The following is a 143,040-nucleotide window of genomic DNA, read 5'->3' as shown; positions in this document are numbered from 1 at the left end:
TTTTGAGCTTTTCCTGACATCTTCCTGGGTTTTGCCTAAACTTTTGTTTTAATTAAAACCAAGGGATTCTGTGTTTCTCTGAGTCATGGCTGGCAAAAGGGATGATACACACCATCACTTCTGCAAAAGGGTGCTGTGTTCAGGTGAAATGTATGGAAAATGGAATGGGGACAGATGTTCCATGCTTGGGAACACAAAACAAAAAAATAAAGGTTCTTGGCAGAAATATTTAACTATGGGTTTTGGTGTGGACTGAACTGAGAGTCTTATTCTGATTTTTGTGAGGGGTTGTCATCTTTTTAGAATCTTCTGGAGATCAATCTTCTTTTTCCATGTTGTTTTGGTTCTTTGTCCATCTAGAAATGGGGCTGTGCCAAACTTTAGAGCTATGAAAGTTTCAACATTCTTTGTGCTTTAACAATTCAAAATTTATTTTTAAGAAAAATCCCCCCCCCCCCCCTTTTTTTTTTTTTTAATCCATTGTGCTCAGCCAGAAGTCAAGCTTGGTTTTCTGCTCTGGATTTGGTACACAAGGGCTCACAAAACATGCTGGTCCTTCCTCACTCTCTTTCATGGACAGTAACTCTGCTTTTGGTACTGTACACTAAGTAATATTTGTGCCTTGGTGTTAGCTCTGTACCCTGGTCTTCTGTTGAGAACACATCTATACCCTGGCAAAGACTTGGCAGATATCCTTCCCAACAGCTTGTTCCACTTAAGTGCTTTTGAAATATTGCAGAACAGAGAAATATCTCCCATTTTTGTTCTTTTTAAACTGGATAAAGTTTTCCCCCACCTTATTTATTATCCATGATTTGTTCCATCTCCTTTCTTCTCATATCTGTTTCTTGGAAAGAAGACTTTCTAACCACCCATTGCTTGGAATATGATTATTGTGTTATGCTTTGTCCAACATTAGGATCCTTACGTTGGTCCCTTTTTCTTGCACTGACAGCATGTGAGTTCTGGGGATGCTTATGTATATCTTATGATACAGTTGCCTCCTGTAGCATGTTGGAATATATCAGATTTTGGCTGTTAAGTGGCTGATTTGGGAGGTGGCATGGCAGAAGAGGGAAGCTTGTCCCTCAGGCAGGGAGATATCCTTTCCTCTTCCTAGCTGGTGAAGGAGCATCTGACTTCAAAAATGCAGAAGCCTGGTGAGCCCTCAGGATGAGGATGCAAAGTGAAGTAACTGGGCCTTTTCCATCTCCCCTTCTTGCTCAACCAGTTCCAGCTCCTAAATTGCTTCACTGCCCTCAAGAAAATCTCTTGTCATAATACTGGAATAGAAGCTGGGTGGCTTGGGAAGCAGTTTTGTTTGGGGTTTTTTTTTGATTCCTAATCAGACGGATGTGGGGAAATAGTAGTAGTGAATATTTAGTTTAAAAGCAGAGATCTTAGGTATGATTTCTTTTCTTGCTATTATCTTAAGTGAGGGTGAATAGCACAAAGCCATTAAAAATGCAGCATATAACCAAGGCATGTCCTGCAATTGTGCTCTCAATTGACTATAATGTTTGAAAACTTGGTAGTTCATGGTTTTTTTTATGAATATAGCAATAAAATATTCTCCATTGGAATATCTTGGAACAAGTTGAGTAGATTAAGTAATCTTGAGTAAGATTGCTTGGTGAAGGCAAATGCTGCCCCTGGGGCCAGCTGTCCCTCAGGGCTGTGGAGGCTGGAGCACAAGATCCGGGAGATGCTGGGCAGACCTCCCTGCAGCTGGATCTGCTCCAGTCCCCTCCTCCCCTTCAAGGGAAAGGGGAATTTCAGACGTGGGCCATGGAGGGGTCAGGATCATCTTGCAATGTCCAGATCCTCTGCACCTGCTGCCCTGGGGAGCCCTGGTTACGTAGAAGTGATGCACAATCAGCTTTGCTTCCTCTGCCCAGGTTTTGCACGGTGTGGCTCATCCTGACCTTCACCTCTGCCCCCATCTTCACTTCACTACCTTGTTTTGTTCTCTTTGGCAACTTCCTGAGAACATTCTAATTGATTCTGCTCTTCTCTAGACTGCTGGCTACTGTTCATCTCTTCTTCATGTATGAACATAAATAAAACAGCTGAAGAGTGATGCAGTTCCAGGTCAGCACTCAGCTACTGCCTTCATTTCAAATCCTTCATCTATCTGAACAAGGAACTGCTCATCATAGAATCATAGAATTGGCTGGGTTGGAAGGGACCTCAGAGATCATCGAGTCCAACCCTTGAACCACCATTGCGGTTGCTAGACCATGGCACTGAGTGCCACATCCAGTCTCTTTTTAAATATCTCCAGGGACGGAGAATCCACCACTTCAGTGGGCAGCCCATTCCAATGCTTGATCACCCTCTCCGTAAAGAAATTCTTTCTAATATCTAACCTAAACCTCCCCTGGCACAACTTAAGACCATGCCCTCTTGTCTTGTTGAAAGTCATTTGGCAAAAGAGACCAACCCCCCCCCTGGCTCCAACCTCCTTTCAGGGAGTTGTAGAGAGTGATGAGGTCTCCCCTGAGCTGTCTCTTCTTTAGGCTGAACACCCCCAGCTCTCTCAGCCTCTCCTCATAGGGTCTGTGCTCAAGTCCCTTCACCAGCCTGGTTGCCCTCCTTTGAACATGCTCCAGGATCTCGATATGCTTCCTGAACTGAGGGGCCCAGAACTGGACACAGTACTCGAGTTGTGGCCTCACCAGGGCTGAGTACAGGGGCAGAATCCCTTCCCTGGACCTGCTGGCCACGCTGTTCCTGATCCAGACCAGGATGCCATTGGCCTTCTTGGCCACCTGGGCACACTGCTGGCTCATGTTCAGCTTCCTGTCAATCCAGACTCCCAGGTCCCTTTCTGCCTGGCTGCTCTCAGCCACTCTGTCCCTAGCCTGGAGCTCCCCATGGGGTTGTTGAGGCCAAAGTGCAGGACCCGGCACTTGGCCGTGTTAAACCTCATCCCATTGGAATCAGCCCAACTCTCCAGTCTGTCCAAGTCCCTCTGTAGAGCCCTCCTGCCTTCCAGCTGATCATATGCACCTTGGGATGCTTTTGGCATTGAGGCAGGTATTTTTGTCTACTGGAGAGGACCCTAGGGTTTCCCCTGGGATTCAAAGGCAAGATTGTTACCTCTAGAGCCCCTTGGAAATGATTTAGTATGAATCATTTTCTCTCTGTGCAAGATCTTTGGTGCTTGAATGAAATAATCACCTTCTTCTGGTTAAGCTATGGTTTTGCTTTTTTCTCCTCTCTTCCAGAAAGAGTGTAGACATGATGCCTGAGCATTGAATGCACATTTGGTGAGAGGGCATTCTCTGGGCTGTTTAAAGGAGGTAATTGGCCATTGTAGCTTATAAATCACTGGGGATGTATAGGATTGTCCCCTCCTGATGAGGTTTTTTTGCAAATGAGTGCCAATTATTGTCTTACTGATGGTGTAATTGTATCTGGTCTGAATTTGCCATAGGGTTTGCATACCACTGTGATTGTGTATTTGCCTCTTGAGGTTTCCAGATGCATCCAGGGAGACATGTGTGAGCTGACCTCTAGCAGGGACTCTAAAATTGTGGTTTCTTTCCCCTTAATCCTGTTTCCAAGCAGTAGTATCACAAGGACAGTGTTTATCACTTAAACTATCTCAGCTGGACAGAGAAATTTTATCCTGGGGAAGCATATTTTGGGCACTTTGTTTGGGTAGCATCAGTGGGATCAGCACTCTGGAGGGATGTGTTAGGCTGGAGCCAAAATGCGACTACTTAAGTGTTGCATTAATAGACTTATAAATACCAGTGTCACCTTAAGGTTTAGACAAAATATGGCTTAATAAAAATCTGGGAGCAAGCTGGCAGAGATTGGTTCTGGTTTTGAAATATCTGCAATTGTCAGAGGGACATAAAAGGGGCTGACTGTGCAGCACTAAGTAGTGGCTGCTTACACAAACAAGTAAGGCCAAGGGAAGAACTGAACTGTTTTGTTCATGATATTTCTTCACTTTACAAATGGAGGAAGTGGTGGCTTTGAGATTAGCAATGCTTAATACAGCACAAGAACAATACTGTATGTATACATATATTTTAGCTGGTCAAATAATCTGATTTCTGTGTGGATTTTTGTGCAGCATAGCAGAGAAGGCAACCTTGAGCTGGGTCCCACTAAACCCATCAGCTTCAGGACTCGGGGTGTGGGTGTGAGGTTCCCTCCTTTACCCACATCAGCCTCATATTCCTGCCACTTGTTCCCAACCCATTTGGCTTTGAAGTGCAGAGGAGAGGTGTCTTTGGCTCCAGTTGCTCTGATTTGTCACTGAATAACTCAAAAAGGAATGAAGTTAAGTCTGGAATGTACTGGTTAGGGCACTCACCTGGAAGTGGAGATACTGGTTATGTGATATCATTTAAATACAAAATAAATTCCTGGGTTGGGGGGGGTCAGATCCTGCTGTGCTGGTGACTACTCTGGTAGTTAGCTTAGATATTTATCTAACTTTGGTATGGTCCTAATGAGTTTTTTCTGAAGTATTGAGGATGCCAGGAACACCAGGTGTACATTGGGCAAGTTTTTGTAGTTTGTCTTCTTAAGCCATCTATGAAAGCAGACTTCAGACTGCTGGGCACCTTGCACCCTTGTAAGTCACTTGAATGTCACTCATCCTGGAACAGGGCAGGAACTCAAAAGAAAGTTTCTAAATTTAGGGTGAATATTCTAACTGGGAGACTTATCTCTGCAGAGATGTTTTTCATGCCCAATGGAGAAAGGGAAAGACAAAAACATTTGACAAGGGGAAGGGGCAAGAAATGAAACCCTGTGTCTAATTTGGTAAGAGTTATTTTTCTTGTTTGGTTTTTTTCCCATTTAAATATTCTAGATACAGACAATCCATAGGAGTCATTAGTAAAATTCACATAAAAATAGTAATTTAGCCCATACTGAAAGATGTTTTATCACATCATTTGTAAACTGAGAAACTTTCTGGTATTGTTACAAAATTTCCATGACTATTAATTAAAAATCCAAACAATGCTGTTTCTTCATATTTGAAATGAAGTCTTGTTAGCTCTGTTTTGAATTTTAGTTAGCTGTGAACTTTGAAAATAATTTGCCTTTATGCAATTTCAGTGTCTTTCTGCTATGAACTTTCATGGCTTAGCTTTCTCTGATGGGCATTATGTTTTGAGAAGATGCTGTATTTACATGATTAATTTTGAAGAGATCTGATAGCTGGTCTGTTCTAAAGGAGACCTGATGTGATATACCCAACTTCAGGGACTTCCAGCTGTAGCTTCCCATTCCACTGGTGACCATAACTGTAATTCTTGCAATTTTTACAATTTTTCACTGGATTGGCAAACACTTTCCCACATGCTTGGTGACCCTGTGCATTGCCTGTGTGCCTCCTCCAAGCTGGTGACCCCATTGTCCCTGCCTGATGCTGGGTACCCAAGCACCCATCCCAGCATGGGGGATGCTGGAGACCTCAGGAGCATCATTCTCAGTGCAAGGAGACATGGCTGAGTGAGGAGGGTGGCAGCCTTTGGTGGTGCCAGGATTGTGAAATCAGGTCTTGCAAACAGAGTACTCTAATTGTGCCTCATTGTGAAATCGAGCACAATGTGCCCGGAGTTGTGCTTTGTGTTGTGATGGAAAAGGCACCCACCAATATGTTTGAAATTGCCTGGTTCCGTGGGCAGTTTCCAGAAGTCCTTTCCTACCCTTCACACATCTGTATTTTTCTTCTCTGGGGTTCTGTGGAAATCCAGGCAGTAAGCATATCCACGGGGAAAGATAATATGATCAGTGTGTCCTATAATTAAAAAGAAAAATTAAGAAATGCTCCAGAGCAGAAAAAGGTTGCATGTTTCTAGATGCTGAGAAGAGGATGGGGGTTGTGCACCCTAAAGCAGAGCCTGCATTTGTTGGGTGCACATTACAGTGTGAATATAATGTTCAAACAATTCGGGTTGCTTTATTGTGCATTCAATTATCCCAGCTCCAGAGAAATTTTTGCAAATTTAAGTGAGCCTTAATTGTCCTCCAAGTAACCATCAGTGCTCCAAGTAGCACTGAAGTGTAGGTTTTAATGGCTCCTCTGCACTGTCTGCAGCCCAGCATGACAGCTGGAGTCTGGCTTTGCTGCTGGTATTGTCTATCTCAGTGTGTTTGAAGCAAGAGACAGATAAATCTTTGCTTAAAATATGTAGGTAACATGAGAGAAACAGAGCCAGCAAAGTACTTTGTAAACTGGTATTCTTAATTTTTCATATTCACCAGGCTGGGGCTGGGTGGGAAGGTCTTCAGGGTACATTAAGATCCTGATTGCATTGTAGTCCACCAGTTAGTTCTGATGTATTAAGTGATGCTGCTCTTCATTAAAAAAAAAAAAATCTCACTTTTCTGCTCCAGTATGTGTCCAGTGTTAGTGCTTCACCAAGGTGGGGATGGGCCCAGGTCTTCTACCACTGCCTTGTGGTTTGGGGTAAAGACTTCTGTTTTAAGTTGTGTTTCCTACATCCCCTTTCCTGCTCCTCTACTTTGGGGTGATTTGCTTTTGGCTAGATTTGAAAACCCACTGAAAAATTCTGGTGTGCCTGCTGATGCCTGAAGCTTTCAGGGTGCTGTGCATCATTCAAAATTGGTTTATTTGCATGTATATCTAGAAAGGTTCCTCTTGAAAAAGCAAAGCAAAAAAAAAAATCCCACTCAAACTCCTAGGAAATATTTAGCTTCTTGACTTTTAAACTTTTTATTTTTTTTCTATTTATATAAATTCTGAATTTTTCCAAAACTTATTTACCAGTAAAACTTCTCTCTGGTCTTGCAATTGCAGAAGGTGATGTGGTGAGCATTGCAGAGCCATATAGCACATACTTGAAAGTAATTTGAGAATCTAATAAAAGTAGCTGACAAGATAATTGCCAAATTATATGAATGCAGTACCACCACTCACACACACACAAATGCTCTTTAATTATTTTTTGGCATCCAAGGAAAGGAAGAGAAATGCTGAGTTAATAGACAACATGTAATCCATCTGTGTTTGTTTTGGTGCATCCTGGATTTCTGGAAGATCCCGACAAGAGAGGTTGCCTGGGGTACAATGACCTCTGTGCACAGGAAAAAAATTGCCACTCTCTAGACTAATAGTGTAAAACAAGAGAGTTGCTTGTCTTTGGATTATGACCCGGTCACCTAAAGCATGTGGGAAAAATGCGTTCAGATAAAGGCTACAAAATTGTTAACACTTTTAATTATGTTTAGATTACAGAGCATTATACAACTAGCAGTGTCCATGTTATTGAAAACCTTATCAGCTGCCATTCAGTGAATGGCCCCACTAATAAAGTGCTCGTGGAATTTCTCCATATATTTGTGCCTGTTGTTTGTCCAACCACATCACGGGGGTTCCCTTCTGAGGCATCCATCTGATCTTAATCCCAGCCAACAATACCCATTTTAGTCTATTAGAACCTCTATCACCCAGTAATTAAAGAAATTATTTCCTTGCTATCGTTATCCTTGCCTGTGTATGCATCACACACAGGAAAAAAATATTTTTTCTTGTTTAGACAGTTGTTTGAGATATTGTTCTGATTTCATGTTCCATTTAGAAAATGACTTTAAATTACAATTACATGAAACTCTTTAGTAGCATCATAGTCTGATTTAATTTTTTTTTTATAAGTGAAGTCAGTTGTCTGTTCTGATGAGTGAAGGTGAAATGTTCTTTGTAAAACACACTTTAAAGTTTATTGCTTCAGATGGTATAAAGAAAGAGCTTAATGAAAACTGATTTAGAATAGGAAATACTGGTCACAAGACAGATAAATAATTCTTCTTGTGAAGGAAAGATGTCTGACAGGACAGAACAGAAAGGCTATGAAACCATGTACCCCTCCCTGCTTACTGCATTCAGCACCCCCAAGAACTCCATGGAATCAAATTAATTTGGCAATGAGTAAACTTTGGTTGATGCCATCAGCTGGGATCAGTGTTGGTGTTCAGCATTGCCACTGGGGTGGGAAGGGAATGCAGGAGAAGAGGAGAACATGGAGAGGAGCTCAGAGGAAGGATGCAATGCCATGACCTCACACTGAGCATTCTTATCTGCATAAAAAGAGAGTGCATGCAAGGGCTGGAGGTACTTGGCACAAACTTATCTGATATCTACTGATACCTGGCACAACCAGGTTCTTTGGGAGAATAAAAGGAGCTGTCCTGTCCAGTTATAGTGATGACAGATAGCAGGTATCTGCTCACTGAGAGCTGTTTGGGAATCCTTTACTCCTAGAATCCAAAGGCTTGGGCTGTTTTATGGCCCAAATCTATTAGTCTAGGTTTCTGGGTGAAAGCTTCCAAGAAAAACAAAGTCTTGCCCTTAGGTGTTACTTGAAAGTCCTGACTTTGACTCGTGGGGATGGGAATATACTTGGAAAAAAGCTTTGGGTGGTGATTATTGTTCAGCAGCAGTCAGGAGGCTAAAAGTATTTTTCCCCCCCTTTTTTTATTTTTCCCCTTTCAGACTGCTTAGCTGTTTTTCCAGCAGTGCAGCTCTGCTTTCCCGTAAAGCCTTGTCCCAGCTGGGGTTACCACAACCATCAGATTCCACACAAGGAAGCTCCCAATGATAATGTGATTGTTTTGGCTAACAATATTTAATTTTTTTTTTTTGAAGGTTGTGGGGCTTTGAGGCAGGTCTTGTTCTCAGAATCAGGCCTATGGGATGGGCATGTGATTACAGCTGTGCACAGCACATCTGTTTTCATTAGTTACTCCTGTCTGAGCAACTCTCTGAGCAGGTCTGCAAGATTTACCCTTAGCTCAAGCACGTGGTACAATTGCAAGTTAATGGGCTGCCAAGGGGCTTTTCCTGGATAGGAATTTTGAGACCAGCTTCCTACTTAATTTTGCCATTTCCTACTAAAATCTGATTTCTCCTGCCAACATTGGCATCAAGGGTAAATCTGCCTCTGTGACTGGGGATGGCAAAGGGATGGTTTTGAACACATCATATTAGCATCACCTCCAGCACAGGATGGTTCCTCCTTATGGCTTTTGTGTTCACAAATGCATGGCTGAGGAGTACAAGTTTTCCAGCAGTGTTGCTACTCTAGGGTACTTAAACATGAATAGATGGGGGCCATTATAGACTGATTAACATTATTGCAAAGGTTTCATCAGAGCACAGGTACTGAAGTGAACAATCCATAAGTATTTGGCTCAAGAATTGTTGCTCAGGCTCGTTGTCTTCTGCAACCATTTTGGTGTGCAGGATCATCAAGCAGAGCTGTTCTGAGACTGCTGGGAGAGAGTGAGGAAAGGTTATCACCCTTAAACAGAACTCATTCCCATTATTTTTATTTATTTCTCTGTGTTTTTAGTCAATCAAAAAGTGTAGCTTGTAGGGCTGAGACAAACCTGTCCTCAGCACGTGAATATCTGTGGAGCAGAGGGAAATAACTACAGAAAATCTTCAGAGTTACTTTAAAAATGTCTCTGCTTTCTATCCAACTCTAGAAATCTCCTCACTGTATGTTTTTCACTCATTCTTTGAGTAATCCATAGATGTCACTAGATTTTGGTAGAATTTTGCCTTTTTTATTTTTATGAGACATGGGATAGGACCAACAGGCCATGGTTTTACTCAGGGGTTTTGTGTATCATTAGTTTTAAACAGCTTTCCAGTTATGAGTGAATCATTTCTTGTTAGGTTTCTTATCTTGTGGTGTCTCTGAAACACATTTCACCCCTGTGCAGTTAAGAATTTAAACACAGTTTACTAGAAGCCTAAATATGTGCTTAAACAAAGGGTGCAAGTGTTTTCCTCAGATATAAAACCCTCTAAGTTCGTGCTGTTATTATTTTCTGATGGGTGTCATGTGAGTAACTTTATTCAAGGGCTCCAGCAGTCCTGAGGTCTGAAATCTCTAGGGCTCAAAATGTTATCTTGGATAAGTGATTGTGGCATCTGGACTTGGGCTTAAAGAACTTATTTATTAGTGGGCTCCAATATTTGCTTAAAACATGTTGTTTGCTCCTACCAGAAAGATTTGCTAATGAATTATGGTCACAGAGGAGCAAAATTAAACCAAAACCACTTGAGGAGTAGAATAAATGCACACAAGGTGCTATAGGCTGCAGCCATACAATTTTCACTGACAATGTTTTTATTTCAACACATTTGTAATTAAAAAGATACAGAGCAGGGCAAAGGCAAGGCCAGGGTCTCCCCTTGGCTCTAGGGAGAGAGGGAATATGTATTCTCCCTTGCTCTCAACAATAATTTTCTATTTAACATTCATGGTCCTCCAAGTAGTTTCACTGTTAGCAGGTAGAGTCACAACTGATTGAAGCTGTTTCTGAACTATTTCACTTTAGCTGTAACTAATAGGCATAAATATTTACTCTGTAGTTATCAGTAAAATATATTTTTCTTCAAGTACCAATGACAAAGCAATCCCCTAATTAGGATATAAAACATCTGGTGGCATTTGCAGCAACATTTTCCTGTAACAGAGAACTCAAAGAGCAGAGAACAGCTACTCTCATTTGGTCCCTTTCAAAGAAACAGGAAAATAAGAAGGGAATTTAAAATCTGTGTTCTACATGCACATTAACTCCCACATTGCTTTCTGCCCAAGATTATAAGCCATGTTTATTTGAGAGGCTTTAGAGTTGTTCAAATTTCAAATACTGTAGGGACCAATGAAGGATCCAGAACATTAATCTCATGATGGAACATCAGAGGCACCTCCAGCTTGTGGCCCCCAAGCTAAACCCTGAGCAAACACTGGAGGTGTTTAACCTTTCTGCTACACTCGGGTTGTTTAGTAAAAATTTCATCAAATACTTGGCTCTTTTTGATGTCTGCCCATGTGGTGCCTGTCAAGAGTTGGAAAGACAGATCAGTGTCAAATAACTACTGTTTGGATCCAAAAGGCTTTTAATGGCTGTGTTAGGATCCCTAGAAACTGCTCAGGGATTCTTTAACTGTAGTTAATGAATGTGTCTTAGTGAGGAGAACAAAATTAAGGCAGGCTGAATTCTTCCAAATGGATTGCAAATTCTAAGCATGAGATCAATTCTGTTAACTTCATTCAGCAGTTTATAAATTGATACATGACTGAGGGCCATAGGGAGATAGGGCTTATGGTCAGCTGTTGTCTCATGCTTTTGAGAGCAAGCAGACTCAAATTCAAAGCATCTGTTGGAAAACTAAATGAATTCTGGTAGAAATCTATTTCTAAAAAAATTGTCCATTGGCACATTCCTGTAGAAAGTTGAGTATTTGTTTCTGCTGTGAGACAAAATTGCATCTGTTGTGTGGTTCTGATTTCTGAACATCTGAGGGCCAAACCTCAGTTGCTCTAATATGGGTATGGATGTTCTCCCTTCTTTTGTTAAAGAAAAAATTTCACTTGAGATATTGAGCCAAGAGAAATATTTCTTGAAAGAAGAAGAGTTTGGATGGTTTTTTTTGGGGGGGTTTTTTGGGTTTTTTGGGGTTTTTTTTGTGTGTGTTTTTTTGTTTGTTTGTTTGTTTTTTGTTTAGTGGGTTTGGCTTTTTTTTTTTCTTTGTGGAAATAGAGTCAAGCTACAAGTACAATAGAGACAGAAGCAAAATTCTCTCCTAGCTGGTAAAAAGTCTAATTTAAATAATAAACTTAATAAAAGAAATAGACTGTCCTAGTGAAAGTTATTCTTTTGGCTTTCTTTCTGTTTCCTATAGGCACAGTAATATTTCATTAGCAATCTAAACACTTGTATTTAAAATGGTGCCACTGCTTGTTGGGAGTATGAGGGCTTCATGTTCTGATCCTTCACTGGGGTCAGGCTCCCTGGCTGAACCAACATCAGTGGCATGGGGGAAGGTGAACTTTTCCTCTGCATGGTTTCAAATGACAGAGATTTGGATTTTGGAAGGTTTTTGCAGATGTTTGAATTTTGTAGGTTTATTTTAGGAAGAAAATATTTTATTTTTAATCTAGCTTTGATGTACTTTTGGTCAATGTCTGCAGGAAGATGTTTTGCTCAGAAATCATTTTACCCTTGAGGGAGGGGTTATATATGGGGCTACTCCCATGATCTCCCAAAATATCTCCACAGAGATTCTCCAGCATCATTTATTGGATAATGGAGGGTTTGGATTTTTTTTTACAGGAACAGCAACATAAAGAACAGAGTAGGTATGCATCCCATTCCATACTTCACTGCTGATGCCTCATTCTCTGAGGATCAGAGTGCAGGAGGGGTGAGGTGCCTTTCTAATGTTATTTTTTTAATACAGAGGTGTTTGGGTTTTTCAGGATTTTTTTCAGCCTAACTTTGCTTCTTAGTTCTTTGTCTAGCTACTTGGTGCATGAAATAATTATTGTGGTTTGGATATATATTCAGGAGAAGGCTTTAAGTTCAACTTTTAAACTGTTTAGTTTGCGTATGAGAATTTTTTTCCCACTGGCTTTCCTCTGGGCTATTAGCCATAGCTGTAACCTGGCCAAGATTTTTCACAAAGCATCAAGAATTTACTGAGTACATATGTTCATTTTTTTTCCCTGTGGGACTACCTTTCTCCTGCAATCCAGACTGGAAAAGAAACTTACCACTAAAACAACCTTGACACTTTGCACGACGTTTCCTATACTTGGACACTTGGGTTTCTCAGGAAACCAGCACCAGTGGGACAGGGTAAAATACTGCAAGTAAACTGCAACTTTACAGTTGTACCTCTCTTACATTTATTTGCTTAAATTGTGATGATTTTTTTTTTTAATGTGTTGGACATGTGCCAGAAGACTGGTTAGCAACCTGGCTGGTATGCAGAAATCTCTACTGTTTTGCTAGTGTTAATAACAAGTGTTGGTCTGAGCTGTAGAAACCTGGAAACAAATTTTTATTCACAGAAAGTCAAAAGTGGGAAAACTCAAGTGAGACACCTCCACCAGCTGCTTGCTTACCCCAGGCCCTGGTAGATGTGACCAAGCTGCAGGGCTGGAGGTCTCACACATTCCAGAATGGATTTATCACCAGATTCTCTTGTGGGTCATTGTTATTATTTCTTGGGAATAGATGGGACACACTTAGGTCTGCTCTACCTGATGGAAAGCTTGCATCTTTCATTACCAGAGTTCAGCAAAAACTGGAAAGAGTGTGAGAGACTGAGAACTGGTTGAATTCACAGGTGGTTAGAGGATGCATCTTGGGGAGTTACATATATAATTTTCCTTGGTAAATCCATGTTCAGAGGTGTTTTCAGTGTAAAGATTATCCCTAAAGTCTGGTGTGTATTGGAGAACTTGGTTTCTACTGGAGGAGGCTGTACAGCAAGTGTCTTGTGGAGCTGCTTACCTTGCCTCTCAGACTCTGCTCCTTCAAATATTTCCTTTTCAGTTTTTAATGAACACTTAGTACTGACACGGGATGCTGCATTGATTGTTTAGCTCCAGAGACACAACAGCAATTGCTGATGCATCTGACTTGCTGTAATGATTTATCAGCATGAGGTGTTTGTCCTGCTTGAGACCGGTGAAAGTGCCAGCAGAGAAAAGAAGAAGAAATCTGTTCCATTTTTAATGAGGTGTTTCTTGGCCAGTGATGTCCATATGTAGGGTGCTCAAACCTGTTGCTCTGAGTCTTGAAGACCCTCTTCAGGAAGAGCACAGCAGTCCTCAGCCCACTGATTTTTCTGACTTCATCCTCCAAAATCCTGTCCTTTGCCCTTACAGTTTCCCAGGAAACTTGGCCTTGCACCACACCAGCTTCTTTCTCAGTGAGAGCTGGTGAGTTTTATGACTGCCTATTTAAGACTGCCCAGCTTGAAGCAGGCTTTCCAGCAAGGGTGGAGGGCTCCAGCTGCTTAGGTCTTGTAAGAAACCTTAAATCTGATGACCAAAAATCATGCAAAAAACTTATCCCACCTGAAACTGAGCTGTTGATCATTCCTTTAAGGTATCTCCATCTTCTTGTTTCTGTTCATGGATGCAGTAGAGGTGCTGAAATTCTGCCTGTGCTCCTGTGTAGCCACCTTCAGCCTGGGTCTGCAAACTGCCCCGTGTCTCTACAGCTCTCACCTGGTTGTTATCTGCTTTCTCTCTTTCCTAAGAAGAAATTGATCAAGTTTCTCTGTTTGTTTTAGTAGGATTCAATGTTAATATTAGCAAAGAGGAGGTTGCTGGAAAGTACTCATGAATGTGAAGTAAAATTGTTTTATCTTAGTTGGATAAGTGTTTCGTACTGCAAACTTGAAAAAAAATTAACTTTACCTTAAAGAACAGCTTTGCTTTTTCACAGCTGTCTACTGTATGCTCTTTCCCTGGATCTCCAGGGGCTCTTGGTTTCCAGTCACTGAGTGTGGTGGGCCAGGGACTGAGATCTACAAGTCAGAATCACTATAAAGGTTTCACCTTCTCCTCCAACTTGACTGACTGCCAGGCATGGGGCAGGGTGTAGATGTTTTCAGGTAGCCCCACTTGCTGATATCAGGACACCACTTTGTCCTGTGGCATAATTCTTCTCATGTGCTCCCAGTCAGTGGTCTAATTTTTCAGGAATCTTTCAGTTCAGTATCACTAGAGTTTGAAAGAGGTAAATGGATAACCTCCCTTGGTTTTTCCTCAGGGGGAACCCTATCTTCTATATACTAAAAAAAACCAAACAAAAATATTTGCCTAAAACTTCTTTGATTGCAAATGCTACATAAACATTTTGCACAACTTGATAGATGGAGCAGAATAAGTGACTGCCATTTGGGAAGTTCATATTTGGTAGTCAGCTTGTGGCAAGAATAAGAAAGTTAATGGGTTTGTCCACTATTTTGTTGAGGACTGCCACTAACAATGATAAAAATGACAAGATGACAAGACCACGTGTGCACTTAAGGGAGGTAAAAAAACAAAACAGCACAGGATAATTCAATCTGTAGATTTAATTTTCATGCTCTTGCAATCTCTAAGGACTTGTATGACTGACAACTCTAATAGCAAAAATCTGGATCCGGGGGTCTTCCTCCACTGACCCATTAAACTTTTGCCAAGTCATGATGGTTGCCTGATGCACAGCATGAGTGCCATCTGAAGAAAGAGAAACACCTGGGATTCAAGAGCTGAAAAAGACATTTAAAGAGGAAATACAAGCTGAAGTGGAAGGTCACAGGCAAAGAAAAAGACTGAGGCAGCCTAAACTTATAGAATGGAGGAGCAGATCTCATTGTAGATGAAGCTCTCCTGCCTTGCAGGTCAGATGGGTTTCCAGCCTGGATTTTGTCACTACCAATACCATGCAATTGTGATATTATTAGTTCAAACCTGAGTCTTTTCTAAAGATCCACTCTGGGTAATAGAAAGTCCTCTACCTCTAGAAAAAGTACCATCTACATCTGGGTGCAAGCACCAAGCAAAAGGATGTGAGGAGAAAGACCCTGCTGCCAAGTGGGAATGCCACAGAGTCCATCTGCAGATTTGAACTCCCATTTAATGGGATTTCCAGCAAAACTTCACTTGAGTTGAGGATTATGGCTGGCTAGTATTCTTGCATTGCTTTTATCTGGATCTCCCTTGTCTCACCCCATAAAAAGTGGGTTTTATGAAGATGTGGAATCGCCTACTGCCCAAGTGACACATCACCTCCTGAAATCTAATAGAGCTGTCATCCTCATGTCACTGTTGTATCTGTTAAAGCCATCAGTTGAACATCTGTCCCTCTGTATTTTATACATTACAAACCACTCTGCCAGCTCCCTTCACCCAGCCAGGTTCCCGGAAATGCTGCTTTTTAAATGCTTTTAGAGTGGGAGGAATGAGGGAGTGTTTTTTCATTTTTCAGTCAGCTGCATCTGATAAAACATCAATTTGTAGTGCTGGGTAACCCCAAACATGTAAAAAATGGTTTTTAAGCCATGCTGTAGCATTATAAAAAGGACTGGAGCTCTTCAAAACCCATTCGACTGGAATCACATTAGGCCCAAATTTGGCAAGAAAACCTCCCCAGTGTCAGTGCTGAAATCTGCAGCAAACTGGAAGTTTCTCCATTAGCATAAAGTTCATATAAATCAAGGCTTCTGCTCCCAAAACTGAATTGCCCACACCAGCACAAGCTTTTGTTGCTTTTAAGAGCAGACATCCAAAGCCAAGTGTGGCCAGTTCCAGGTGTTCAATGCTGTAATGGAGGCCAGGTTCTTTTGAGACATTTGGGTACATTAAATAGCATGTTGAACTCTTCTGAAAACTCTGTTCCTCTTTTGGCTGCTCTGGAAGAGATTTTTACTCTCACAAAAAAAAAAAAAATAATAAGAATTTTTACTTTTTTTTTTCCCTGTTTCTGGATATTTTTGGAATGTCTGTTTGCTGACAGGATCCTTGCATGGTTTTGATGCTGCCCACAGGAAAGAAATGCAAAAAGCTCCTGAGCCTGGACTAGCAGCACAAGGCTGGAGAAAACAGAGATGAAATGGAGGGAGCAGGAAAGGGAGCAGAGTGTAGGGCATGGCCAGGGGAGCTTCATCACATGCACCTCAAATGCAATTTCACCTTCTTTTAGTGAAAGAGCTGCTGAGCAGATTGCTATTAAAATCAAACAGGTGTCATAGCATTAGCTTGCAAACACAAACAGCCAACTCCTCTTTTTTTTTTGCCCTTGTTTTGATGCTTTTCACCTAGATGGCAGCAGGTGTTCTGGGCTGCCCTGCCAGCACTTTGGCATGGGTCAGAAACCAATCAGCTCCCAAATAGTGATGCAAATGAATTAATTACTACTGCTGTACCTCTCAACTCTCTATGCACTTATTACATTTGTTTTCATTTATGGGCTGTACCTGCCTGGGGTGTAAAGTTTCCAGGTTAGTGCCTCTGCCTTTCTGTTTTCACCTTGGTTCGAGTGAAAAAAAGAAACATTTTCCTACCCATGATTTTATATTTCACTATTGCCTTGTGATGTTTCATTTTTGTTTGTTTTTTTTTTTCCTAATGCACCTTTGCTTAGATATGGCCAGGAGGGTGAAGCCACATGTAAAGATGCTGTACATTTGCACATTGCTCTTGGGATCACCATGGGATGTGGAGTATTGGGAAACTCATCTTGGAAGTTGACAGTGGAGGTAGTTTATCACCTGTGGTGGTTCTGTTTGTATTTTGAGAACCTCTCCCTGTTACCCCTGCCAAGAAAGACTGTCTCCTGGAAAAGCTGAGGCAGTTTATCTCAATTAATACTTGGATAGAACAGAAAGGACACTTGCTGGTTGTTTACCTGCAATCAGAATGGGTTAACCCTAAACACTGTGTGTCTGCAGCCTGATTAGGTACCACTGATAAACTCATAATCAAAGAAGTAAAACTCTTTTGAAGATCAAAGGAGCTGTTACTCACGTGGATGTGTACAATGTGGGTTACAGGCAATGATCTGGCAGGGTCTTGGAGCAGCAAATGCAGCCAGGGAAGCAAAGGGGGATGGTTGGGATGGACAGATGGGGCTTCAGCACTCTTTTCTCTGACCTTGGGCACTCTCACCCATCATCAGGAATATAATACACATTGCTGGGGCCAGCATGCCTCCAGTTTCTTTTCCAAACTGGATTTTCAGTCAGCTGGAAAGATCTAGGAAGGATAGTGAAACCATTGGAAATATTTTGTTGTGGAAAGCCAGCCTGACTTCTGTGGAGAGGAAAGGAAAACTGTACTTTCTCCTGCTGCTTCTCATTTTCCATTGCAGACATGGCTGCAAACCAGGAAAAAAACCCACATCTTACTCTTTTAAGATGTTTCTTATCCTTAAATTTGCATGTTGCATGGGTTAGGCTTTGTCTTTGTACTAATGTACTTTTCAGTGCAGTTCTAGTACCAGTGCAGGGCTCTCAGTCCTATTCCTCCTCAGAGGATGTGCTCTCACATTCCTCACCAGGACCAGAACCTTGGCTGTTCCCCCAGGTTTGGGGGACAAGGGAATTTTTTGTAGGCTCAGGACAGAGTTCAAGGAGTCCCTTAGACAAAAGTAGCTGTGTGCCAAGAGCAGTGTTGATGGGGTGTGGAGGAGGTTGATTAATAAGCTGAAATTTAAGCTGTGTCTGCCAGAGGCTGGTACAAAAATATATATATAAAAAAAACAACCCAAGCAATTGCAACAAGAGACATGTTTGAGAAACTCTGTAGATGGTCTCATGTTAACTGGAACACAGTGAAGAGCAGCTTACTTTCTTGTACACCTGGGATGTTGCTGGTAGGTATTGAAAAGCATGAAAAAACCCAGGATAAATCGAATGTCTGACAACAGGGATTTCCCCTGGAGCCACCCTGACAGCAACCACAGAAGAGGTTTTTCAGTCCGAGGCAGATCAGATGCACCAACCTGGTCTGTAACTAAATCCTTCCCTCCCCCATCCTCCATTCCAGGGAAAATCATCTTTGCCTGTCAACACTCTTAGCAGTGGTGGTGTAAAGGGTCTGTACAATGATCCCGGTCTCATCCAGGGTATAAAGTCCTCTTACTCTCTTTCTCTCCCCACATTCCCTCTTCTCCCATATATTCCAGCAATGGATTTGCCAGAGCATTTCTATCTTATTAATAAAGGAAGCTGCCATTCCCCTTCCTGTTTTCCTGCCAGAGAAACTGGGTAACACCTGAAAAGCTGAAGAGGGAGAAAAGAATTTTTTCTTGATAAATTTCTAAAATCAGAAATTTAGATCAAGTGAGTTAAAAGTGTATCTTGAGGAGGAGGGAGGCTCATGCCCAGAGACAGTCAGGTATTTAATATTGTGAATTTCTGCTGCTTTCAGGCTTTTCTGTTGTTTATGAGTAATGTTTCATGAAGAAAAAAAGCTGATTATAAGAATGTCCCAGTCTTGTTTTTTCCTGGGCGTGTTGAATTGTTCCTTGATCTTGCTGGGGTCAAATGGTGTCATTCTGATAAAGCAGAGTGGGAAATGGAGCTAGAAGGCCACTTCTTTCCTATTAGTTTTCACATGCTCCATGTAACCAAAGGCTGAAGCATCATTTGTTGGCCCAAGGTTGACTGAAGCAGGGCCTACAGACAAAAACATTTTCAAATGCTTGACATTTCAGTTTCAACCACCATTTACATCTGCAGTAATTTGGAGGTTTATTTTGATTAGAATCTGAATAGTCACTTTTAATTAGCAGACTGCATAGATCAGAAATGATACTACAAAGCTGAAGCCATGCAGATTGCCAAAGGTAACACAATTATCACAACTATCTTTGCTTACTCAGGCTTTTGGGGCTGAACTTAACTTGAAGTTGAGCTGAACCATGGAGTATTTGTTAGTTTTGCAATTGTTGTGTACCCATCTGCTTTAGGTTTTGCTTGATTTCCAGAAGGATTGGATTGTTTTGGCTTTTTGTTTTGCATTTAAGACACTGGGTGCATTAATCCCCTAAAAAATCAAAACTTCCTCAAGATTAATTACAGATATGGGCCAGCTATTTGTTGCATTTTACTCATATGAAACACATGTTGGCAAGGGAAGGACTTGGTAGGTGAGATTGTGATGATTTTTTTTTTCTTGTTTCTTTGAGTTTATGGTGAAACCAAGCTTTTCATATTGTCCAGGAGTCAATTACTTTAAATGTCATGTTCTGCAATGATTCTCAGTGAAATGGTTTCATAGAATCATGGAACAATAAGGCTGGAAATAGGAGTTGCAATTCATCCAGACCAGTCCCTGCACAAAACAGGACTATCTGCCCTTGGCTTCATCATAGCCACCCATGGGGTAGCTGGAGAAAAGGATGAATGCATCTGCTCTCAGCTCTTCCTTTTCTAGGCTGAACAAATGCAATATACTCTTCCCTGTCCTCCAGCCACTGTCAGACTTGGCAGCAGCATATTCATGTCTTCCTTGACTGTAGAACTTCAGATGTAGCCTTCCTATGGGGACACAGGGTGACAACTCTGTCCCCTGACCTGCTGACAAAGTCAATGCAGTAGGTGCTTGACCTTCTTTGATGTCCTGCTGGCTCACACTCAATATCTGAATCCGCACCTCCTATGCAAAGCTGATTTCTATTTAGATAACCCACAGCATTCGTGGGGATTATTGCTTCAGGTGCAGGATCTTGCATTGGATTTTGTGGAATTTCATGTGATTTCTGTCAGTTTTTACCTGTCAGAATGTAGCTGAACAGAGCCCTGCTATTCCCACCTGTTTAGTCTCTGATGTGAACATGCTGAAGGTGCATTCCATCCTGTTGGCCAGGTTAATGGGGCTAAACCCAGGGAGCCCCAGTATCAAACTGTGAGGAGCTCCACAGCTGATCAGACACCAGCTGAACATGCAGCCCATCTGTCCATCCCACACATCTCCATATGTCCCTGAAAGGTTGACTTGGGTTAGAGGATAGTTCAGGCAAGGTCTGCAGAGACAAAATGGGCAGTGAATTTACATCCAGGGGATGGGCACCATTTCCCAATGGCTTTCAACAGGAAGTGGTGGGCTCGCAGTGTTTCCTCTTGGGGAAATCTCCTCCAGTAGCGTATTTTAGATTCCCTGGCACTTGGAACCCAAGCTTGTTTTCTTAAGATCTGTTTGTCAAATGAATAACACTTCCAGTAGCCAACAGTGCCTCAAATTTGCTGCAGCAAGAAGCCCTCATGGTAGATAGAAGGAATTGAGACTCCAGGGATTAAATCCAAGTGCTGGGATCCCAGCTGAGCTCTGCAGAAGGTCGCTCTTCAGAAGAGTTTGTTTGCCAGATCCCAACAGATGACTGTCCTTTCCTCAACAACTAAACTCTTGTTTAGCTTTATTTCAAATGTTTACTTTTCTGCTGAGGTTTCAATAAAAGACCCTTGTCTTGTGGCAGCAGCAGCAAGTCATCCAGCAGAAGAATGGGGGTCTGTAAAACTCTCCTTGTTTTGTGCTTGTAAAGCTCTTTGAGAGAGAGTGAGCTGCCCATCCTGTGTTTTGCTTTGGGAAGGAAGTTCAACATACATTATTTAAGTTATTTGTGTTATTGTTAGATTATTGGGACAAAGGGGCTGACTGGTAGCAAGCATAAAATAGTTGAAATATACGCCCCTATGATTCTTTTTTTTTAAAAAAAAAAAAAGTGAAACAACCAACAACAAATTCCCCAAAACAGGAAAAGAAAAAAAAAAAAAGAGTGAACATTGGTCATTAGCTTTTTGGGCTGCTTTGGTTTCTGGGTTGTTTTATTCTTCTGACCTTCTGTTAGCCTTTTGCCTTTCAAGCTATCTTTGGTTCCCAGAAAAAGGACCACTTATTTGGTTCCTCTAACAGAACAGTGGAAAATTTAATTCTGGAGATCCCTGGTAAATCAGATCTGCTGAGGAGAAGAGCACCCAGAACAGTTGTCCCCAACTGCTTCTTTCTTGCTGGCTTTTCCTTCTGTAGCTGCACAGCAATCATCTCCCCATCACTGAACTTGTGCTACAGCATCTTGGGAAAGGAACAAAAATCTGTATTTTAACTATTACTGGTGGTTTTTTTCTATTTCAAGATTAAAATGGTGCTGAGTAGTGAGAAATAGCAAGCTTCAAAGCTGGAGCAGGAGCAGCTCTGAAGTCCATGAGCTTTGCAGGTGCATCCCCCAGTATGTTGGGTGCATTTCGTGCTCCTGGTTTCTGTGACTTCCCAACAGATTAATTCATCTCCTCTCTCTGACTTCTGAAGAAAGGGGGAGCCATGGAGGCAAAGCCTGCGGGTCCTTCCTCCCCCACTGGTGTTGACTAAATCATGTGAGAGGGATTAAGGAGAGCAATGAAGCATTTTAACCCTGCCCTCCCCATAAGGCCAGTGAGGACCTGGTGTGTTCACTTAATAACCAAGCATGTGCATCAAAGGGGCTGGGACATGAGAGAGGGAGGGAGGTGGAATTAACAAACAGCCCTTAATCCAGTTAGCTCTTGATGCTGATGAGATGGGAACAACCAGAAACTAAAGAGTTTGTGTTCCAGGTTTTCCTTAAGGGGACTGTAAAAGAGAAGTGTTCCCTCGGGATGAGGAGCATTATAAGGATCCTTTGCTGCTTTTAGGAAGGCAGCAGAGTTGTGTGGTATTCCCATTCCTCCCTGGAGCTTTCTGAAACCCCTCTGCCTTTTGATAGTGGCCCAGCTCCCCAGTTCAGTGCCTCGTCTTTGTGCTGGCACCACAGAGTCCATGCTGGAAGGGAGATAATACTTCCTGAAGTGCTCATTTATCCCAGCAGGAGAGGGGCTGCCAGCAGCATCCATGGGGTTATTAGGCTGCACTGGAAAGAAAGGGCAAACTGCAGAGTTCTGTTAGTTTATGTAGTATCAGCATTTCTAAGAGCCCCGTTGCCTTAGTAACGATGAACAATATCTATATAGCTTTGATGGGGTAAAATCACCCTCTGGTCAGGGAAATAAAAAATTCATGGCTGTTCCTCTGGAGCCACTCCTCCTGTGATCAGGGAGGGAGCTTAGGAGACAGAAGAAATTGAGCTGGTTGTTAGGATCATACAATCCTGGCTTCTGTTCATTCACTGCTCCTGGGAACCCCGTGGAGCTGCTAACAAGCTGTGTGTATATTGAGAGCAGGTAGGAATATGCTGGAGGGGGGACGGACAGAGGGGTGTGCAAGCTCTTGTAACCTAAAGTGTGTGCAGTGACTTTCAGTGCAGTGGGCTTAGGATCATCCTGAGGTGTCCTTTAGGTGTCCCTGCGGCCCTCATTTCCAATGGGGAACACCTTGGTGGGGCTTCTTCTGGACCCTCCACCCTGGGAACTGGACTCCTTCCAGATGAAAGGGATGATGATTATTGTGTGGCAATTCCATGTGTCGCAGTGTCAGTTCTCTAGGCTTGGTGTTTTATTGTTAAATGGGAATTTCAGCATTAACCTACCTGAAAAAGGTGCTGTAGGTCTCTCAGTAGCAATTACTCTTCTGATGTGAGTTGAATGCCTTGGAGCCACTGATGTTTTTGTCATTGGAAGGTCTGAGGACCATGGTGCTGCCACTGGGCTTTAGCAGGGTTAGCCCCATCTCTGGTGCAGGGACCATGCCCCCAAGTCCTGGTCCTCTGGACTTTCAGATGCTTGACACCTGATATTTCCCTTATGGAAGACTAGTCTGCTCTGTGTAAATAGTGTAACAAGATAAACATGGCACTCAGCATGACAACCAAGAAAAATACTGCAAGGTCAACTAAAAGACTGAGGTGGGTTCAGAAGACAATGCTAACTTTGTGTCAAAATCAGGGGAGACCTAGCACACAGGTCCCAGCAGTCACAGCAAGATAAAGCAGCACTTTCTATCACCCATGGGTCAGCTAGCATGAGCTTGTGCCTTTTATTTATTCTATATGCTGGCTAATGACAATGCAGCTATTGTTCTTACACCTGTTTGCAAAAGGAAATGAACTGATGACTGAATTTTAGTGCCTCTCTGTAAGGCAAATGGGTCAGGTTTCCTTTTTTTATTTCTTTGGTTTTTTGTTGGTTTGTTGTTTGGGTTTTTTTTTCATTTAGAGCAGTACATCTGCTCTCTCAAATCTGAGCTGCAGCCCAATACATGTATGGGCATTTCAGACTTTTGTTTTATCTTCTAAAGGACAATAAAGTCAGTCATTAAAATCTCCACCAGTGTGAAATAAGAGGTGAGATTCTGATAGCTGGAAGCCAGGCAGCCAGCTAAGGTGAATCCAAGTATTTCTGGCAGTGCAGGGTTTTGCTGCAGGAACACATCGCACACTGTAGCCAACAGCACAAAACTCACTTTGGCTGAGGATTTGCTTTCACAGTTTCTATACAAACAATAAAAACACATCATTTATTACTGTTCCACCCTTCTATCACCTTCTTTTCATTGTATCAGAAGAGATTTATCTTCACCCTCCATCAGCCACCATGGTGGTTGCTGCCACTATTACTTTGCCTATAATTTTAATTGCCTGTAGATGCTGCACTGATCTATCTGACACTGAAGGATTTAACACTGGAGTTAAGTTCCAGAATCAATGCTAACGCCTCTTTATTTTGAACTATTTTATTTAATAGACTCTCATATCCACTAGGGGAGATTTATGAAACTGACCTTCGTTTTCTGTCTGGAAAACCAGAAAATCAGCAAATACATTTCTTCAGAAAGTAAAGAATCCTTCCTTATTGGGAATCATCCTGACCTCTGAGATATGGCCAAGGCTTTACCTGCCCCAGAGAATCTCTGATCTAACTTATAGCCAGATGATTTATTGCCCTGTGAAGGGTAAAACAAAACCAAACTTTTTGAACGACACACTTAAGATGCAGCAGCAGCGATGGAAGCAGCCAATTACTTGAAGTGCAGAGCCTCTTCCCATGTCTATCCGAGCTGACAGTGCAGTTTTAAATGTCCCAAGTAATAGTAGTCTGGACCAAATGCTGTAAAAGATATGGTATGGAACAGCTAGGCTTTGATGGAGACATGGCTGAGTAACCTAACAGGCATTCCTTGCCTTTAACAACCCCGCTGCAGTGTGCAATGATTTGCGTGGCTTTGAGCTCAATATGAAGGTTTCTACTCTACAAAGTAAAGGAAACACATTGCAGTGGCACTCTGTTCCAGCAGACAACGTGCCATAGGGACCCTGCTTGACAGTGAAAATGCCACAGAGACAACCTGTCTGCTCCTACCCATCACATTTCTTTCCATGCCAGTGGCTGGCAGGGCGCTTCCATCCGTATGCAAAAATCCAGGCTGGTGACTGAGGTGGTATTTGCAAAGGTGAAACCACACAGCTGTTCCAGAAGCTTGCTTGCTCCCGATTAGAGAAGTCGATGAGCATTTTATGGATGACAGGTTTGGGCACTTCTTCTGAAGTGACTTCTTTTGGCTTCCTTTTGCCCTCTGATCTGACTGTGGTGGATGCCATATGTACCTCGTAGTAAATGATATAATAAAGGGTTATTAAGTGATACCAGTGTGTTAAGAAGTGCTATCCACCAGTCCGTATAAAACATTCCAGGTTATTAGGAGGCCCCTATTACAAGGAAATTGAAGGATTTTTCATTAGTTGATTAACCAGTTATGAAACTGTGCCTCTATACGATGGATGAAATGTACAGTTGTAAATGAAAGGTGACGAGGCCATTTATTGCAAAACAAAAGGATAAAAAGGGAGTTGTGCTTTGGTGTGGCCATGCTGATGTGAGGAGTAGCAAGAGCAGTCCTAAAAATGAGAATGCCACAACATGCTTTTACTCCAAATCTGAGCTCTGAACTTGCCCTGTTAGAAAAATCTCTTGCGGGGACTTGAGTGAAGTATTATCTAACCATCTGAGACACAGCCCTATAATTCATGGGTCATTGACACAGTAGAGAAGATCAGTTCTGTCTATTGTAGCAGCAGAGGGACTCTTAATCCATGGATTATTAACGTGGAAAATTGAAGGGGCTGTTACAGGCTTGTGGTTTATTAGACTATTGTGGATTTAGGGAGCTTTAATTTGAAGATTATGGACACAATGGAGTGCAATAGATCCCTTGACAATGTCAGTGGCAAAGCTTTTGTGCAGGAGGAACCTTCTGCCTGAATTCTGGCCTTCCCCATCCCACAGGATACTGCTTAGAGAAACACTTATGGAGCTGTAATTACCTTTGAAACTCAAGTGATCAAAGTAACTCAGAAACCCACTTCTCTGAAGATAACGTTCCCTGAGCTCTCCAGTCTGGAAATTATTTTGTTCTAGGGAGGCTTTTCTTGCTAGCACTTGATTTGCATCCTCTGGAGCTGGTTTGTCTTGCAAAGATTTGATGCAGTACCAGTGAGCTGAATGTGTGTTATGTGTTAGGGAGGGACAAAGGATTGTGAAACCTGGGGCTTCTGCTGGAAATAACTTTAGTAAATATGCTTCTGCTCCTGAATACCACCTCAAAGGAGCTGAGTGAGCTCATTGCTGCTACTTTGAAGGACTAACAGAGATGTGAGGAATATATGGGTATGGAGAGACACAGTGAGACTTGAACACAAGCATGTTTCAAAAGACAACCAGGCTGCTCTGAAAGCCCATCAGGGAAAATATCTCCCCTGCCCAAGCATCTTGCAAGATACATGTTCTCCATTTACCCTCTTCTGTTCCAGAAGCAGGGCAGGGACCCAGAAATTATTCCAGGAAACACTACAAGAAGGGCTGAGCTCAATGTGTAGTGAGGGAGACTCCTGAGCTGGCTTTGTAACTTCAGTGTTGTTTGAGAATATAAAGTTTGCCTTTGGGGAGGATGAGCCTCCATCCCTGGCAGTGTCTGAGAGCAGGTAAAACATTTGCTGGGAAGGTCTTGGTGGTAACTTGTCCTGCTGCAGAGCAAAGGCATGAACTGGCTGACCTTCCAGCTTGATTCTCTGAGATTCACAATCAAAGAGGGGGGAACCATGAACACAACTAACATAAAGGAACTGATTAGATCAGCATCATGATGTTTCCCCTGGGCACATGCTGTGCTCAGGGTATCAGTGCTTGCACAGGTCAGACTTGTGGCTGCAGCTGTGGGAGGACTGAGGGAAAAGGGAGGAAAGCCAAAATCCCATCTGTCTCTGGCATTGTTTGGTTTATTGTGCTGTTGTCCAGAAAAAGCACAAATTGGTCGTGGAGTTCCTTGCTGCTGGAAGCTGAGGAAGCCAAAGCATGAATGGGATCAAAAGGAACTACACAACCCCATGAGTGGCTTTTGTATGGTGGCTCAGGCACAGCCTCAGGACTGAGGTTTCAAGAAATGGGGAGGTCAACAGGACCAACAACCGTCCTTGTCCTCTTGTCTGAGTTCTTTCCCAAAGCTGGGTAGAGCCTACCCTTTTCTACTAAATTTTAACTTAGGGCCAGACAAAACCTTAACAGCTTTCCAGTAGGGAAAGGACTAAAGGAAGGAGACAGTTATACAAAATAAACTGAATTTTGTGTACATTTCTATGTGGTTTGGGGAACAGGAAGAGAAAAGGATGTGGGGAGATCTACCAGGCCAAGAGAGGGACAGAGAGATGAACTGGGTGCTCCTGTTTCTATCCCACTGATGCTGTACAAGGAGTCCCAGGCAGTATGTGATGCAGCTCACAGCATGAGGACAGGCTACAGTCAGCAAAGCTGTTCCTTATTTTTGTCTCTGTTCTGCAAGAAGGAGATGCTGGAGGAGAAAGTGTATGCAGGACTTCAGAAAGTGGCTCAAGAAAGTTTCTAGGAGCAGTCTTTGGCATGAGGACAGTCTCTATCCTCTGATGCTCCAATGTGTACCAAGGGTTTGGTTTCTGTGCAAAATCCCAGCAGTCATGCATAGCTTTGATTAAATCCTTCTAAAATTGGTTGAGGTATTTCACTAGCCTGAGTGATTATTTTAATTGAAAAAATATATATTTACTGGAAATAATATGCTTATGTTACACAGTTTAGTTTATATTTAAATACAAAATGTTTAATATTCAGCTTGGGAATAGTTGTTTTGCCCATATCACTATTTCTTTAATATTAATTTCCACTTCCAGTACTTGTATTTGTTTCCTTTCCCCACCTTGCCCCTTTTCATTCCCTTCCCCCACCAAAATTTGCTTTTATTTCCTAAAGAATATACGTGGTTTGGGGTAATGCAAAACAAATGATGGATTGAGTGTCTTTGCAATGGCCTTTGAAAACTATCCCAGTGTCCAAAGACTGCTCAGTTTTATTCCTCTAAGTGTTCTGCACTTACTGCTGCAACATGTCATCTAGGCAGCCAGGAAGTTGTACAAGATACACAAGGTCCAAGCCAACAGGATAAAATCCAAGTGATCTTTTAGCCAGCTTTTGAAATTAATACCATTTTGTGACCCAGAACTCCAGAAATGAAAATTAACTGAGTGGTCAAACACAGATGGTCCATACAAGGTTTTCTGTGTAACCTCTAATTTGACATGTGAAACTTTTTGTGTAATTTGAAAGTGTACTGGAATTTTGAACACTGTGCTACATAAGGAAGCACATAATGTTGTAAAGGAACAAGGACCTTCTGAGAAAGACTTGGATTTAGGAGACAGCTGTGTTTAAGCAGCCTTCAGAATCTGGGTAGTACAGTTATCGAGTTAATATCCCAACCTAATCTCTGGATGTGCCAGCACTGAGAGGTTCTGAAACTGTGGACTATAAAGTCTGCTCAGTTCAAAGATGCCCTATGAATCTGAAGATTTTGATGTTTGGATTTATGAAAACAGGATATAGCTACAAATACTCTGCAAACTCAGGTCTGTGGTCAGGTCTTGAGTTGTTGAACTTGAAGCTGGGGATATGGGGCAGGGCTCCTGCTGGGAACGGTGCTGAATCCATAGCATAAAGAGAACATGTACATCCAGACCTCTCCAAAGACAGGGAAAAGCTCATAGCACATTGTGCCTGAGCCCCCTCTGGCCTGATTCACTGAGCACACATACTTTCTGCTTAAGCAAAATATGTCTGCTTTTTGGAAAACACTCAGTGAAATGAAAATGCACTTTTACTGGTGATGGGCTGGACACCTGCACAGCATTCTGAAAACTTTGGTTACTCTGAAGTCATAGACTCTAACGTAGTGGGAATCCTTCCTTTGACTTCAGCAGATGTCTCCCTCAAGTATGCTAAAAGATGTCTGCCTTAATATTAGCAGTAGTTTTTTGGTCATAAAATAAACAAAGGTCAGAACTTCATTTTCTCTTGGGCATGGTGCTGAATGAACAATAGCTGAATAACTTCTATTAGGTATTTGCAGTCACTGATTACACTCCCTCAAGATATTCTCATAGTCATGTATTATTCTGGCTCTGCCTAATAAAGTGGCTGGAGTTCAGTAAAGAGCTGGAGTTCAAAGGGATGTGGGAGGTAAAAACACAAAGCTGAGGTAGGTGAGATGTTCTGGTGAGTTTTGGAAGGAAGGAAGGATCCTGAATTCCATGAGCTCCCAGCATCACCCTCCCTCTGAGAGGATTGTGAAATAGTGTATACTTTAGTCATTTGGTTTCTAACATTCAGAGCAGAAATATATCCCAGTTTTAGGGGTTTTTTTTGCTAGCAGATGAAGCTTGCTTACTGAAATATAGAAAGCCAAATGGTTCTGTTTGTCACTTGCCTTCGGGTTGTTCATTGGACAAAGACTCCCCAGTGTGCATGGTGAGTAGGGGCTCCCCTTGCCATTGCCAAGGAAACCAATGCAACTGGTCCCCAGGGATGGAGGGGAATAACTGCACGGCTTCACCAAATGACTCCTACTCAAGCTACTGCTCTCCTCTGTCTCAGGGCTTTCCTGTACAGCAAGGTCAGATGGAGATTGCTGACATGAAGTCAGATCAAGCCCATCTATTTCATCTCCTCAGCTTTACCAAGACAACTGTCTCTTGCTGGGGAGAGCCAAGGTGGGAATTTCTTCTTTCTTCTATTGATCAAAGCAGTCCCATTACATCCCTTTGGAGCTTTACATATCAGCATTGTGTAACATCTCTTTTCACTTAACTACTCCAACCACTTATTATCCATCCAAACAGAAGCTGGCAGAACTTTCTATATTCAAGGGTTTTTTTGATCATCAGTTATATCTTTTGTCAGTCTAGAAATGTCAGCTTTTACCAGATAAAAAGTGCCTCTCCCTCGCATGGATCTTTTCCTTCTAAACCAAAATTTTTGTTTAAATATTTAAACATTTATTTAAGTAGCAAACCAATGCATCCTGTACTTACGTCAGTTTTCACTAGACTGTATTTCTCTGGCTTTGCTCGTTGTCTTATGGATCTCTTACTCTTATGTAAGAGAACCCAGCAGGATGTCTCCTGGGGAGAAAAAGGACTGTGTCTGGATTTCTTGGTGGTCCTTCACTTGGAGATGTTACTCAGAAAGGTGTTGGGATTCTGAGGCAACAAATACAGCTGCTTCTTTGCATGTAAAACATCCACAAGGAAAGATCTTCCATGGTTGCTTGTCTTGCATCACATTTGCTGGTGTTTCCTACAGGAATGCTAAGCTGTGGGTTTATTAGTCTAATAAATGGCTGCCATTTAATGCTCCAACCAATCCTCCTAGTAATTACAATCAGTGGGGTTCCCGTGCTGTGCATCAGTGATGGTTTGTGAACTTGTTTCAGTAACTTCCCATGAGTCATCAGTTGAGTTGACACAGCTGAAGCAGACAAGGCAAGCTACAATTATGTCGTTTTGTTGGGGTTTTTTTAAGCCTGGTTTCCTAAAGAGATTTCCACCATCACACTCTAAGTCAGACTCTACAAATGAATACATTGCTAAGTTTCATCCAACTCTGACAGACAGATAGATGTGTCAGCAATACCAAGATAAGCAACTGAGGAAAAGAGGGATTAAACTCACACCCCCAGTCGGGACAAGAGCTTGCCCTGTAATCTCAAGTAAATTTCCAGACCCCACAAAGTACTCATAAGAAAAGTATTCCTGCTATAGATGTTCTGATTTGATTTGGTGTATTGCTACCCAGAGACTGGCCCAACCCTGAGCCAAGGAGCCAAAGGAAACAAAGCTCTGCAGCTTCTGTTGCTTACAGATTGGCTTCTTGTTAAACAGTTTCCTAACTTCACTGTCAGAGATGAGTGTCAGCTTTTGGTTTTGTTTTCAATATACAAAGATGGTTTTCCCATTTAAATATTGTGCAACTGTCCTTGGAGGTACAATTCCAGTATTTTCTTTACTAATGCATAGGAAGGAAGAATTACACAGGCTCTAGGTAGCATTGCCTAACATGAGGACAAAGGTTCTGATGGCAGATGTTCCATAGGCTGGTCATGTCTGGCAAGGATGGGAAGCAATACATTGAATGGTTTGGGTTGGAAGGAACCTTAAAGATGGTCTAGTTCCAGCCTCCCCTGCCACGGGTGGGACACCTCCCACTAGACCAGGTTGCTCCAAGTTATCCAAACTGTCTTTGAATCCACCTCCAGGGATGGGACATCCCCAGCTGACTTGGGCAACCTGTGCCAGTGTCTCACCACCCCCATGGTTAAGGACTTTTTGTGTTCCTTCTTCTCTCTGTTTTTCAGCTGACTTGTTTGTTGGACACATTGCTGTCCTGATCCTTCCCGATGAGGGAGGAAAGGAATGATTTTGCCATTTTCTAAATCAGAAGAGCTGGGGCAGGGAAAACTACTTCTGTTGAAGCCAATTAGGAGAGAAGGAGGCACAGAGAGCAGTTCTCAAAATTCTCCCCAGATGTCCAGCTCCCCTTGACACCAAGCATTAAGTAAATTCCTCTAAGTTTTCTGTCTGCATCTTTTCAAACCTCAATCCCTCTGAATGTCTGACACCAAATCATCTACCCATAGTTACAGAAGGAATTTGAAGTATCACGAGCAACTGTTCCTTCCTCAGCAGCAAGAGTGGTGTTTAATTGCTGCCCTTTCCATCTCGTGTGGTGTTTTCTGTGGTTTGCCAGCTCCAACTGAGCACGTTTCAGCTGCCAGATCTTTCATTGAAGGCAACTCCCAAGCTGCCTCACATCAGGAATAAGTGTATCTATATATATATAACTGTGTGTGTGTATATAAATACATATAAATAAAATATATGTACACTGTGTGCATATGCCTTTGTGTGTATGCAAAACACATTCACAGTATCAAGAAAATAAGAAATTACAATTCCTGAGGCTCTCAATTCTTCTCCAGAGGTAATTTATGTCTGTTGCTAGTGGCTCATGAAAGCAATTGAAGTTCAAGTGCTAGGTTTCACTATGTTCCTCCTAAACTTAAAGATGGTTAATGAACACTGGTATATTCTGAGTAGGTTTTTTGGTCTTTAACTTGTTAAATTTTTCCAGTAAACTCCCTCCCAGCAGAAGCTCAGCTGGGACTGTTTACTTAAATTTATTTTCCTTAAAACAGGAACTGAGCCCTAAAACCATTATTAATAAACAGTTTATTTTTTACTGTGAGGCATCCAAAGTAATCCATAAATTATCGTCCATTTAATTAAAGACAGTCACCTTTCCAGCTGTTTCTTTAATCAGCTTAATCCAAAGCCAATAAATCCAGTGGGTGCTTTGCCAGTAATATGAGGGACTTTGGTTCTGGGCATAAGCACTTTCAGGGTTTCTTCCCTTGTCACCCTGGGCATTATCAGGTCCCGATGGAGCTGATTTGCAAAGGCAAATGATTGAACTTCTGGGGACTCTGCCTCTTTGACAGCAGATTATCCAAGATGAATTAATGGAAAATAGTTCTATTAGGGCTATGAAATACAGAGACCCTGTCCCGACTCCAGAAATCACTTATGAAGTTTGTTAGAGACACATGAGTTGGGATACTGAACATAAAGGTAGCTGGAAAGGGATAGATTAGTCAGTGATGTGCAAAAGAGGGAAAAGTTGGTTACCCTTTGTAGAGATGTGCCAAAGATGTGCATTTTTCTTCTCCATTTTGCCTTTAACTTACTTCTACTCTGTCCTTATATGGCATCTGTGACACGATTGAAAAGAGGGGAAGAGAAAGCCTGTCCTGTCCGCAGAGTGAAGCTAAGACGTGACATTAATTACAGGTAGCTCAGTATTGTTCTTAAATAATACAGAATGCTGCCAGTTGAGTCTTTGAGATCTGCTCTAACTTTGTAAAGCAACAGAAAGATGCCTTGATTCTGTATTTTGGGGGAAGGGGCAGACAAAAAAGGGATTAAATGCTTATTCTGCAATGTTTTCTGAACCATTCCTGCTGACCAAGGAGCTGCACTGTATCATCTGCACGGTGACATCAGCAGTGGTTTGCCATTAGATAACACTTCTCAGAATGAGAGATTTAATCTGTTGGATTACTTTTTCGAGTAACTGGGGGAAAAAAATACAAACAGGGAAGCTTTGCAAGGCCAGAGTTTGTTTTCACTTGTGATGTGCTTTAAAGCAAAGGTTACCCATCTGGTCAGACAAGTCCTTGTAGGACTATGGTTCCAAACTGAAAGTAACAGCCCAGCTGAAGTGTTCTAATAGCAATCCTGAGTGAGAGTTATGTAGCAAGGGAACTGTGAAAAATCTGAATTGTTACAAGGCTGTGGGGGCTTGGGTGGTGTTTATTGTCTCTTTTGGGCTATTTTCTCACTTTCTGAATTTTTAATGTTACTTATTATTGCACTCAGTCCAGTTGAGTTGTTGGTTCATGTATTCTTTATGAACCCTAGAAAATAAAGCCCTTTTAGGTTGGAGAGAGCTGAAGAGAGCAATGAGGGCAGCCTGGGAGGCTGCCCCCAGCCCCTCCATCCCCAGAGGCAGACTTGCTCCTTGCCACTTGAGCTGCTTTGTGGCTTTTTCTCCTGCCAGCCCTGTACAGGGGAAGCATCATTAACAAAAAACTCAAGGTCTGTGCTGGGACCAGGGACTTGCTTTGCAGGACATCCCCTTTGTGTACTGCAGCAAAACCAGAGCTGATGCCACTTGACTGAATCAGGTCCTGTGTTTGTGGATTTGACTTCATTTTCTGCTACGAGTCTCCTGGTATGTGAGAAAGCAAATTCAAGCTCGCCACTGTGTTCACTGAGGCAGCAAACTTGGGAGGGGGAAGAAAATTCCCCTCCCTCTGCAGTTCATGGTGTTCTTCTAAACTATTTATAAATAGGTCTGCTGCAGCCAGTGTTTGCATTTGGATGGCTTGACTGTTCTCATTTTCAAGGCTTCTCTCAGATCTGAAAGTAAAGGTCAGGTTGACTCCCCTCATTTGAAGTAAGGAGGGGAAGGAAGTTAACCCTGTAGGCAGGTGGCTCTGAAGCACGGATACCCAGGAACATAAGCAAGCCCTGAGCCTGCTCTCCCTTTTGCTCCGTTTTCATTTTTCTGCCCTGTTCATTAGCTGATGATAGCTCTAACTTCCCACATCCTTTTAAAGAGATCCTCCTGCACACCAGGGATTCATGAAATTCAGGGATCTGTTAAGGAGCACAAATCACAAGCTTCTGGTCTGCACCTGCCAGAAACGTGTTTAGAATCAAATTTATACTTCAATAATATATGGTTCTACTTGCTCTAGAAAATTTTGCACCATGAAACAACAACCCATTTTGCAAAGGATTGGTTTTTGCTGATCGAGAGGTGCTTGGAGATGACAAGCATCTGATCTCAACTCGAGCCTTTAATTGCAGCAAGTCCTCTATTTGTTTAATTTTCACTTCAACCAAATGGGACGTCATCCTGCCTCGAGTTAACACTTCCAATGCTCACCTTAGCTGAGCTTTGTCATCCCTGGCTAAGGAACAGCACAGAGCCAGCAGCACATGTATGGAGCATCTAAAACACTAAATAGGATTATGTGCCTCATAAAACAGAGAATCAGAGCCCTCTTAAGCAGTCTATAAGTCATACTACAGGTATGTAACAAATCATTTGGATTCTGCATGGGGCAATTGAAGAACAGGTAACCCCTGAGAGACTGTACTGAGGGATGCCTCAGCATCTTGCTGATGGTGGCATCCAGAGACTGGGACTAAGAAAGATCTCAGTAGATATTTTCATAAGGTCAAATCTATGTCTGAATGAAGAAAACCTGGCTCTGAAAAGGATGTGCAAAAATAATTCACTTCTGAAGTGGAAGTGTCTCTTTTTTGCTTGTTAAATATCAAAAGCACTTTACCCTCCTGTATTCCCAGGACCTGCCTAGCACTCTTCTTCAGAACACATTAATTTTGTCTCAGCTGGTACATTTTCTTTGGGATGGGTTTCTAATAAATCGAGTAGGTGTTCTGAATGTGAAGAATGTATGTGGCAGGTTGGTACGTTATGAACCTAAACAAAGAAGACTTTTAAGACTAAATGTTGTTTTATTGCCTATTTAAGACTTTGAGATGAAATGTTTGTATAAATGAAGGTGCATTATCCCAAGAGAGTGGTTTTATGTCTGCTATTACTAACGTGGTGTTACAAAGACCCAAAAGGTCTCTGTAGACTCTGCTCTGAGCTATGAATTAAGGCTGAAATAAACTTCTTCCAGTAAGCCCCAGTCACTGAGAACAGGCACTTGCCTTCAAAGGCATGTCCTAGGTACTAAGGTCAGAAGTAGTCTGATCAATAACAGAGTTCATATGCATCTTTACTGATATATCCTTTTTGCACCCAATGACCATGTGTGTAGATGTGATTCCTTTTAGCACAGAAGCACTAAGAAGTTAATTGCTGCTGTTCTTGGATGTGTTCAGCTCTTCCTTGTTCTGAACATCCCATGGGCTCTAAGGGATGGTTTCTGTGCAGACTGCAGCTTTTACCCTGGCAAACAATTGCTTAGCCTCTGTTTATAAATCCAATTTTCTTCCCTTATTTGTTGCAGAAACACTTGCTTGGCATTCTTGTCACAGAATTCCTTTTCTAGTTTTCCTCTCTTTTGCACTCCTGCAATCTCTGCAATTATCTTTGGCACAGCAATTATTGCACCAGCTGTAATTTTTGCCATAGGTGACCCTACTGAAACATTGCTATGTGTCTTGTGAAATTCCAGCAAAGGTGAGGATAGACCCCACCAGAGCTTTTATTATTGACTTTTTTGGGGGGATGCACATGATGGTTCTGTTGTAATTTGCCTCACGTACCAAAATTATTTCCCTCTGAACTCTGATCTTCTAGCTAGAAAAGTGCAATTTGTGGCAGGTGTTTAGGGATAATTTTCTGCATAATTATTTTAATATACTGCCATTTCAGAATTGATTTTCTGTAGATCTATTTCAACTACAGAGAGTAGTGGTATATATATATATATATATATATATGCATGAAGACCTTAAAAGCTGATTTTGTTTTTATATTTCTTCCATTTCCATGGATGAAATGTCATACTGTAAACAATTCCCATACCCATTAACATATGATTTGCCCACTAGTAATTACTTTGTCATCCTTACTTCCTCAGGCTATTTTCAACTCTAAGCCACTGTTAATCCATGACCTTAGTGCTTTTGTCTCCAGGTCTGAATTATATAACTATTATGGAACAAGGATTGAAATAAACTACTCTTGGCTTTATTGTAAAATTACAGTCAGCTGATTGGCTTTTTTATTTCCACTAACTAATATAGTAGAGTAAATTTAATTCTTTTATGAGAGGATCATAAGAATTTTTTTTTCAGTGTGGCAAGGCCAAATAAGTGATTTTTAAGTGGAAAGTAAAAACGGAGGAAAATAGGAACTTTCTGCTTTTTTTTTTCTGGGTTTTTTGGGATTTCTGCCAAGTGGGCATAAAAACGACTGAAGCAGGAATGTACCTGCACTCTGCAGTGGCCACTGCAATAGTAATTGCATAAAATCCACTGAGAGGAAAACAAAACAAAAAAAGGAGCTGAAATTGAAAAGTCGGTGCCTGTAAAGGACTTTTTTGTAGTGTGTTTTCTCAAATTCCTTCTCCTTTTATGAGACTACCCCAAAAAACAGGATACTTGTCAGGTTCCCCTTTAGATACAGGAGAGCAGCATCCTATAGCATGGTCATGTCTGACCAGGCCAGGAAGTTTTCTATTGCTCCTATTTCAGGCAAACTGTCTGATTCTCATTAGAAATGTTATCTCTATGCTGGTTTTGTTCAATTCCTTACTTTTATGAAAGGTTATAATCAAAGGGCCAGACTTTTGAAAGAGTTTGGCTCCCTTATAAGATCTTGTTTCCAAGTGGCATGTAAATACAGGGTCAGGTTTTCCAAAGAAAGTACTGCCCCACTGTCAGCACTGTGAGAAATCTGCTTTGCAGCTCCATGGCTGTATTTAGGGGGAAACATTGCTGACAGACTGAGTCAGTGGCCCAAATTCTCCTCCCTTTATCCATTTAACCACATGAAAGATTGTGCCTCCTATCCACAGAGTGTGCATGAATAATTTGCTTGGCATGGGACTGGAGCGAGCTACCACAATAACTGTGCTTTTGTAGGCTCCAGATGTCCCTTGCCTTGGAGCTTTTCAAATGATAGAAAACTCTGGTACTGTGACTGAAATGAGAAAAGGCTGAGCAATGACTTCAGAGACAGTTGGGAGTGACCAAAAGCTCATGAAAAGGACTCTTGGCTTCAGTGGTGTTGACCCAGGTCTATGAGGCTTGAGAGTTACAACCAGACCCTATGGAGATCCTGGAATGACCCCTGTAGTCTGCAAAAGGTTTGGTTTTTCCAGTCCAGTGCAAGGGAGTCTTAAGTCCCAAACACTTCAGAAACACCAGATTCTTGAACTGCATTTCTTGAAATATGCTCAACAAACATGTGCACACACATTGCCTGTTCCCCTCCTTTATCCACTGAGCATTTTTGGTGTAGGAGAGTTCAGCAACGGAAGTGTAAACCTTCTGTTTACATCTATAAGCAAGATAAGCTACAAATTGCTGCAATACAAACTTCCTTGCTCTGGCCCTCCACTGACCTTGGCTATAAACAGCAAGGAGTCTCCTTTCTCACAGTTGCAGGAGACTCCAGGGCAAAACTTCAAGAGGCAAATGTGCTTGCAAAATCCTTAGTGTGAATTTCTCCAACTGCTGTGCTCCCCATACACCTCCTGGGGCCAGGGGGCTCCTGGCTTGCAGGGTACCCCAGCCACTTCCTAGGCTGCTGGAGCTGGTGAGGCTGTTGCATTGGCGTGTTGTCCCTGAAATCCAGAAACATTCACTTCTGTTCAAGGGTTTGGGTAGAGAAGTGTATGCTTCTGCTGTCCCTCAATCCACCTGAAAGCAGACCCCCATGTCACTACATCACGTGCCCATGTATTCTCCTGAAAGCTCTTTGCTGGGTCAAATGAATTGGTTGCAAAATATTTAAGCTGCTGCCAAGTAAACACAAGTATAATTAGATTAAAAAGCTACTCGTGCATTGTCTTATTATTATAGATTTCAATGGCTGCAGAAAGAAAAAGATCTGCTGATAAGTCAAGAGCTGGTTTCTAGGCATGGGAATCAGCTCCTTGGTGACCTGGACAGAGGACACATGGCCTGAAGGAGGGAAATGAGGAGAGGCTGGGACATGAGAAAAAAATGTTTTAGGGAATGGGGCAGGAAAGTAAAAGGGACTGGTGCCTCTGACAGCTCTAATCGTAGCTCCATGCACTGAGAGATGTCCCAGCCCTTCCTGCTAAAAGCTCACAGCCCGTGGCAAGCCTTGTCTGTCTGGGTGTGTGTGCCTTTGGGACTGTGCTGGGAGGGGATGTGGGGTTAAGCAGAATTTGTTAATCTGGGATTTCCACAGCCATACCTGTTCTGGGTGCTCAGTGGAAGCTCAATTATCATGTCTGGCATCAATGTCAGACCAAGAGGCAGTTCAGGGTCGAGCTTTTCAACACCTACACTGCACTTGCAAAAGGGGAAGAGTGATGGTGATGTTTGTATCTCCCCAAGCAGGAACTGGGTCTCTCTGGTCCTAGAGCAACACAGGAATATCACCTCTGGCATGGGTCACCCAACAGCAGATCCCCTGGCATGGACTGGTGCCCAGGTATGGTGAGCTTACCTTGTCTTTACCTTGTCACCATTGACTGGTCGGGATTGGCATGCCCTGAGATGGCATGAAATTATCCTCACAGGGCAGGTGTCCTTCTGTGTCCTTAAGCAATGCCAAGCTCCTCTTTTGTTCCTTGTGCTGTGCAGTGAGTTGCTGGAGACTGGCTCAGGGAGATGTGCAAGAGAGAAAGGCCATGGAGATGTTTCTTGGTTCAGAGCTGGTAGGAGGTTGCCAAAGAAGCAGAGAAGTGGTGACAGTGGTTTCCTCCTGATGCTCTCAGTAAAAGCATGTCACATCTTGAAAACTTCTGACTCCTGGCCCAAAGGCCTATTTTATAATTTTTTTAATTTTTTTTTCATAATGGCAGTCAAAAAAATTTCATGCAGTCAATTAGACATTTCTGCTCTAAACCAGATGGGTTTATATTTACAGAGCCAGGGCTACAATGTGTCTTTTTCCACTGTTCAGAGGGGTTAATTAGTTCACAGAATCAAACAGGATAAGCACTTATTTCTTTTAATGAGCCCAGTGCTACACATCTGTACTGAGGGGGTGTCCTTTTGGCTCTTGGGGTGTTTGTTGACCTTGGGGTGCTAAGCGATGCCAACAACAAGCTAAGACAGGGCTAGTGCTCTCAGCCATGGGCCAGCATCTCCCTGTCCTGGTGTTGCATGAAGACAAATATCCACCTTGTTTTTGGTAAATAAAACAACTCAGATTTGGGGAATTCATTGTTTTGATTATGGGCTTTGATTTATGAAGTGCTGTGGGCAGGAACCTGCTATGAAAACACTATAGGGAGACAATGCTGCTGCTATGTATGAGTTTTTTCTCTCCCTCCAACAAATGTTGCTCTTAGCTGGCCAGCAAGTGTGGGTAATGCATTAACTGAGTGTGATAAGGCAGGGGAGATCCAATACCAGCTCCATTTTCAGTCCTGTGTTTGCTCTGTAGTGAGCACAAAGAGGTCCCTCAGTAGGCATGTCATGTCAAAACAATGTCAGTTAAGTCAACAAATACATTCATGTCACAGTCATTTCCAAGTTATTCTTCCTCCATTTAAAAATTCTCAATGGACGTGCTAGAAGTATCCAGGAATTAAGTTGATAAAACATGGGGGAAAAATGTAGAACCAAGGGGGTCACAAATATGAGCCTGATTCCCATCACCAGCACTCAGTAATGACAGATCATAGAATGGTTTGGGTTGGAAGGGACCTTAAATCCACCTGTATGGAAAGGTGGCACAGGGGCACCACCCACTAGACCAGGTTCCAATTGTTCCAGGGGAGTCCTGCTTATCAGGAATGCCCAGATTGTCCATATCCTCTATAGGTGTGTAGGTGTAACCCCTCTGACTGGGAGAGAAATGTCATGCCCTCACACTGCATATATGTGAGCTCTGCTCCTGGTGTCATTGAATCCTGCCCCTGATCTTGTAGGTAATAGAGCTATAATCCTTATTGCAAATGGATCCCACTTTGGCTTAGAAATAAATAGTATGAAAGCAAGGTGGATAACTGGCAGGCTGCTGGCTGACTCAGCCATAATGTTTGTTACTGTCACCCTTGTGCATCCTGTCCTAGCTCATCCCTCCTTGCAACCAAAAGACTTGGTTTAAAACTTGGGAATTCTGAGGACTGATTCATGTTTGTATGCATTTAGCGTTCACAAAATTAGCTGCTCACTTCGTTGACTGAAAAGAGATAAAAAAAAGTACCTGCTTGTGCAATGAATAATTAACTCGTGAAAGAAAATGCCACAGGATAGTATTTGGGATGAAAACTGCATAATGTTAGTCAATTTGCTACCTATAAAATTAAAGGAAGGGATTTCTGCAGGGTGTCCTCTCGTCAGGAAAAAGACAGAAGATAGAAAAAAACCTCTGAACACAGTCTGCATTTAGAAACAGCCTACATTTTTGGTAATTAAACCTGATGATCCTGACACTCTCCTCCAAAGAAATAATCTATTGTAAATGTAAACTCTCAAGTTCTTTCCAGGCATACCAGCATAACTGTCTCCTAAAAATTCTTCCCAAGCCATCTGGTGCCTTATCTTTGTAGCCAAGCCATACAATAACTTTAAAAGAGGATTGTTGCTAGCAGGCTTTAGTCTCAGGACTACAGATTCCCCTGGACATATCCCAGCTAGCTCTGAACCCATCAGCCAGGCAGCTCTGGCTGTGGGAAGACTCCACTTCCTTCTATCATCACCCCAGATGTCCAGCTGTGGTTCTTTGGGGAGATCCCTTCCTCCTAGGGGTTGCTAAGGGAGTGAAGGAGTTACAGGGAGAAGCTGGAGACACTCTGTACTTCCAAACAGGGATTTACACTCCATTAATTCTCTCTCCAGCAGCCCAGCCCAAGTGGCATGACATGAATGTGGTTACGAAGCCTGCAGCCAATTCACATCACTCGTGTAGCTCTCCCTGCACCTGTGAGGAGAACGTATGGATTCCAGGTTTGCTCCTAAACAGCCTCTGCCATCAAAAAAAGGTATTTAGTGAGAGAGAAAGCAGAAAAGGAGTGGAGCAGAGGCAGCTGAAGGAAACTGCTCAGAAGGAGACAACAACGACTCTGTTTCAGCTTTGCAGCTTATCCACAGTTTTGTCTCCCTTGGATGCATCCTGCTACCTCTGAGCCTGCTCCTTAACATTTCATCTAAACTCCATCATTGAAGACATGCTGCATTCTTACAGTTAAGTACCCTATTTTGGTTCCAAGAGCAGAGTTTGACAGTGAAGTTAAATAAGAAAGCCAAGGCCACCTGAGAGCAAAGCAATGCTCCAGGCACCTGTGTGAGCCATGCCCAGACTCTCAGGTGGGTGACGGCCACGGTGGGGAGCAGCCAGGATGTTGCATAGCACACAGATGAAAATAGAACTTGCTCAATGATTGCTCATCCAAGGCAAACACAACATAGATGGGGTGGGATGAAAGTCCTTTTTTAATTTTTTGTCACATTTTTTTACTGGCTCTCTACTTCCTAACCATCCTTACTCTGTTCCTTACCAGTGCTGCTTTCAGAGGAAATAAGGAAACTGAGAGCAAGGGTGAAGGAGCAGGTGTAGGAGAGCTCCTTCCTCCTAACACCCAGCACTCAGCAAGCTGGAGACTTGCTGGAAGATGCATCTGCACCATCACATTTAAGCAGCATCTCCTATTGCATTAGCATTAGGGGAGCAACCCCTGCATGGCTGCCCTGGCATGGTGCACCTTCTGCCTGTAGCAATGATGTGATGCCAGCAGTTGTACCAAGTGATAGAGCTGCCATAAGATTATCTTCTCCCACCCTGTGCCAGGTGGTGCTGGCAACCCTCAGCCACATGGGCAGCATGTTAAAATACTCTGAGTTTTGGTGGTGCACCTTGAGGAGCAGAGCCATTTTTCTAAATTAGAGAGAGAGGGTTTTTTTCAGGCTGGTGCATCTTGTTAATGAAATGCTGGGTGTTAGATATGCTTGTCAGGTGGATATTAATGAGCCTGATGTGATGTTGTAAAATAGCTCCTGGAAATGACACAGAGGCACTGATTCTGTACTTCTCCAAATCAGTGGAAGTTTTGTAGATTAATTTTGACAGGAGCTGGATTAGGCCTAAAACATCCCCATTTTTTAGCCACTGACTTTTTTTTTAATTTTTTTTTTAAGGTTTTATAACTGGTACAGATTTCCCACCACTGTACATACACAGCATCACAAAATCTCTCCCTAGGGAGATGACTTTGCTTTTAGCTGGCTACCTTGTGGCACCCCAGGGGAAATCAGCTTAGGGAAAAAGAACTTGGTATCTGTGAAGTTTCTTAGTTTTTTTCCTACTCTAAGGGACATTTGTATTTTATCATCTCTGGAGACAATCTACTATTTGGGGAAAGAATGAAAACAACTCTCCTAAAATAGTTTCACAGTTTAATGATCCCTGCATTGAAATATTGCATTGTACACTTCTGCTGCATGCAGGCTGGAGTGGGAGGTAGAACTGATCACAGGGTTAGACCACCCCAACTCTTGTGTCCTTTGCCAAACTTTGACCATCTCAGTCTCATCTTCCTAATACCTTGCAGAGCTGTTGCAATAATCAGTTTATATGAGTAAAAGTTCATGGCTTGAGGGGTAAAGCCTTTTTTACCTGCAGAACTTCCAGCGTTCCCAGGTTGCCTTTTGGTGTGGGATTACAGAACATCTGCTCTGTTTAGTCGTCCTAGCATTATTGTTAACATTTTGGCAAGGGAACTTGGAACACAGTATAGATGCACATGTACAGAATATCTCAAGTCAAAAGGAGTGTATTCACGTCCTGTTTGATTTATAGCATCTCAAGCACAACAGATAAACTAATATAATGTTTAGCCTGATGGCTTAATTTGCACAAAAATGAGAAGATCCAGAATGAAGTGTTTCTCAGCTCCTTTAGGACCTGTTCCAGATGGCTACCTATAGTAAGAAAGGTTTTGTGTGTCTATAAATGCTTGTCAGGAAAAAGGAGCTGCCAGGCTGCAATGAGACCCAGAGGTTGGGCTACTCTGAGCATGCATTTTCAAGAAGGCAGATAAGAGGTGTAACCAAAAGGAGCAGTATGTGAAGGGTCTGCAGCAATGCTGGGAGCAGGGGAGGGGCAAGCTGGAACCAGCAGTTGTAAGTGGAAGGCCTCAAGGGATCATTCTGTCCATCCATGCTGAGCTGAAGCTGAAAATCCCACACATTTGTAGCATCTCTGTGGGCTCTGCTGTTCCTCCCACCCAGTCCCTAGTTCCTACTCATCTATCTGTTTTCCAGGGTCAAAGTTTTTTCTAAGGCAAACTGAGAGCCAGTTTCCTTGCATGTGAACAGAGCAGTATGAGAGACTTGTTGGCTGTTCCTTTTCACCTTCTGTTCCCAAGCGGTGGTTCCCCACCCAGGCAAGGAGCTGGGAGGATGTCTGCAAGGACAAGGGTTATACTTGCATTTCCACAGCACCCATCTTGCACCTCTGTGCAAAGGGATGGCTCCCACAGGACACAGCTCCTGCTGCAATGCTCTGGGTGGGAAGATATTTGCAGTTTGACCCAGGACTGAGCTGAAGGACATTTGGGTCTTATTTGTTTGGTTGACCTTGGATAAGTCACTTCAATGCACACATTTTGGTGTTCAGGGGACGGGGATTGGGACCTAGAGTCTAATTCTGCTGTGCAGCATCCAGGCACATCATTTCGTATCACCCTCTGCCACCAGCCCTAAAATGAGAACCGAAACTGTGACAGTAGTGCTAGAAGTGCTGTGCTGGCACTGCAGGTACTACTTCCCAGACCTCCTTGGGTTAGAGGAGCAAACTGCAAAGCAACCAATTCCCATGGCAATGGCAGCAGCACACTGAGCATGGTTCTGGATAAGAGCAGAGAGCCCCATGGTGGAAGCAGGAGCTGAAATGGCTCCTGTGGGCTAGTTAAGCTGTATACTTAAAAATCCTTTTAACCAGGATCGAAAAGAGCTGGCTTGGAGCAGAAAACGAGTTTGAAAATTTAAGTATACACCAAGAACCTGCAAGTCTCAGCCCCTTCAAACAAATAGGAAAGGCTGAAAACAACTTAAAAATTCAGCTTTGCCACAGCTGCTGAAGAAGTTACTTTAAAGAGAAGGCTTGATGTGAGCAGAACAGCTTCCTAAACAGATAGGCAACACAAAGCAGTATCCTTGTTACCAGCATAGGCAGATGAGCAAGAGAGGCTGAAATCCAGCCAGCAAGCAGTCATCTCTTTGAAGGGAATTAAATCTTTCACTTTCTGACCACACAGATTAGACATGAGGAGAAAATGTTTGCTGTCTTCAGTTATCTTGTGGCATTGAAGAGCAACTATCAAAGGGAAAGAGGCCTGGGATAGTGAGTGGATGCAACAGATAAAGGAAGATGATGCTTGCCCAGAGAGTCCAAGCAGCACAGAGCAAAGATCAGTGACTGGGGATTGCCCTCACCTATGGGGAAAAGGAAATAGAAACAAGGAGGAAAAGCAGTTGCAAAAACCACAGAAAATTTGTGTTTTCCTGCAGCAGCATGCACTGCCTTAAATTTCCCACTGACGTTTTGCTGTTTTGATCAAGTTCTCATTTTTTAGTTTATAGAAGAGGCATTTGTAGCTCAGCTTTTGCAGTATTTACGTAGGCAAATTTCCCAGTGTTTTAAGGGGATATTTCTGTGGGTAGGTATGAGCTCTTAGGGGTTGCTTTTGACTGGGTGAGGACTTGGAGTCTGCACAATTACCATACCATAAGTATTAATAGATCCTTCCTAATAGGAAAGTTATTTGAATTTAAGATTGTAGCTTAGTTTCTCTAAACTCCACATAATCTATTTACTTAATGCTAGAGCTTTCCTTCTGTGCTTCCTAATCTCCAGCTGTAAAGGTTCAAAATGCTGCACAGCTTACAACTTGTCTGTGCATCAGTGGAAATGGCACTGTGAGCAGTGCTCATGGAACGGATTTAGTGCCACTGCAAAGCCAGGTTTTGATCCCAAGAGCACTTATGTCCACTCCCAATTTTGTCCCATAATTGTGATCTAATTAGTCCCTCTGTGGGTCTCCTCCCCCTCTCTGAAAGATGGAGTGGGGCTTGTTTCTTGCCTACCCTCATGTCTGCAAGTGTCAAGGTGGCAGTGAGCAAGCCTGGGAGGATTCTTCTCTAGGAGATGGCCTCAATGCATTCAGCTCGGTGCCAAAAAGGATCCAACCCACCCAAGTCACAGGTATGTGATGCCACTTTGCATCTTGTGCCAGCTCCTTAGCATCTTTGAACCCTGAGCCAAATGAACTGGTTACCTTGTAGAAAACCAACTAAGTAAAAAAAAGCAAAGCTTGGAGAGGTTTTCCTGTGTCAGTGAGGAGAACCAGAGCAAAGCAGCTCCCACCAGCACTGTACCCAGCACAAGGAGCAGATGCTGAGGTTGGGAGCAGTGGGATACGAGGCTCTTGTAAAAAGGGGATGGCTACTGCCCTGGGGCACTCTGCAACCCAGATAAAACAGCAGCAGGCCTGTTTAGCAACATCATCCTGATCAGAGGATGAGGAGATGAGTGAAGGCTGCACCCCTCTCCCCCAGGACACACAAGCAGGACTTGTTACCCTCACGCAAGCCTCCTCCCCTCTGACTCAGCCCTAATGCTATGCTTGGCTTTTCACTCTCTCCTTCCTCAGGCAACTCAGTTCCCTTTTTTTCACCCCACCTTTGCTGACCAGCACCTTGATATGGCTCAACACACCCAACCAGCAACTCCATCTCACCCCAGTGATCCCAAGATACACCTGCACTCACTTGAGTGTGGGATATGGTCTCCCATGCCAGGACTTGTGGGAATATATTCCAACCTCAATCACCCTTTATCACTCACCCCATGAAACCTGAGTTTTGGGGGTACATGTGGAAGTTGTGGCAAGGATCTGGGAGGCTGCCAGGGGGTCAGTAAGGTACAGGGTGCTCCTGCTAAACTGGCAGAGCAGCACTGCACTTCAGGGAGCAGAAACTGCTCCTGATACGAGGTATTTATTCCATGTTGAAACAGAAAGCCTGAAGTACCAGTGAGAAAACCCAGCAGGAGGGAAGCCTGAGATGCGATGTGGTGATACGAGATTCCCCTTTTTGTTTATCCAGCAGCCCAAGGACCTTGGTGAGTTTTCCAACTCAACCAGGACACAATTCAGTGTGGGATGGGAGTGATGCCACACTCGTCCCTGCTGAGCCAGGCAAGACCATACAAGCTGGGGGGCAGCCCCAGCAGGCTGTGCAGATTGAAGTTATTATAGGGCAGTTTGGTATTTCTCCTCTGCTGAGAATTTCTCTCTAAATGTGTGTGCATAAGCAAGCTATAAGCTGCTAGGATAGGAAGAGTCTTACTGTGAAGGCTCTTTGCTCCTAACCAGGTGAGCTCATGGAGACACAACCACATTTTGTTATTAGGAAGAGCTGCTCCTATCTGTAGGTGACACTTCCCAGAACTGGCACATCACTGCTACTACACAACCACAATGGAAGGAGGAGGGAGATGGGAGAGTTCCAGCTCCCTAGGAACTGGGCAACCATCCCTAAGGCTGGACACAGTGAGAAAACCCAAAGCCATTGTCAGAGCTGCCTCTGTGTGAGGCAACTCGAGTCTGGAAGCATCCCAGGTTTGCCAAGCCCCTGAAGCCAGTATGGGTGAGTTATCTTATTGTAAGCATCTGAGACTTAAATCATAGTTTATAAGCATGGGCATGATGCCATTCTGGGAGGTTCTGTACCATCATGCCTAGCCCTAAAGGTGAGCTGCCTTGGGTCTCCACCAGCATGGAGATTCCTGCTCTGTTGTGTAGAGCTGCTGCCAAGGGCCTGCCCAGCCAGCATGGAGTCAGACACACAGCCTCACAGGTGATGCTTTGCTTACTTTGACTTTTATATTCATTGCACAGAATTAATAATTTACTCCTACTGCTTGAGGTAGTGCTTCAACAGTTCATTTAGAGGAGCCAGGAGCTGCTATTTTGCCCAGAAGTAGATTCTGAACTGATTTTTTTTTTCCTAAAGCTTTTTCTTTCTGCAGCAACTGCAGAACTTTGAAATTTTCTATGGAAGTGTAAATTCAAACTTCCAGCCATCTATTTTCTTTTGTCTTGTCCACAGGCTTTAAATTTCATTGCATTCTTCCACATTTGAAAAATAAAATCAAGATTTTGGGGCTTTGTTTTGAGGATGCATAGGAGACAATGCTTAATTACATTTAAAGGATGTCTTAATTTCTTACAGAAAACTTCCAAATTGTAACACAAAGCAAACCAATATAAACTCAGATAAGGAAATAATATTTTTCTCTTTTTTTTTTTTTTTTTTTTTTTTTTTTTTTTTTCACTCAGGGTGCCTGAAAACTGCACAACATAAAAATAACCCTGAACAAAAGTTGCTTTAAGTGCCTCGTATCTGAGAACTAAAGGCAACAACCGCTGCAAGTGTCACACAGGGGATTCTTCGATTGTTGGTCCGCTTCTTCGAGCTGCCTTTAAAAAGAAAAAAAAAGGAAACCCATCAATTAGGTAAGGAAACTCGGCAGTCCTCCCGGTGAGTGACAAAGCGGCTCTTACCCCCCGGGACCCTGCAGACCAAGCAGCAGCCGATGCTGCTCTCTGCCCGGGACACTTTTGACTTTTTAAAACCACTTTGCCAAGGAGCGGCGGGGAACGGCTGCGGCCCCCGGGGGTGCGGGCAGCGGCTTGAGTTCCCCCCTCCCGCCCCGTCCAGCCACAGCGAGGGCTTTTCTTGGCGAAAACCTGCGATTCCGGTGTTTCTCGGGAATGAAAGAAAGTAACATGTTGGAAGGGGAGAGGAGAAAGGGGGGTGGGAGAGGAGAAAGGGGGGTGGAAGAGGAGGAAGGGCTGAAGGGCTGTCCCTGCTCTTGCAAGGGCGGGATCATTTTCCCTGCTTGATCTATGGAACCCGCCCCCTTAAATTGGCTCCCGGGAGCGCCCCGTCCACCAGCCCGACGGGGGGAGAGGCGGAAAGCGAGGGAGAACAGGCAGGCGGGCGGGCGGCCGGCTCCCCCGTCCCGGCCCGTCGGTCCCGGCCCGTCCGCCCCCGCGCACCATGCGCGGCCCCCCGCACCCCGCGCCCCTCCGGCCCGCCCGCCCCTAACACCACCCGGCTCCAGCGCCTTCCCCCCGGCAAGAGCCCCGGGGGGGCGGGGAGGGGGGAGACAGGGGAAGAAAAGGAGGAAAAAAATACAATTAAAACAAAGTAAATAAAAGGGAAAGGAAGGAAAAAAGGAGGAAAAGAAGAGCCGGAGGAAAGGGGGGGAAGGTTGCTCACTGAGGACAGCGCAGCACCATGCAGCTGGCGCCGCTGGCGCTGGCACTCACCACGCTCTTCATCGACGGCTTGAGGACAGGAGCAAGGAGGCAGAAGCTGCACCCCAGGCAAGGTAAGGGGATGCTCAGGGAGGGGTGTAGGGGTTGAGGGGAGAGTAGGAGGAGGGTGCGGGGCTAACCCCCCAGGGGGTGAGTGATGGGGGGGCCTCGGCCTCCCCGCTCAGGGGCATGTGCTTCTGTTCCCTCGCAGCCAAGCTGCTGGAGAAGCTGAGCGAGTACGAGATCGTGACTCCTACCCGGGTGAATGAGTTCGGCGAGCCCTTCCCCACCGATGTCCACTTCAGGCGGCGGCGGCGGAGCACCAGCGCTGCCCCCGACGCCTGGACGGCCGCCGCCTCCGCCTCCCCGAAGGCTCACTACAGGCTCTCCGCCTTCGGGCAGCAGTTCGTCTTCAACCTGACGGCCAGCTCGGCCTTCATCGCCCCTCTCTTCACCGTCAGCCTCCTGGGCGAACCCGCCGCCGACCAGAGGCGCCTTTACGCCGAGGCGGCCGACGCCGACGTGAAGCACTGCTTCTACCGGGGACACGTCAATGCCCATCCGCGGCACACCGCGGTCATCAGCCTCTGCTCCGGGATGGTGAGACCATCGTCCCGGCCCCGGGCCCCGCCGGGCGCCCAGCGAGCGGCGCGCCGGGGCGGAAGCGCGGAGGAGGAGGAGGAGGAGGAGCAGGGCGAGGGAGGGTGGGCAGAAAGATAGGGACGGCCCCTTCCCCCGCCCCCCGGCTGCGGGATGGGGCTGCCGGCTCTGGTTTAGCCCGCTCGAGGGTTTTTTTTTTTATTTTATTATTTCCCACACCGCTTTTATTAATCCGCCGGGTTCCGGCACCGGCGTGAACCTCTCCTGCTCCGGGGGTTTTGGTGGAAAAAATACACCTCAGAGGGCGAGGTCAGTGGGCACAGCACACGGACACCCTCCTGCAAAGGGATGGCTGGGGGGCTCCCGTTCTGTGCCGCCCCCACAATCGTCCTGCACCCAGGGGCAGGACCCGAGGGGACGTGAAGTTTCCCTGGCAGCCCCTCCTGCCATCCTGCTGCCCCTTCAGCACAGAGGGAATGTTGACAAAGGAATGAGCAGAAGTTCTCAGCTGGGCTGAACTTTCTGGGTGTTGTGGTGCCTTCCTGCAGCTCGGGATGTTTGTACCAGGTGCTTCCCTAGGTTGTCTCTGCTGGCCTCCATCTAGTCAGGAGCTCTCCTGGGTGAGCATGTTCACCCAAGCTAGTGCTGGGCAGGCCTTTCTCCCAGTGACCATCACGCATCCCAGTCTAGGATGACTTCAGAACACCTTTTATCTTACATATTTTTTATTTACCTGCTATATCTGCAGTTCATAGTCACGTGCAGCCACCAGTGTTGGTGTTTTCTCATAAGCAGGGATTTTACTGGCTGGTCACCTCCCTGTGGTTCTTACATGCGAGTTTCAAGCTTGTCTCAAGGGAGAGCTGCTGTATGAAAACCAGTACAAGGTCATGGAGCTGCACTGGGGCTTCAGCACACTGCAGCACCATCAGTAAATGTCATTAGCACAGGGATAGGGTCTAGCAGACATCCCCTACTCATGCTCCTTGCCTATGTGTTGGTAATTCACACTTCATAAGTTCCAGTGGGATGCCTGCAGGGAACTGTGCTCCCTAGCATGGGTGTGAGCAGTTTGATGGGAGCTGGCTCTCCAGCCTGTGCCTCCATAAAGATCTCTGCAGAACTGGGCTTTCACACACCTCCCTCTATAACCACTCATTTTGTTGGGTAGTCCTGCTCCATGGTTTTGTCATCAGCCTGCAGCTGACTGCCTGCTCCTCTCTGGTCCCTCTCAGCTAGGCACATTCAAGTCTGATGATGGGGACTATTTCGTAGAGCCGCTGCTATCACTTGAAGAACAGGAGTATGAAGAAGAGCACAACAAACCACATCTCGTCTACCGACACCGGACACCTCCAACCAACACTTCAGGGGACAGGCAGACTTGCGACACTCCAGGTACTCCTTTTGTTCTTGCTGCCCTTGATGACTTTGGCACTAATGAAAGGGAACTAATTTGCCATAAAAAGCCAGCAGGTTTGTGTGGGGCAGAAGGGATGTGGAGTTGAGGGACCCCTCTAGAAATGGTACCACGTGTGCTAGGACCGGGCTGGCAGTGGTTCTGCTGTCCTGCAGAGGCGTGGTGTGGCTGTGCTTTCTAGTAATTGGTTATGAGGAGATTGTGGTCACAAAAAAATGCTCTGGTTTCGATTTCATCCCTGCTGTAAGGCTGGCAAGATATCCTTGGGGCTGTCTTGCCTCAAGTGTCCCAAGAGCCTTTGAACTTGCTTTCTGCCCTCTCCTATGTGTAGCTCTTCGCCATCCTAACCTGCTTTTCTCTCTGAACTTCCATATCTGTCCTTTAAATGACATCCTTCTGTCTTGGTCTTGCTGTGTCTCCTGGTCTTCCCTACACAAATCTGGTTGTAAGTTACAATGTCATTTCTTTCTAGTGGAAATGAAAAGGTCCTAGCACCAACCCTGACAGTTCTTGCCTTATTAATCACTTTTCCATGGTTCATTTTCAAAGGCTTTTTCTGACTCACGGCCCTTCCTCCGCCAGCACCATCTCCCTGACCTCCTTGCTCCCTCTTTCTAGTCTTTGCACATGTGAAAGAGCACATCTTTTTATCTCCCCTTAATGTGCCTTGGTGAGCAATAGCCTTGCTCCTACTGTCCCTATTATCTACAATTGCCTCCTGCTGCTCTCTGCTTTGTTGACTTCCTGATTTTCACAACTAATCCTCTCCTTTGGCAGCCAATACCTAAGTTCTCTCTGAAGAAGCTTATTCCTTCAGTCTCCTGTTTCACCTGCTGTTTTGCCCTCCTCTCATGGCTTGCAGCTAGATCTACAGGAGATTTAAAGTAGTGTAGACCTTGACTGGCTTCCCTTGTGCAGGCTGTGAGCTGCTCGTGTGCTGCAGAGTAGGTGGAGTTGCTCAGGGAGTAAAGGTACCACTGAAGGAGAAACTCAGTGGTGCCAAACTTAGCACGTGTGACTTGTTTGGCACCCATGACTGTGGATTGTGGCTGTGCTGTTGAGCTGTCAGTCTGTTCAGCTTGCATTGACCATGTTAAGTCAGAAGATGCTTTGGTGCTCTGTGACTGATGCACCAGCAACGTGTTTCTTCTACAAGATCTGTGGATACATGTCCACATGCAAGCATACAGGCTGGGGGACAATGGTACCTCTCACAAGGCTGTCGTTGTTTGTTCTTCCAAGGGTTGCTGCTGGACTATGCCATTCTGGTTTCTCTCTTCCAGCTGTTTCTGCTCCCTTTGAGATCAGATGCAGGAGACTCAGAACAGTTGGAAAGAAACACGGAATCTGGCACATTGCATCAGTAGCCCTTGGAGGAATGGAGCAGCAGATCACAGGACTCATTGAATCAAAGGTAGCTGGGAGGGCTCTGACATTCACTTGTGGCCTTTACTCTGTGCAGTTTCAAGTCTGCTGCATTTCACCCCTCTCTGACTTACAGCTTTCATTTAGGGTATTATTCTTCTGGATCACGATTCACAAGAATAATACTCCATCTGTGCTCATTCCTACGAGATGCACATCTCTTTTCCGACATGCTTTGCCTCTTGCTTGTCTGTTTCCTTGCAGTTCTCAGTTGCCTTGTGTAGTGGAGGAAGGAGGTCTTTTTACTCAAATACAGCTTAAAGGTTCCAGATAGGAGTGACAGTCTTGTCTTCCTGTCCTCTGCCCCTCTCTCTCTCCTTCTCCCTTTTACTGTTTTTGAAAAGGAATGATGCTTTGGTCATACACATTTGATGAACAGCTCTTGGTCATTTCATTGAAGGAGCAAGGGCAGGGCAGCTTGGGCAGTGCTGAACCTTGGCATTCCCCCCCTTGGGTTACATCTGGTGGAGAGAATGTATCTTAGGTGTCTTTGGATCAGAAGGGAAAACGCAAAAACCAACAGCACTCAGTGTTTTGGACAGGGTGGATCTGTTGGTCCTACCAGGGAAGAATGGGTTCGTGAGAGTTTGGGAGCGTGTTGTAGGTGTAGGGTGTTGTGTGAATCCAGCCTCTTGTCAGAAGAGTGTGTGAAAAGGTGCCTTTGGATTACAGGGTTCTGGCAGGGATTGAAAGTTGCTCCCAGAGGAAATTCATACAAGGGAAATCTGAAGTACCCACCCTGCAGTGAGCAAGTTGCTGGGCAGTGGTACTATTAAGAATGGTTTTCTGATAGTCTTCTTCCTGGAAATGATTAATCAGAAACATACTGGTATGGCCTTGCCATGATGATGTAATTGTAGACTTGCAGTATCCAGGAAAAGTTTCCCTTGTGAGCCAACTGACAAACTGAGCAAAAGGTTTCATTTCCAGCAGTCTCCCTGGTGTTACTTTTAGCTTTCAGTGTCCACAGGTCAGCTTAGGAAAACAGGTATTTGGTTTTGTTAAGTTTTAATTAGCAGTTTCTGATAACACTTTTAGGTCCTCTGACAGATGAGATGCTTTGCAGATGTTCTTTAAAAATATCTCTCTCCTCTGAATGCTGATGGATATCGAATGCAAGCTGTGCTGCTCTGAATATGAACTTTTGTAGTACTGGGGTCTCCTGGCAATGCACTTCAGCCGTCTGGTGAAATGCTCAACTGCTGCAATAAAAACTTTTGACAAAGTTTTCCTTGGGGTAACAGGTTAATGTAGTTTCAGTCGTAGGAAATGGTGCAATTTCTCCTCCTTCCCTTCTTTTAGTCAGTGCCGTGAATCAATTTGTCATCTGGTGGAGGATCTGGCAGAATAATTAGTTGTGTTTTAGTGAATAGCCCTGATGGGATGAAGACTTGGCCAGGCTGACAGTGTGATGTCAGTAGGTGCAGCACCGCTACCACCCATCGCTTCACGATAGCAAACTCTTCCGATCCAGATTATTAAATATCCGCTTTTTTTGAGGTGGAGGAGGAAGAGCAAAGAAACTCTGATCCTAAAAAAAGAAAAAAAAGGAAGTGGCTCATTGCGAATCTGGAGAGCGGAGTTTTCCTGCACCCCATGGAGGAACAATCTGACTCTGATGATAAAAGGCGCGGAGCTGCATCCTGCGGTGTCACGGGGAACTGGGCTGGATGGCTTCAGGAGGCCAGCAACAGCTCTCTGACCCCCCCTATCCAGTCTGACCTCCTGCTGGGAGCAGACCAGTGAGTCCTGCCTACTGGTTTCCATGTGAAACACCAAAGGTTTGCTCTTGCAGAGAGGTTTCAAGTTCCAGAGGCCAACGGGACTGCTGCCTCTGGTCACCACCTAAGTAAACCACTTCGCGCCACCTCTTGCTCTGTGTCTTGTGTCCCTTTCCTCTGCTTCTCCTTTCTCTCTCATTTCCCATGGGTTTTGTCATTGATATGTTTATATTTTGGTTGTTGGCTCTCTGGAACTCTTCTAGCTTTGCTGAGCTTTGTGATCTCTCTAGCCTTTTAGTGAATCTTACCCAATCTTACCCCTGTTAGCTGCCCTATGTTCTGAGACAGATATGGCCTTCACCTGCCTGCTGACACTGAGCCACGATCACCCCATGGCAATGAGTGTAAATTCAAGAGTTGGGCATTCTCATCTCCTTGCTTCAGCTATTTATTGCTCCAAACTTTGCAGATTCGTTGCGGTTTTACTGTGTCCCCGGTGCAGAACTCCCAAATGAAGTCTTTTGGGCATCCCCTTCTTTGTTCCTACCACTGACTTTTCTGCTCTCCTGATCTGTGCCTTCCATTTCTGTCCCAGCATCATTGATTAAACACTTCTCTGTCCTTGCCTCATCTCTTTAGAATTCTTTTATATTGAGGACTCATCTGTGACTGAGATGATGACAAGGCCTGAATATATAGCAAGGTTTAGCTGTTCCTGTGACTTGCTGCTGGTCAACCATGCCCCCATCCTGAGGTTGGTGTTAGAGGTGGGCTCTGGAGCAGCGAGTGAGGATCTTGCACATATTCCTGCCTCCTAATGAGAGTGCTTAAAGTGGGAATATCTACCACGGGCAAAACTCCTCATGCAGAAGCAGCAATAACACTCTGACAGTGCCAAACTAGTAGGAAGATGATTAGAGCTTTTTCTGTTTCTGGAGGAGAGCCAAGGGGTTGTAACCAGCAAAGAGGCCTTGCAGCAATTTGCGCTGAGGTGGTGAGATTTTGGAAGCAGACTCAGATGAGCAGGACAGAGCAGATCTTACCTGTGCAGGGCTGGCTGTGCCCCCACCCGCTGCCGGCGGAGGTGGGGATCCCAGTGACTCAGATGCTGAGGTTTTTGCTTTCCAAAAACCACCAAGCATTACCAGCACAGGTGGCTGCTGGGCACAACCTGGTGACTTAGCACCCGATACCTACCACAAACAGACACAAGAAGGTGTCAGCTTTGCAACTGGGTATTTAGTTTGCAAGGCATTAAAGCAGTTTGGCTTCTCTGGAGGCAGCACTTGTGTCACCAGGCTCAGCAGCTCTGAAAAGGCAAGGCCCATGTGCTCATCCAAGTCAGGAGAAAAGCTCTGTGTGTGTAAGTTGAGTGGAGATGGTTGCTCTACAAAGCACAAGACAAATTGGCAGCATGAATCAAGTCTTGCCACCAAGCTAGTGTGACAGTCATAATCAGTAATATGTCACTGATTTTTCCGTTGCATTAATGAGTAATTTGTAATACATTACCCTTTCATAGTAACTTTTAACAGCCCTTCCCACTGAACGTGACACTGGAGACCCACCAGAGCAGAGGAGTGCTGTCATGTGTCTTGAGCAAGCAAATTTGCTGCCAGTTTGCTTATTGTGATTTGTTTCTGCATGATAATTACCACCAGCCCACTCAGCCCTTCCAGATGGTTCTCATCTCTCTCTCCCAGTGCCACCCAGCTGCGTGAGAAGTCATTGGTGAACCCATGGCACAAGCAGGAGGTGGCCCTGCCACTGTGTCCCCACATGCTTGGGAAAGGGTGGCCAGGTTGAAGTCAGCAAGGTGGGGGTTTGTGTTCTCAGGGAGGTGACCTGGGGGAGGATGTGTTGGGGGTCTGGCATCATGGCTAAGGCCTGATTTTGTCCCTTTCCATGCCACGTGGCCTTTCACTGGTGCAGGTAGGTGACAAGCTCTTGGTCCTGCCTGAGCTGGGTATACCTGGCGTTTGAATTGGCAATGATGGGGAATGGGGCCAAAGAGGTCCAGAGGTGGGGAATTTCATACTCATTCCTTTATATGTGTTACATTCTTATTTAATAGCAGTTTTGAGGCAGAAACTTTGAATGCTTTTTCCACAGGACTCTCTCTTTGTACTCTTGGGTGCATGGTCTATGTTGAAATCCCAGATCTTTTGCAGTCATGCTGTTGGTCCACATCCCCTTTTGTATTTTTGCTGTTTCTTTTGGACTGTTTGTCCTGCTTCCAACTCTGACTTTATTTTGGGTTTTCAACTCCTTCATCCAGCAGAATTTCACATTCTAGGTATCTGGTTACCAGGCAGGTCTTCAGGCAAATTCTGTACTGCTGGGTCTCACGTAATCCTGGGGTTGCAGAAGATCCATGGGGAGGTTTTTCTAAGCCTTTGCTTCCAGGCTGAGCAATCCTCCAGCTCTTTCTGAAGTCTGTTTAAGCTGTCTGCTTTGCATTTGGCCTCAGGGTAAAACATTGACTTCCTTCTTTCCCTCAGAAAAGGTTCTCATCTTAAGGAAGCAAATTGTAATTTGGAGTCAGATAGTAATTATTACAGGTTTCCTTCCCTCCCCAAAACAGCAAAAGAGGGAGTTACGTCATAAATCCTGTATGCTAGTGTAATTAGTTCTATTTCTAGCTTCCTATTGAGGTAATAGCACAGTAACAGCTAACTGGTGCTTGGTCAGATGGGGCTGGGATGTCAAACACCAGCTTTTCCCATACTGAGTTGGGAGAGGGATCAGGGTGTAATGTTTGTGCTATCTTGCTGTAGTGTTAGCAAGTGAAATAAGGTATTTGACTGACTTCAGGTAAAAAATTTGGTCACAACCAATGGTACAGATGCCACAACTTGGGTTTTATTTTGAACTTTGTCTGTGTAAGTTATAAGCAAGGTACAAGCATTTTGTTTTTGTTACAATAAGTATTGGAAATGTGTCAAGCATCCATCTGGCACCCTAGTGGTGGAAGACCAATGTGGTGACTAAACAAATTATTAATTGATTGTTTTGCATTTTAGACATGGTAAATGAGCAGAGTTAAGTTATTCTCCTGAGATCAAAATTAAAGCACTGGAAATTCTGCATCTCCTTTTGCATCACCTGTGTGGACATACACTGAGGTGTAGTGCAGGTGGGAGAAGCAGGGAGGTGTCACTTTGGTACTTTCCATCTGTAGTCTGTATCCTATACTACTGAAAATAAACAGGCTGACTATTCTGTGACCTCTCCCTCATGCATGTATTGTCATACCAGCATCTCCATAGGCAACTGTTAGGTAAACTTTCTTTCTAATGGGATATTTTTTTCTCATCTTCTGTCAGTGCAAAGTTGTGGTGATTTTGGTGGTGTAGGTTTTGGCATGGTACCTTGTAGGTATCACTAGACATGACTGCAGATAACATGTTGGGACTGTTATCCCAATGTTGGGACTGTAACTTGGGAATGTTTCACACTGAAAGCTGCATTAAGAGCCAGAGAACAAGCTGGGGAGTTGGGATGCTCAGGTGGCTCACAAGACAAGTTGGGTTCAGCAGCCTCTAGAGCTTCTGTCTAAGCAGAAGGCAGCAGCCCTGGGTGGTTTCCTGAGGTGCTGAGATGCCACCAGTGTGTCAATGTGCCCGTGGCATGTTCATACCAGTCTGACCCACAGCCTGGCTCAGATGTGTATCTACTCATAGGTGAAACACTGAGAGGTGCTTTAGCAAACTGCCTAACCCCCTGGCAGCGTCAGGATGGTTTTCAAAGGTATTTTGCCATGGGTTTTTGTAGTCATTTTGCAGAGCTAGTTTATTTTTCTTCCTGAATCATCTTATAGAACTGGTATCAGTGATTTGCAGTGCTGTCAGTCATAGCTTAAACCAATTTTGTACTGATTCAGGGGTGGTTTTGTGCATCATGGCTGTGAGATGCAGTTATTTGGTTATTTTGTCTTTAAGATGATCTTGAATCATTTCATGCTCAGGTCCTGTGTTACTGTCTGTTTTCTTAAAGATGCAATTTATTGGGGGGTTTTTTTCATTAATCTAGTTTCTGTCTACTGTGCAAAATTGATAGTTTTCACAAACAACTTTTTACCTTAGGGAGAAAAAAACTTCTTGAAGGCTGGAATGCATTCTCACATACATCATCAGGAAAGGAAATATCTAGAGTATGTGTAGTCTTTGGTGTTTGCATTGTATAAAAACAGAGAACATTTTCTTAGTAAGAGAAGCTGATTGGTGCTAACTGCAAGTCTGGTTGTCAAGAGCTCTGGTTCAAGCAGCAGGAAGAAAGGCACAATCACCCCCAAAGATACAGGTGGGTTCAGCATCACCTTGAGCTTTGGCATTTCCAAGGCTGGGTCGAGTCTCTATAGGAAAAGCCACCACAGATGTCAGTGGGTGGATGGAGGTGAGATTGCCAAGGTCATGAGCACTTATGATCTGTTTGTGCAGACACTTCTCTTAGTAGCAAAGAAAACTTCTTTGTAGAAGCCAAATATTTTCAGTCTCCTGGAACAGTTTGGGAGGGAACCCTTTTGAGCCCAGATTGTTTCCTAATTCAAAGGGAAGTATGAGCAACACATGATAAGATAGTGTCCCTTCTTTTTGTTGCTCTGATAGTGGCAACTCTGAGAGGTCTGATATTTTACTGCATTTTTAATAGCTGCAGCCATGAAAGTTTTGTCCAGCTCTTGCTGATGAAGACTGAAGCTGTAATTGGTGTCTGTACAGTGGGTTCAGACTGATTTGCATTTGAACACTTTCAATTTGGAGATTAGATAAACTGGGCAAACATTCATTTTCAGTCTTAGTGCAGAACACTTTTCTGTTTGGATCCTGGCTCACCCAGACCCTTCATTTCCCTTCTGCTTCAAGCCATTCATCTCACCTCTAATAATAAAGAATTTTTTTCCTTTCTAGCCATAGCAGCAGCTCCAATTGCACAGCCAAGGAGCTCTCCTGAGGGAAAGCAGGGTTGGTCTGCTCATAGGACTGATCATCTCAGTGTGGCACAGAGCAAGGCAGTCACTGCTCCCTGTTTTGTTACCATCCCTGGCTGTGGTCTGAGCAGGGTGAGAAGCTGCTGACAGGGAATGGGTGCTCAGCTTTGGGTTGTTCGTAGCATGTGCACAGTAAGAGAGATGGGAATCTGGCCTCAGGCAAGTTCATCTGTAGATCTATTGAAAGATAAGTAGAGGTTTAAACCATCACTGTAGAATTAGAACAAACCCAGGGCTAGAAAAACCTTTTGGTCCATCTTAGGACCTGCTTAGGTCCCAGAGAGTAGGCAGTTTCCATTCCATATGCTGGCAAGGAGAGCCTAAAAATATGGTTTGATTTCATCTAGTCTGACCTCTGCATGAAGAAAAATCCATTTTGTCTCTTGCCTTTGTTTTCCAAGTGATGACAGTCACTTCAGTGGCCGCTGTTGTATCAGCTACAGGCAGCAAACTTGGGCCAGCCAGCTGTAGCCAGAGCTTGACCCACACTGCTCAGGCAGGGTTTGCTTCCCTGGTTCCTGCTGAAGTTGAGGGAGGGAGGGAGGTCACACACTGCCTGCCTGTCTGGAGGGAGCTCAGCTGCATGTTGAGCTCCTTTATGGAGCTGTGCAATCAATAATTAACTCCCAAGCGATAGTTTTATCACCTGCACCACTGGATCAGAGCATGTCCAGGAGTGTTGTGAGCCAACCACAGAGCTGTAAACTTGGTGTTAAAAATCCTAGGTAGCATGCTCAGAAAAAGATGATAGTAAGTTGGTTTGAATGAACCATATCCCTTAACTAGCAGGGAGAGGTTGTTCATGTTACTAGCTTGAAAAGTAGATTATTTTTTTCCCTTCTTTTGCTCTCTTGCTTTTTAATTCTTTCTTCCCCCCTACTATGTGCGCTCTCATGAACCTGGAGCTGAACTGGAACAGTTTGCATCGTCACATGTCTTATTTAATTGTGCAAATTGCTTTCTATTCCAAGGACAAGTTAATGTAGAAATGGAAAGGATTAGAACTCTTGGGATAAGTGATCGCCCTGTCTTTTAATTTTTTGGTTTTAGCATAACAATAGCTACTATTTCAAAAGCAGCCTTTGGCTCTGCCCTGTCACCCTTTCATGCAGGCAAAACACTCAGGTAGGACCTGAGTGTCTCCTGCTTTCTCCCTTGGGATAGATCCAAAGTCCATTAATCAGCTGGAATCATCCATAAATCAGCTCAATGGGCTCTGGGCTGAGGCTTCTTGTGCACATAAAAATAAATGGCACGGGCAGGAAGATGCTGTCAGGAGGGAATATTGCTGTCAGAGGACTGGGTCTCCTGTTTAAGTCTCGCATAACAAAGAAGAAACCAAGCAGAAAAAAATGAACATACACCTCCAGGTCTGTCTAAAGGCAGTGCAAACACCATAGACTGCCTTAGTAAAGCAAGCAGTAAAATGGACATTATTCCAGCAGCCTTATAGCCACCTTTTAAATTAGTATTAGCTGTTGAATCAGTGCTTAGGCTCAACCAGTACTTGAATTATTGATCTGTAGTTTGCATGGTTCTAAAGCGTTTGTCTGTTCATTGGGGTTTAGTTTTTTCTGCAAATTAAAGAAAACATTTTTTAACTTAAATCTATCCAATCACTTCCATGTGTAGACAGATGTTTTTTAGGTCATTTGCAAAGATCGAGAGCTTGCCAAGCAAACCATCTTCCTTCCTGATTTCTGCTAATATATTAACACAATAGGGGAAAAAAACAAAACAAAACAACCCCCCAAACAAACAAACAAAACCAAAACCAGGTGGAAAAATTTCACACCACGTTTTGGTGCTGTATAAGGGAGCAGGAAGCTGTCGCTGTAAAATTGCAGTTTTCTTGTGTAACCTGAGTGATTTTCACATCTGCTTGACTGAACACCAACATGCTGCACCATTCAAGAAGAACTTTTCTGCTGGGGCCAGGGCAGCAGAACAAGTGGGATATCAACAGCATCAGGCACATGGAGTACTGGCAGTCCCTGCCTGCAGCTCCCATTAGTGCTGCTGGGGTTTTACGGATGGGTTGTGAGCACTGCCCTGCTGCTAGTGTTTAATTTTTTACAGGTGAACGTGCACTGTCTCGGGGTGTAGTTACATGCAAGAAAGGTGGGTGAAGATAACAGTTCACTGCTATCAAAGTCCAGGAGTGGTTTTACATGCAATGCATCCCACCTTGCTAAAGCTTGGCTTTACAGTAACTAGGCTGGCAAACAAACTGTAGAGGACTCTTCCAAAAAGTGGGCAATAAGTGTTGGAGTGACTTCATCATATCTGGGAAAAATGTATTATTTTTTGAAGGGATGATGTCATTGGCTTGATTTGTGTGCTAGGTGGAGGAAGTATCCTGATACTGTGCTGACTCCTGGCAGTGTTAGATTCACCATTGGACTTGATGACCTGAAGGATCTTTTCTAATGGAAATGATGCTATCATGACACCATGCTGGATCTCTGCAAAAGAAAGAGAGGCAGTTTTCCCTCTGTAGCTGTGTTGGGCTCTGGTTGTCCTGCATTGGTCAGGCTGGGGCTCTCCAAACCAGCCTTGGCATTTCATGGGAACCTCTCTGGGTTTGGGGTGGATTTGTTTGTTTGTTTGGGGTTTGTTTGATTTTGGTGTTTTTGTTTAGGAACATGTGACAACAGTAGCTGCAGGATTTATGTGAAAGTCTGGTGAATGTCTGCTAATTTCTTTCAAACACCAGTGTAACAGGTTTCTCTTCAAAGAATCCTTTTCTTTGCCTTCTTCTTTTGCCATCTAACTTCCCTTCGTGAGGCTGACTGGAGGAGAAGATACCTGAGCCTGGGGTTCCATTTGGAGCTCTTTGGAGCTAAGGCAGTCAATGGTGCAGAGCTCTTCCTTCACACCACAGCCTTGCTCAAGCCCTGTTGAGCATCTCCCCATCCTTAACACGTTTTTCCTTGAGAACCTGCTTCTTTTGGAAGTTAGTTATTTCAAAGGGAAATTTAAGTGATGGACTGAGGGTGCAGAGTCAGGGGGAGCTGGCTAGAGAGCTGAGGTTAGCAGTTTCTCTTGTGGCTGGTCTTCTTCTCACCTTTAAGTTATTTGTATGCAGAGTTGGCTTCCCACATGGATTGGCACTGAACGAGTCAGGATAATGTCACGGTTGCCCACCAAGCCATGCCAGCATGAGAGCACAACCTTGCCAACACAGGGGCATTGATTAGTGCAGAGGAACTAGGGCAATCCAATTATAACCACAAATGCCATTGGCTTTCTCAAATTCTTACTCAAATAACTGCTGACTCTCTGCTGTATTAAGGTGGTCTGGGCTACATCAAGCAAGGGGAGTTCGTAGGACTTAGGTTGTGCAGAGTAAACAGAATTTAATTCTCAAATACTCCATCGCCTTGTTACACATAGGCCAAAAGACAGCATTTTCCAGGTGGGTAGAAGCTGCTGAACACCTTTGGTCGCCTTGATGTTAGTAAATATATTTAATATTTCCTTTTTGGGGGAAATTATTGCAAAATATCCTAAAAGGAGCCTACACAGGAGAAGTAGCTCAGAACTTTCCTATCGTTTCAATCTTGTTTGAGCACTGAATATTCCTTTGTTCCCTAATATTATGCTTCCTCTAACTTACTCAGTGGGTCAGATAAGGAAACGTGTATTTTTCACCACCATGACAGAATTAAACTAAAGCTACAGTGAGGGCTGTAGCCTGGAGTCTTAGATGAGTAGTTCAGATCTGGCTTTATATTAAATGCAGAAACGAGCAGTCTCTCATGGATGAATCACATTCAATTAGCTACTTCCTATGATGAACTGATTAAAAATTAAGTGGCATCAAATAAGACTGATTTTGCTCTTACATTTAAATAATGCTATAATTACATACTGATCAGATGGTAAATCTTAATTGTACATGTTCCATATGTTTTATTTGCCTGTTCTCCCTCTTTACTTTGTCGTCTTTGTAGCAGCATGGAGTATATTTCCAGGCTGCTTTTATGTTTGGCCTAATTGAATATCAAAAGCAGTATATGTGAAACTTCCTGAATTCTATTCTTTAGCCAGTGGCAGCTGTGCTATTAGATGACCTTTACCATTCCCGTAGCACAGAATAATAAAGGGAGGGGGGGAATTGAAGCCCAGCCATGTTATTGTTAGAGACAGAAATAAATCATATATAATTGCTCCACTATGAAGGCCAAATCCTGCCGTCCTTCATGCCTGAGTTAGAAATACAGGATTTGGACCTTTGTTTCCTGTGGTTTCCTGGCCACCTTGGACGTGCCCAGAATCCTCACGCTGCCGCTGCGGTGGCTTAATTACCATCACCAGCCTCACCATGCCTTCTGCTGAGCTGCAGCCCAGGCTCCAGCCCTCCTGCCCAGGCAGAGAGGCCACTCAGCCCCAGGAAAGCCTGGGTGGGAATGCCCTCCTTGATGTGCCATTGGCTTCAGTAAGATGACTTTCAAAAATTAAGAACTTCAGGTGGTGGATTACATGGTGGGCTGCCACATTGTTCTTCTGGTTTGGGGAGCTTGTTTGGAACAAGCCTGCTAAATCTTGGTTGAAGTCAATATGTATTTTAACATAATATGCACAACTCTGTTGACTCCAGAATGTATCTGATGGTTCTGTCTGCTTTTTGATCATAGATCATGAACACAGTCACAAAAAGAACAAGCGGAAACACTGGAGAAGGCAGTGGGCAGAAAGCAGCATATTGTCAGATGTGGAGATGTTAAAACACAGTCTGGAAATGAACACGTTTTCTGCAGATAGCAACAAAACTGGGAACATCAGTGAAAAGAAGAGCCATAGAAGGACAAAGCGGTTCCTCTCCTACCCTCGATTTGTGGAAGTGATGGTGGTGGCTGACAGCAGGATGGTTGCCTACCATGGAGCTAATCTACAGCACTATGTCTTAACATTAATGTCAATAGTGAGTATTCAACTAGGGCAAGTAGGTTCACCCATGGATCATTTTCTAGTGGTCACAGAGCCTCCTGTCTGCTGAGTTTTCACACGATGCCATCAGTTTCCTTCAGCCAGGCATAGAGATAATGCTGAACTTAGAGTAAAGCTTGGTGAAACTTGACTGGGGGACATTGGTTGTAGTCTTCTTCTTTCCCAGACCCATCAGGCTTACAAACCCTTCCAACACCTCTCTCATCCAACTTCCTGAACCCTGTGCAGCACAAGAAGTGCCCACACACTGTGCTCTTCTTTATACTTAGGTCCAAGTGAAAAAACACCTGAATTGCAAAGGTGCTTCAGGGGCTGTACCTTCCAAGGGACTGCTGCTCATAGGTTATGCAGTTGCCTGACTTCCTTTGCTGTCACAAGGAGAAGGAGCCCGAGGTCACCTTGATCCTTAGCCTTGTGCTAGGGTTGGCTTTCCAGGATGAGAACAAGCTTTTTAGTAGCTGTTGGTACTGGGACACAGCAGTGCAGTCCCCAAAAAGGCAGCTGTGTAGATGCAGAGTGACTGGAAGTGTGTCCAGCATAGCTGTGTCACTGGAGGGATTTTCACTCGAGGGTAGAAGTGCATTAAATATGTGGTCTAAAAATGCCCATATCAAAATGAGTCACTTGAGAGAATAAGTTGCTTTTGACAGTCCTGGCAGGTGGTCATTGTATCTCGGAGCAGAATGATCCTGTAATTTGGTGAATGTGTGCTAAAGCAATAGGAAATGTTTGGTTTCTGTGACACCAGCAGGTTTGTTTCATTCTAAAATTGTGCTTCTGGCAGGAGGTCTCTCCAGGTAGCATCAGGGCATGGAGAAGGGGCAGAAGAGCATCTCAGGAGAAAAACAGTTCCAAAAACTTGTGTGTTGTCTTAATTGTATTATTTTTCTTTCAGTGTTAACAATAATTCTGAATACTTCTTTTTGAAACAGGTGGCTTCTATCTACAAAGACCCAAGCATTGGAAATTTAATTAATATTGTTATTGTGAAATTGGTGGTGATACATAATGAACAGGTATGTGTTTTTCTTCTCCTGTTTGGCATTTGTAGCAAGCCTTGTGATGGCTAATTAAAATACCTGCTTTGTGTGTTGCTTGTTAGGATGGTCCTGCAATATCTTACAATGCTCAGACAACATTAAAAAACTTTTGCCAGTGGCAGCAATCCCAGAACCACCCAGAAGGAAGTCACCTTCAACACGATACAGCTGTGCTTGTTACAAGGTATGGGGAATATTCTCATAGGAACTGTAGCCAGCTGTGGGCCAGAGGCTGTGGGCAAGGTTTGGGTGCAGTGTGGGTTTTGATGTGGATGCAATGACATTTGCAGTTGTGGAAGCAGTGTAACCATGAGCAGAATTGTGTCCACCACCGTGGTGGATGACTGGCAGATGTTCAGGACTGTCCAGTGTTTGCTCATGGGTTCAGCATCAAATGAAGAACTTGGACGGTGGTAGAGGTTGGTTCAGACTCTGGATGATGTGGCAAACCAGAATGGGAAGGTCTGGTGGAGGACCAAGAATTGCTTTTGGATATTGTTATTGCTGTGCTTGTACCCCAACTCAGTGATGCATTGAAAATTAACCTGTCAGGTCTGTTCTGCTTTCAGACAGGATATTTGTAGAGCACACGACAAATGTGATACTCTGGGTAAGGAAACCCTTTTCTTTGTCTTTTAATAACTTCCTAGTAGTCACAATGTCTGTTGCCTGTGTTGAACTATGGGCAACATTTCTTTTTTCTGTTGTAAACCTCTTTGTTCTCCCCTAGGTCTGGCAGAGCTGGGCACAGTCTGCGACCCGTACAGGAGCTGTTCAATTAGTGAAGATAACGGGCTGAGCACTGCTTTCACAATAGCACATGAACTTGGCCATGTGTATGTTTTATGTAAATACATTTACATTTAAATAGCTCAAGATTTATGCTAGCTAGGGCTTGCCAGCCAGGCTACAACTTGATACCTGCTGAGCCTTATTATTTGAGAGGAGATAAATATACTTGGGTAGAGGATGCACCAAGAAAGATGAGGCTGTGGTGTGACTCAGGGAGGTGACAGGATACTCCAGAGCTCATCTGAGAGCAGTAAAAAAAGAAGATCCACATCTTGAGAGCATGAGTGACTGAGCACCTCAAGCAGCACCTGGGCAGGGGAGGAGAGCTAACAAAATGTCCCTTCTTACTGCATCTCCTCACATCTACATGTGAATGTCAGCAGCATCTTCCTCAGCAACTGTGATGTCTCAGACCAGCCACTGGGACCAGCCAGATTTTGAACTGGGAGGTGCTGGGTGCCTCAGGAAGGAAAGGACCAGGGTATGAGGGTCATGGGCACATCTCTCCTGGCCTTTGGGACTGAAGTCTCCTCGGAGAGCAAGCATTCAGCCTGCCAGAGCTCATCCCACCAGTCTGTGTGTTGCTGCTGAAGGCAGCACAGCAGCTGTGTGTGAAAGGAGGCATTTCCCCAGAGCATCTGGCCAGGTGATGGGGATGTACAAGTGAGCCTGACCCACCTGCTGGCTCATTTCACAGAGGAAAATACCGTGCTACTGGACATCCCCGGAAGAGACGCTGTCATTCAAGATGTACCTCCTCCAGTGGAAAATTCTTTTAATTAATTTTGACTCTTTTTGAGAGTGGGAATGAAAAAAATCATCTTAGGTTACATAGTCCTTCACCCTACAGCTACAATTCTCAGGCAGCTGGTTCAGTCCCAAACCACCTCGTCCCTGGTTTGCCATGGAGATCTGTAGATGTTGGATGGATGAGTACTTGGGAACAGATCTCTCATTGTTTCAAACTCCCTTTTTCTGCTCAGAGAGCTGGGTGAGACAGTCTATTTTTAACCACAGCAGTGTTTGTTTAAATGAGATTTCCTGACAGAAAGTCCCTGGAGGTTTGGTGTTCCCCACACCTAACCTGTGGCTAATTCCTTTGCTGAGGCTGCCCTAGAGCTGCTGGAGGGCTTAGAGGCTCTCCCGAGCAGGAAATGCCTCTTTGCTCTTTTACAGGGAGCAGAACAAGAAGGTGGTTCACTGGAGGTAATCTTAATGGGATATAAACTCCCCAGCCTTCGGAGGTGGGATCACACCGGGTCATTTCCCCTTCTCCACTTCAAACAGCAAAGCCCTTTAAGCCTTTCTGTCTCCGTGAGCGTGTTTGCCGCATTCTTCAATATGTCATGTGCTGCAAACTTCGCGGGGCTTGCTGCTGAGATTGATGCTTGGTGGCATTTTGTAAACCTACCACAGAAAGTATGGAAGCCAAGTCTGTCCCTGGGGCAGCCCGATTTAGGCAACAGCACGAAGAGTCAGCCTGGTCCAAGGCAATTGGACTGCATTTGAAGACATTTTGCAGCCGACGTCAAGTTCTGCCAGTGTACGTGTGGGACTGTGGGCACTGGTAGGCTCAAGTTATTTGTTTCCTTCAGAAACTTGGCTCTTTGACTCAGTTCCAGAGAACCTGCCATGTTTATGAAGGTGGAGCTGGACTCCAGCCTGCCAGCGGGATCGCAACTGTCAGCTGAGAAGGAAAATGTGGCTGAAGTTTCTTCTTACTCCAGGCTCCCTCAAGGATTTGTCTGGCTGAATATATGTAATGGCAGTCTGCAGGGTTTACTGGGGTGCTGTGTAGCTTTTTGCAGACAAGAGCAAAAAACCCAGCTTGAGCAATGCTTGCTGGCACTTAGGAATATGTGCATATTGGTGGTATTATTCTGTAATATCTGTTAGTACCACACCTAGGAAAAATTCTTCACATTTGGTTCACACTGTTGCTTTTGCTATACTAAATACTTGATACTTGGCACTTACCTGACTGTATTTTTCTCTGCTGTGTTTCTCTTAGATTTAACATGCCACACGATGACAATCATAAGTGCAAAGAAGATGGAGGTAAAAATCAGCAGCACGTCATGGCACCGACACTGAACTTCTACACCAATCCCTGGATGTGGTCAAAATGCAGTAGGAAATACATCACTGAATTTCTGGAGTAAGGGCTTGCACATGCATGTGTTGGGCTATTTTTACATGTGTATGCATGCCATGAGGTTTGTCAGTTAATATGAAATCCCAGTGGGCAGCATTTGGAGGAAATGGAAGGGATTTGTGTATGCATGCATCCTTTACATAGAACAGGAATGCAACCCTGGCATCCAGTCCCTGCCAATTCATCCTTGTGATAAGCTGGCAAGGACCAGTCTCTCTCTGGGGAAGAATAAGTCTTTCCCCCATGGATATTGCTTTGAAGGAATGCGTGTTGTCCTCGAACCTGAAGAGTGAGTTTTCCAAGCCCTGTGGCCCAGATACAGAGCTGTGTTTCAGGAGGCAGATTGAATCAGCCTTTCTGCTCCAAAGGTCAAGATAAAGCCCTGGAACTAGTCCATGATGGGAACAGTTTTCCAGGAGACCACGGGTCAATTTGATGCACTGTGATCACCAGTTTTACTGTGATGCCTTCCCACATGTTGCCATGGGGGAGCAGAATGAGAGCCGCGATGGTGTCCTGGCAAATCCAGGAGCTTGGTCCCTTGGTTGTTTCAGCTTTTAATCAATCATTTTCTTTCTAAATATATACCAGTGCTTACTTCAGCATCAAAATGCAGGTCATGCATGCTCAGAAATGCTTTTGCCAAGGTAGCTGACAGTCGTTAGCACAGCATGGGGATGGCAGGGAATGTTTGAAGCAGCTTTCTACCCTCCCAAGCTGGAGCCTCCAGTAACTGCTGTAGTGCTTGTTTAGGATGCAGATGTGGGGAACAGCTGCCTTAAGGCTGGCTCAGACCAGTGGCTTCTAGGCTCATTGCCTCCTGTTTGACACCATTTTTCTACTTTGTGTTGTAGCACTGGTTATGGGGAGTGTTTGCTTGATGAACCCTCATCAAGAACTTACACGCTGCCTCAGCAGCTCCCAGGGCTGATTTATGATGTCAACAAACAATGTGAGTTAATTTTTGGACCCGGATCTCAGGTGTGTCCATACATGGTAAGTGCATTTCCACACCTTGGTTTTCCTGGTGTTGCCAGAGCAAAAATAAAAAATCCTCCTGGGGTTGGATGGGGAGGGGAGGGAGGCTCACAAGCAATCAAATTATTGTCAAGCTTGTGAGTTAATGTTAAATCCTGGGGGAGGGTGGGGGATAATTTCTTAAAGGATCATCTGTTTGGTTAGGTGTGGTTAATATGTATTTAATAATTTTCTCTTTTCAATAACTTAAGCAGATGCAGTGTCGGCGCCTCTGGTGTATCAACATCGATGGTGCACACAAGGGATGTCGTACCCAACACACTCCTTGGGCTGATGGGACAGAATGTGAGCCTGGAAAGGTCTGTAATACCCTGTGGTTCATAGCTCTGTTTCCCAGGGCTCAGGCTGGGTGTATCAGTCCAAATCATCCTATCCTGGGGCCAGTTGTATGGGGCACAGCTATTGACTGCAAGGGCGGAAGCCCACAGCAGCTCTTTGTATTTCAAGCCTGGTATGCATGGGTTAACTCTACCCCAACTAATGTGATTAAAGTAGATTTCTTGGAATAGCATTGTTTAAAGCAGGTATTCCTTCTGGGGTGCTTATCTTTTTAAATTAATGCCCTTGAATGAACTTTTGAGGAAAACTTCTGCAAAGCTTCCCTAGGCTTTTATTAGAAATTTCCTAAGTGATGTGAGCAATTAGTATTTTGTGTAACATGAACTTTGCCAACTGGCTTCTCATCTTGACACCTTCAGAGTAAAATATAGAACTAGTTGACATTTTCTGTATGGACCAGTTTTGGAAGTAACTCAGAAACTTCCAATTTCCATGTGCAGTGTTGGTCTCCAGCTAGCATTGTAGTGTCTAGAATAAGTATTTAGTTTTCAGCTGTCCAGATCTAGAGAAAAATGACTGAGATGGTTTTTTATACTGAAGCTTTTCAATAAGAATGCTAGTTAGTTTTTATCATTTGTGTCTGAACAAAAATATTCTCCATCTGGGTCTAGTGAAGAAGTATACTCACTCTGCAAGTGCAGCTTGCAGCTCACTGAGTGCAGCTCACTCTGCAAGGTATAGCTTAAAAATTTGCTTTTCTGGCCATTAATGATCAACAGTTAAAAGGTTTCTTTTAGTGTTTAGTCAACACTTTCATTCATAATCTGTCAAATATACTCTAATAAAAATATCTGCTTGCTAATTTAGATATGATTTTCCAGGTAGGAAGTGCATTTCCATGGTAATTAATCTTCTGTTACATGTATCTGAAAAGTTAATTGTTCGATGACACTTGACTGATTTCCTCCAAGACAATGGACATAATATATTAATTTGCCTCCCTTTCTTAGGGAAAAGTGCATTCAACACATTTGTTTTTATTGTTGAGAATGCTGGTTGGAAATCCTATTCCTCTGCTACTCCTTAGAGCACCAATAGTTAATGTTTACATGTAAACTCCTCCTTACTTTGAGACTGGAGGTAAAGCTTAGGCATATGTGGAGTCCCTGTAACTTGAGACTTTGTGTCTTCAGCTTCTCCATCAATCAGCTCAGGGCCTGCTGACCACTGGAAGCACAGAAATAATGATGCTCTTGAAATTTCAAAAAATTTGGGCTGCAGTTTTGTTCCACCAGACCCTTGGATGTGACCAGAGTGATGTGCAAACAACTGCACTTGAGCAGCCCAGCACCTCCCTGGAGTTACCTACCCTGTGTCAGCCCAGAGTCAGTGTCCAGCTGCATGGCTCTTAATAAAGACCATGTCAGCAAAAATATTGCAGGCTACAAATTTAGACAATTTGACAAGTTTAGACAAATGAAGCAAGTGTGACCTGAATTTCTCAGCAGAGAGCAGATGGGCTCTTAAGAAAAGCCAGTGCAGTCTGCTTGTGTTCAGGCTTTAGAATGTGTTCTCACAAAAAGGCTTTGAGGAGTAATTCTTGTGTCTACATGTTGGTCTGATTCAAGCTTAAGGTTTGGATCATCATAAGCTTTTTCCTCAGTGTTTATTTGGGCTTGTCAAGTGCTGAGGTGTGAGTCTGGAGTGTTTTTTGTTGGAATAAATCACTATTTTGGTACTCTGTTGTGGCCAGGAGCCTCATCAGACAGCTGCTTGCTGACTAATGCCTTGCCCCAAGTCTGCACGTTTCAAGCCTGTGATATATAGGTTGGCAGATGGAGAAAATACCATGCCATTTTTTATGGAGATATCTTTGGAAATGAGGGAGTTTGAATAGCTACGAAAAATCTAGCTGAAACAACCAGGATGTAGATTGAAGCAAGCTCTAAATTTATTCTTTATCAGGGTAACCAAAACAACCAAGGAGCATTATCTTATGCATGTTTTGCATGTGAGGACACGGAATTTGATGTCACTAAAATAAACCCAGCTCAGGGTTTGTCCCTTGCTGGGTGAGCACCAGTCCTGGTGGTTTACAGTGTTTCACAGCACCAGTGCATTGTCAAGTGGAAATAAATCACTGAAAGAAGCTAAAGAGGGTCATAAACTTGGGCCTCTCTCTCTTGTGGTTTTCAGGGTTGTTAAAAGAATGGTAAAAGAAGAGTAGATGAATAGTAATCATTTCTGTCTCCTGTTGTATGGCAGCAGGTAGCATATATGTTATGCATGCATGAAGCTTCACAGCACTTGTCTGCCCCCTGCTAATCTATTCAGCCTAAGTCAGCCCAAGGATGGGAGCTGGATTTGGTGAATTAGCTTGGACTCCAGGGGCAAGACAAAGGAAAGGAAAAGGCTGTTGTAGTGGTTCTCGTCCCTGCCATTGCTCTCCTGCTCAACTGTATGTCTAAGTTATTTTGAGCTTGCTCCAGACAAAAACTCTTTTATTCTCTTTGCTCTCTGATCTGTAAGCTCATAGGAAGAGAAGCCTGGCAGGCGTTTTAGCTTTTCTGTTGTAACTCAACATAAAAAAATTATTTTTTTAAATATAAAAGGCATGAAGGTTGCACAGCCAGACCATTCACAGTTGTAGTTCCAAGAAACACCATTGCGTTTCCATACGATAGTCTTGCTGCTTATTTAAAACAGCTGCTCTTTTTTTTTTCCTTCCCCTCTTTGATTTACCACTAACTCCAAACCCACAATTTTTAATAAAATCAAGGGATGTAGGTGATTTCCTGGTTAATTCTCAACCGTGGGATGGGAGACATATAGTTCATGTCACGGCCTGTTAGGTGTGTGCATTCACTGGTTACCTATTCAGTCATCTTCTCTGGGTCAGTGGTGCTGAGCATGGCTGTGGTTATACATTTAGCTGTGAGCATCAATGTGGCTGCAAGAAGTTCTCTCCCAGGATAACACTCCATTGGTTTGGTGTCATCTCATCCTGTTTGTTGATGATGGCTGTCAGCCCTCTTTGTCTCTATAGGACTGGCACAGGGGTTCCCATCTGGCAGTTTTTCCAACCCTCTAAATGCCAGGAGGATTTGCACAGCATAAGGTTTTGTCTGGCAGCATAGAAATAGGCATTCCAGTTAGTTTTATGACTGCCCTTTACTGTGGCAGGTATTTTTCAGCCAGTTTCACAGAATCACAGAATCATCCGGGTTGGAAAGGACCTCTGAGACCATCAAGTCCAATCCTTAATCCACTGCCACTGTGGTTCCCAGACCATGGCACTCAGTGCCACATTCAGTCTCTTTAAAAACCTCCAGGGATGGAGAATCCACCCCCTCCCTGGGCAGCCCATTCCAATGTCTGATCACCCTCTCTGTAAAGAATTTCTTCCTAATATCCAAGCCAAACTTCCCCTGGCAGAGCTTAAGCCCAAGCCCTCTTGTCTTACTGAGAGCCGCCTGGGAGAAGAGCCTGAATAGCTCTAAGATGGTTCATAAGGGTGTCTAAAACAGGGAATGAGCTCCTGGTGTTTCTTGCTACAACCTTGCTCCCCTGTTGGTGAAAGGGCTGGAAAAACACAGTATGTCAGTAAATTGAACCCTGTTGCCATAAAGACTGTCAGGTGTTTCCCTGCCTAAACAGCACCTGGTGCAGAGAAATATTGCAGGGGAATATTTTAATGATGCACCATGTGTTTTCTTCTCTAAGTCTGTAACCTCTTCTAATTTGTGAGCAATCAACAATGTTTGAGCTTCCTATAATTGCAAGGATTTAGACATGTCTCTTGAGTTTAAATCTGCTTTAGCAAGCACTGTTTGGTGAGAGGGAAGCCTACCCTGCTCTCACAGGTCTTGGGGACACTTTTCCCTCCACAGTGGTGGGGTCAGAAGGTGACTCTCCCCTAGATCTCACGTCTCCTGAAGTCTCTGTAGCCGACCTAGCACGCATACCCCAGAGGGACACAATTTATACCATAAAAATGGAGGATGGGAGCTTGCCAAGATAATTTAAACCAGTTTTCCAAACAAAAGAAAACAAGAGTTATAGCTGGAAAACAAGCATGTAGTCCAGGCTTTGGCAAGTCCTATGTTATGTCTGAGTGAAAAAAAAAATATTTTGGATCAAGGAATTAATTTTTTTTATTTTATTTGCCCTTTGGTTTTGCAAGTTTCCTTTCCCTCTTCTGTTCTGGGGCTTTGTACAGCTGTGGGGAGGTTTGAGTTCTCCCTGGTGTTTTCCCTACTGTCTGTCTCCTCCCCTGACACTGTGTGGTTCCTGCTGCTCTCCAGGAAATCAGATAAGCAGATTTTTTTGAAAAGCCAGCACCTCGAGCGTTGCTGTACTGTTCGGGAACACAGGGTTGCTGTTGTCCTCAGTCTTCTTCCCATAAATCACTGCCACGGACTCTGCAGCTTGCCTCCTCTTCTTCATTTAAGGGTGCAGAGAGGAAAAAATAGGGGGGTGGCCAGCAAAAAAAATGAAAAAGTTAAATTTTATCTGTTTGCAAAAATCCTTGCTGCGTTTAGTGAGTGGCTGAGAAATAAGTAAGCGTGAGTCTCCGCACCCAGCTGTGGTCATGTCAAAGTGATGCAAACCCACCCTTCCCATCTTTCCCACCCTTCCCATCTCTCTCCCTCTCTCTCAGCACTGCCGGTTTGGGATGTGTGTGCCCAAGGAGCGAGAGGCACCGGTGACAGATGGAGCCTGGGGGACATGGAGCCCTTTTGGGACCTGCTCGAGAACCTGCGGCGGCGGCATAAAGACAGCAATCCGAGAATGCAACAGGCCTGAGTAAGTGCCCAGAGAGGAAGCACTGATGGGTGGCATGGGGAAAAGAAGGTGGATTGCCCAAAAAGAATCCCCCTTGGCTGTGCCCATCCCCTATGGAGACTGGTTACTTTGTCCCAGGGATTGGTGGCTTTGTTTGGTATGGATGAGGCTCATGTGAATCCAGGAGGAGCTGGTGGCAGGTTTGGTTTGTGGGTAAAGTGCCCTAGAAAGTGATCAGTTCAATGGAGAGAGAGGGAAAAACTAATACCTGCACGGGTTTATTCCCTCCTGTTTTCTAGAGGAGGCACAGCTGGGCTCTCACTGCCAAAGGTATTTTTCCTCCTCCAAAGCTGTGGATCAGAAGGGAAGGAGCCATGTTTTTATCCATTTTTCACCATTTTACTCCAGCTGTTCCTACAGACCAGATCCTTTATTCAAGTTTCCTACAGTTTTACTCCTGCTTTGGCTGGTTTTGAAGCAGATCCTTTTTACAGTTACATGTCATCTGGCACAGACCAGCCAAACCTCAGCAGAAATCTGTGCCCCATTAAAAAGTGGCTCTCAAAAATGTTTGCTGTCAGCCTGGAATGCAAAATCCTGCACCCACTGTAATGGCAAGGAATTTTGCCGTGGGCTTCAAGGAGATGAATATGTGGCCAGTGAAATATTAGTAATAGGTTAAGCAACTGGTATGAAAACAGCTTGTTTACATGAATTATGAACTGTGCTGGTTTCTGGTTAACTGCCTCCTTTCAGCCTGGGAGGGTGGGCAGGATGCTTTCCAGGCTCTTATTTGGGACTGAGACATGGAAAGGAGAGGGCTCAGTGGAGATGGTGGGACTAAAGGCTCTGAAAAACATTGAGCAAGGCTCATTCCACTTTCTCATCCATGGTGCTGATGGTTTACTGCCAAGAAAATTGCCATTAGTGATGTGGCAGTGACAGGTTCATCACTGATAATAGGAGAAGGGAGAGCTTGAACCTGCAGCACCGGTGGTGAAGTGACAGGAGAGGCTGGCTCAGCACAGCTGGGGAAGTGTTGAAAGAGAAGAGAAAGGTTGAGGCTAAGGAAATCAGACACCAGCATGTAATTAAAATGATGCTGAGAAACACACAAGTGCAAAGGAGTTCTCATCTCATTGTGCTGAGTCAGCACACTCTGTTTGGTCTTCCAGTAGCCATGGAGACACAAAAATATAATATCTTGCCACATGCAAAAATAGCTATGCTGCTGAGCCTTTGGATGCTGGCAGGGAGACGCATTCCCATCTTCTGGAATAGGAGAGGCATCTGTCTGGACGTTTTCTCTTTTTTTTTTTTAATAGAAAATCTCATTTATCCTAAAGGGTAGCCAAGGGATTTAAAATTCCATTTACTCTCATAGCTTGTGTTTTGCATCTTGGTGTTTCATGAGGCACATTATTGTGACTGGGATTTGCAAAGGCACCTCAATACATTAGGCACTGAGCTGCCTGTGAAATGCCCTCTGTTTATATATAAAGTAGCAGTAGTTATTTTCCAGGTGCCCATTCTAGGGTCCTGTAGCCAGCAACTGGCCCCTTCTCCAAGCCCTCACGACATCTCTGCAGGGAGTCATCTGTCCTGGCATTGTCCACAGAGTTTTTCACTGGCTCTGTTGCTTTGTCCCCCTCCTTTGACATCATAGCAGGGGCTCCCACCATCTGTCTCCTTGTTATCATGGGCTGCTGAGATGATGCAAGTGGATGGACATGGCTGGGTACCCTCCTGCCTCTCCCACTGATCAAAGTACTTTGAAAATATACAGAACAGGTCAAGTCTCTTTCTCCTCTGTTGTAGAAAGCAGCAAAACCATCCCAGATACCTTGAGTAACACAAAGGATAGTTTTTAAGTCTTTTAGACTCAAAGATGGTTTATCTTATTAAAATTTTTTTTTGATGTGCATGAAGAGCAGGGATGGTATCTTGTATGCCAGTTAAATATTATGTTAAAGCTGACACTACAAACAAACCCCTCCCTGCCACAGTACAGAAAACAAGGCTGCAGCTCCTGCCCCTGCTGGTAATCTGTTCTGACACCTACGTGGACAAGAATCTTGCAGGGCTACAGGAAGCTGTGAGCCTCTGAAATGGCAGCAGTCTGTGTTTTGACAGCCACTGAAGGAATGTTTTAGCTAACCAGACCAGACCCTTCCCACCAAGATTGCCTGCTTGGGAATTACAGGCTGGCTGGTACAGACAAGGCTGTGGTGCAAGTCCTGGTTTTCAAAGCAAGGCAGAATGATGGGGAACAGGCAAATTTCAGGAGATGTCAATGCCAGGAGCCCTGTTCTCAGGAATGGTTTTCTGGATGGGGGAGTTTTATCTCTGGACATGAGTCTGATCACGTCTGGGGTTTAGTCCGTCACAAAAGTATCCACCTGTGCTGAAAGCTGTCTGAGCTTGGCATGTAAACACAGCCATAGATGACTCTGCTGGCCACTGGCACCACATGTATCAATTCCCAGTCCCAGGGCTTCCCAGGATGCTGGAGAGGAGATCTCAGGCTGCTCTGTGCACACTAGAGCATCACAGATAGCTGTGCAGCCACTGAGCCAGCACAGGCACTGGTGAGCATGCAGGTGAACGCACAAACCCTTCAGCCTGGTCCCCAGGGTCCCTCCATTACCCCTGAGCACTCAGCACATGCCAAACCCCTAAAAATCCCATGTCTCTGAGATGTGTCTGGAGCTGGTGGTACTGGGAGCTGGGCTTTCCTCAAGGGAAAACCTTCCAGGTTGGGAATGGCAGCTGATGCATTAAGTGTTGTGTATTTAAAAGCTGCTAGGGTGGGAGTGGGGATGAGACCCCACTGTTCCCCAGGCCTCTTCCCTGTGTCCTGAAAGCATCTGATGTGCTGGGAGGAACACAGGGAAGCCAGGGTGTGAGCAGGAGCTTTATGAGGGGAATTGGGTTAGATGGAAAGCAGGTCCACACTGGCCATTTGCTGATCATATGGATGATCCAGAGACAAGGAAAGTCAAGAAAGACCAAGGAGGTTTCTATGTGTGCACTGCATTCCCTTCTGCCTCTGTAGGATATCATTGGTGGTTATCCATAAAAATATTATGGAGTGTGAAGTATCCCATGTTCCTCTGGGACATGGAAAAATTCATCTGATATGAGGCTGACTTATATTTCAGAGTCAGCTCTTTCTGTTTACTCAGAGTCTGTAGAAAGCAAGGCTGGTTTAAAAACACCCTAAAACTGTCAGTGTGGTTTGGGGCCATTTTGAAATGTTGGAAGTGAGAGTGAGCTTCAGCCCTGAATGTTGGCTGTGGGGAGATTTACTGCCACAATTATGAAGCTGACAGTTTGCAACATGATGGCAAATTTTAGCATCCCTCAGTTTGCATTGTGTCCATGTGTTCAATGTTATCTCAGTCTCATGGGTCATATCTAGAGAAAAAGAAACTATACAGTAGCTTAGGATCATTGGATTTTGTTAGACACATCCATTAAAAAAATAAAAAGTTCATGTTCTTTTTTAACTAACTTAATATTTAAAAGTCTCACTTTAATTAAATTGATTTATATTGGAAGCAATGCAGCTATCATAAAAATATTGTAATTGCAATTTTTAAAAAAGAAATGGCCTATCAGAGCTTTGCATAACTTAGAGCCTTTATCAAGCTGCAACAGTCCTGCTGTGGTATAAATAATTTCAAAGTAAAAATGGTGAATCCTGTGGGCTCACCAAGGTCTGGAGTGTCCTGCTGCCACAGCTAAGAATGTCCCCATGTGCTGTCTAGTGAGATGGCCGAGGGGTCCCTTTGCAGCCAGAGGGAGATAAGATACATGGAAATAGTCTGCAGGATGGCCTCCAGAAGTGGAAAAACCCCAGAAATCACCACCTGGCCTGCAAGGGGTGAAAAGTCAATTCTGGAGTGGTCCCAAGCATGCTCAGTTAAATTAAATGAAATTTCTTGTCACACCAAGGTGGAGAATAGACTAAATCAGTGGAAACTGGGTTTAGACTGGCTTTGCTCCAGTAGGAATTGGTGTGAAATCAGCCTGTAAACTGAAACCTGCACAGGGGGCTGTGCACTTTTTGGTGTTTTTAGTGCTGTCACTTGCTTAGCTGCAAGCACCAGAGACCTTTGGCAGTGACACATGTTTAGTTTCCAGGTGGCATGTGAGAGCTGCCCTTAGAGCAAGGAGAGCTCCTGTTACCAGCTACTGCTCAGAGCTCTGCCCAAGGGCAGATCAGACCCTTTGGCATTTAGGATAGGCTTGAGGGATCATCACCACAGCAGTGCATGGATCAGGCAGGAGAGGAGGATGCTGGAAAAATCCCACGTGTGTGTAGCTGCTCATGCTCTGCATCTCGCCCACAGCTTCTGGAGGAGGCAACTCCTTCTGCCAGACTCCTGAGGATCCCTGGTGTGATGCTGATGGAGTGGTGGGAAGTCTCCCTGCCCTTTTTCAGGTTATCTTTTAGCAAGTGGAATCTTTGCTGTGCCTCCATTTCCCCGTTAATTTTACAGGAACTCTGCTGCTTGAGTCACAAATAGTTTTCAAGCATTAGAGTGAAGAATTGTGATTTGTGGCAGAGCAGCCACTCCTGGGCTTCATAGGTGGTTGATGCATCTGTACTTCAAGAGATGCTAAAAGCTGTGTTCAGCTGTAGGAGCTGCTTGACTTGCTGTGTGTAAAGAGCCTCATACATGTGCAGAGAATTTCTGTCTCTTCATCTGGAAATATCAGCTGCTTGCAGTGTGGAGGGCTTGCAGTGGGCATCTCCATGCTAAGGGAAGAGGCAGTTCCTCTTTATCACTCATTGGTTTGTGTTTTGGAAGGTCTCCAGCAAACCAGTTTTCTTCCTGAGGATGTTCAATGGGAAGATGCACTCAGCCAGCATCCCTGGGGCATTGATGGGCATCTGGTCTCAAGGCAGAGCTGATCCTAAAGAAAAATTCTGAAAGGCAGGAGGTGTGGGTGCCAGCACTTTAGCACCTAGCTTTACTGATCTGTCCTCCTTGCTAGTGCAGGTGCTTGTTCCAGTCAGAGGTTGTCTAGAAGATGCAGGATTAATGGTTCCTTTGCAGCAGAGGCTGTAGCTGGGCACAGACACCATCATGAGCTTCAAGGGCCACTTTCTACTTCTGTACATGTGCCCCACTACAATGTGGCAGCTCCAGCTGCTCCATTGACTCCTCTGAAATGGGCTTTTAAAGGGAGAGGCTGGGGCTTAACCTCATCTGATGGAGGCCTCCCCATGCTGGTGGTTGGGTTGCATGTTATCTTCATCTCCCTTCACTGCAGGTCCTACTTGGTCTAATTTTTCCCCTTTTGGTAATTACATCTTTGCCTGAGTTGAGCCTGCCAACATTTCATCCAGATTGCAATATTTTTCCTCTGTAACACCTGTGAAAAGCAGGTAAATAAGGAGAGTAAATCAAATAGCTTGTATTCTAAGGGTACTTTCCTCACAGCATTGCTGAAAAGGAGCCCTCACCAGGAGGGTGCCTTTTGCTGGGCTCCTCTGATGCTCTCCATGCGCAGCTCCTACTCAGCTGCTGTCAGCAGCTGGATGGGAGAGGCTTTTTCTGTCCCCAGAGTGAGCTGTTATCTGGCAAAGGCTCTGTCTGCATGCAAGGACAAAAATAGTTTCATGACTACAGCCCTGAATCTGTGAGTTGAGAAATTCAGAATGAGAATTTCTCCTCAGCTCATTATCTGCTGGCTTTTATGTGACCTGAATGATACCACTGTTCCCAGTTTATACCTGAGGCATCTTATTATAAAAGAGAGGTAAAGTATTTATTGGCCATATTTGGTACTTTCTGGAATACATGGAGATACAGTTGTTTTAAAGTGTCTAGAAATAACATTTCCTCCATTTGGGGCTAGAAAACCTGAAGAACTAATTGCTGCCTGGCCTTGCAGCCTCCACAGGGGAGCTCTTTCTCCATTCTGCAATGATTTTTGGTTGTTTGCAACCCAGCAGATCAGAATGCAACCTCCCAGCCACAAAATCCATGAAATTGATGGTCCCATATGGGAACCCTCAGCGTGAAACTAAATCCCCAGTTAGGGAAGAGGATGTTGCTTTTTTATCTGCGTTTCTCCCTACTTCTGCTTTCATCAGAGAGCAAATATTCCCTTTTTCATCCCATTTCAGCATCGTGTGTATGGTGGTTTTTATTAGACGCCTGCATAATCTTTCCTGCTGGAATCAGCCTGGGGTATGGATTGACAGACACAGGGAAAGGCAGAACCCACACAGTGGTGTTGCAGATCCCGACTGTGCCGGCCGGGTCGCATCACTGCCACAGCCCCTTCTTTCTGCAGGCCTAAAAACGGGGGCAAGTACTGCGTGGGTCGTCGCATGAAGTTTAAATCCTGCAACACGGAACCGTGCTCGAAGCTGAAGAAAGATTTCCGGGATGAGCAGTGTGCTGACTTTGATGGGAAGCACTTCAACATCAACGGGCTGCCCACCAACGTGCGCTGGGTTCCCAAATACAGCGGCAGTAAGTGGCGAGGAGGGGGCGGGGGGCGGAGGAACTGCCAATCCCACCTCCTGCATCACCTCCTGGGGGTGATGGCGTTTGGATAACGTGCCTCTGGGTTTTTTCCCTCCCACCCCCAGTCCTGATGAAGGATCGGTGCAAGCTGTTCTGCAGGGTGGCAGGGAACACAGCTTATTATCAGCTGCGGGACCGCGTCATCGACGGGACGCCCTGCGGCCCCGACACCAACGACATCTGTGTGCAGGGGCTTTGCCGGGTAATTATTTCCCCTTCTTTTTAGCCAGGGTGTTGGCAATTTTGTGTGGCACCTCTGCACCTTGCTCCATCCAGTTGTTGGTGTTCCCAGCTGGAGCTGGTGGCAACCTGTGGGTTTGCAGAAGAGCTGTGCGTGGATGATGTCTGTACACCTGCCCTAAGCTACTGAGGGATGTGATGGTCCAAGCCCGAATCCAAACGATGCTGCTTTGTGTGCTCAGCTCCAGTCCTTCCCACTCAGACCCCAAAGCCCCTTACGTTTCCATTCACAGTTACTTTTCACACTTTTCTCTATGGGAACAGCAACAATGCAAGAAGATTTTTATAGTGAAGGCATTGCCTAGTGCAAATGGCACTTTTGATTTTTGCTTTATAAAAAAGCCTTTTGTTTGAAAATAATGTGGGATGGCCACACTTTAAGTCAGTGGAAAAATGTGGGGAAGCAAAACAATTTGTCTCACTGCAGCCTTTTGCATACAAAGCTTTTGTGTGTCTTAATTGGGAGGTTTGTAAATGCTGTTCTAGTCTGTATTTGCTCAATCTGTTTTTTTCAATTTCTCTCTTAAAGCAAGCTGGATGCGATCATGTGCTGAATTCAAAAGCAAGAAGAGATAAATGTGGTGTTTGTGGTGGGGATAATTCTTCATGCAAAACTGTTGCAGGCACATTTAACACGGTGCATTATGGTAAGAATCTGTTGCTAAAAACTTTATTGTGAAAAATGCGAGTCTATAAAAGCCATTACCACACTTAATCTACAAAAACACTGATGTAAAACACAAAATCCTTCTAGCTATAGCATATTCCATTTTATAACTATTTATGCTATCCCTAAATGAAAAGTATTGGCTTGTGTAATGTGAGGTAATTTTCCTCATTTCCCTTCCCCCAGTAAAAAGCAAATTAAATGTCTGTGTAACAGCCTTGACTTTCTGCTAAATCTTTTCTAGGCTATAACGTTGTAGTCCGCATCCCAGCTGGTGCAACAAATATTGATGTGCGTCAGCACAGTTACTCAGGGAAACCAGAGGATGACAACTACCTGGGTGAGCTGCAGTTCTTGCTTTCCTTCAGAGCTCTGCTTTAGTGTCTGATTGTGATGATATATCTACAGGCAGCTCTCTGCTGAGGAGGAATAATTCATTTAAGGGAGATGTTTTGTTGCCTAGAATTTAGCTCATATGTATGTAAACCATTAAGCCTTATCTTGCCTCTTTTTTTTCTTGCTATCCATGATGCAGTTTGGGAAGCTTACAATTTATAGTAGCATCTTAGAGTGCCTCTGGGGCTGGGGAAGGACTATCAAGTCCAGACTGTAGTTGAGAGCTGAGGAACAAAGCTGGGAGCCAAACAGGTTTCTCAGTTCTGCTGTAGCTTCCTCATCACAGCTCAACACATCTCTGCTGTCTCTGTGCCTTGGCTGGAGAGTAAATATGCCATACCCTGAAAGACGTGTGTACAAACAAGTCAAAAGAGGATTTATTTTCTGCTCTTGTGAGAATAATCATTCTGTTTTCACTTAGGCTGAGCCTGTCTTGTCCCTGCCTGATAGTCATCTGTAACCATAATGAAATACCCTGCACCAAAATTGTTTATTTGATTTAAACCTAACAATCCCTTGGCCTTTGTCTGTTGGACATTTGTAGTCACTGTTTTCTCTACTCTGTGGCTATGTCTTCAGAGCCTTGTGGTGCTGTGTTAGCCCAGTCTGCTGCATGCACAGATGCTTTTAGCATGGCCATGTGTCTTTATTTTTAACCATGCTGATCAGTCTTCCACCCCACAGCGAGTTCTGTTTGGGTTCAATAGTGGAGATAACACAACCACACATTGTGATTGATGTTACACCTGCCAGTCCAAGGCTGGTTTGGCCGTGAAGCCCTCATTGTGTCCCTCAGAGTCTTTTCAGGCTGCTGATGGAGCAGGGAGTCAGGTTGTGGCCCCGTGCTATCCCAGCTGGGTGGCTGTTCTGGGGCTCTGTTCCCTCTTCTTGCACACATAGTGCCAGGTGCTGCCAGTGGCCCTGTATTTTCATCCCTGAGCAGAATTTTGTTTCATCTCACAGAATCCCTGAGCTGTTGAATGTTTTTTGCAAAATATGGGGCTCACCCAAGTGCTCGCTGCAACTGGGAAAGAGCTAAAAGCAGGACAAGGCTTGGTCGTTCCTAAGCCCATTGAACTAAAGGTAAAGGAACTAAAGGTAAAGGAACTCACTTGAGAAGCAAGAAGGGGCAGCTACTGCGCACCAAAGGGAAAGGGTGCTGACAGCTTTGGCAGTCACTCTGAAATGCCATCCATGTGGTTGGACCCTTCATTCAGGCTAAAAGCTGAATGAGTCTTCCTTGTCCTCATTCCCAGCCAGGGGTCACGCGAGGCTGCCTGTCCCTGCACGCACCCGCCCGCATCCAGCCCCCTCGCATCCTTTCTGCATGTCACAGCAACAAAATGGGCTGGGACAATGGGAATTGCACCTCAGGACCAAGAAAACCTGACTGGGGTTTTCCATCCTGGGGGAGGGACATGCATTTCATTATTCATCTTTGCCAGTAAAACAGTCCCTCCCTGTGTTGTGCCTATTCCAACTAGTTCCCCCCAGAAGGAGCCCCAGAGAACTTCCCAGCTCTTCTTGGAGGGCCTTTAATCTTCTTGGGAAGCAATGAAGTCAAATCTTCTTTAATGTTGCTTTAATATTGCTGGGAAAGCATCTCTTCACATTAGGCCTGACTAGAAGCAAATGAGAAGTGTGCATGTGTCCGCTTATTTTGCAGCTCACTGAGTGTGAAATCTTGGGCCCTCAGTACTGTGAACCTTGTAGCTGCTTAACAATTTAGGAGGAATTTGATGTTGTCATCAAGTCCAAGACATGTACCTACTGTTGTAGGAGATACAGTAAATGGGAAGGAATCTTTTAATGAGTTTTACTACTGCCTAATGACATTAAGCCTCCAAAGTGTGGAATTTGATTAAGGATAGCATCTGTTTTGTGATTTTTTTCCTCCATTTATGTCTGTTTGCTACCAACCGTTTTTTTGCTTCATTATCTCTCCTTGTTTGGTGTAAAAACCTTCCCTTTGGTGTTTTGGTGTTAAGTTTAGATTTTTCAGTACAGAGGCTTTGTAGTAATGTAGCTATGATGGGTGAAATGGTGGGGAAACTAACTTAGGAAATTAGCTACATAATCGCATTAGTGTGAAGTTGTGCAGCAGACTGCTGTTTTCAGGAAACTGTTCCTTTTATAAAGCATTTAGGCTTTAAGCCTCCAGTGCTTTCACATACCTTAAGATTTGGAATAATAAAAAGTACAGAGGGGGAGGAGGGAGAGAGAGACATGGGGAGATACTGACCAAACTCCCTGTAATTATCTATGAAAAATGATGCTTGGGCAATTAGAGTACATGCATTTACACTAAGAACAAACCTGGAACCAACAGGGAAGCCACCCCATCCATGCAGCTATGGGGAGGAGGATTTCTGTGGTATCTGAGGGGATAGAGACAGTGTGTGCCATGTACAGCAGCTAGCCTGGCAATTTTGGGCACCTCAGTTATAGCTTAATTATTTAGCAACATCCTCAGGCATTAAGCCCTCATTTTAATGAGGCTCTCTGGTGGAAAAAGAAGGCACAATGTCTGTAAGAGCTCTGCTGCTCTCCTTACATCCTTTCTGTCTGAGAGTGCCCAATGAAAGGCATCCCTGAGCCCACATGACCCACATTATTGTGTACGTATGAGTTAATTCTGCGTCTTTAGTTCTTGTTTTTTGCACCTATGCAGCCTTATCTAACAGTCAAGGAGACTTTATATTAAATGGAGACTTTGTCGTCAGTATGTTTAAAAGGGAAATCAAAGTTGGGAATGCTGTGATCGAATACAGTGGATCGGATAATACTATTGAAAGGATTAATTCTACAGATCGGATTGAGCAAGAAATAACCCTCCAGGTGAAGTATATGTTGTGCATGTGGAAAAGTCTGCCCAGCATGATTGGACTGAAAATAGTGGGTGGAGACATCTGTTGATTTACTCTGCTTCATATTTTTTTTTTTCCCCATCAGGTTTTATCAGTGGGCAATTTGTACAATCCTGATGTTCGTTACACTTTTAATATCCCCATTGAGGATAAACCTCAGCAGTTCTACTGGAATGCGTATGGCCCCTGGCAGCCCTGCAGTAAGCTCTGCCAAGGTGGGTGCTTGGGAGGGCTTTAAAGAAGACAGTTTTGTCCTGGATTCATCTGGGATCAGGGCAGTGCTGTTAAATCCCTCTCCATTTGCTTTCTTTGGGATTCTTACATTATGGACATGGTTGTTCCCCTGGCTGTAGCAGTAGGTGTTACTGCAGCAGGTGTAGCACTTGCTCTGCTGCCTCGTGGCTTCAGAGCAAAACACCTTTATCCCCCATCCAGGTTAAGCCTTGCAGTCTGCTTTGCAGATGAGGAAGCTCAGTCACAGAAAAGGTTATGTGGTGTTTCCTAAGGCTGCAGAAGGCATTGGTGTCAAGTTTTGGGTCTGACTCCCAGCCGTTCCCCCCTGCCCATGCTGACCCTGCTGAAGGTGCAGAGCCTGTCCTTGCCTCCTCTGCACAACATTTAAAAACATCATGTCTCTTAATTGCTAGTCTAAAAGCAGTGAGCAAAATAACTGATTTGATTGCTTTCCTGCATGACTTAAACAACATGCATTGGGGTTTTTTCTGCATAGGAGAACGCAGAAGGAAACCTGTGTGTACAAGGGAGTCAGATCAGCTCACGGTGTCAGACCAACGGTGTGATCGGATGCCCCAGCCTGACCCCATCACCGAGCCCTGTGGCACAGAATGTGAATTAAGGTGCACTCTGCTCAGCTGTGTGTATACATTGCATCATATATTTACTGTTTGTCCCTCTTTCCTTTCACCTCTCTCTCTAATTCCTTTTCTCAGCAGCCTATGTTAGACTTAAAAAAAAAAAAAAAAAACCAAACCAGAAAAGGATTAGCAGTTGCCTCTTTGTCAACTGAGAGGGATTGACTTCCACCAGCTGTGTTTTGAGAGGCGCTTTTCTACATGTTCGCATTTCTCTTGTTAGACTAAATTAGGGCTAACTATTTAAAAAATTCATCTAATGTTGAAAAACCTCCCCGTGCCATACACTGCCTGAAGTTCGCATCTGCCTGGATCAGAAATGCTCAGCACTATCCTACAAACATCCTGCGAAGAGGGAAAAACATGCTCAAAGCATGAGTGTAACTAAGTCTTGGATTTATCCTCATTTGCTTAAAGAAGAGAATATACTTAAGTGAAGAGCAGGCTCGGGGCTGGCGGAGCATGGTCTAAATCATTACAACCCATTTTCCTTTAAAAACCAATCTGTTTTCTTTTCTGGAGCTTAAAGGTAGTGGCATTAAATGCCTGCTGGTGAAGCACTTCAGATGGCCTTGTTTCCCCAGGGGCTTCTCTGGTGTTAAACCGGAGGCTGGAGAGGGGCTGGAGGTTGGGTTGTCGCGGTAACAGCTGTTGTTGCCATTGCAACAGGTTGGAAACTTGAGAAGGGCAAAGGCAGGAGTTTGAAAAGCCGGCAGGGATGTGAAGGCTCCTGCCATTCAGGAGCTATTGACTCCAAATCCCCTTGATCTCATTCTTCTCCTAGCTGAGCTGCAGTTTGCTCTCTGGGCTTAGGAGAAGGGCTCTGTGCTCCCAGCACAGGAGCTTGTGAAAGCCTGGGGGGACTCCAGGACCTGCTGGGGACAACCCTAGAGCCCCACCCCAGCTCCTGCTGACTCCAGAGTGTCTGACATCTCCCTGGATCAGGCCTCCTGTCCAGCATCTCTTGCCAGAGCTGGGGTCAGGGCTATCTCCTTGAAGGCTACCATTGCCAGCCCTTTGCTGCTCAAGGAGGCACCAGAGCAGGAGTCCACCCATCATCTAAGAGTCAACAACCCTAATTCCTGCTGACACCTCTGGGGCTTGTGTGTCTTGAAGCAAGTCATTCATGGGTGTTTTGGAGAGCTGGAATTGTTTTGCAGGCAACCTGGTTTGAATATTGAGGCTTTTCTGCCCATAAGAGAGACACGGTGACAGTTTTTTTCCTTGCAAGGAGCAAAACCAGGGTTGATTTCTGCAGGTTTTTTGAAGCCACAAAGCACTGGGAAGTATTGTGAAGAGCCAAAACTTCCAGTTCAAGAGTTTAAATTCCTTCTTTACATCCAACACCCACAAGCACATCACCTGCAGAGTCCCTGAGCCCTGCAGCTCCTTCTGCCTCTGCTGCTCCTCTCCAAGGCAGGTGCCTAGGCATGAAATCCTGGGTGTTCGCTGCATCAGGGCTGACATTTGCTTTCCTTGGCTCAGGTGGCACATCGCGAGGAGGAGCGAGTGCACGGCCCAGTGCGGGCTGGGGTACCGCACCCTGGAGATCTTCTGCTCCAAGTACAGCAGGGTGGAGGGGAAGATAGAGAAGGTGGATGACCGGTTCTGCAACAGCCAACCCAAACCCAGCACGAGGGAGAAGTGCACTGGGGACTGTAACGTGGGAGGGTGGAGGTACTCGGCCTGGACTGAGGTAAGGGATGCTTGGAGGCACAGCGGACACGGGTCCCCTCCTCACATGGGGCTGTCAAGCTGTTTAGGTTGCCCACAGCATAGAGAAGTTGGGCATAGTGATTCTTCTTCTATTCCTTTTGCTGGAGGACACTGTAGTCCAAATCAGCCTGGTAACCCTTCTTTTCCAGTGCAATTAATTTATGCTTTTTAAGCGTGGAATCATGGAATCAGAATTGTTATGGTTGGAAAAGACTTTTAAGATTGTCAAGTCCAACCATTTACCCAGCACTGCCCAGTCCCCCACTAAACCGTCTCAGTACCACATCTATGCATCTTTTAAATCCCACCAGGCTTGGTGACTCCGCCACTGCTCTGGGCAGCCTGTTCCAGTGCCTGTCAGATCATTTGGAAAGAAATTTTTCTTAATATCCAATCTAAAAACACCCATGGTACAACTTGAGGACATTTCCTATTTTTCTGCTATTTGTTACTAGGGATAAGAGACCAATTCCCACTTTGCTACAACCTCCTTTCAGGTGGTTATAGACGGTGAGAAGATCTGTCTTCATTACATTAAACCTTGCTAGCTGTCTTCCTGCTAGCTAGCAGGAGCCAGGAGGACATGTTACCACCAGTGAAGGACTTCTGAAATTTCTTTTCTTTACACTTTTTAGCAGGATGCATTTCCATGGCCGAGAATATTCCTGAATGCAGACCTAGCACTAGAAGAACGAGCCTGGGGCTTTCCAGGGAGGGCAGAGCTAAGAAGGGCAGGCTGGTTAGGGAGAATTAATCTCTCCCCCCCCAAAAATAAAATGAGAACAAACAGCAGCCATTTGAGAGAACTGAAAGGCAACACTCATAAAAGTAATAATGGGGTTATAACCATTTGTGAAACTCATTGCTGTGAGATTTTATTAAGCTTAGCAAGATTGGATTTTAAAAGGAATATATAAAGTAACAGCATGTTACTTAAAGTACAAATTGTTCTTCCACAGGTTTTTCTGCAGTTTCTTGACAGTCCTGACTACAAGGGGATGGGGAAAAGGAAATAAATGGGCTTTCAGCCCGTTAGAGAGTGGCAGAAAGTATTTACTCAGTGTTTCTCCTTCCCAGTGCTCCAAGAGCTGCGGCGGGGGCACGCGGCGACGCCGAGCCATGTGTGTGAACACCTACAATGATGTCCTGGATGACAGCAAGTGCAGCCAGCAGGAGAAGCTGACAGTGCAGAGATGCAGTGACTTCCTCTGCCCCCAGTGGAAAACTGGTGACTGGTCTGAGGTAGGTTCTGGTCATCAGGGTGGGCTCACCCTCTGTCCCCAGGGGATGGTGCTTTCATAGAGAGTGCTGGTTTCCTCATAGCTTTGTCCCTGTTGTGTTGGTGCCTTGGGTGTGGTGGCACTATGCCTCCTGCAGATGGTCTCAAGCCTGTGTACAAGGAGACAGGAGCAAGGCCACTGGCCTTGTTACTGGTCAAGTGGCCATCTCCTTCCCTGCAAAGCCAAAGGGAGTTAGTTCCTCTCCAGTCCTGCAGTAATTTTCCCACAGTTCTTCTGCAGCTTTGGGAAGAAAAATACCTTCTCCTGTCCTCATTTTCCCTTGATACTGTCCTCATGAGCCCTAGCAGCTCCGGCTGTCACTGGAGGGCAGGATTTCACCCTGATAATGTCTTGATAAGCCCTCTCTCTGCTGCTTATTACTGTTACCTCTTCCACTGCTGCTGGTTTCCTTCACAATTCCACAAAACCACGTCTTGATATGGTTTTCCCTGCAGCAGAACCAGGGATGTTGGAGACCAGTCTTCAAAGGCTGCTCATCACCTTTATGGCCAAATATTTCTTGTTTCTATGGATCACATCCTTTGGGGAAATAATGAAAACAATTAAGTGGGAACAGAGATTGTTCTCTCCAAAATGTTTGTCTTCTGGGTCGAGCTGCTGGCAGCCCAAACCATGCTGAGGTGCTAGAAGATATTCTGTTAGCCCAGAGGAACCAAGACCCTCATTGCACACTCTCAGAGCCAAGAAAGGTTTTTGCAAACCTTTGGTTACCCCACCATGCCCAACTAAAGCCCATTGAGCAGTGCTCTGTAGCTTTGCTTTACATCTCACAGCTGCAGGAAGTACAGAGCTTTCTTGGTTTCACTTTGGCCGTGCTTAAGGGTCCCAACCCAGCTGTGCTCCCCACCCTCTGCTCTGGACCAGCTCCTGCCAGCAATCCCATCTCATTGCAAGCCCCTCACATCTTTTATAGCACATGGCCATTAGCTGAGCAGCCACCTCTCAGCACTGGTTTTTAGGTGGTGGTTTGCACTTTGCAGTGGGTCTCCGGGTTTCTTTATTGTCACAAGGGGCAGGACTGAGCTGACAGCACATCCCCAGCACCTTCTGAGCCTCTGCTTTCCTCCTGGCAGTGCCTGGTCACCTGTGGGAAGGGGCACAAGCACCGCCAGACCTGGTGCCAGTTTGGAGAAGATCGGTTGAACGACAGGTTCTGCGATCCTGAAACGAAACCTGAGTCAGTCCAGACGTGCCAGCAGCAGGAATGTGCCTCGTGGCAAGTGGGGCCGTGGGGCCAGGTACTGCAGAATAGCTCTGGAGCTCCAGGCTGGTGGAACCTGGGTGCTGGTGACCCAAGTTGGGTGCTGCCCTTCCCTCCGAATCCAGCAGCATAACTGTGCTGATTGATCTGCACACCAGAGCAGCCCTCTATTCACCTGGGTTCAGTACATGGGCAGCAATAACGGCACCTGCCCTTTGAGCTAAATTTAATCTGTCTCATACTAAATTGGCCAGGATTTAAAAAAAAAGAAGAAAAAAAAAAAAGTTTTCCAAGGTCATGCTCCTAAATCCATATTTAGGCACGTAAATGCGTGGCCTAATTGTCACAGAAAAGCTGTCCCCATTGAATAGCTGTTGTTGCTTTTAATGTTTTCGAGTTTCTGGGTTGGTGAGTGGTTTTTTCTGTTAAAAGACAAGGTGCTTATTTCTCCTGGAGTGTTCTGGCATCTCCTTGTCCACAAAGCTGTTAGCTCTTGACTTAAAGAAAAAAATGGCAACAAATTCAGACCAGTTATCCCAGTCAGACTGATTTCCCATCAGCAAAATTGTTCATTAGCTGCTTGTACTACCGTGGGGCTGAACAGCCAGTTTTAATGGAAGATACAGTGCAGCTTCTACTAGCCTATGATTTACTGTGTGCAGCAAAATAAATCATTTATATGCTCACACCTTCATTCCCAAAGAAGCAAGTCAAGTGTGTGAAGCTCTGGTGTGCATTGTGAATTAAAACTTTGACTTAATTTAAAGCTGAAATGCATGAAATGGAAAGAAACCAGAAGGGAAGCTGGGGTTTATTTTTGCTACTCATGCTGAGTGCCTAAACTCAGGCTGGGCTGATTAATACTTTCCAACCAAAACAGCTACTCAGACCCAGCACTTTTTTCTCCTGTCTCTCCTGTCGTATCCCAGTGCACGAGTACCTGTGGCCAAGGCTACCAGATGAGAGCAGTGAAGTGTGTCGTGGGCACCTACATGTCAGTGGTGGATGATAATGAGTGTAATGCTGCAACCAGGCCAACAGATACCCAGGTAAATCCTGCTGTCCTAGCTCCATCTTGTGATGCATCTCCATGCGTATGGAGAAATCCAGGCTGTAGCTTCAGGGGATGTGTTGCTGCAGCAAAGGCTTGTTCTGAACTCCAGCCCATGCTGAGCACTGCCTTGGTTCTCTAAGAGCTCATGAGCTGAAGAAGCAGCAGTAGATGAATATGGGAACACAATCAGAGAGTAGGAGGACACGTGTCCTGTGGCTTACACAGGGTCTGGGATGCCTGGCAGCAGGACTGGTGATGTGTAGCTGTACTTCCCACAATTCTGGATGCATCCACCCTGGCTGAATAAATTGAGGAGTGTTGTGCACACCCTGTGCAAATCTGCTAAAGTGGTTTTCCATGCTATGGTCGCTGGTAGGTGGAAGCAAACGTGTGAATTCCCATTTCAAGCAGAGGATGTGTCCAGGGTATCTGGAGGAGCTGAATAAAACAGCACATTACCATCCATCTGTCAGCTAGGAGAGTCGTAGCGCTTGATGCCCTGCCCAGCTTCGGTCCCGCATGACTTCACAGGGTTTAACTGAGGCCACAGCACTTAGGAAAGGGCCGGTTTTTTCCCTTGTATGGAGACCAAGTGCACAATAGTCAAGGGGCAACAAGCCCACTTGTCATCAGCCATTGCTTGGCACACACAGCTCCAGCGTAAGTGGAATCACAGCAATGCGGAAACCATTTAAACCATTTATGCCGTTTGTCAAGAGCTGCTCCCTCCCTAGCAGTGACCATCAGTGTTAATTTCCTTTTTGGCAAAGATAGACCCATGCTGATAGACTGCTGATAGACCCATGGAGTAAAGTCATGGCTATTCATAATTTCTGTTGCCAGACCTCCCAGGAGATCCTGACAGGACCAGAGCCCTCCTTTTAGGCATCATACCAAGGCTGAGCAGAATGAAATGCTGTCCCCGCAACCTTGCGTGCTTAGTGTGTGGTGAAGATCAGCATGTGGATGTAGGTGGGCTGGTGGGCTGCAGGGGCATCAAAGGGCTGCAATCAGCTCAGCAATGTAACCTTTATTAAGTGGGATGCAGGTCTTGTGTTGAAGGAAAGCAGCTTTGAAGGGAGATAAAGTTGCTGCTTTGCAGATGTGTATTCATACCAGAGCTCTGTCAATGAACTTTCATCTTTTGCCTCAAAAACATCTGGTTTTAATGCCTGTAGATGGCACATGATTATGGGGATCCCTGTTGTAGGGTTCTGAAGAAGTCAAAAGTCCACCAAGGTTCTGCCTGTGAAGCCCTCAGGGGGTATTGATACAAAGTTTTGCTGATTCACCAAGAGGGAGGACACAAGGAGAAAACCTGCCAACACACAAGCATGGAGGTCACAGATTTTCAAGACGTTATGTGTGGTTGATAATTACACTGAAGAGGAGGGGGTTTAACTGAAACATCTGCAAATTCTTAATTTCCCTCTTTTCCCTCAGGACTGTGAAATAGCAGCGTGTCCTCCCCATCCAAATAGTCCTGAAGCCAAGGCAGGCATTCACAGGACACAGTGGAGATTTGGATCCTGGACACCGGTGAGTGTGTGTGTTCTAATACTCTCAGGATTATTTTACAGTAGACAATGTGATATTTTTTAAGTGCATTTGACCACCTTTTCCTTCCAAAGCTGTTGTAACATATATCAGGAAACTTTCTAGCGGGGTGCTTGTTGCTTTTCCTTAGTGCTCTGCAACGTGTGGGAAGGGTACCCGGATGAGATACGTCAGCTGTCGGGATGACCAGGGCTCAGTGGCCGACGAGTCAGCTTGTTTCCACCTCCCAAAGCCATCAGCCACAGAAATGTGCACTGTGACACCGTGTGGGCAGTGGAAGGCCCTGGAGTGGAGCTCTGTAAGCATCACGCTGTCTCTTGCAGGACAGCCCCATAGACCTCGTTGCTGGGAATGTGTTTCATTAATCTGACCCTTTTCTAAGTGGGGAGATAAAGGTTTTCTGCTGTTTGTTGCTAGCGGTAGCTGGCTGCCTGATTTTTCAAAGCTGGAAATGTGACTGTGTCTCCTTTTCCCACTGTAACGCAGTGCTCGGTGACTTGTGGTCAAGGTAAGGCAACGCGACAAGTGATCTGCATCAATTACAGTGACCAGCTGGTGGATAGGAGTGAGTGTGATCCAGATGACCTCCCTGCCACCGAGCAAGACTGCTCCATGTCTCCTTGTCATCCAAACAGCCATGACTACGGCAGGCCCATTCACCCTTTCCTCTATCCGGATCATCGCCTGAAACTGCACCCCGGAGGCAGCCCCAACCGCAACCGTGCCCATGTACCAGGAGGCAATCAGTGGAGGATTGGCCCCTGGGGTGCTGTAAGTGGCCTGATTTTCTTATTGCTATTTTTTACTTCCTTTTTTCTTTTTTTTTCTGGCCTAACCCAAGGCTTTCTTCAACATCACCACGCAGGGAAAGGGGGAACCCTTCTCCCCTCTCCTCCCAGCAAGCTGCAGAAGGGTGCAGGCATCACTTCCCAGCCTCTCAAGGCAAAAAGCTGATGGCATAATTTTCCATGAGGCAAAAGCCAACCTCTGCTTCTCTGCCATCTCCTGGGATGTTTACAGCTGTGCAGAGTTGTTGCCAAAGCACAGCAGAGCCTCAATGCCAGCTCTTCTCACCCCAACCAGTCTGCAACGCCCAAAGGGAATTAAGCACAAATAGGATGTCAAACACTGCATTAAAGGCAGTGGGGATTACTCACCTGCTTAAAACTATGCTTGTGTTTATTTTCCTTGCTTACTCAGCAGCTAAGTCATTCCACTGATGCTAGTAATAGCAGTTTTTTAACTTAATAATGCCTGTTAGCTGTATTCGGTTTCTTAGCTGCACATTCCCACGGTGCAAGGCACTGGGAAGGAGCTGGGAATGCAAAATTATTCCTGGACTCAATGAAGCTGTGGGCAATTGTGTCTTCCAGTGCTCTAGCACGTGTGAGGGGGGGTTCCAGCGGCGGGTAGTGGTGTGCCAGGATGAAAATGGATACACTGCAAATAATTGCGATGAGAAAAGCAAACCCATGGAGCAGAGATCGTGTGAATCTGGCCCCTGTCCTCAGTGGGCTTATGGCAACTGGGGAGAGGTGAGTGCATCCTGGGCTCCTGGCATGGGGGAAGGCTTTTGTTAGTAAGTAGCTGGAAAATGGGAGAAGAGAGAGGTGTTGCTGTGACATTTATTAGAAAGCTTGGTGCCTGAAAGGCAGCCTCTTTATAGATGAGTGAACCCTAGCAACTGCTTGGTGGTGTTTGCCTTTCCATTTGTCACGGGGAAATTTTCTTCCCAGGCAAAGCAAATTCTACAAAAGTTGAGATTATTTGGTTTTCCTTCTTAAGAGAAGTCTAGTTTAACCAAAGGCCTTTTTTCTTAACAAAAGCACTGCTCCATCCTGAAAATTCACCTGAGATGAACAAATGGGGATGTTAACCTCCAGTATCACACTGGGCCTGGCCATGTAATATCATTGTGGAGCAGCATGCAGAGCTTTGGGAAGAGAGAAAGTAAAGCAGCTGGTGCCCTGTCTGAGGCTCATACAGTGTTTGGGGGGATCTGGCCAGAGTGGGTTGGTTGGGAACAGGAAAAAAGATCAGGTCTTGAGAGGTGCTGGTGCTTCGAGTGACTGGTCAATAATATTTTTGCTGCCCATATAGTGATTCCTCTCTCCTCTGCTGACTTCCAGTGCACGAAGCCATGTGGGGCAGGGACAAGGACACGGCTGGTGGTGTGCCAGCGGCCCAATGGAGAAAGGTTTACAGATCTGAGCTGTGAAATCCTTGACAAGCCACCAGACAGAGAGCAGTGCAATGTGCAGGACTGTCCTAGAGATGCTGCCTGGAGTGCTGGTCCTTGGAGCTCGGTACGGCCATAAACTCTTTCTCTTTGTGAACAGTTTTGTGGATATCCTGTAACAACAGATTTAATTTGCTTCAAACCAAGGTGCTAATGCTTCATGTCTTAAAACTGCACTTAAAGAGAATTATTGACGATATATTCAGAATAATGCCTGTTCAGGAAGGGCTTACATTAGGGGAGCTTGAGTCCTTTAATTTAAAAGGCACTTTCTGCTAAGTAGCCACCTTTGTCCATTTTATTACAGTGTGTGAGCACTGTGCATTGAGAGTCTGGGTTCTGGCTGAGTTCTTTGCATATGGATTTAAAACTTGCCATTTAAGCAGTGCATTTCCACTGAAGTTAAATCGTTCTGATATTTAATGGTAATACTGCACTGTGCACTGCCTAATTTACCAGCCCTGTGTTCTCTGCCAAAAGCAAGATGAGAGAGGACAATGTGTACTGAATGGCATCAACTCCAGAGCATGTACCAGTGTGTATAGATGTGTGTGTGTGCCCCTACGTGTCCCCACACACAGCTCTGTGCATTCACACCCATGCTCTGTTTCTGTTCCTGTGTATATACAATATGAGTGTGATGTACTGTGCAAAGGCACTTGTAAGCTGTTCTCCTGCATCTCTATGTTTCTGGAGTGTTATTGTCTGGCTTGATCTCCAGCTGCTGGTCTAGGTATTGTTAAGTCAGCAAGGGATCAGCAAGGTGGTGGAAGGCTTAAAACCCTGGGAGTTTTCTAATAACAAAATAGCTTTTGGAGCAGAGCTGTCTCACACTGCTCCTTTGCCAATGAAGATGTTTGCTACAGAGATGCTCTTGCAAGGGCAGAGCAGCCCTGAACTGGAGGGCTGGGATGGTATTTGGGGCTTTGAGATTCTCCCTGGCCAGAGCAGAAGCTTCTGCTGGGCACAGAGCCCCAGTGTGCAGCCAGGACTGAGCCCCACTCCAAGGCAAGTGATGCCCCAGGTCACTTCTGATGTGCTGGAAACCATGGACCTGCCGGTTTTGGAGCAGCTTTCCAACAGATGTTCACCTTTATTTTGTGGATTTTGTTATAAAAGCATTTGAAGAAGATTTTAAAAAGAAAGAAATTAATTTGACTCAAAAGCACTTTAGAGATAAAAAAAGGCCTGTTTGTAATGTACTTCCTTAATTGTCATGGTTTGAAAATTCATCTTGCTAGAACAGAGCCACCCTCTGTTTTTCTGTTGGTGCTTTCAGTAACACTCCTCACGGTTTTTATCATACCTCAGTGAGTTAGGCAATAGCCATAAAACTGCCAAACTGGTGTTTATACCGTGCTTCACCAGGACAGGGGGACAGTGATGTGAACTATTTCACTTGAGGTGCTAACGTATCACTCGTACACTGATCTAGCTGGTGCTAAAAATGAGCAAGGTGAGCTAAGCAGTGCTCGCCACCCGTGCCGTGCCTTCCCCACGGAATTCCCTCCTGGGAATGCTCCCAGCCTTTGGTACCTGTGCCTGGACTATTTCCGAGGGTGTGGACAGAGTTGTGTTGCATTTTGGTGTGGCTCAGCGTTGAGCCTCTTCACAGCTGTTGAGGAGCAGGTTCCAGGGCTGTGTCTGCTCCTGGGTGTTGGAAATGCCAGGGGACCGTCCTGTGTTTTGGTTTTGGGGTGGTTTTTCTCACCCAGGAAAAATTCCCTTGACTCTACTAAGTCATATTAACCTTGAGAGGGGGGTCATCCCTTCTTGGATGTCATGGGATGTCAGGCAAACAGGTAGGGGGCAGAGGCATCCTACCCTGTTTGAAGCATCTCCCCCTGGATGCCTGTGGGGCTCGCAGCCCCCCAGCCTCTCACAGGTGAAGGGGCTGCAGCATTGAGCCCCAGTTGTTGGCACAAAGTGACTTGGTTTTTCAGGTCTTAACTACCAAGGTGTCATTTGGCCCTGACATAGGGGACCCCAGAGCTGTTTGAGGACTAATTTGTATCTATGGGGTCAAAAGGGCTTCGTGTCCCTCCTGCAAAATACTCCCCATATATGTCTACCTCGTGCTACTACTGTAGGTAGTAACATCCAAATTTACTTTCTTTAATGTGGTGTCACCTGGATTTGCTTTAGCTCTGTCATGGGTTGCAAACATCATCCTGTAGCTGTACGTGCTTCATCTGTTGGGATGGAGTGTCACTACCATATTTTTTTGGTCACTTTTGAAACAAGAGTATAGTATTAGCTGAAACTTTTCAGCAGTATGGATTTATGTATTTATGTAAAAGTGTATTTATTTTTCCAATATTGTTATTTAATTTTATATAAATATTGCATACATTTATGATGTTTAATGTTAATGTTGAACAGTGAAAATTAAAGACAAGTAGAATGTAATCATAAATGAATTTGTATAATGATTTCTTGAGTCTTTTGCTAAATTGAGATCATATACTTAGTTTTGGTAACCTTTTCTAAATTTTCTGAAATGGTACTACAATGTTCCATCTCTGACTTGCTTTGTTCTCCAACAGAAACTGTCTTACTTAATAATTAAACAAACACAGATAAAAGTATATGAATTATGAACTTTAGATAACTAATTTCATGCAAGCATCTGATTGGCTTAGCTTCACTCAAGTTGCAGTGAAATTAGCATTATAAAATACATACAAATTAAAGCAGAGTCTGAAGAGTCCAACCCTCAGTCCTGAGGCGAAATTCCACTGGGATTTTTTTTACTGTAAACAAGTGATTTTATCTGGCTGGTTAAATCCAGGTTTTAAAGAGATTAATGAATAAACAGGTTTTGTATGTAAATGATAATTTTAAAACAGGAGACTGGTGAGATACCTTGTCATTATAATGTATGTTCAGAGGAGACTAAGAGGAGGTGACACTTTTTATTTCCTTGCTTATTTAAGAATATGTATTTTAACACTGTGGAATTGTACACCATGTGATAGACCTGACCTTTTTATTAAAACAATGCTTTAGAAAACATGCAGAGACTGTCACCACGATACAGAGAGTTTTTTTTTCTCCTCTGGATGCCTTATGGTTTGAACACAGATCCCCATACACACTGAGGAAATCTTGCCATGTTCTCCAGAGCGAGAGAGATGCTCACAAAGAGGCTTGTTACCCATTGCTTCACTTAGAACCCAAAGCTGGACCCACTTGTCTTGGAGCAGATCTGCTCCTTGCCATAATCTCTCTGAAATTTGGGGGTGGTAGAGTTTGCCATAATAAGCCAGCTCTATCCTGATACAATTTATGGATGACTCTGGATTCACTTGTCATGAGTTTACCATTCTTCCTGAGTTAGGAAATGGGCACAGAGAAGGTAAAATAATGACACCTTACAGTACCCTGTCCTGGTTCAGTTGGGTGAGCCATTTGGGCTTCATGGCAGTGGGACAAGAATCATTTTTAAATCTGACTTGTTGAAAATTGGTGGGTGGTTTTCAGGGTTTAATTTTTTTTTCTTCCCTAAAGATCAGAGTTTTAAAGATAATCTGTTTTAAAGATAATCTGTAATACTTATGGCTCTTAGGTATCAAAAGTTCTCCCTGCTAAGGCAATGGTTTTGTCATTTTTAGCACCTGCAAAAGGGCACTGAGAACTTCCCAGCTCTTTATCAAACAGGCAGAAATGCTGCTCTTGTAGTCTTTGAGGGTCTTTTGGTCTAACAATGAAGAATTGGAAGCTTGGCAGGAAATAATTAGAATATTAGCTGGCAAAATGCCAAACTCTCTCACTTCAATGTGAATGCAGGTTTGGGTTAGGACAATGATGCTGGATCCTTTCAGCCAGAGCTGAAAGCTGGTGGCAGTGATGGCTTTGCTGGGGACTTTGGCTGCACTCAGGGATAGAGGTAGCAGCAAAGAGGCTCTGAACTCAGTGGGTAGCAGGACTGCCTGTCCAACAGCCCTGTCAGAGGGATGGTGCTCAGGAGTTTTGCTCTTAAATTTGGTGTAAATGGAGAATTCAGGTTATTTGTATTTGATTCTGTCAAAGCACCAATATGTTTACAAAATGCCCTTCCCATTAAGCTGGCTGAAAACAGGCTGTTCAACAGCAATGTTCTCCACATCGTGGTTCTGATAGTATTCTTAGCAGGCAGGATGTCAGCTCTTGCTAAGGCAGAAGTGATACCCAGGGGCAGAATTGGTTGCAAGTGTATATAGCTCTGCTCTTCTCTTCCTTTCTTCTGCAATAAATGAATTTGCTCTGACAGCAGCATTACTGAGCTGCTGTCTGATTCTTTACACATGTTTTTGCAATAGCAAAGCCATTCTTGGAAATGAAGGGGTAGGCACACTGAACTCTCCAGTCACTCAGTGATTCACGTTGCTTTTTCTGCCCTTCGTTCAGATTATATTGGTTCAGGCTCTGAGGCTGCCACAGCAAGTCTGTATTTCTCCGTAGTGCCAGGTATTATCAGAAAACTAATAAAAACAACCCTGCCCCGGGAGCCTGTGAGAGAAAGACAAATGTACTGCAAACAGAGGAAGGTTGCACGGATGGTTCCAGCACCCATAACCCAGGCAGAGGGATGCACTGGGTGGCTTGCTTGTCTTTGGAAAAACAGAAATAGATGACATAGTGAAGGCTGAAAAATAGATGATTGAGGCTAAAATGAGAATTTGGTTGCCTGTGGATATCCCCAGACATCTATCTGAAGCTGTCTCTGTGTCAGAGCTGTTAGCTGTATTCTCAGGCTGGCCCATCAAGGGTGTTGTCTCTTCTGGGCTCAGATCACTCAGAGCAGTTGACTCCAGGTACTGCCTGCTGGGTGTGATGATGAAAGGCAAGAAGTTGTCTGCTTTGGCTCTACAGTCTGAAAATGGCATTTGACAGTGCAGAACTCTTTGCTTTTGTTTAAAAAAAGCAAACCAGACCTGTTTCAGCCCTTCCCTGCACTCTCTGCTGTGTGTCACCTGTCCAGAGCATCCCATCACCAGTGCCCAGCCTCAGCCACCCTCCAAAATTACATGTCCCTGGGTGACAGCTGGGAATCCACCTATTCACCATCTCATGCTCATCCCAAAAGGGTAAATGCAGTTAAAATTTCGATTGTAGAGCCTCACTCATTACTCCTCTCTGGCAGGGTTAATGGCTGCTCCTGCAGCTCTTAGCTCACTGTCCTTCCCAGCCAAGAGTCAGAGCTGGTGGCTCTGAGCTGGTTACAGGTGGGTGAAGCCAGTGGTTGGCAGAGGGACATAACTCTTTTTTCTTTACCCTGCTGCATCTTTTGTCAAATTCTACTTTCCTGGTCAGAGCAGGTAACTCCCTTTGCATTCACTAATGTTTCTTATCATCTCTAGTCCAATGCATGCTTCTGTCCTAACTTGCTGTAAAATGCTTTCCTTTCTACCCCCACAGTGAGCAAATCTCTCCTCAGCCCCTGTCAGCAGCACTCACCAGCATTTTTTGTGCCAGCCTGGAGTGAAACCCTGCAGGAGAGGAGGTGATGGCTGGGAGGGTAAGCCTGGGAAATACAGTGGCTATTTGGCTGTGTTTGGTATTACACAGTGGTTGTCTTTCTACACCTCCCCTCTTACACATTTTCTCAATGAGATGGTCATTTTCTAGGCACTGCACAGCTGGCCTGGACTTTACCAGGAGGTGGTGGGACTGCTGCTCAGCCTTGACTGGCTTTGGTCTTCGTGTCACGGTCAGCCCATCCATGGCTGATGGCTTCATGAGGTCTGCAGACCACCTACACATGCACACAGGCACCTGCTCACACACACACACACACAGGGGGAGTAAAGAAATAAATAAAAGGGCAGCAGCTGGGAGCATTTGTCTCCCAAAGCCCTGGCTTGGAGTGTGGGAACTGAACTCTGTGTTAGGCTACAGGAGATGCGCTAGAGCAGTGATGGGTGTTCAGGGATGAGCTGTGAAGTTCAGCCTCTCCAAGAAGGTCCCCGAGCTGGGTGTTGGGAGGTCTGTGGGGTTTTGGCCCACAGTCACACTGAATAGCTCAAAATTTAATAATTGCTCAGATTCTAGGGGTTGCAGCATGTAGAAACAAGGATGTGTGATGGTGAGGGAGACTAAGCACAGAGAGATATACCATGTTTCTAAGTTGCCTGGTGACTGATTTGGGAAGTTACTAAGGAAAAATGAGGTAGTCAGTCATGTTCCAAAGGCACTTAATGCTCTGTGGCTGTTTTAATTCTCACTAGCTCACAGGGGAGAAGAGTGAGCCAGCAGCATGGATGAAAATCTGTCTGATACCCAAGACCATATGCAGGCTGCTAGTGTTTGATCTCTAACACATTAAGCCAAGGCTTTTTTCTTAATAAAATTGGGGAGCAAGAAGCAGCCCAGCATTCCTACAACCCCCTGAAGTGCTGCACACCTGTACGATAGGACTGGTGTTCCTTGGAGAGCTCTTTACTTTGTATTTCACTCCATCTGACATGGAGAAATCCTGTTCTTGAATGGGACTCCTAAATGGTGTTATAATGCAACTGTACACTAAAAATATGAAGTGTCAGTTCTCCTGGGCTGCTTGCTGCTTCAATTGCTATTCTTAAAAGTGCCACAGCATGGAAAATAGGCTTCATCAGTGCCTTCCACATGCTATTATATCAGCATCCTTGGGTAGCTCACACATTTCCTCCTAATTTGAGGAAATGGCATCTCATGCCTCCCTCCCTGGAGGGACCTGCAGAGGCTATTTTGGGGGCTTCTGCTTGTTTGCTGTTCAATAGCATGGAGCAGGGCAGGGACACAGCTTTTCAGGCAGCTTTGTGCATTGACAGCCCTGCTGATTTCCACAGCCATTGGAGAAGTCTTTTTATGGGTTGTAACAACAGGGAAGGTGAAAAAGAGGGGGGGAAGGCGCTACTGAGCTGGTAGATGCTATAGTAGAGGAGGTGCATGGCTTCTCCTGCTGTAGTTACCTGCTTTTCTCCTTTATATCCTGTGAGGTTTCCCAACTCAGGGAAATTATTGTGTTGACTTCAGTGCTCAGGGCTTTGAATCTTGCAGGAATTAAAAGAGCCTCCACCCAAGAGCATCCTTTCCTCTAGGGCAGTCAGTGCTGCTGGAGGCACAGGCTCCAGACATACCAGAGCCTTCTTTCTGCTGCAGCAACACATCAAGTCATACCCTTCTCTCTGAGAAACTGCCCTTTTTTGTTGTTTCTTTGTGGTTTTTTTTTTTAACCTATTATGAGATATCATCCTGGGTCTCTGCAGCCTGGGTTGGTGGCAGGAAGGTAAAAGTTTAGTGTATTATTTTATTTCTCCCTTTTGCAAACAACCACTTGGGAAACTCAGATATGGAGCAGAGCAACTGGGGATGAGAGCCCCAGCATGTACTGCAGGGTGAGGCAGCCTGGATGTTCCCTCTTGCCTGTGCCTGGGGCAAGGACCACTCCTTAGGGACAGTGGGACAAAGCCTGTTCTTGTGCTTGCCAAGGACTGCCCTCTGGTTCCAGAAGGCTCCTTGAGATGTTGCCACAGGGGTTTTGGACAATGCTCACAGACATACTTGGACTATACACTCTAAAATCCCTAATGTTCATGTCTTTTTTTTCCTGTCCTCCCATTTCTCAGCAAAGACAGCAGGGATTAAGCATTTCCAAGCCTCTTCCAAACTGTAGTGCAATGCTTTGGTTTGTTTTACTCAGGTCTCAGGTCCAATTACTCTCCTTTGAACACAGAGACCACTCTTCCTTTCTAATTGTACAACAGTCAGATGTATTTCTGGCTTCCCACCAGCTAAAATCTCCATGCTTATGGGCTATCAGTAGCTGTGTATGTTAAGGTATGGTTCCCTTCTCAAGTTTTGCAGGAAAGGAAAGCCTGACTGGGTGAATCCTGCTGATGGAGCCCTTGTGAGACCATGCTTTAGCAGATCAGTGGAAGGAATGGAGTTTCAAAGTAACCAGCAGCAAATATTTCCTGAACACCTCCTAAAGTGCTGCAGCCACTAAAGAAACCATAGCACAGAGCTATACCTGGGTTTAAAGCCTGTTGTTTGTCTCACTGGAGTCAGGGGAGTTACCTGCTAAAGTCCCTTGCTGTTGTGAAGCCTAAGTTGGTCTGGATGCCCCAGAGCTTCTGTTGCTGGATGACATGCAGAAGTTCAGGCATTTTAAGACTTCTAGTAAAGGTTGAGCTGGTGAGGAATGATCCTGGCTTTCCTTGGTGGTATCTTCTGATGTCCTTTGTGCTCCAGAGACTTCAGAGATGCCGATGTCACAGGGCTGTGATTTCAGCATCTGATAGTGACAGTAGCAGGTTATAGTAGGAGCTGATGTGCACTAACAGGGTGCTGACATGTAACTGAGGGTGCCTGGTCAGTCTCTGTGCTGGGGGAGAGGTTTTGTGCACAGACCTGCTCAGGAAGGGGGTGTAAATTGTCATAGGGCTCCATCATTTTTCTGCTTTATTTCATCCTGCACATGTTTTAGCTCAGATGGTTGGAAAGGATGAACAAGGGTTTTTCTTGTGAGCCCTTACTTTCCCTATAATCCTTAATGTGTGGAAATCTAAACCGACAAGGATTGATTTTAATTTCCTTCAAAAAGTTGCTCCTGGCAGAATCTGATAAAGCTGGTTTTAGTCTAATTCTTCCCAGCCCCTAGCCCTGCCCTTGCTGAGCTATCGGAGCATACCTATCTTTAGGAATTCATTTGGTGATCACCACAGCTTGCATTCATTATCTCAAATACCTCCCAAATCGTGGGGCTGATGCATGGGGAAGGGCTGGAAAAGGGCTCTGATGGCATTTTGTGAAACTTCTCACTTTTGAGGGAGAATGTCCTCAGATTCCTGCTCGTGGTTTGCTTTCCTGCCCCGCGTTGAACTGCCTGTTCAGTGCAGAAAGTTGGAGCTGCTCAACAGCTCTTGCTTGCTCTGTGCTGCCTCTTTCTTTTTGCCAAGATTTGCTTATTTAGATTTGCTTATTTGCACCCTGGGCTGTTCAGTCCTTTTGGTGCCAGGCTGAGCTCATTCCCAGCCCTCAGCTGAGCCTCCAGCCAAGCTCCCAGTGCCGAAGAGCAGATTACTGCCTTCTGCAGAAGGGTCAGAATCTGGGCCCAACTAGACAGAAATTTTCTTTAAAAAATATAAGAGCTTTTGGGGTACCAATACTGGTTTTTGCCTCCCACAGAACCAATGAATCAAGTAGAAGCCTTCCTATGTTAGAGGTGTCTTAGAGGTGTTCCCTCACCTTCCAAAGTGTCAGAGTAAGAAGTGCAGCAAGGGTTAGTTTAAAGCAATTTGCACATACTTGGTAAAACAGAATGATCTTTGCTATTCCTGAGCTCTGAAACAGAAAACAAATTTCTGTGGAAACAAAAACACAAAGTTTCCACTGCACTGGAGCAGAGCGATGCATGGCAGGAGAGATTTAATGTTGTGTTCTGACCTTTCTGAAAACAGTTGATATGGAAACATTTTTTTGTCATCTTTCTTCAAACCTTTTTCTTGCATTTATTTAAACTAGGCAGTATATTTATTTGAAAAAATCAGCAGCATGCCAATCCCCAGTTCTTGGCACGTTAACAAAACTAATCATGCAATAAACATAATACCCTTAAATCTCTGCTCAAATGCTTTGATCCTAATGCTATTAGGAAAGTCCTTTTGTTCTTATTCTCTATGTAAAGCACCAGGTGTGACTCTGGTAGTTTTAGGAGATAATAAAGTTAATAACAAGAGGAAGGTTTACCAGAGTCTTTAGTGTAATGGCTATAGCTGATTTTTTGAAATAGTACTTCTCTACTATTTTATGGGCCACCATTATCTTGGTTTGGTTTTTTTTTAAAGAAACAACACAATATGTTGGTTTTGCACCATCCTTCACACCTGGCTATCCTCCCAGGTTCACTCAGGGGTGCTGTTTGCTGTCGTGCCTCTACTACAGGCATTTCAGAGATAAATTTCCAAGTGCTGACGGGGAGGCAGGGGCAGGTTGACCATTGGGCGTCCTAGAGCCAAGTGTTTCTTGACTCTAGGGAGTTGGTGAGTGAAGGAGTCAATACAATACCTTGTCTACACCTTCAGGGCTGGATCCAGAGGTGATTAAAACCAGTAGAAGTCTTCCTGTTGACTTCAAAGAGCCTTGGATGAGGCTCCACAGAGAACCACCAGTACCTTGAGGTGTTTTCTATAGAAGTTGGGGGACAGGAAAGACATCAAGAAAGAGGAACATGAAAAGAGTGATTTTATCTGTGCTTTTCAAATGTTTTAAAGGAAGCAAGGGGAAAGCTTACCTCCCTATGGCATTTTTATTGATAGATACCATAAGCAGACAGCAGCATTTGCAGTGATGAAGAGTCCTGCTAAGGAAATGCAAAGTTTCTAGTTTTCTAGTCCTAGTTTTCTTCTAGGTCCAAAATAAATGATGAAGCTGATGGCAGTAGGTGTATTGCATCCCTAAGTCATGTGGTACTCAGGTAAAAAGCACCATTAATTTTTTTCTGCATGTGGCTCACATATGCTTGAAGTCTACATGCCAAATGAGAGTTGGAAATCCCAGAGACGAATTAGAAGGAGGTTATGAAGTAGATCCTTTGCAAAGGAATTATCAGTCTCTGATGCTTGGTTAAATTAGATTGTTCAACCTCTCTTTTCTGTCAGTGCAAATGAGATCATAACTCACATGTACATGAAAGCAAATGGGTGGTTTAGAGGTAAAAATGCACAGCTGCCTCACTTTGATTTATATTAAAGACAGACATAGAAATAGATTAATTCCAGCATCTTGGGAATTACACTGAAGTATTAACAAAATTAGGCAAATTATGCCTCAGCCTCTGGATGCACTGAGGTATGCATGACAGTGAGATAAATGTCAGAATTAGGCTCGATGCCAAAGGTTAAGCAATCTGTAGGAAAGGGACAGCAATTTTGGAAATGACTAGCATCTTACTGATGGTGAGATCAAATATTCCTCAACCAGCTTCAGGCCACCAGACACGTCCTAGTGTTGTTGCACACCAAGGCTATTCTGTAGTGGATCTGATTTAAGTTAAAAAAACCCAGACATGTACTTGGCTGTACCACCATTGGATGTTGGGCAAGAGAGAACCCTGATCAAGGGTGTGAATTAATGAATAAGCTTTGGCTGTCACAGTAAAGTGACATCAACCTGTATGGAGAGTGCTTCCTGAGGAGCACTTGGATTTTTGCTAAATTATTGGTGTTGGTCCTGAGTAGTGAAGGGATAAAAGTATTAGAAATTTACAAGTAGGTTTAGTAGGATTTGACATTTCCTTCTTGCTACTGAAGTTCATTGCCTGGAAAGAGACGTAGAAAGAATGAAAAAGTGAACTTCTGATTAAATATGAAGGTTTATAAAAATAGGATAGCATTAACCTAGTCTTTTTTCTTTTTTTTTTTTTTTTCTTTTTTTTTTTTTCTGTTGATACTAAAGAAAAAAAGCAAAGTTTATGAATCTGGATAACTCATGCAAGTCTTATTTTAGAACAAGGGTCAGCATTTCCTTTGCTCCTCAGTGCAAAGCTGAATGTTTTTTGGGGGGGTTTTGTCCTGTCTTGAAATTGGAGCTGGGCTCAGGATAACTCAGAGGCAGCCAGGGGAGCATCATTAATGGCCCTTAAACCCCACAGATCTCAAGGGCCCTCCACTACCTTTTGTCCACTGTATTGATCTTGCTGCAGGAAAACAGCCTTTTTTGAAACAGCCTTTGTGCAAGTTTTTAAGCAGCAACATCTGATCTTAGGAGTTACATCCATCTCTCTCCACACTGGTCTGAACATCTATCTCCATTTTGAGGCAAGTTTCTGCTCTCTTGCCTGTTCTTTGTGCACCTCTGAACACGACAGGGGCTGAATGATTTGGAAGTAGTGCTGTAATTTAAAATAACCACAGCTACCAATGAATACCCCAATTTCTATTCTAATAGATCTTCCAGAGCCCGTACATATATAAATTGTAGGTTTTCAGCTTTCAAACATATTCATAGACTGGGAAGAGCTCAGGCTGTAATTTATTCCTCAGGAAATATACTGATGGAGTGGCTCCAAAACAAAAGAAGAAGCCTCATCTCTGAAAAGAAAACACAACATTTTATATTAAGACAGGGCTGAACCAGTGTGTTTTTGCTCCAGGATTAAACCAGGATGCTTGTGACATAGCATGTAATGACTTGCATAACATGTAATGAAGAAATTGAAGCTGAGTCTCTGTGTGCATCATGCTGAGTAAGAGGCTTGTTCTACACGAAACTGTCATATTAAATTCTTGTCGTGATTCCAGACCCCTTTGATTCTTAAATCTTTTGGAGGAGACTAATCTGAAATCAAAGTGAAGTTGCTTGGGGTTTGCATGCCAGGAGTGGTCACATTTGAAAAAGTTCAGTGAACCTGCAGAGGGAGGTTGAAATTAGTTGCTTCACTACAAAGCAAGCTTAGAGCTAACATACCTGCTGGTTTGCTTTTTGCTTTGATTCTTCAGGCTCTGCCTTCTTGCCACCTTCTGAGTTGTTTTCAAAATGCATAAATCTTAAGGATGAGCATGTCCTGGTTTCAGTCTGAATAGTAAAAACAAAAAAAATGTAAAAAATCAGTCTACACTGCTGAAACAAACATGAGTTTGAATTCAAAGGACATGGAAAGGCTGCATTTTTCCTTTCTGCCTTGTCCTTTGTGCAGTTATTTCCCTCTCTGAAGGTGTATTTTGCACTTTACTCTTCTGATTTATCAACAATTGACCTCCTTTTGTACCAAGGTAAATGGAAATGGTTCCTTTCAAGTTCTATGTAGATACTAAGGGCTTCTGCCTTGATCCCTGTAAGATGACTCTGCTCCTTTGAAACCGCTGGAGCAATGCCAGGAATCCAGCCTGTTATCCCTGCTGAATGGCAGCTTTTTTTTTTTTTTTTTTTGATATTGCCTTTTTGGGGGGCTTGGACCAAAAATATTAGGCAATATTCAGTGCAAACAGGACCATTTCCAGCAGTTCAATCCTGCCCTTTTGTGTCCCCATCAAGCTTTGTGTAGGCTGCTGGGGACCTGAGGATTTGGTTTTTGGTCCAGTTAAATGAAAAACGCCCTGGGTAGCCATGGCCCACGTATGACCATGTAGATGGCCCTGCCTGAAAGCTGATCTGTTGTTACTTTATATTTACAGTGTTCTGTCTCCTGTGGAAGGGGCCAAAAGCACCGCAATGTGTACTGTTTGTCAAAGGAAGGGAGGCATGTAGAAGAAGATTATTGCAAGCACCTTGCTAAGCCCAATGTGCAAAAGAAATGCAGAGGGGGCAGATGTCCGAAGTGGAAAGCAGGAGATTGGGGACAGGTGAGACACGTTGTATTCCCCTTTGCACCCTTTGATATCCTTCCTTGGTCAGGTTGGCTAGCAGCTCCTTCTCCCATCACTTCTGTCCTCTTGAATATTTTGAGGGTAAAATCTTCAGATGGTGCAAATCAGTGTAGCTTCATGGGTAGGAGTGGAGCAGCTCTGATTGGTGCCAGCTGAAAACATGGCAGCTTGGTTTTAGTATCTATCTGAAAGCAGATTCCTTGCTATATATTAAGTTTCTGCTAGAAAAGGCATTAGTATATCATATTTAAGAGAATTTATTCACGTTCTTAATGTTATTACTTAAGTATGCCACGTGCCAAGCAAAATCTTCCTTATTTTTGAGAAATCTGAAATTAATTTTATTACCAGTTTCCTAGGAAAGTTTAAGGAATAACCAGAGCTGTTCATTAACAATGCTTTTCAGTACTTTCTGTTCCTTAACAAGCTCCTCGCTTGATTTTGCTTCATTAAAAAGTCAGACTCTGATGAGTAGAGGCTGCTGGAAATGTGAAAGTGCTTGGAGTTATTAAGCTTCTTGTTTGCTGAAAGCATACCTCCAATCCTTGTTTTCCTGAAAATAATGTCTTTGTCATCACCTTGAATCTGCTGCATTACATTTTTATCTCTGAACCTTGCTTTTCCCTCTGCCTCATTAGCGTGCTAATCAGCAGCAGTATTGAAAACCCTGGATTAAATGAACTGCTAACTTGTAAAACATCATGTTCTCTTGTGGTCTGTCTTCCAAACTGAGGTACAGAACACCAATTCTCACTGCTTGTGAGTCCCATGAAAGAGAAACCATTAACATCTCTGGGCAGACAGGCAAATGTTAGAACTAGGGCAGCAGACTGTTGTTTCATGTCAACTGTTGAAAAAGGCAATAAACCCATTGATGTTCTATGATTATTTTCAGACTTGTATTTGTTGGGTTTTTTTTTTTAAATGCTTACCTCTGAGTTCCTAGGATAAGGGGTATTTGCTGCTGTGTGTGTAAAGGGCTACGTGTGCATTTGCCCTGGAGGTTTACTTTCTAGTTCTGTGGTCTTTACCCAAGGCATCCCTGGGAGCACCCAGGTAGCCCTGTGAAGTGCACAGTGCTGCTCCCATATTGGAAATTAAATCAATATTGCCACCTTTGTTACCCACAAGGACTTAAACTTCCAGTTTGCACAAGAAGCTCGAATGAAAAGGAAAGAAACTCTGGGCTATTAGGTGGCCTTGTCATATATGATTTGCACCTCATTGAAAATAACTGCTCCTGAAACCAATTTTTTATAGCTAATAATAGTAAACATAATAATGTAATGGTCTGTTGATTGTGTTAAAACACACTAATGTTAATTGATAAAAGTGTTTTTAAAATTCCCAATGTTCCACCACATAATCAAAATTACTTTTATGCAAGTGGAGAAAGGCACCCAAGTTAATAGGAGGATGAGGGGTGATTAATGGTCTGAGGTAATCTCTTGTGACTAGGCAATTAAGGAATATTTGTATGCTAATGATAAAACCCAGAACAGGCAGCACATTTCCCTGATGGTGGATGTGCTCAGCCAGCCAGGGTCTTGCTTGGTAAAAAAATAATGGGGTAGAAACACCCATTCTGCAATATCAAACTGTGCTTCTGGAAGGCACTTGAAGTGCTCTACAGTGATTTCCTTGGGTCCTGCCCCTCACTCGTGCTGGAAGCTTTTCCCTTTGCCAGTGACAGGTGAAGACTTGAGGCTGTCAGACATTTGGAGCACCCTGTGAGAGGTGCCCAGGGCACCTTGCAAAAGGTTTGGTGCCTCAGAGCTGAGGTGGATTGAGGTGCTGAACTCCTGAAGTGTAGGAAACAGGCAGGGCTTTGGCACTTGGGATACCCAGCAGATCAGGGTCTAAGTGGGCATGGGAAGCCCCTGTCACCTTCCCCATCACTGGTGACACTCCTGAAAACAGGGAGCTGTAATCAGGTTGCACTTAGATACCATAAAAAAAAAAAAAAGGTTTCTGAAGGTCTAATTGCCTCTGAAAGATAATCCCAAAGCTGAGCTGCTGTGAGCTGGCCACCTTTTGTACTAGGTAAACAGGCAAAAGTCTGTGTGAGAAATGAGGCAAGGTTTTCCCATCCTCCTTCTTGCCATATACCCACAGGATCTGTTGCATGTGCTTCTAGGGTTTGTTTTTTTCTTTCTTTCTTTTCCTTTTAGGAGAAGGAATGATTAAAAAAATCAGGATGTAAAAAATACAGGAAGGATTAAAAAGCCAGCTAAGCCAAGTGCTTTGCACACAGGTTTTTTCTTTCTAGATGTTTTGGATTTAGAGGCTTGGTAATTCTTTTCTTGATTGTTATGAATGCACTTTCCTGCAGCCAAGCATTTTTCATACATCTGTAGTAATTGGAAGGGAAGGAAAAAGGCTTTTTCTCCAAGTTTTAAACGTGCTTGTGTCTGCAATGAAATGTCAGATTTAATGTGTTTGCATCTCCTAAGTAATCTCAATTATGGCCATTTACCTTTCACTTAGCAAAAATACCAATGTTTATTCTGCTGTCTGGTATTTACACATTTCAGCTACAGGCTGAAATCCAGCTTTGTCTTTAAAAAAAGCAGTTAGAGCATCAGGTAGAGCTTCTTCATAGCTGAGCTGTCTCTCAGCAGTTTGGTGATTGACTTTCTCTGTGGAGAAAGAAGCACTGCAGAGAAAATATATAGACTCTGTAGGAAGGACAATCAAGCTGCCTAGTGCCTGGCATCCCATGGGGAAAATATAAGTACAGTAAAATTTGGCTGCCCCAAAAATGAGTATCTTCTGGCAGCTGTATTTCCTCCAGGCAGGCAGAGTTTGGCTGACCGGCACTATGGATTAAAATAGCCAGGATGAAATGATGTAAAAACCTACTTTTCCCTGCTTGTAAGGCAATGGTGTTATTCTGAAGCCAGGCAGAGCCCCAGCAGTACTGATGCTGCAGGACAGGTGGCAGGAGGAAGCACCCTGCAGGAGATGCCATCCCTTGGACCCCCCTCACCACCTTTCTCCCAGACAGGGTGCAGCCATTGCCTCCTCTTTAGCATGGCCAGAACACCTCCCAGCTTGTTCCCCTGTGCCTCAGGGGTAGGCTCACCTGTGGCTTCATTTTTTGGGGGGCTGGGGACACACTGGTGTTCCCCTTTCCTGTGGCTGCTCAGGGTTCCTGGCCACCAAGAGCACTTAGAAAGCCTATTCAGCTTGGAAAAGCCTCCCTTGTATGTATAAATATAAGGAAGAATTTTTTCAGTGTAAGGATGACAGGGCACAGGCTGCTCAGGGAGGTTGTGGGGTCTCCTTCCCTGAAGACATGCAAAGCGCATCTGGATGCATTCCTGTGTGACCTGCTATAGGTGACCCAGCTCTGGCAGGAGGGGTTGGACTGGATGATCTTTCGAGGTCCCTTCCAACCCCTCATTTTCCATGATTCTATGATATCCTCTTGTTATTAGCCTAAGGAAAAGCTCTTTATGTGCTTGCCTGCTTGCAAGAGAGTGGTTCAGATTTCTTGGTGGTTCAGACAATCCAGGACACAGCAGCCCTGGCCTAGGGTCCTGGGGGGCTTGCCCCCCACAACACTCTGGTCCCATCAGTTTAGTCAGGGTGCAGCATTTATCCTCCTGGGCTCATTCCTCCTCTTCCCTATCCCTGTCTGTGCCCAGCTATCCCACCCAGCACAGCCCCCCATGAAAAAGTCAACAGGGGGAACTCACACTCCCTTATCATAACATCCCCAGGCATGTGCTTTTCAGATGGGTAATAAATACAAACTGAAAGGCATTTTAGAGAATACTATGCATGCTGGTGTATATGTTTCTCTAAGTATGTTGCCATTATTCAGTTTAACTATCCCCTATGGAATACTTGAGACAAACAGCACCGTTAATCACGGGGTGGCAGCGCAGCAAGTGGGAAGCATTTGCATCCCCAGTGACAGAAATCAACTGCTACTTTCAGAAGTTACACACACACCCCACAACCCTCCCACCTTCTTACAAATACCTGAAGCCAGGTGAATGTTCATAGTCAGCTTCTCTTTGGTCCTCTTGGCTTTAGGGGATGTTTGGATAGTAAAGCAGAGGCAGCGTTACGGAGCAATACCCTGCAGAAGAGAGAATTACTTCCCCTTTAGGTGCTGCAATAATTCCCTGCCTCAAGAGGTCTTGTTGTTGCAGGTATTGCAATAACAGGTTGGAATCTTGTTTTCTTAGTTCCCAATGTGTTATTAAGGTTGCTTATATTGTTAACTCAGCAAATGGCTAATCATCATAGCTGTGGTTTAAATGCTTATCTTTCATTTTTACATGCTTTCTTCTATAAATGTAAATTTTTTTCATTCCAAATCTATACCATATACTTTAAGATCTAGCAAGAAATGATCCATACCAGAGGGACATTAAGTACTGTTAAGCATATTACAGGGCACAGTCACAACACTAAGAAATGCTGTGTGAAAGCAAAAACAAGCTGTTAAAAGCACTGTAGTGTAGATAATAGTTTGAAGATGTCTGAGAAACAGAGAAGTTCAAGCTTTTCTTGCTGTGCCTAGAAGTGAGGAGAAATGTGCCCACAGTGTAATGAAGGAAATGTGAAATACAATTAATTTTTAAAAAGTCATTTCTTTTCACAAACTAGCAGTATATCCTGGCTGCTGTGAGTGTGCATGTTGAAAGAAATCCCAGCTGTATCGTACCTTTACCTCTCTTCTGCTGCAGACTTTCTTCTATCTAATTCAAGCTTGCTTTTCATTAAAGTTCACTCCAGTGACACTCGTGGCACTCGATATATTTTAAACTCTTACTTTTTTGAGTCAAGTTCCTGAGAAGTAACACCCAGAGCCTTCCTGCCTCTGACACGTTGCAATGGTTTAGAAGAGCCGCTGTCTCCGCAGGGTTTTGCAGTATAAATTCTCTCTGGGAAATCCTGGTTCCACTGAAGCCAACAGCAGAAATTCCCCTTGGCTTCAGCGGAATTCAACTCCGTATGCTCTACTCTTGCAAAAATGTTCCCTTCTGCAAGGAAAAGCCTCACCTGGAAGTTTAAACCCGGCGTTAAGAGCATCGCTATCGCTGCTGTAGAGCCCAGAGCAGAGGGCAAAACGCAGGAGCCTGGCTGTGAGCAGGACCACCACTCACCTTTTCTCCCTTCCTCCAGTGCTCGGTGTCCTGTGGCCGGGGAGTCCAGCAGCGTGCTGTGCACTGCCAGGGCAGCACCCCTAAGGCAGTCGAGGAGGCAGAATGTGACCCAGCCATCCGTCCCCCTCCGCAGCGGGATTGTCACCTCCCCGAGTGCCCCACGCACCACTGGGCAGCTGGCGAATGGCAAGAGGTAAGGAGGATCCCCCCCCCCCCTTTCACCCTCCCTCGGGGTCACATCATGTTGTGCTCTCAAGCATGCAGCATGGGATGGTGCTGAGGACTGGGGGGGTGATGGTGCTGGAGATCGCTGCTGGGGGGTCTGGGGTTTTGGGGTTGTAAAAAGAAAGAGTAAGAGGAAAGGCTGTTGAGTGCTGTCTGGGAGGGGGAGCTGAGAAATCCCTCTGTTGGGTTGGTTTAATGCTTAGTGCTGCCCTGTGTTTGGCTGGGACCTATGCAAATCTTGAGCAGGTTTGGGATAGGGCGGGTTTGGGTCTGTTCCCAGAGGCTGAGCACTAAACCCCCCTCGGACCAAGCCCTGCCCTGCTCCAGCAGCCAGCCCCCTGCCTGTGGCTCTGAAGGAATTGGGGAACATCAGAAATTCCCACTTTCCTGCCCTGTTACCCTGGCTCCTTCTGCCAGCTCTCTGTTTTGCTGGGCTCCCCATCCATGCTTTTTTCCAAGCCGCTAGCACGCTGGGATGGGATCTCCCATGGGAGATGGTGATTTTCCACGTGAATGGGATCAGTCCTCAGCAAAACCAGCCCCTAAGGTGAGAGCAGGGGATAAAGCTGGGAAGGAAAAAGGGGTCCAGGAGAAGCCCTCCCTTCAGATGGGATTATTTCCAGCAGGCTCATCCATGGCTCATAACTGCAGAGCGCCCCGGGCCACTGTGTGTGACATTATCTAATGTACCTGACAGGGATGGTACAAACAAGTTTAGCTTCATTTCCCCTGTCTTAGTGGTGCTGAGAAGCTGTAATGGGTTTATAATCCTGTGCAAGTTGGCCATGGCTACACAAGGAGGGGGCCCTTGCCACCCCCAGCTGCTAGGGAGCTGAGGTGTGATGGAGCAAGAGACAAAGCTGAGCTGCCCATGCAGTGGTACCTGATGTAAACATCCCATGCAGCCTGGAAGAGAAATATAGGAGCAGCTGAGGGGACTCCAGCAAATTTCTTGCAGTGAACTTTTGCTTTTAACAGAGCCTGTTAAATTTCATCAGCTAATAAAGCAACAGGCAATAAAGTAGGTCACCAAGCAGCATGCAGTCTGTACACAGTGGTGTAATTAGTCCTGAAAAGCCCCAGCTCCTACCCCATCCTTTTGCTCTCTTTCCCTTCTTTTTTCAGCTTTTCAGACCAGCAAAAAGGTCCCTGCCTGCCCCCATCCTGCCAAGCCCTTAGTGGGAGGTCGATGCTGATGTTTTCCTAACTTTTCCAGCTCTCCCCATTGTCCAAGATATTTTTTTCCCTCAGGGGAGCCTTGTTGGGGGGTGAACTGGCAGTTTCCTCACCCATTAAATAACCATTAATAGAAAGCTGCAGAAGATGCCCAATATGAGTTCACCTCATGGCTGACTCCAAGCAGGTCTTCTGCTGAGCACTTCTTATTTTATTCTGGTGTACCTGGTGATAGAAAGCAACAGCACCTTCTCCCCCCAGCCAGAAATACTGGGTTCTTGTTATTTATAGTGAGGAGGCACAGCCTGCATTGGTATTCTTGGAGCAGGGAACAGCACTGCACCCTAATTGACATGAAAGGCAGGATGTAAAATAACATCCCAGTGCTGTCTTGCTCTTGATTTCTTATCTTTAAAGGGAATCTGTCGAGAGGGTGTTTTTTTATTGGTCTTTTTGTTGTTGTTGTTAGTTAGGAAAAAAATTGGTCGTGCCAATGAAAATGAATAGGGAACTTACTGGAAAATGTTTATTGCTCTATTGGTGTACCACCATTAATTAGCTGTTCCCAGGGCCCACACCAGGGAGGAGAAAGTCAATAGAAAGGGCCTTGCTAATGTCAAAGTAAAACCCAGATCAGGGTCACAAAGAAAGAGGAAAAATTGGGAGAAAGAAGAGTTGCTTAGGTTTTTTTGGTTTTTTGGGGTTTTTTGGGTTGTTGTTTGGTGGTGGCTTTTTTTTTTTTTTTTTTGGTTAGTATGAACCTCTGTGGAAGGACAATGCACAGCTCTGGAAGCTGCAATGCAGTTCTTGAATCTTTGACGTTTGCTGTTTGAGGGAAAAATAATACCATCCTGGCCTGATTTGAATTACAGATTTACCCAAGCCATGTCTGAGTGTTCATGGCATGGGGCTTCATTTTATCTCTGTGTTGGATTTTGATTTGGGGGGAGGGAAAAAAAAAAAGGAAAACAATGAATATTTTTTTCTAAGCAATGCCTTTGGGGTTCCTTTTAATTATTATTATTACTTTTCTAAACTGCCAGGAAAATCATTCAAAATTTGGGAAATGAGGCAAAAGAGACAAATATTGTCAAATGCTTGACCTGTTTTTCAGCTCTTGCAATTAATGGTTGTTATCCCCTGGCCCCACTGTTTCATGTGAGATGCAGATCACTCATGAACATGAGATTTCATGCAAAATCTATCACCATATTAAAAGGAAAAAAAAAGTCTTTTCATGCTGGCTGAACTGCCTGCTTTCTACATAAAAAATGTTTTATAACCTTGGGATGGCTGATGGGAACCTCTGCAGTGTTTCTCTTCGATTTGTTTTATGATGGCCTCGCTGTCTTTGGGCCACATTTAATATCTCAGTGGGATTCTTTTAATTGCCAGTTATCCCTTAAAATACAAATAATTAATCTTTAATTTACTGGTGATAACAAAATGCACAGAGCTGGCTCAGGTTTGTTTGGCCTTATGACCATTATTTGAAGGGAAACCCGAAGCAGGCTGGGAGTGTCAGTCCCTCAGCAGCTTGGTACCTCCAGAGGATGGGCTTTTCATCTGATAGCTTTTGATGGCCAATGTCAGAAGACCCTTTGATGTCATGGAGGTTATTCATCCTCCTACAATTAAATCTGAACCCATGTACTTTGCAAATTTAGGCTGAAGAGTGGAAAAAGTGGAGGAGATGAAATCAGCTTTGTTTCTTTCCGTTCCTTACAAGATGGAAGGACCCCTCCTCTGAGGGTTGGAATAGTTCACCCTGGGCTGGTGACCATGTGCTGGGCTGGCATAAGCCAAACCAGAGGCAAGGGGAGCTTTGAGCATCCCTTAGCCCCTCTCCCACTGCACTAGAGGCTCCCTCATCAGGAGAGAGTGGGAAGGTTGGAGTTGATGGTGTCTCTGAGAGGTGGCTCTCAGGGAGCACTCCTGGTGCATTATTCACATGTGATAACCTCCCCCTCCCCTATCAGATTTTCCTTATAAAATAAATAGGGACATATCAGAGGAGCACACAGACAGCACAGTTTGTTTGCTCTCTGGGGAAATCACACTCCAGCAAATTCCTCCAGCCCCTGTAGGATCCCTGTGTTTCAGCACAGACCTAGAAGGAGTTTCCACTGCAAGGACTTAAAGCAAGAGAGTAAATAAGGTTGAAAGCACACGGACCCCTTGGGGTCTTTTGGCAGACTGCAGATTTTGCAATGTTGACTGTTGCCTAAGAGCTCCTGAGTTATTCCTTCAGAATAAATGCTGCTTTGTGGGGCTGCCTCTCCTTCCCCATCCCTCTCCACTTCCCACAATAACTCAATCTCTACGACCAACACAGCACCGAGCTCTCTGTGGTTCTCCTGGTTTGCTGCACCTGCCACAGACTGATCTGATTTTTCAGAGTTCTCACATCATTTGCAATCCTGGTCCTGACAGCTAATTACAGAAAGGAGGGGGGGCTGACAATGCCTGCGTTTTGCAATTAGCTGAACCCACTCTGATCTTGCTAATTGCAGGCCAGCTAGGAGAGCAGGAGCTGCTTCAGGGAGGCTGGAAATGATGTTTGGAGGGTGAGACTCTTAAGTAGATTAAACTGGCACGGTCCTGCAAGCCTAGGTGACTTCAAAAGGTGTTTCTGTATGGATAGGGATGGTCTGATTGAATGTTTTATCCTTCTCCTTTCGGGAAGGCATTTCCCACACGTTATATAAAATGATTATTTTCATGCTTTTTTTTCTCCTCGTTAATCCAGTTAGCTGAAAGTGTTAGAAGTCTATTACAGGCAATAACTTTAAGAAAACAGGGTTTTATCCAGACAGCTGCACTTCCGACAATTTATTTTGTTTTATGTGTATGTTTTGTAAGATGCTCTCCGAGCACAGATCCGTTCCCAGGAGTTCAGCCTCGCAGCTGGGCTGGTTTTTCCAAGGTGAGTAGGAAGAAAACTGAGTCCTCAAAGCCTCCAGAAGCAGGGGAGCTGTTGTTTTCAGCTAGCAGAGGTGGCATGTAATATTGGGCAGGGCCATGTTTGAAAGAGAATAACACCAAAGGGCTGCAGGAGTTGCAGAGATGTAGGACAAGGACCAGGGAAGGGGCTGGTCCTCCACCAGCCACAGCCAAAGGCACACGGTGTGTATTCTGGAAGGGGGATGACTGGGTTGTTGTTCTCTAAGCAGGTGTATTTACTAGGGACTGATCTGATGTGGATTGGCCCTGTTCTTTCCCCCATGCCCCCTGCATCTCTTGGTCCCATCACAAACGGGTCCCAAATCCACCTTATGTCAGTAGCTGCTGTCTCTGTTTCTCCTCTTCCTCTGTGTCTGTGATTTGGGTTGGTACCTCCAGAGGGCGGGAGGAATTTGTAAGCGGATGGTCTTACAGTGGGGACCTAGTGGGGTCCTCCAAGTGATACCAAAGAAAGATGGCAACATGGGGCCACAGAGTTGTCTGCTTGCTCGGGCTGCTGAGAGGAGAACTTGCTTGCTTCAGATGTGGACTAATTCATTGAAGTCCTTTGTGGGTTGCATGAGCTGTTTTTTTCTTCCAAACAGTGCATGAAGACGTGCGGGGAGGCATCCCGGTACCGCAAGGTGTTCTGCGTGGATGAGAACAAACAAGTGCAGAACAGCGGCTACTGCGAGGCCAGCAAGAGGCCCCCTGAGATCCAGAGCTGTGGGCTGCCACCCTGCGAGTACATCTGGATCACTGGGGAGTGGTCAGAGGTGAGTCCCCATCCTCCTTCCCATCCTTCTCTCCATCCTCCTCTCCATCCTCGTCCCCATCCCTATCCCCACACAGGTACCGCGTTGCTCAGCACCAGGCCACGCTCTCCCCTCTCACCGTTGGCCTCGCTGAGATATTGCAACCCAAATCAACACTGGCAGGGCAATGCTGCCTGGTTTATTTATTATTTTTTCCTTTGTTTCTGCGTGCAATTTCTCTGCTGGAGAGAATGAAGCAGGGCTGCTGGGGAAGGCCAAGATATTAAAGACTAAATACCAGCATACTCGCAGGCCTCGCTAATATCTAAAGGCAATTTTCTTCCAAAGCACATCACATCCAGCAAATGTTTTGTGACATTTTATTTCATTTATTTATTTATTTGGTTTAATCCCCTTCTCCTCCTGGGGAGCTCTGGAACCCCATGAGCTGTGCAAGGTGAGCACCCTTAGGAAAATGAAACCCTGGGGACATGTCTTTCCTTAGCACCATCTTTGGCAGGAGTCAGGACCTGGGATCAGCAAAGGCAGCAGCTTCACCCTCACAGCTGAGAGAGGGTTTGGCAAGGAAAATAGGTGAATTTTCTTTGCAGCAGTTCCTGAATGCAGGAGGACCTGGGCTAATCTCAGCCTGTTTCCTTCCACAGTGAGTGAAGGATTACTTTCCACTTGGAAGAACAGCAGAAGGACATGACAAGGCAGCTGCTGACACAGCACTCATTAAAAAAAATAAAAAAAGAACAAGAAAGGGGAAAAAGGAAAGCATGCCAGGACTGAGGGGAAAGAGAGACAAACCACCCAAAATAAAAGGGAGAAATGTGGAGAGATGAGAATTTCTCTGAGCAGCCTGGTCTCCTAGGTAGTTTCTTTAGAGAAATATTAGGGTGTCTGGGAGGCTGGAGCCCTGGCTGCTCCTCACCCAGACACCTCCCTGCTCCCACCATCTGTGAAACCCCCTGGGAATTCTCAGGTACATAAAGATGAGGAGATGAGGGAGAACCCTTGGAGCTCAGGCAAGCTGAGCCTTTTGGTAAGGAGGCCAGAAATGCTGTTTATCCTCTAATTACAAGGAAAACCTTCCCTTTGTCCCATTTTCCAAGTACCTGCAATTCAGGATCAGTCTGGACCATTTAGTTTCTCTGTGAATCCTATAGCAAAACAAAATAAAAAAAAACAAAAAAAATTCAAAAAAAAATTCAAATACTAGGGGTATTTCTCAGTTCCCAAAGATCTTGCTCCTTTCTTTGCCCTTGGGGAGACATAACTTGTGTCCAGGACGCACCCTGGAGTAGGGGGTCCTGGAGCACCTGTAGGGGCAGCACAGGGAGGAACAGGGCACTCAAAGAAAGTCAGGTGCCAATTCCCCTTGTAGCTGCTCACAGTACTCATGGATGGTTTAAATAGTTACTGGTGATCCCTCGGACCAGCTTACTGTGCTCAAAGCTGGTTCAAAGCCTGCTTTTCTTCCCCATTCTGAGCAGCCTCCTCAAGGTGTGTGGTGCTAACAGGGGCTTCCTCTCTGCCCGCAGTGCTCTGTCACCTGTGGGAAGGGCTACAGGCAGCGCCTGGTGTCCTGCAGTGAGATTTACACCGGGAAGGACAACTATGAGTATGGATACCAGAACACAGTCAACTGTCCTGGCACACAGCCACCCAACATCCAGCCCTGCTACCTCGGGGAGTGCCCCGTCTCAGCATCCTGGCGCGTCGGCAACTGGGGAAGCGTAAGTTCTGGCAAACTTCTGCTTTTAACCAAAAAAAAAAGATTTTTTGGAACAAACATTTTGATTATTATTTTTAAACGAGGGGTGCTGTCCTGAGATTTGTCAGGGAGATGTTTAAGGCCTGCATAAATTAATGCAATTAGTGCAGCAGCAGCCCCAGTGTGTGTAGGGCTCCTGCTCCGGCAGCCCTGAGTGGAGTCATCATCTCCATGAAAATCCGGCTGTAGCCAAAATTTGTGGCAGTATTGAGGGTCTCTCTGAATGCTTACTCAGAAAGTGAGGTCACTGCCAGAAAACAAGGGTTTTGAAAACCTTGTGCTAGAGTGGAAGGAATGATGATACTTGACAACCAGGGGTTTTCCTGCTTACCTAAAAAAAGAACTTCGCTTTCTGCTAAAATTCTTTTTGTCAAGTCACTGCTGGGCCTGAACTACAAGATCAAATTTTAGTTAAGGTGATAGCATTTCACTTCTTGGCCTTCTTTGAAATATGGTGTTTCTCCCATAAATGTGATATATTAACTCAGTTCAGGCATTCCAAGGAATTTGTCAAATGAGAGTCAGGTCAAGCAAAATGTAGTGGAAGTTGTCACAGTAAATGACAGAACATTTGAAACCTAAGGTCCTCTTACCCCATAGGGGAAGCCTCAGATCCCCCCTGCAAGTCAAGGCAGAGTAGTTACAGCAAAGACCTCAGCCTCAATTAGTTGTCATTTTTCCCCAGAATTTCAGTGCAAAGTGCCCAACTCATTATTACCAGTTCCATTTCAGAGAGCGAGACCTTTCTCCTCACTTTGGCCTGCTGAATGTCTCAGTGACTGCCAAGTGCCCTTCTCATCTCTGATTTTCAAAGGGATTCATATAAATACCATCACCTTTGATGGACACAGAGAGTCCTGCTTAGCTCCTTAGTTAACTTTCTACACATTTGGACCTGATAAAGAATAAACTCCAAGTGGCAATTGAAGACCATCTACTTCACGATGTGCTTCTTTGGACTAAGAATTTTTAAATAAATAAGCATCACCATTTTCTCAGCAGCCTAGTCTGGTACCTACAGAATGAGCTGATTTTCTTTTCCCATCTACTGAAATAACAAGTTGCAGAGGGGGATCAAGATGGTCCCACCTCCCCTCATGGGTACTGAGCAGCAGCCAGTCTGGACAAGCTGCTGCTCAATAGCTCCAGTATTTGTGCAATTTCAGCCTTAGTTTGCCCTTGATTTGAGCTGTTTGAGGATGATCCACTGTGTGCTCAAATATAGGCATCTTTCAGAGGTCAAAGAGAAACAGGGTTTGGATGCTGTTGGGGTTTTAGTGCAATTTGGATAAGAAATAACATATTCTGTTTGTTCAAAGGCCACTGTCAGTGACCCAAGCAATGTCACCCAGCCACCAGGAGAGGATTTCTACCATTCAGGCCTTCTGGTGAACATTCCCATCTTGCACAATCTTACTAATGTGAAAAACTCATGTTTTACAGGAGCTCATGGTTCACCTTAACCAATACTGCCTCATCCTGTCAAGCCTTTAAGTGCTGTGCAGAGTTCAGTAGTGTTCTTGAAATAATTAGTGATGATGATAACAATGAAGGGATTAATAATAAAAGGGATTACTTGTTTGATTAGAATTAAGCCCATGTTTGAACACTTTTCAGGACTGGGGCCTTTGCTGCTGTCTCTTGACACAAGGGAAATGGGCTGTTTGTTCTTCTGGAGCACAGAAACCCTTGAGATAAATTATGGATCTCTGTCTTCTGTCTCGCAGTGCTCTGTCACCTGCGGAGCTGGAGTCATGCATCGGTCAGTGCAGTGTTTGACAAATGATGACCAGGTCAGCAGCTTGTGCCATGCAGATCTGAAACCTGAAGAAAGGAGGACATGTCACAACACCCATGACTGTAAGTTTGCCCATTTGCACCCTTCCTTTGCCTTTCTTGTGACTTCAGCACCTGTTCCCATCAAACTCCTGGAGATGTGCAGTATTTTCAAGCAACAGGAACCATCTGACTGAGCAGTAAGGCACTTCAGGGAGCCTCTTAAAAACAAACAAAGTGTTTTGGTGCTTTAGATGCTTCACAGTATTCCAAAAGAAATTTCGTTTTGTCGTTGCTCAGTGTCTACAAGTATTTCTGTTTTGTTTCAGGTGAATTACCAAGGAGTTGCAAAGATGTTAAAGATCTCAAAGGCATCATTGAAGATGGCGAATATTTCCTTCAGGTCAAAGGAAAGACATTAAAGGTGCATTTTAGCAACAGATTGAATGTTAATGCATTTTCCAAAGGTGCAAGAGGACCCTGCTCTTCACTTCCACTCTTGCATTTTCTGCCTTCAGTTTTCTCACCTACCCCTTTGCACATAATACCAAACAAAATTCTGGTGTCTCTCCCCAGGTGTATTGCTCTGGGATGCAGACTGAGAGCCCAAAGGAATATGTGACCCTGGTCAATGGAGATGCAGAGAATTTTTCAGAAGTGTATGGATACAGGTAAGAAATCCCTTAATCCTGATCTTAGCAATATTTTTGTTTTCCATGGTGATATTTCCCAGTCATGAGTAGAAGGGTTTTCTTTTGATTTAGATTGCATAACCCAACTGAATGTCCGTATAATGGGAGCAGAAGAGAAGACTGCCAGTGTAGGAAAGATTACACAGCAGCTGGGTTTTCCACCTTCAGCAAAGTAAGGCTGGACCTGAACACTATGCAAATAATAAGTGAGTAAAAACAGGGCCTTGCCATTAAAAAAAAAATGTTTATTTTACACAAATATAGCTGTAACTACAAACAAGCAGTAGTGTTCTAGTGAGCAATATTTCTGAGCTCTCCTGTAAAAGCTGCTCTTATATTTGGTCATCTGGTTGTTGGTTTATGCTTGAAGACAGCAAATTGACTACACTAGAGATGCCCATGGTGTTTCTGTAATATGGGAAATTATTAAGACAGTCAGTGGTGCTTCTGCTATGCAGAATGAGTATTTGTGTGCTCCCAGCACGATAGAGTATTTTTTAAAGGATTTTATTTCATTTGGTCTCCTATTTTCAGACTGGGCTCAGACAGAAAGCTTAACCAGAGAGGAGCTGGACCCCATTATACACACAGATGTGTCAGGAGATCCCAGTGTAGGAGATTCCGCTGGGGTCAGGGATGCTGCTCCCTCTGGGAGGCTCTAGGCAGAAGCCAAAGCATGGGAAAATCACTCCTAATGAAAGTGATGGAGCTGGTGACATGGATTTGTAGGGGAGAAGGTGACTGTAGCTGTGCAGTTTAAGTGATACTTTGCCTTTCCTGGGAGCCATCTCACCCCCAGATATCCCCCAGCATCCCAAAGGGTTACAGTTTCAGTCCCTTGTCTTCAGGGATGCTATCACTTTCCAGCAATTTTTTAAAAAATACAATGTATTGTTGGGGGTTCATTCACTAAATAGAAGAGACTTTTACCAAATCAAGCTTCTTCCTTGTAAAACGACTCCTTATCTGATAAGGTTTTATTATCACTTAATTTTCATGCCATGAGACCTCCCAGTCTATCAATCTGTAAAAAGCTACTAATAGTCTGTAAAAGCTCCTAGGTAAAGATCTCAAAGGAACCACCCTTGGGGAATTTGATACCAGCTCCCTTTGAATTTCAAAAGGGAGCTGGGCACCTACTTCTCCCAGGCAGGAGCTATCTCACATCCCCATCTAAATGAGTCTCAGTTACTTCAGATGCCTCCAGAGCAAAATACCCCAAATTCCCTTTTGAAACCCCAACCCCTGGGCTGGGGCAGCCAGGAGAGCACAGAGATTTTTGTTTGCCTTTGTTTAAAAGGGAGATTTCGGAGGTCCTGTGGCCTGCTTGAAAGGTGGGAAATTTTTGATAAATAAAACCCAAGGCATGGGTTGGGGTTTTGATGTTGTTTCTACCCAGGCCTTAAATCATGGCTGGAAACTGAGTTATAAGCACTGAGCCTGTGAGCATCCTGTTAATTCAGTGCTCCACATGCTGGGAATCACATGTGGGATGAATTGGGGGGATTTAATATTAAAAATCCAGCAGATGAGGCCTTGACTCTCAAGATTAATGTACGAATGACGAAATTAGTCAATTGAAACATTAGCAAAAAGCATGTTAACATTTATTTTGTCTGTCTCCCTGCATCTTTCTTTCCTTGTTGCTCACCAACTACTCTCCACAGCAACTGATTTACAGTTTGCACGGACACACGATGGGCGACCTGTTCCTTATGCCACTGCTGGGGACTGCTACAGTGCAGCCAAATGCCCACAGGTATTTGACAACAGCATTTCATAGGAGTCAGTGCTATTCCTTATGTTCAGGGCCTCCATTACTTACTGCTCAGCACAGCGGCCCAGCTCCAGTGATATATTCTCCTCTCAGCTGTCAGAAACCTTTCCTTTTGTCCATGAAGAAAGCACTTTCTGTTTTCCTCAGGGAAAAATGTCAGGTTATTATCAGACCAGCAGCAGGACTGGCTAAGGGACATTCCCCAGGGCCTCAGACAGTCAACAGTAAAGGAGAAAACAAAGAAGAAATAAGCTGTAGGAGAAGGGCTGAGCTTTGCATCGAGATGCCCTGGGACCCTGTTTGTGTCAATAGTGCCATATCTGCTGAAAGTGAAGTTTGCAGGGGTGCAGAAAGATGGGTGAGATAACAACCCTTCTGGATGGAGAAGACAGTAGACAGACAGCAGAACTCCTGCCTAACCAGCTCAGAGGGCAGATGCCCATCAAAGATTGGAGAGAGACTTTGCAGGGCAGGAGCAGGTTGGGTCTCTGCTGATGGACCAATGGAACCCATCAATCAGAGATCACAATGGTACCTGGGTACCTGACACCTGATGCCCACCACCCCCATGTCCTGCTGCTTATTTTCATGGCAGCCCAGTGGGGCCACCACTCACTCCATTTTAGGGCTGGGCAAATATTGACAAAATGAAGGCAAATCCAACCTGTCCTGTAGCTGTGAGGTACCCAGCCATGAAAGCACAGAGCTGGGCACAGCCTAAGCCCCATCCTTAATTAGTTTCAGGAGGTGATTTAGGACAGATAGACCAGTTGCTTGGAAGAAACATACTTTCTGGAAAGCTTTTAGGAGACTAATATCACTGTGCTACAGGTGTTCTGCTCCATGTCCCCAGCAGACATAGTTTCTGTGGAGCTGGGGGATATAAGTGGTGTGTTTGAATAGTCCAAGGTGCTGGCTGGGCCATATTTATAAAGGACATTAAATAGGGAGATGCAACAACAGACAGCAGAGGGCAAAGCTCTCCATCTCCTTCCTTTCCCTGCTTTTGGAGCTGACACTTTTCCACACAACTCAGCAGCTAAGGGATTGACTTGTTGCCTCGGGAAGACTCATGAATGTTAATATCCATCCTGCCTGACCCAGGCAGATTGCAGAAAATCAACATTCCTAAGGCAACAAGTGCAGGGAGCAAAGCTAACAGCCATCTGGTACAACACAGCCGTGCTGCGCTGTGGGTTGTGGCCACAGGATCCCTCCTTGGGTGCAAAAAAAGCCAGGGCTGGGGTCTGCCATGAGGGAATGGGGAAGGCTGAGGGGATCTGTGTTGGGTATAGATAAAGCCCTTAATTTTCCACCCATTTTATGCATTTTGAGGCAGGATGGATTCAAGTAAAGGGCAGTTTAGAAAAACAAGTGGAAGAGTTTTGATTTTACTGATGTCTAGATGGTGAAAACAAAACAAAAGAAAAAACCAAAAACAATAACCAAAAAACACAACAAAAAAAACCCCCAACAAACCCCCTCCACCCAAAAAAACACCAAACCAAACAAACAAAATAACAATAACAAAAAATAAACCCCAACCCCCCCCAAAAAAACCCCACCAAAACCACAAACAAAAAGAAACTAGTGAAAAATCAGGAAAATCAGGACAAGTGTGCCCTCTCCAGTTTAGGAGGGAGCAGCAAGAGCTACTGCAGCAGGTCCCTGGGGAACCTCGCATCAAGCTGCTGGAGCACATCAGGCTCTGCAGTTTGCCATGGAAAAGCCAAAGAATGCCCTCAGCTGGCAAACTGTGAAAAAGCAGTGCAAACCCAGGAAAAAAAGCATGTGAAAACCCAAGAGAAAGCCCCTCCTTCCTGCAATCAGCAAGGAGAGGGAAATTCCTAACCTGAGATACGTTGTAATTCATAGGATATGTGCTGATCACTGACCTAGCCGTGGATAAACTGAAAATATTGCCAGCAAGATCCTGTCAGCAAAAGGGAAAATTTAAACTGTAGCAAGTGGTGGAGACCAAAAGTATGGTGTTTTGGGATAAACAGGCTCATCTGCTTGTTTTTTTAGGGTCGCTTCAGCATAGACCTTATGGGACAGGCCTTGTCCTTAATGGGAACAGCAAAGTGGCTCTCGCAAGGGAATTACGCAGTGTCGGAATTCAAAATCCCCAGTAAGTTGCAGTTTTAATTATTTATCTTATATCCACTCATTAGTAGTTTTAATTGCTGTATTGTCTTTTGTGGCAACCTCTTCCAAGTCAAAGAGAAACAGAGATCTGATACCTGACATCAAGAAATGAAGTGCTGCCCATGATCGGATATGAGAGGGGAAGGAGGCTTAGGAGGTTTTACTTGATTTGAGTTATTACAATTAATTAGTGAGCCTGCTTTAACCATGAAGCTGAATATAGAGCATGCTGTGGGGCAGACACATCCTTAGTTAGTTATCTGAGGTGTCCAGCACAGGCTGTCCATCCCAAGCAGACAGGACCGGGTGCCCAGGGCTGCAGAGATGGGCTGGACCTTCTGGAGTAGGAATCATTCCCAAAATGTGCCTAGTAGAAGATGTGGACTTTACCTCTGGGCTGAGTTTATCTCTGTGGGAGAGGCCACCCCCTGGAGCTGGGGTGGGCTGGGGGTCACCTTGGGCAACCTGCCATGGCCCTGCTGACCTGAAGGTCTATGGTTAAGCCAGGCAGGCTTCAAAATCACTCCACAGCCAAATATGAACTTGTGCCTCCATCACTATGTGCCTTTGCACTGCTCCTTCTGTGTCCTGTTCTGAAATTGGAGAAGCCCAACATGGGGTTTTTTGGCTGTTACTTTCTGTCAGTCACCTCATTTGCCCCTGTTAAGCTCTCAAAGGAGGTTGCCCTAATAGTTTAACAAAAAGCGATTTGCTAAATATCCTCTCCTGTTACTGCTTTCAATCTCCCTGGCTCTGGGGAGCTTCATGAGCCTCACCAGTGCTAGAGCTCTTAAAGGAGAATTCAATTCTCCTGGTCCACACCAGGCTGCAAGAAAGCATCCTCTAGTAACAGGTAGGACCAGCACAGAATTCAGTGATCAGTTCAGGCAGGTGCTTTGCTATTCCTTCTCATTTTCACAAAGGATAAGCCTGGAGAGTAACTTGAGGTTGTGGGCAGAGCCACCCATCAGAGCTGGCAGGATAAAGCATACTTCATGGACAGGGTGTCTAAGAGACAACTCTTCCCTGGTGACATCTGTCAAATGCTATTCCAGGAGTGTTAATTGCCCATTAGAGCAGAAGAAAGAAAGGTGTAGTGAGAAGAAGAGGATAGCAGCCTGATGCTGTTGCAAATCAATAGTGTCAAAGGCAGGATGGAGCTCCTTTAAAATAAATGCTTTGTGCAAGCCTGTCCTGCACTGAAGTCCCAATTTCTGCTAACTGAGTTTGAATCCCCTCAAGGGCTCTCTGTCCATTGTAAAGACCAAGAGGAGAAAGGCTCTGCAGGGGTGGGAAAGGAAGGAGAGATGGAGGTATTAATCTCCTGACTCAAGAATGGAGTTGCACCAAGCTTGCTGGGCTCTCCTGGAGGCCAGCTCAACCCCAAGACCATTCCATCTCTTCCTTTGTCTCCTCTGGGTGTGGAAATGCAGAGTTGAGAGGGGACAGCACATGAACAAGAGGCACAGCCTTACCCCATCCCTCTCATCCAGGCACTCCAGGCTTTTCCCTTCCAAATGGATCTTTCTTGGTGTTGCCTGCACTAAGAATGCCCTCCCTGTGCCCTTCACGTGCTCCGGCACAGCCAAGGGAGCTGTTATTGTCTAGATGTGGGTTTGCTCTTGTGTGAGCCAAGTTTTCCTCTCATGACAGCTACTCACTGTGGGACAAACTGGAGAAAGTGGATACCCTTGAGATGTCCCTCTAAATGGCCTTCTCCCTGGGCATCTTTCAGTGTAATAAATCAGAACTATCCTTTCTTATGTATTCACCATCTGACCTGGTAGCACTAAAGGGAATTACATTTGCATACATTTAAATATAACTATAAATATCTATAATAATATATAATATACAAATACTTAATATATATTAAATATAACTATAAATATATTTGCAGATGATTTAGTCATAATTTGGTTTCCTTCCAAGACCTTTTCTATTGAACTCCTGGCTAAAATAAACTAAATATTCCCACTTTCCGTGTAGAATACCCAAGCCCTTACATGAGATGTTATTTCTGATTTTGCCTACAGGATGGTACCAAAGTAGTAGGAAAATGTGGTGGTTACTGTGGGAAGTGCACTCCATCATCTGGAACAGGCCTTGATGTTCAGGTGTTATAGCAATGGTGAGTACCCAGCTGCTGCTGCACAAGCAAAATCTTCCCAGAAACATCCTGATTTAGCCAAAATTTTCTTGAAAAACATCTGTGGCCAGATCTGGCCTGTACTTGCAAAAGTTCTTGTGCATCCAGTGCATAGATCAGTGACAGTCACTCACCCCGGGGAACAATGGGATCCCTGCTCCCAGTCCCTTCTTCCCCAGGGATGGCTCTACTCTTATCCCCGTCTCCCAGTTACAGGTTTCAGAGGTGAGGAGGATGCTCTGACTCTAATGTGCACCTTGCTTGTGTTTTCCAGGTTCTCTGAGAGCAGCCAGCAGAGCTGAGAGGGATGAAGGATAGCGATGCAATACCTCTGCCTTCCACTTTTTATGTTTATGTTTGTATATAGATCGCATATTCTTAATGTACAGTATAATATTATGTTTGGAATTATTTATTTTGATTTAATATTTTTGTACGTAAAATCATTATATAAAGGCTGCTTTTACTATTTTTTTTTTAATTGTTAAATCCTGCAGTCAAACCACTGCATTTGTGTACTCTACATTATATGTAGCATTATGACAAGTGATACTTTAATTGTCACTGTATTCAGTTGTTTAACTTTCAAATCAGTAATTTTCCTTCAGTTTTCGGGCAGCTTTGGCCTTACGGTGCTACACAATCTGCATAGGGGTATTTTTGGCATTTCAATCTGTCTTATGTAAGGAAAGTAGACAAGATGTACTTAAAATTTTATTTTAGGGATTAGGCCTGCAGCACTCAAGGAACAAAGATGACAATGAATACAGTGCTAGTTGCATTTAGCAATCTTTATCTTTTAGGTATGTTTTGATTCACATGACCTCTGTGGCCAGTGCTAAAGCACTGGTTTGGTGCTAACATGGTATTTATTATTGCTCTGTAGTTTAGTTAATCCAATGCCTTTATCAGTGAAAAAAGGAAGAAAGCAGAAAAAATCTCAGGCGACTCAAAAGAAATTAAGATCTTCCCCAGGTTTAGAAAAATTCCTGCAGATGGCTCTTCAGCTCGAGCCCCTCTTTCAGAGGACTCTGAAGTGAACTTGCTTTTTGAAAAAAAATCATATATTTGTCTCCTAATTGCCTGTGCCACTGTGCTTCCTGGCTCCATCTGGAAGCGGGGGTATTAACTCATCCCAGACAGGCTGATCAGGCCATATGTTTCCCTGGGCTGGGAGCTGAGAAGCAATGCAGTTTCTTACAGACATCCCACAAATCCTAACACGAGGCCGAAGCATCCCTGCTCTCTTCTCTCCCCGTGGGGATGTTGGGGACTAAGGGGGTTGCAGGAGGGGATAGGGACAAGGGCTCCTCACCCAATCCAACCCCTTCCTCTTGGCCAGGGACTCATTGCAGGCACCTGCAGCGTTTCCCCAGCTTCCCACTCACTCCCAGACCATCTGCAGGGGGAGGCTTCAGTGCCGGCTCTGCCTCCTTTCAACAAGATCACTCTGTACTTACAGATAACTCTGCCCCCCCCCCCCTGCACAAACAGGCTGCTTCACGCCTACTCCTATGTTGCTTCTGATCTTCCCTGGTAAGGCATCTGTGCTCCTTGCCTATCTGCCATCCCGTGTAGAAGCAGACCCCTTAGCATTGCCTTTTTGTATTTTAGTTTAAATCGAGGACTCGGCTCCCACCGGCGCCATCGGGGCAGAGCGGTGGCTCCTGCCTGTACATAGCCCAAAGCTTCCATGCTGCCACGCTTTCCCAGAGCTTCCTAGCACGTTGAACGGGGGTGATGTGACCAGATTATTTTTGTAGTCTATGACTATGTCCCTTTATCTCTCTCTCTCTCTCTCCACGATTTTAGTTAGCGATAGGAAGATGCTGCCCTGCTGCCTTGTACGCCGGGGCAGGCAGGAGCACAAAGTACAAGGAAAGGAAGCTTTTCTGCACAAAATTGCCAGCAGTTTGGAAAAACCAAAGAGGCTTTGGATAAGTCTTGCAGTTTTGGATGCCATTAGTTAGCAACCCAACCTTGGGATCTTGTGTGAGTCATTTGCAGAGCTTCCCCAAAGGATGCATGATCAGCCTGTCATGGAATAGTCGGATCAATAGTGATAAAAGATTCAATCCCAGGATTCAGAACCAGGATGGTGTTCAGCCTTTGGAGCAAAAACCTGCCAGCCCGACAGTAGGGAGCCATGCATTTGTGTCAGCTGGAAGACATCTTGCAGCAGGCAGGAGCTAAAGAACCAGTGCTCCACAATGATCTTGTGTGTGTGTCTCTGCTGCTCTTAGAAGGAAGAATGGGAGTCTTACTCATAATTTTGGTTTTTTTGGCTTAATAGTGCATAGTAGATATGATCATGCCTGAAAGACTGTAATTTCACCATGTTGGATAGCTAGGCATAACAGTAATAATTGTACCTTCTTGAGAAAAGTGCCAAAAATACCATCTCAAAGGTAAAAGGGAAAGGGAAAGGGGAAAAGGGAAAGAGAAGGAGCAAAAAGGGAAGGGGAAAGATGTAGTAATGGGATAGTGATTTTTTTTTTTTTAATGATAGTTACTTATATACAACTTCTGTGGAGGAAAGGTAAAATTGCCTATGAACTTTAGAAAGAAAACAGTGGTGCTTGGAAAGTACAGGCTTATTATATTTTCTCTAATGAAGTGAATGGCTATTTATAAAATGAAAAATTACTTTGACCTATACACATTAATTTCTACATATAGTTTCATAGTAGCTATTTAACAAAGCAAGAGAAACCTAAAAGAAAAATAATTAAATAAACTATAAGGGAAAACAATGATAAGCACTGATCCAGTAGCCTCATTCCTGGTCATCTTTAATAGGACAGACTTTTGATGACCAGGAGACATTAGACATTTCTTGTTCAGGAAACAACTCTTGGGTTTTGTATATCAATGCCATTATTTTCTACAAACTGGGGGTTATTTTGCAAGCACTTTCCTGTACAGTGTTTCTTTTCTGTCTGCTTATACTTAAAAGGAAAAGACCCATAAAGACATGTCCTGTATGGTCTTCTTGCATTTGCCATCGTATTTCAATACCTGTCTGCTATTATAAGGCCAAACATACTTGTACACAAGGGATAATACATTGAATGGTAAACACTCCTTTCTGTGCTGGTGTTATTTTAGACTTGGGTTTCTTTTCTTTGTTGCCCCATGCAAAAGACAAGGGAAGGCAATAATGTTGTTTGCATAGAGCCCTGCCCAAGCTTGCATTGCAGTCCATGGCTTAGAGACCATCCTGGAGAATGGCCGAGGCCATCCCATCGTGCCCTGCTGGATGGATTAGACTGATGCTTTCCCAATTCCTCTCCAGGGAAGGAATGACCTGAGGTACAGAATGTACACAAATACCTCTCAGAGGTGTCCTGTGCACTGCTCAAGGGACTGTCATTGGCCATCCCTTGAGCAGGGACATCCCTTGCCATGAGTGGTGATGATCATCATCATGATAAGAGAGCCCAAACAGTTTGTTTTGCCAACATTTTGAAGGATTGAGCTGGGATACTGGAGGACACTTCATGCCCTACCAGTGCTATTGGAAGAGATCTGCAGGAAAGAATCAACTTAGAAAAGTCTGAAAAAATAGTATGAAATATATAAAAAAAAAAAATCAGGGTAGAAGAAATTTAGATTAAAAGGAAGCAAATGTTGCTTCCAGAAGGGGCAACCAAGGGACAAACTGCAGCCAGAATCTCACATCACCTGCAGGTATGAAGTGAAGAAAATCACATTTTTCTGTCCTCCCTGTATGTTCTCTTGTTGCCTTAGAAAATGCATCAGACATCTAAGTGCTGGCAGCTCCAGCCTTATTCATCTTCTATATTTTTTAATCAAAAGGAGAGGAGGACACCTTTCTTCATGCTGTCTAAAACACTGTTGGATCCAGAACGCAGAACGTGGTATTCCAAAAGCTTAAGCTCAGTTTAAAATGACCAAGAGCTAAAGGTGTTTTTTCTTTTCCATCATTTATCTTTATAATGATTACAAAGGCTTTTAAAACATGAGCTGTTGTGGAATTACAGCCAACCAGGGTCTGTGCACGCCCCTGAATCATACTTAACCTTCCAGTCCTGTTATAATGAAAAGGTCATTTTAACACTTTTGATACTCCTGTCCAGTTAGTCTATGAAATTGCAGCACTCTTCTTCTGCCCTGTTGTATGGTTTATCTGAAGAGACACAGGGGTGATCGTTTCACCTTCAACATCACCTTCTGCCCCAACAGTGGGCATTTTTTTCCTCTGTAGAAAAAATAAATGCATTTTATTGAAGGCTGCTGGAAAAGCACATCTCAAGGAGCTAATCTTAAATCAGGGCATTTGCTAGAAAACCTTCTTCTCCTGCATAGCCATGCTTTGAAAATCATATTGAGAAATGGGAAAGACAGAAAAGACCAAGGAGGGCAGTCTGGGTTTAAAAGATAATTTTCCACTGAGGCATTTCCAGACCTGGTCTATTTGCACTTTCTGTTCATACTCCTCTTCCCAAACAGATGACTGAGGGCTGACTTACAGAAAACATTTCTGCTGGGGAAGCAGCACTGAGGCAAGGCAGTTCTGTCTGTCAGGAACAGAAATTCAAACCAAACCCAGGAGCCCTTAGCAACTGAAGCAGCTCAGCCCATGTGGTAAGTTCTCCCATTGCTTGAACTCTTCCAGCTGAGAACTCTTCAAATCAAGCAAGAAATACATGGCAAGTTCATCCAGAAGTCACCAAACCATTGTAGCTGTTGGTCATTTAGTGGGAGGAGTCCCTTTGAGTACAGATTCCTGGAGGCAGCAGCTCTGCACTGAGCAGGAGAAAGGAGCTGATGGCCAAAATCTGTGCCTGTCACTCTTGCTTCAGTATTTTCCAAGGGTTTCTGCCTGCACTTAAGAAATGAGCCAGGCAATGGGAACTGCAGCCTTCCACAAGCAGATTTAGTTGACAAGTTTCTGACCTCTCTTCACAATAGTGAGATGAAGAATTCTGAGAAGCTATTTTTGACTTCACAGAAGAGTCTGAGTTTCCACTCCAAAGCTGGCTTAAGCTTTCAGTTATTTTGTGTTACCAAACACAAGGCACAGTTTCTGAAAAAATCAAATGAGAAGGGTGTTTGACCTAACCTATATACCTTTTATATTTTATTTCCTGATATTTTGTTTGTTTGTTTATTTAATAAAATTAAAAGGAACAAAGCAAAACCAAACAAACAAAAAAACCTAAACCAAACCAACAAAAACAACAAAACCAACAAAAACCTTAAACCAAAATAGCAAACCCATTAAATTTCCTAGAAATTACTTCTACTTGTCTCTAGTTAAAACTAATACTTCTGAAGTGTTTGGAGAAGTGATCTGGTGCAGGGAGCTTAGGTGTAGGTGGCCACTTAAAAAGTAGAAATACATTTCTCCTCTGTGAATGCCATTCAGGTCCTTGAAGGCAGTGCCTGAATATGAAGTGCAGAGTTTGAAGCCCATGCACATCAATCCCTTCCACCAGGGAAAACCTCCATTCTGATTGGAGCAAAGAGCCCAAATGGTTTCCACATTACATCTCCTTCACAGGCTCAAGCACATGCCAGGCTTTTCATGCTCCTGCTCAGTCTGAGCTGCCAGCAGACATAAAAAGTTGCAGCTACTTAAACATTTGTTGGTAGTCAGTGTCTCCATCTCCAAAGAACACGGTGTGAGGAAACCCAGAAGTTTGGAGTAATCACTGAATACAATCCCCTTTGTATGCAGGGCAGAGGGTGGAGGGAGCAGGGCTCTGCGTATTTTCTACGTTAAAATCATTGCTTGGTGCCATCTTGTGCTTTTAATTTCTCATCCTTCTTTAATCTGTGACTACATTTCAGATGAGCAATCAAATTAATCAGGTCTTTGCTGCATTGTCCTTTACTAATCCATCCTCACTGCTGCGACCTTTTTCTTTGAAGCTATTCACAGCTTTTACTGCCTGCCTGCCCCCACCATCGCACGGAGAAAGAATTTGCTGTGAAATGTTTTAATTGCTCCACTCACGGGAGCAGGGATAGCGAGGATGGCTCCCTGTGAAGCCAGCAAGAATAAACGTGTCCAGGTTAGCTTCTGAGACTGGACAAGTGGAGACTTATTTGCTTCCATACCTCTGTAAATTCCCCAGCAGGCGTGAGCGAAGCCTCCTGCCAGCAAGGTGCTGGCAGGTACAGATGCTGCAGAGGCTGGAGCTCTGGCATCATGCATGGCTTGAGTTCCCTGGATGAAGCTGTCCTATTGCAGCTCTTAGGTTTGACCAGCCCTTTGGAGCAAGGCCCAGATTGGTGTGTTGGGAGCAGGCACTGCCCCACTGAGGGGTGATGCCTTGCTGGAGCATGATAGAACGAGCACGGACCTTGGTGCAATCTAGCCCTGTTTGAGAGAATCAGCTAGGGATAAAATATACCTCTGTTGGCTGAACTGGCAAATAACTCACTTGAATATTAAAACCATGGGCACGGGCCAAGCTGCTGGATGTAGGTGTAGTCCAGCAGTTGCATGGAGGTTGGCTGCCTGGCGGCATCAGGGGACAACACAGTGAGCCCAAGGTCTTCTCTTGTGGGAGCAGAAGCCAGTGGCCTTTCCTCCTGTCTGCACTGAAAATCTTTGCTGTCTTCCTCTCTCCTTCACCTCCCTGAGAGTACCAAGCCCCTTCAAATCCAGGTGTTTCAGGAGACCATCCAACCTGGACCAAGTTGGCACAGGTGATCTGTGGAAACCTCAGCCAAGGGCATTGCAGCAGTAGCTCTGCTGAGTCCCTTTGAGCTGCTGCCCCCATTCCAGCTAATGGAGAGATGTCCTTTCAGGTATGTGTCTTGAGATGTTCCTGAATTGTGCTGACTGAGCTGCACGAAGGGGTGTCCTAAAGTCTTTCCAGCAAACAGCTCTTGCCAACACCCAGGGCTTCCTCCTGCTCTCTCTTGGAAAAGGCAGCAGGGTGTGCCTTGTGCTGGTGTGTGCACAGCTCACCTGGAATAACCCTGGAGAGCTGCACACCCGCCCCAGGAGAGGCTGCCTGCCCTGGGGGCCTGAGGTAATCTGATAATATCTTCCTCTCCATTAGCTTTCCTCCACGTTGTGCAAGTGGAATGCAAAGCTCTCCAGATATGACTCGCATTCACATTTCACTAATGGCTTTTTCCAATTTGATCATTCCTAGTGGCTTGAGCTTTTCAAGATCATAAATGTGAGAAGCATCTCATTTGGGAGATCAGAGGCTGTAGGGAGAAGGTAGGTCCTGGGTCGTTTTTTCTTTGGCCAAAAAACACCAGCTCCAGCAGGTAAGGATAGCATGTATGTAAGACCTGAGAATGTTCATGGCCAGACGAAAAAAACCCAAATATTTCTGGCATCTTAGAGATGATAGGCATAATTTTCTGAATTTTTCCTGAAAGCAGCCACCTAACTTCTGCCTGATTTGAGCTACCACCCCAGCACAACCAGGGGCAGTCTGGTTTTGTCAGGTAACTCACCCCTCTGTTTATCAGCAGGTTTCAGTCCTGTGAAAGGGGAAGGCTAAGGCTATTTTCTTTCTCCCAAATGAGAAGAGACAACAAGCAGCTTTAAAAAACAACATAAATAAAGGACCTTTCCACCCACGGATGCAAATGTATGGTTATGGGATGGACAGAACGATATCTGTGATGCTCCCAGTGCTTGTGGCAAGTGAAGGGCAGGACGGCTTCAATCCTGACAGCTTCCTTAACTGCTTGACACTTGGATCTCTGTGAATTACCCCAAAATGGGTTTGTTTTTTTCTCCGTTTCTGGACGGTCCTGAAAAGCAGAAGTAGCCTGGGAGGAGTGTGCATTTCCAGCAGAAAGCAAATCATGCTGCTGGCTCACAAGAGAGCTGGAGGGAGTGAGGGGTGTGGGGGAATGAGGACAGTAGCAATGACTTGTTGCTATAGCGTGAGAGGCTTGTTGCAAAATTGGCAGAGCCCCCACTTGATTACTTTGTTCAGCCTCAAATTGAGAAGTATTTAGGAAAGACACGAACCAGGGCCATCTACCAGCCACCAGCTCCTCTGGAGAGCTGTGCTGGAGATTCCAGCCTGGCAGTGGAGAAATCCAGGTTCTGGGAAAAAGCCACAGGGTGTGTTTTGGGGGAATCGAGGAACAGCCCCCAAAAAAGATGAGGATGGGGCTCAAGAGGAGTGGGAAGGAAGGGAACTTTAAGCACACAGCAATCCCATGCCCCAGCATCAGCACCAGAGGTTTCAGGGAGCCTGCAGCACCCAGCACCTCTCTAAGAGGGCCCTTTTTTTTGGGGAATGGGTGTAAGCTTTGTACATCCACTTAGCTCCACATGTCATATAGCAGGTGCTCCTCTCCACAGAGCAGGGCCTGGGCTGCAAGTTTTATTGGTGTGGACTGTCAACTCCCAAATGCTATTTAAGGGAAATTGAAGACTGCCTTCAAAAATTAAACAATAGATGGCTATAAATCTTCCTGAGTTACCTTAGCAAACTAACATAATAAAATCCTAAGGTTAAAGGAGAAGGTTATTTGGAAATACCTTGGGGAGAACATAATGGCCATTTGCATTCCTGGGTGGGAGGACAAAAAAAAAATTCCAGGGATATTTACAAATTACTGTTTGATGAAGGGAATAGGGTGAAATTACTCAGTGCAGTTTTAATCAAAATACCTCAGAACTGACAAATCTAACAAAAAAAAAATAGTAGTCAAATGGCTGCGATAAGAGCACTCAGAAATGTATGGCAATTTGCGAAAAGATGGAAGGGTTTGTTAAGCCCACTTTGTTACTGTTTCTGACATCTAAAGTGTGTGTACTGTGGACTAACAGTGTAATGAATGTTCAAAGTGAATTTGTCCAGCATGTTGCCTGATGGAATATGCCCTAGAAAACCTACGCAGTGCAAAAAAATTTAGAACTGAAGTAACATAGCATGATTCATCCCAGCCTGGGTTCCTGTTATGCACAGCACAGATTGAAATTCATATCCTCACCTCAAACTGAGGTTTATGCACAGCTCTGCTGCCTGCAGTAATGCAAATCTCAGAGACAGAATGAGTGGAAACACTGAATTGTTTCCCTCCTAAAAGACCCTCATGAGGGCACATTTACCCCGAAAGGAGGGGCTGGGTGGAAGAATTGTGCAATAAAATAGATGCCTGGATTCTAGCACACTCCTTCATCAGCTGTGGCACTGAGAGACATTTTTTTAAGCCCTTCTTTCGTTGTTGAAAGTCTTTGGGCAGTAACTGCCTATAACAGTCAGATACTTGTTACCTTCAGGGTACTGCTGGTGACAGGAGCCACACCAAGTTGTAATTCACCTGCACAGGCTGCTGGCAGTAGGAACCACCAGGGGGATGGCTTGGTCTGTAGCAGCCAATTCCCTTGGGCAGGGCAGAAAGCAGCAATGTGTGAGTCCAGCTGACCCAGCAGGAGCAGCTCTTGCCTTGCTCCAGTGTCTTCTGCTGGTGGTTACATTGAGATGGTGCTGACAGGGCCGGAGCAAGAGAGGCAAAGAGGTGTCAGAGCTGATGGAGGGATGCTAAGAGCTTTCTGCAGGTATTTTGGAGGTAATTTCCTAATGTGAGGCACCATTTGCAGGGTAGAAGAGCTGGGGGCACTTTCCTGGAAACACTAGCAAGGTCTTTTGGCTCTGTACACAGAAGTGTTGTCTCCCCCAGTTAACTTCCAACCACAAGTGCAGGGCCAAAGCTGAAGGCGTAATGTAGTGAAATGAGGCAACCAGGTGCCACTAATTACCAGGCAGTGGACATGAGCTTGTGTCAAGCCCACCTGTGCCTAATTAGGGCGGGCCCCAACTGCGCATGAGCAGGATTAGGGGGCCAATAAAAGGTAAGGCTTGAAGCACAGGCTCAGCTCATTCCTGAGCAAGCCAGTGGAGAGGTCAGATGAATCCAGAGCAGTAGCAGTGAGTCAGGCTGACCAATCCTGAGGGCAACCAACTCAGGGTACTCTTTGTGAACTTCTGCTGGGACACCTGTTGGACCTCAGAGCACCGTGCCCTAAGAGAGGTTAGTCTTGCAACAGTATAAAATCCATGACCTTTGGTTTCAGGTGTTGTTCCATATTTTCCATGTTTCCTACTGCTGTGGATCTGTAGCTCCTCATTCCATGTGGGAAGATCTGCCTGCTGGGCTTGGACACAGTGACTTTGCTACTGCTGCTGCAAAAGGTGATGTCCCAAAGGGGATGGAGGTCACTGGGTGAACAGAGCCCTGATGGCATCTCCTTTCCCTCATGTGCAGTAGTGGGGCACCCTACAAGGGGAGACTGAGCACATCAGCCCCTTTATGACCTATCCCATTATGAGAGCCAAAGCCAGGAGCTGCATTTTGCCTTTTCCTGAGCTCTCTGATTTTAATAACTATTTCAGTACTGTAAAGTACAAAAGGGAGGAGGAAAAGCAGAACATCCCTGCCTTTTCCCTCCTCTCAGCCAGCCATAACTTGAGCAGGGAATGATGTCTTTCTCATGGGGCATGAATGGAAAAAACTGGGCTTTAACCATGTTTAGTCATGAGAAGGGCTGGAAGTGTCGTATCTAGGTAGATTTGGTTGAAATGGGAGGAGAAGATGATGTACAAAACAATTTAAGTGACAGCAGAAACAATTTTTCAGACAAACTGACTGGTATATATTATTCATGTGTCTCTGTTTCTGAGCCTATTTGACAGCAATATCTGACATCTCCCACCTCCAACCCGAGTCTGTCTCCTCTCAAGAGGAAGATCAAATGTTTCTAAAAACTAAAATACAAAAACCTCTTTTGAAAGTACCTCTTGTGGTAGCACAGGTAGCTGCGTTGCTGTCCCCTGCCTGCCCAGCCATGCCAGGATGTGTGCATCATCCCCTTTGAACATGGTGAGAACAAGGGAGTGGGAGTTTATTTCCTGAAAGATCTTTACTCTTGGCAGCTTTTCTGGGGGAGGAAAGAGAAGAGGATCATTCAGGCCAGTGAGATAATGTCTCCTCTCTCTTTCCCAAATACATGCCAGAGATGATGTTCTGGCCTGGTTGTTTCTTTTTGTGGATGAAGCATCTGAATAGCCCCCCAAAAAAGTGAATTGTGTCCTCTAACCTGCATTTGCTGCACTCCCAGGCTGAGCCCTCATTTTCCTCTCCTTTCAAATACTCTGGTGCAAATCTTGATGCTCAGAGCACTCCCTGCCTGTGTATTGAGGGGCTGCCCACCAGTGTCTGCAGTATCTACTGAACAGAAGGTGGAGGACACAGACAGATGGGGTGGGATGCAGGCTTGGTGGCCTGATGGACAGCTTGAGATGCAGGGAGGGGACCAGCCTGTTTTAAGAGATTTAGGACCTGCTTCTTCATCAGCAGACTGGAGCTGTGATTCAGCACCACCACACCTCCAAGGAATTTACCCTCCAACTTTGACTTACTTTTGCTGTTTTAAACTTAGAGCAGATGTCCTCACCAGCCCTGTTATTGAGGGCACACAGCATCTCTTGCAACAGCAAAGCAATTAGAAAGGATTTGCAGGTCACCTTTAAAGCATTTCCCACAGCACGTTGAATCTTGTTATAAGCCCTGTATCTAATAAAGCTTTTATTTCTGCAGTTTTAATTGGAGTTTTAAATATTTGGAATCTTATGCAAGACACCAAAGTGCCAGAGATTTTCAGGCCCCCCTTGGCATGATGCTCATTCCCTGAAATCCTGTTGACCTTCCAGGAAGATAGCAGTAACTCAGCACCTCTGATATGACTGTATCCAACAGTAGGTACAGCTCAAAGGTGGGGACGTTTTAACATCAGGTCAAATCCCAGGCTGCAAGCAGTTGCCCACAATGTGATGAAATGTGTGTGTATTTGAAGAGCTTGCATCCTCTTTTGAGATTTTGTAAAACATTTGTGCACTACTGTATGAGCTGGGAACTGGGAAAGAAACAAAGAAGGAAAATGAGGAGGAAATTTAGCTGAAGGGAGCAAAGAGGGGAAGCTAGAGGTTTTTGGAAGGGTAAAAGTAGCAAGCACAGTAAAACAGAGCAGGGAGAGATGTCAATATTTTCCCAGTAACCTGAGGAAAGCCCATAAAAAAGAAAATTTTCTCCATTTTAAAATTCCATTTGTTTTGTGTTGTTTCAGGTTGCTTTATTTGTTTTTTGAGAAAGCCCCCAACATCTAGGAGAACTTTTTCCCTGACATTCCAAAAGGCAATCACACAGATCCGTCTTATTTGAGTCCTCCTAGAGGAAGAGACAAGTGAAAAATTGACAAAAATTAGAACTGATTAAATGGAAAAAAAAATTATCAAAGCATTACGGTTTTAACCAGCTGTGAGACAGCAAGGCAAAGGAACAAAGAGGCTGGGAAGAAGGAGAAGGAGATGACAGATCTGCAAAACAACCCCAACCACAGGGTGAAGCTGTGAAATGCTAATGGTGAAACTGCTCCATCCCCACTGGGGGACAAGTTTCCAAGGGCTGCTGTGCTCCGTGAAGCGTGTTGGCAGCTCCCCCTCTTCCCCATGTTTCATTTTCCTCTGCCTTGCGCCAGATGTGCTGTTTGATTGCAACCCCCCAGGGGTACGGGCTGGTTGTTGGCTGTGGGGATGCAGCACGTTGTACAAATGACATGAAAGGATGATGTGTGGGCTGCCCCACAGATGCCAGCCTATGGCTCCTTTGCCCCACCATCCCCAGCCTTGCTGACCCAAGTGCAGCTCTGGTAGGACCCTGAGCTCCGGGGTGTAAGAGGCACTTGGCAGCATCTCAGGCTGCAAATGTGTTCCAAGTGATTGTGTTTCTCCATCTCGATGTTCACGCACTTAACTTGCATTCCACGAGGAGTGGAACAGAAGCACTGGGCTGTTTGCTCCCTGTCTTTGCCGATGCCAATAAAATCCCCTACGTAGCACAGAGCTGCAACTTCAGCACTTGTCCCCTCTGCACGGGCCCTGATGGAAGCTCAGGTTTTTTATTAACATCGGTGCGTTACGAGCGCACTGCACCGAACCGGCGCGAGCGTTGTGCGGGACAACAGCGAGCGCCGGGAAAGGCCCGGAGAGAGAATCGTTCACTCTGAAGCGGAGTGATGACAGCCGGCATCTCGGTGCCGTCCAAACCGGCTGCCCGGGGCGAGCCGGGGCGTGGGGGTGTCCGGGCCCTCCCGGGGCGGTGCCTGCCGGGCCGAGGGGCGGGGTGTAAGGGGCGGGAGGGCGGTGCGGCGGTGGGCGGCCGCCAAGGGGGGGCGGGCCGGGCCGGGGCGGCCGGCTGCCGCGCACTCGGGCAGGGTTCCGCTGGGCTCCGCGCAGCGCCGCGCTGCCATGTTCGGCCGCGGGTCCCGCAAGCGGCTCTCCAGCCGGTCGGTGAGTGCTCGAGGGGGGTTTCCCTTCACTCCACAACCCCCCCATCCCTCCCCCGCCCTGTTCCGTCCCGCCCCACCTGTGGCTCCGTCCCGCCGGCTGTGGTGCGTGTGTCCCCCCGCCTCCGAGCTCCCCTTTCTCCCCCTTCCCGGTCCTCCATGCTCTTCTCACAGCTCTGGGGGTTCCCTCCGTGCCCAGGAGTACCCCTGTGGGTGTTTCCCAACCCTCGGTGCATGCCCCCTGTGCCCTGTGGGTGTCCCCAACCCCGGCTATGTGCCTCCCGGGCATCCCCTGTCCCTTTGCTGGGGGTCAGAGCTGACCCTCTGCGGTTTGTTTGCAGCTGACGGCGTCGGAGCCGGAGCGGGGCCAACCCTGCAACACCTGTGGGGATCAGTGTCCCGGCTTCGCCCTGCACAAGTGGAGGTAAGGCCTGGCGAAACCCTCATCCCACCGCCCCGTCCTCTCTCCCCGAGGGCAGTGGGACCCCCCCATGGAGCTCTCCTGGGCTCCTCCCTTCGCAGGGTTTTGCGTCTCCCTCCCAGCGCTGGGCAGGGTCAGGGTGTGGATGAAAGGTTTTGGGGAGCACTTGTGTCGGGTCCGCAAGTGTTGCCCACCCTGGCTGGTGGTCCGAGAGAACAGGGGTGGGTTTGGCAGCCCCATCGAGGAGCACACAGGTGTGCCTATGCCTGGTACGAGGTGCAGCAGGATCCAGAGCCGGGACTGGGGTAACTGGTTTGCTAATTACCACCTCGCAGTCGCGCTGCCTGCAGCCCTCCGGGGCTTGTCCTATTGCCCTGGGTCGTGCCGGGGGTTGAAGCTTCCCTTGCCAGGTGAGGACAGGTTGGGGTGTGGTGGGATTGGGGCAGAAGGGGATCTGGCTGGTGTGCACCAAACCTGTGTGAAACTTCTGCCTCCCCCTGTGACCCCACGGTGGACTTTTTCTCTCTCAGTGATGCCAAGCAGAGATTTATCTATTAAAACGGATGGGGTGTGTGTAAAGATGAGTATTTTTGGCTGTTTCTGTTGCATCTCTTTACAAAACGGATGGTGCTGGTGCCGATGAGGCACAGAGAACGCAGGCCATGTGCTGGAGCAGCCTCTTCTCCCCTCCTCTTGTTCTGCTGTCTAGAAAACAAGTTCCTGCTCATGAGTGATCTGGGACTTGGTGATATTAAATTTGGGATGTGAGCTCTGAGAGCTCCTGCACAAATTTAGTAGGCCAGAGAGCCCTTGATGAACCTTTTAATCTTATATTATAGGGTATGACCCCTTCCCCCAGCACCTACTGTGCCTGGTGCTCCTCCCAGCCTCTGCCCTACTTCTTGGAGCTGCGTCCCAGCAAATAAAATGGGTTCAGGGCAAGGAAGGGGGACATTTATCCACATTGATTTGTATCTTAATCTTCAGCCTTGCAAATCATTGCTCCTGGTGGTGTTTGCACCAAGGTGCAGTGTAACGAGGTCTGCGGGCTGAGGTCTGCCCTGAGGGATGCTCAGTGCCAGGTGGGACTTGCTGTGGTTTTCCAGCCTGACTCTCTGCAGCTTTTGGTAGTACATCTGAGTGCATTATGTCCCACCTTGGACCTTCAGAAGGTGAAGGTGTCTCCTTCTCCCAGGCTGCAGGAGCTGTGGTCTCCTGACATTGACCCCATAATCTGAATCTGCTACATGCAAGTTAATAGATTTATAAGGCTACCCTGGATCTGTCTTATTTTCAGGGCTTATAAATGCTTTTCTGAGCTGTCCCAGATTTCCTTGCAGCTGAAATTTGGGGTAGCAGGTGCTGTCACAGAGCACCAAACCTGTGCTTGTAAGTGTGAAGAAAAGTTTCAACTCTAGGATAAAAAGAAAAGGGGTGGTCAGCAAAGCTTTTCCTCT

The 143,040-nt window shown here is 44.9% G+C and overlaps 1 protein-coding gene and 1 long non-coding RNA gene across 2 annotated transcripts; one reads left to right on the top strand and one right to left on the bottom strand.

The window, feature by feature from the left end:
• Window positions 1–46,692: 46,692 nt before the first annotated feature.
• Window positions 46,693–48,397, bottom strand: LOC115598995. Its single transcript, XR_003988064.1, has 2 exons — window positions 48,150–48,397; window positions 46,693–47,294 (listed from the first exon to the last, which is right to left on the bottom strand). It is a non-coding gene; the product is annotated as an uncharacterized LOC115598995 (long non-coding RNA).
• On the top strand, window positions 47,958–127,839 carry ADAMTS9 (ADAM metallopeptidase with thrombospondin type 1 motif 9). Its single transcript, XM_030458369.1, has 40 exons — window positions 47,958–48,211; window positions 48,349–48,737; window positions 49,973–50,135; window positions 62,931–63,217; window positions 64,176–64,259; window positions 64,346–64,467; window positions 64,853–64,893; window positions 65,014–65,119; window positions 67,087–67,233; window positions 68,085–68,226; window positions 68,463–68,567; window positions 73,208–73,353; window positions 79,645–79,826; window positions 79,946–80,082; window positions 80,650–80,767; window positions 81,032–81,127; window positions 83,855–84,021; window positions 84,136–84,265; window positions 84,781–84,907; window positions 86,408–86,618; window positions 87,716–87,880; window positions 89,013–89,177; window positions 90,070–90,189; window positions 91,638–91,733; window positions 91,882–92,049; window positions 92,238–92,522; window positions 93,125–93,286; window positions 93,881–94,057; window positions 107,127–107,294; window positions 112,461–112,634; window positions 117,391–117,561; window positions 119,088–119,282; window positions 121,048–121,180; window positions 121,426–121,520; window positions 121,673–121,767; window positions 121,861–121,994; window positions 123,456–123,547; window positions 125,594–125,696; window positions 126,484–126,491; window positions 127,750–127,839. The coding sequence occupies exons 1-40, from the start codon at window positions 48,118–48,120 to the stop codon at window positions 127,837–127,839; spliced, it is 5,790 nt and encodes a 1,929-aa protein (XP_030314229.1). The 5' UTR covers window positions 47,958–48,117.
• Window positions 127,840–143,040: the final 15,201 nt, after the last annotated feature.

This window comes from Calypte anna, chromosome 12 (assembly GCF_003957555.1).
Source record: "Calypte anna isolate BGI_N300 chromosome 12, bCalAnn1_v1.p, whole genome shotgun sequence".
NCBI classification, from domain to species: Eukaryota; Metazoa; Chordata; class Aves; order Apodiformes; family Trochilidae; genus Calypte; species Calypte anna.
The sequence above is the reverse complement of the archived record's forward strand: the minus strand, read 5'-3'. Positions and strand labels throughout refer to the sequence as shown.

What these genes read in the sequence shown, in the direction of transcription:
- ADAMTS9 (XM_030458369.1), top strand. Translation starts at nt 48,118, where the DNA reads ATGCAGCTGGCGCCGCTGGCGCTGGCACTCACCACGCTCTTCATCGAC. An exon ending in GCAGACTTGCGACACTCCAG is followed by an intron (nt 50,136 to 62,930) that starts GTACTCCTTTTG and finishes TTTTGATCATAG; the next exon opens with ATCATGAACACAGTCACAAA. An exon ending in TCTTAACATTAATGTCAATA is followed by an intron (nt 63,218 to 64,175) that starts GTGAGTATTCAA and finishes TTTTTGAAACAG; the next exon opens with GTGGCTTCTATCTACAAAGA.